Source organism: Uranotaenia lowii, chromosome 1 (assembly GCF_029784155.1).
Source record: "Uranotaenia lowii strain MFRU-FL chromosome 1, ASM2978415v1, whole genome shotgun sequence".
Lineage (NCBI taxonomy): Eukaryota > Metazoa > Arthropoda > Insecta > Diptera > Culicidae > Uranotaenia > Uranotaenia lowii.
Window position 1 is genome coordinate 62,843,195 of NC_073691.1, and position 116,665 is coordinate 62,959,859.

General features: G+C 37.7%; 6 protein-coding genes, 1 long non-coding RNA gene and 1 pseudogene across 10 annotated transcripts; 3 read left to right on the forward strand and 5 right to left on the reverse strand.

The window, feature by feature from the left end:
• Positions 1 to 521: 521 nt before the first annotated feature.
• LOC129739470 (transmembrane protease serine 9-like) lies at positions 522 to 23,152 on the reverse strand. The gene is made up of 3 exons (XM_055730942.1): positions 22,658 to 23,152; positions 1,047 to 1,667; positions 522 to 988 (listed from the first exon to the last, which is right to left on the reverse strand). The coding sequence occupies exons 1-3, from the start codon at positions 22,746 to 22,748 to the stop codon at positions 660 to 662; spliced, it is 1,041 nt and encodes a 346-aa protein (XP_055586917.1). The 5' UTR covers positions 22,749 to 23,152; the 3' UTR covers positions 522 to 659.
• A 5,461-nt stretch (positions 23,153 to 28,613) lies between these two features.
• Positions 28,614 to 30,119, reverse strand: LOC129739469 (serine protease persephone-like). Its single transcript, XM_055730941.1, has 2 exons — positions 29,803 to 30,119; positions 28,614 to 29,728 (listed from the first exon to the last, which is right to left on the reverse strand). Exons 1-2 carry the CDS (start codon positions 29,885 to 29,887, stop codon positions 28,728 to 28,730), a joined length of 1,086 nt encoding a protein of 361 aa, XP_055586916.1. The 5' UTR covers positions 29,888 to 30,119; the 3' UTR covers positions 28,614 to 28,727.
• A 15,059-nt stretch (positions 30,120 to 45,178) lies between these two features.
• Positions 45,179 to 55,129, reverse strand: LOC129739468 (serine protease persephone-like). 3 transcript variants are annotated; one of them, XM_055730940.1, is made up of 4 exons: positions 54,686 to 55,129; positions 45,915 to 46,384; positions 45,673 to 45,856; positions 45,179 to 45,614 (listed from the first exon to the last, which is right to left on the reverse strand). In XM_055730940.1, the coding sequence occupies exons 2-4, from the start codon at positions 46,338 to 46,340 to the stop codon at positions 45,253 to 45,255; spliced, it is 972 nt and encodes a 323-aa protein (XP_055586915.1). In that variant the 5' UTR covers positions 46,341 to 46,384; positions 54,686 to 55,129; the 3' UTR covers positions 45,179 to 45,252. The 3 variants fall into 3 exon arrangements, with proteins under 3 accessions (XP_055586915.1, XP_055586912.1, XP_055586914.1); XM_055730937.1 differs by having other exon boundaries at positions 54,681 to 55,129; XM_055730939.1 differs by lacking the exon at positions 54,686 to 55,129 and adding an exon at positions 53,420 to 53,827.
• A 4,900-nt stretch (positions 55,130 to 60,029) lies between these two features.
• Positions 60,030 to 82,945, reverse strand: LOC129760571 (uncharacterized). The gene is made up of 10 exons (XM_055758229.1): positions 82,200 to 82,945; positions 81,881 to 82,076; positions 73,780 to 74,104; positions 73,542 to 73,719; positions 73,133 to 73,479; positions 67,016 to 67,068; positions 65,501 to 65,850; positions 60,862 to 61,337; positions 60,619 to 60,802; positions 60,030 to 60,450 (listed from the first exon to the last, which is right to left on the reverse strand). The coding sequence occupies exons 1-10, from the start codon at positions 82,300 to 82,302 to the stop codon at positions 60,104 to 60,106; spliced, it is 2,559 nt and encodes an 852-aa protein (XP_055614204.1). The 5' UTR covers positions 82,303 to 82,945; the 3' UTR covers positions 60,030 to 60,103.
• Positions 70,356 to 71,494, forward strand: LOC129739480 (uncharacterized). Its single transcript, XR_008735873.1, has 3 exons — positions 70,356 to 70,803; positions 70,907 to 71,040; positions 71,122 to 71,494. It is a non-coding gene; the product is annotated as an uncharacterized LOC129739480 (long non-coding RNA).
• Positions 82,946 to 91,598: 8,653 nt separating the features above from the next.
• Positions 91,599 to 92,238, forward strand: LOC129739477 (uncharacterized). 2 transcript variants are annotated; one of them, XM_055730951.1, is made up of 2 exons: positions 91,599 to 91,623; positions 91,814 to 92,238. In XM_055730951.1, the coding sequence occupies exons 1-2, from the start codon at positions 91,614 to 91,616 to the stop codon at positions 92,203 to 92,205; spliced, it is 402 nt and encodes a 133-aa protein (XP_055586926.1). In that variant the 5' UTR covers positions 91,599 to 91,613; the 3' UTR covers positions 92,206 to 92,238. The 2 variants fall into 2 exon arrangements, with proteins under 2 accessions (XP_055586926.1, XP_055586925.1); XM_055730950.1 differs by lacking the exon at positions 91,599 to 91,623 and adding an exon at positions 91,636 to 91,739.
• Positions 92,239 to 98,615: 6,377 nt separating this feature from the next.
• On the forward strand, positions 98,616 to 100,906 carry LOC129739473 (holocytochrome c-type synthase-like; annotated as a pseudogene).
• Positions 100,907 to 103,586: 2,680 nt separating this feature from the next.
• On the reverse strand, positions 103,587 to 107,210 carry LOC129739463 (N-acetylgalactosaminyltransferase 7). The gene is made up of 3 exons (XM_055730919.1): positions 106,708 to 107,210; positions 105,571 to 106,219; positions 103,587 to 105,510 (listed from the first exon to the last, which is right to left on the reverse strand). Exons 1-3 carry the CDS (start codon positions 106,928 to 106,930, stop codon positions 104,589 to 104,591), a joined length of 1,794 nt encoding a protein of 597 aa, XP_055586894.1. The 5' UTR covers positions 106,931 to 107,210; the 3' UTR covers positions 103,587 to 104,588.
• Positions 107,211 to 116,665: the final 9,455 nt, after the last annotated feature.

A 116,665-nucleotide genomic window follows, 5' to 3' on the forward strand; every position in this document is an offset into this window, starting at 1 on the left:
CTCGCTTTTATCGGCGATGTCCAGCTTTTTTTCTCGTGAAATGTCCTGCTTTTTCTGAAAGTATCTGGTAAGCCTAAACTAGCCGGTTTAGACCAAAATTTCGACCAAAAAACAGCACTAGTGGTCCTTTAGGATTGGTCCAAAACTAATGCGTCTTGGACTGGACCCAAAAGCGTTTGACAGTCAATGGAACAAGAGTGGAGTTTCCAGTTTTTTCACTGAAATCGATCTTATTTCGTTGGTCCAATTTTTATAGAAATTCCTTGTGACATTCGCCAGGCTCAATTCAGTGATTTAACAAACGTGTGCGTGAAAATATATATACTAATATGTACATAGATCAGTAATCTTTCGTGAGTTTGAATCAAATATATGGGATGTCTCCAATTAGCGGAACCAAAAAAAAGCGGAACTTTCTAATTCGCTAGCTTGATCAAAATTTAGCAGTAAAATTACACCGCAGACAGAAAGTTAGTGGACTAATGAGCGATTAGCGGATTAGCGCTTTTGTGCCGAACACTGCCCTCTGGCCTGGTAAAGAAACTCATTCCAAGTATATTTGTTACTTTTTTTATTACTGGAAAAGCTGTCCCCGAGTAAATAATTTCATTGTCCATTCGCATTTGCCTGGATTAATTCTCTACGATCGGGGCCACTCGTCAACTCTCCTTCCATGCAATATCAATAATCCAATCCAGATAGCTCGAAATGCGAGTATAAATTCCGGGGAACCTTTCGGTGCCACATGCTGCTCCATAGGAAACGATTCCAACCAAATGGAACTTGCTTTTTTCTTCCAAAACAAGAGGCCCACCGGAATCACCTTGGCACGCATCGGTGAGAACTCCGTTTTCAGTTTCGAAGCCTTGGGCACATAACTGATTTTCCGAGAGCTTTACCGATCGTTTCGGTAAAGTGTAGTTTGTTTGACAGGCGCTTCGTAGCACCGGTCGTACAGCGCCCTTCAGTAACTGATTCGACGAATTGTCTAGAAATCAAATCAATTTTTGGAAATTATGTTCTGACCATACATTTTGAAAGATTACCTGTATTATCTTGTCCCCAACCCATGATGGTAAGAATTGTAGTTACCGGCAGATCTATCGATCTGGTGTACAAACATATAGGTTGAACATTTTGGTTCAACTTTACTGGTTTTTCGACCTCCACCAGGGCTATATCGTTTTGTTTCGTACGAGGATCATAATCTTTATGCTTGATGATCCTGGAAATTGGGTAGCTATCTGCCAAAGCATCGGTAGCATCATCGATGCCGGTGACTACAGCTATGGGATCGAAAAATTTAAAACAGTGAGCTGCCGTGATGAAAAACTTCTCATTCAGCAAAGCCGCGCCGCAGCGTACATTTTCCTGTTGGTAACGCAGCAACGCCATAAACGGAAATTCACCGACCGCTGCATGTTCAGCTTTTCCCACCACATGATCTCTTAAGCCACCGGATTTAAATTCGGGAATGCCTTCACAGACTCCATCAGCACGGTTGGCCAAGGCATCGTAATTGTCCGTATGACTTTCGGCGCAACAAATGACCGGGTCATTTTTAGACCATTCGCAATGTAACTCCCGTTGCCGATCGCTGGAACGACATTCCGAAGTTTTGCGGCATATACCAGTTTCGCCATTCGTCAAAGGGCACTGATCATTCTCTGGAAAGATAAGAAAAACATGAATACTTAATCTAGGCTTGCCAGATCCTTTCAGAAAAAAGCGGGACATTTCACGAAAAAAAGCGGAACAAAGCCGAAAAAAGCGGGACATTAAAGAAATTTTTAAAAAAGGCTTAATGGTATCGCCAAACTTATACTTATACCACTGACCACACTGACTTGACACTTAGAACAAAATTTCAACAATTTTCTGTCTAATTGTTTTGTCAGATTTAGTAGGTTTGCAATATCGACGGCAGGTGACGAACCTGAAAACTTCGACAAAAAACGCCCTGTATGAAAAACGGACCTGTTTAGCCCGATTTTATCGTAGAAATTGCCTGTTTTTATTTTAAAGTTGGGTGGCATTTCCTAACTGGGATAGCATTTCTTCAAATCGATCGATGCGCACTCTGGAATCGATATTGCGTACTGTTGGAAAAATTATCCAGAAAACGAAATCGAGTGTCCAGTCAGTATGGTCAGTGCTTCTACCATCAGCCAAAGTTGTTCATAGAAAGTACACTAAGGTTTTTTTTTAACGCGGATTGATTTCGCTCAGTTTTTCTAACATGACTTCTATTTGCATGTTTTTTTTTGCCATATGCACCGTTTTTTCCACGATTCTCGCGGTTTAACACGTTATTTGAAAGGAAATATTTCAAGTCGTACATGTAAACAGCGGATTGTGTAATTTGTGTAAAACAATTTTCGTTGAATTATTTGTTTTAAAATTAAAAAAATCAAGAAAATTTCCATATTTATATTCTTTGGTTTATTTACTCACAAACGAAGCTGTATATATTTATAACATAAGGCAATTTAATTAAGAGTCTAACGACAGAAGTTAATCTTTATAATTCTATAATCTTTAATTATTTGGAGGCAACTCAACCAATATTTTCTTCAAACATTGGTTGAACATGCTCCAAGAATGCTTAACTGAAAAAACACGTATTTGAAAGATTTTATGTGTTGAACCAATGCAAATTGAGAATAAAATTGTGTATGCCAGTGAATTTTGTAAAAGTTTTCCAAGAAAAAAAAGCGGGACATTTTGAGGGAAAAGCGGGACATGTCCCGCTTTTGCGGGACGGATGGCAACCCTACCTTAATCCAAAAAAATACTTTGATACTAAAAATATAAAAATACTTTAATACTTTTTCAATCAAATTAGTCAACAGAATCTGCCACTGCAACGGTAATCGAAAGTTTAATAACCCTGATCCAAGGTGAGCGAAATAAGAATAGCACCACTATGTCTTTTGCTTGATATGAATGATTGAAAATTACGAAAAAAAAATTCCAATTTGTTCTGACTTGCTTAACGGATAAATCAAGCATAAGTTTACTTTTTTGGACGTAGCAATTGGCGTTGAGAATCAAAAATGTGAAAAAGGAGTGCGAAATAAGAATAGTACCACTTGAGTTGTTCAAGAAAAACAAGATTATTTTTAAAAATTTACTGTGTAAAAGTGAATAATAAAGCTAGTGAACCTGTATATAAGAGAAGTGACATCTGAAACACAAAATTCCAATCGAGCAAAAGAACTGTCAAAATCGATTCCAATCGATCCAAGCATTTTGTCGCAGAGCTTTTACCTTTCTTATTGAAAACTCAACCAAGGAAGGTATTGCGATTGTTGTTATAGTTCAAACAGATAATTTTTTAGCTGGTCATATGAATTTATGATTAGGTGCATTTTTTTTTAATGCTTTGGTGAATCATGTTTCTAGTTAGAAAGCTAACTGTTTATGAACAAAATTCAAGTCATTCATACCGTTTATCGCGATCCTTCGGACATCGAGTTCAATGTTATTTTATTGGATTGAAGGAGCGTTCACTTTAGAGCTTGAACATTGAGCCAGAAAACAGTGCTGGGAATTTTTTTGTCCAAGATTTCGGCGATGTTGCCACATATTTCATTTTAAGAGGGATCAGATGTCGCTTCTCTTATATGAAGGTTCACTAAATAAAGCATCTACGAATTATTTGAATAGATAACTGTATTTTAGGAGTTTTTCAGAATTCCAAAGGTTTTCAAAGGTATTAAAGGGGATTTTAAGAGATGCTCCTCTAGCGTTAAGGAATTTGATATTTGAGCTATAAAACTTTATCAAATTGCTTGATTTCTTCATTAACATTCATAAGTATGATGCAAAATTATGAAACATAGATTTGAGGCTGAGTTTGAATCCAAAAAGCAGGTTGGAATTCCAAAATACTAATGTTTTTTAATAGTCAAACACTATTTCTCTAGTTTTAAGTCATAGATGGCAGCACTATCTAGCCATTTAACCAAATTCATGGCCATTCTCGAATATCCGGGATTAATTAGGGAGTGCTGAATGATTTTGGTCAAGAAATAAATACATGTACCGTGTGAACGTTTTGGAATTTCTAAGATCTCTTAATCTAAAAAAAAATTAAAATTTCATCAAGGTCACTAAAAGTGAATTTTTCGGACCGATTATCAGAATAAAGTAATACGTTGCGATGGAGCTTGATGAACCAGACGGCTAGCAGTATTATTGGTATGATTTGCAATTGAATCGGAAGTTGATATGAGCAGGAATTTTGGCGGTTGTATATTTTTGTGCTGGTGATTCTTTTGCAAATCCGGAAAAGCTTCCTGCAGCGTGAACTTTCACAAAACTGTGATGGGAAAATACCTCAAAATGATGAATATGGGCCCAAATAAACCTGGAAAATCAATATTGAGACTAAATTTGGTTTTAACTGCAAGATAGTGCTGCCATCTACGACTTGAAACTGGAAAAAGTGTGGTTTACTGAACAAAATCAAAGTTTTTGATTTCCAACCTAATTTTTTCTGATTCAAAATTTATTCCAAATTTTTGTTTCATTATTTCACGTCATTTTAATGAAGAAAGTAAGTAGTTTGGTAAAGAATTACAGCTCAAATATCAAATTCCTTAACGCTAGAGGAGCATCTCTTAAAACCCCTTTTTAAAACCTTTGAAAATCTTTGGAATTCTGGAAAACTCCTTAAAATGCAGTTATCTATTCAAATAATTCGTAGAAGCATTATTATTCACTTTTACACAGTAAATTTTTAAATCTAATCTTGTTTTTCTTGAAAAACTCAAGTGGTGCTATTCTTATTTCGCACCCTTTTTTTCACATTTTTGGTCCTCAAAGCCAATTGCTACGTCCAAAAAAAAGTAAACCTATGCTTGATTTGTCCATTAGGCAATTCAGAACAAATTGTGGAAGAAAATTTTCGTAATTTTTAATCATTCATATTTTAACAAGCAAAAGACATAGTGGTGCTATTCTTATTTCGCTCACTGTATATATGAGGTTCTACTGTATATCAAATTCCTGATTCACCTATTTTGGCCATTTTGGCCTTGCAACTGCGGAACTCATGGAGTTTGTTTACCAACAAACCACAGAAAAGCTGAGCAATAAATCTTATGTCTGTAAACAAAGTCAATGAGCGCCCCGCTCACTCCTCGCCTACTTACTGTAAAAGTCAGAGAACCTTGTGTTTCGAAAAAGCTTACCCTAATCCGTTCTTGAGGGTCAATATGACACTATTAGTAGTTTGGCGGCTTGTACATAACTTCATTTGGGGGCATCCAAATAAAACAATAACTTCGGGGACCCTCAATGAATTCTTGAAATATTTAATTTTGGATCAATACTTTTTTATGAACGCACCCTGAAATCCCAGAAAAAAAACTCCCTAATCAGACCTTGAGTGTCAATCTGACACTCCTAGCTTAAAACCACTATATCTCTCTTGTTTCTCAACCGATTTTTTATTTATAGTTATCTCAAATATTATTCACCTACAACACTTCAATTTTCCATTATTCAAAAAGTAAGAAAAAAATTCAAAAATCATGCTTCGGAGAAAAGACTGTAGATCAGCTATGGAATTTTGAAAAAAAAAAATCACTGATTGTCCAAAAAAAAAAATGAAATTGAAGCTGTACGTTGCACATAAGGATTTTTTTTTAAGTTTTTAAGATTATGACCACAAAAAATGTAATAAAATGCAGTAATGGTTTAAATTACACCAGATAAATTTTGAAAAATGGAATAAAAAGTTGACGTATTTTCGCATATTTTTGCATTTTTAGATTTAAAAAATACGAATAAAAATACTGTCAATAGATTCGCGATGTGACAAGTAGGGGCGCTGCTGTAAATGAAAAAAATTGCGACCAGATTCTATGTGAAACAGACTTTAATAGTAGACAGTTGGGAACTGTTGGTGACTTGATATCTGTATACAATCTGTGTGAATTCCCGAAAACCTATAATCTTTATAAATTGTCGGTTCTAAAAATTTTAAAAAATCTGTATGTTTACAGAAAAATCTGTAAATGTAGTAACGCTGATTCACAGTCGATTTCGAGAGCTTGAGAGCCTTGGCAATCATTCCCTCTAACCATGATGGGTTTACAACGCGATTGTGCAGAATTATTTCTCCTCTCTCCCGTTCAATCTTGGATAACTAACTGGTAAAATCTTTAACAGATATCGTCTGCCACAGTTGTCCGAAACAAGTGGTTTAGAGTGCCTCAAATTAGTATGCATAGAGGAAAACTTCGATCATTGACGTACCCGAATGTTTCCTGTAAATTTTAATCCAATCGTAAAACTGGAAGAAGTCGCGCCACAAACATTTCCGTATCGACTTTTCAAAAGATAGAATGTGTCAAATGTAAAAAAATCGAGTTATTAGCTGAGTGAAATAATACTTAGTCGGTTATTCGAAAAACGTCCTAGAAAGGAGATTTTTGGCCATTTATTTTTTCTATAAGATAACACCAGAACTCGATGTTTTTTCATGCATTTTTAAGCCATTTGGCATCATGCTTTATCTGAAAATTATTGCCCAGAAGGATTTTTCCCCATAATGACAAAAACCCGCAACCAAACCGCAGAATGAACCCATTCCCAGAAAAAAAATCCCCATAATTCACCATTTACCACAATTTTTTTCCCAGAATGGACCGTTTCCCAGATTTTTTCCCCAAAACGGAACATTTCCCAAGATGGCACAAATCCCAGATTTTTTTTCTCCAGTTTATTTTTTAATGGTTTTTCTAATTAATTGTTTTTAATCTCATATGATTCGAAATTTATTTTTTTTTAAATATTTTTTTAATGAAACAATTGTTTGAAAGCTTGCAATTAAGTTTATTTGAAAACCAATAAAAGGTGATACGGTCAAAATTTGATCAAGGGAAAACGCGTGTAAATCGGTGAAATCGTTTATTTAAAAAATCAAATTTAATTTCTTTTTCAAGTTTAATTAGTATAAAATTCAGGAAAAATATTCAGTTAGGCTTCCGCTTTTCCAAATCCGAATTGAACCCTTAATCCCTGCCATCATATTTTGTACAGCCACCTTGTCCACCTTCAACGCCGCAGAAAGACAGTTTGCCTTGAACTGCTGCTCGTCCTTAGCAGTTTTTTCGGTCTTCTTTAGGTTCCGCTTGAAAATAGCCCAGTATTTCTCAATTGGGCGGAGATCTGGCATGTTGGGAGAGTTCTGGTCCTTGAGAACCACCTGCACGTTGTTGGCGGCGTACCACTACTACTACCACCGGCCTTTTTACCGTAATGGCAAGATGCCAAATCCGGCCAAAACAGTACGGAACAACCGTGTTTCTTCAGGAAAGGCAGCAGACGTTTATTCAAACACTCTTTCACGTAAATTTCTTGGTTGACAGTCCCGGAAGCTATGAAAATGCTGCTTTTCAAGCCACGGGTACAGATGGCTTGCCAAACCAGATATTTCTTCGCGAACTTTAACAGTTTCATGTGCTTGAAAATATCCCCTTCCTTTCGCCGTATAAAACTCCTGCCCGGAAGCTGCTTGTAGTCGGCTTTGACGTAGGTTTCGTCGTCCATTACCACGCAGTCAAACTTCGTCAGCATCGTCGTGTACAGCCTCCGGGATCGCGCTTTGGCCGTCGTATTTTGTTTATCATCGCGATTTGGAGTCACTACCTTCTTGTAATTCGATAGTCCGGCTCGTTTTTCGGCGCGATGCACGGTTGTAGACGATACACCCAGCTTATTTGCGGCATCTCGGAGAGAGAGGTTAGGGTTTCACTTGAAACTACCGCCAACTCTTTGTCGTCTCAGCGGCTTCCGGCTTTCGATTTCCCCCCGATCCAGACTTCCTGGCTGTCAACAAACGTTCCCCAAAACACTTTAATTACATTTGTAACGGTTGATTTGGCAATTTTAAGCGATTTTGCCAGCTTGCGTGCCAGTAGCTCGGATTTTCGCGATGCGCGAGCAAAATTTTGATACGCTGCTCTTCTTCCTTGGACGACATTTTGACAACTGAAGAGTGAATTCCAAAATCAAAATAGGGGCAACATTCTACACACACACACACACACACACACACACACACACACACACACACACACACACACACACACACACACACACACACACACACACACACACACACACACACACACACACACACACCTTCAAAATGAGGGGTGTTCAGGTTTTTTAAATGCAAAATTGAAAGAAATACGTCAAGTTGATATTGACCAAATTTTGACCATATCACCCTTTATTGTAGTATGTTTAAGGTTTGAGGACTATATTGAAACTTTATGCTGAGTGCCTTTTGAAAATCGTGTTGGAGAATGGTTCATTCTGGTGAATGGATCGTCTGGGGAATAATTCTTTCTGGCGTTTGAAATTCTGGAGATTTTTCATTCTGGGCAATTGTTTTGTTAAATGGTGAAAAAATTAAATGGAGTGTAACCGATTTTTGAAGTTAAAAAACGAAACTTCATGTCAGTTTATTGGGCCAATCTATAGAATGTATATGGTTAGTTTTCGAAATTCGACCTGACCCATTTGGTTGCCATCTTAATGTAATATAATTAAGGTGGCAATCCCAAGTAACCAAAAGTTCCGTAAAACATTCTCTTAAAAGCTTACTCAGCCCTGCTAAAGGGCTGTATAGCATTCTATTCAGCTAGAAATTTAAGTTCATATCCACACTTTCAAGTTCCATATCCAAAGCTGAGTAGAAGGCTATTCAGCCTTTGGATGAACTTTGAAAAAAAAACAGAAAAAGGACAAAATAAAGCGTTCACTTTTTTTTGTTAATAATCTTACAATTACCAATGAAATCTGTTTTTTTTAAATCCTTTTCTCTAAATGAATATCGTACTTACTCTAAAACTTGCTTCTTGCTTGGGGATTTGAACCTGAACCCTCCTGGTGAAAGCTGAGCATGTTACCTTTGTACCATGGGCGATTCTTATGGTATCGATGTTCAGAACATCAATTTAAACAAATTAAGGACTATCCCTTCTCAAAGTAGGCTTTTTACCAAAAGATAAACAAACAATCACGGAATTAGATTCTGCAAGATTTGGAATTGAGCTAACGTTAGTATAAAGTTTGATGTTATTTTTGTGAAATCTTTTTTGCACTACATTCTTTCTTCTACTTGTTTCGACAGTTTAGAAAGAAAACTTCTTAAACTATCAAACCAAGAAGAGTTACAGAAGGACTAATCAGAAGAAAATGGAAAATTTAGTGAGGATTAAAAGCAAACTGAAAAAAGAGGCAGCAACCAGAAAATCGTAAGTTTTGATAAATATTTTTGTTCCTTCTGAGTGTCTATTATGTTTTATGATTTTCAGGATGCTTTAGAAGTTTTGGACAGTTTTGGAAATGAATTTATAAAACCGTTCAACTAATCCGAACGGTCCGTTGTCCTAGACGGAAAACCTATGCTATCAACTGATAACCCTGTGCTTGGTCACTATCCTGCTTGATTCGACCTTATTGTTAAAGTAATTTGCAAGATGAGTCTATCAATGAAATGATTATCACGATGCTCAAGTTAGAGGAGAATAATAACTAAAATCCAAAATTGAATTCATTAATAAAAACGGTTTCTCTCAATAAAATGTTATGGGTTTTCATTTATTTTTGAAAATTAACCATTTTCTTCATTTTAAGCTTTCAGCATCTTTCTAAACTCATCTGGAGTTTAAAGTTTTATTCCTATATAATTTAAAACCTATAAGACTAAGCCCACCAATGGTTGCTAAACCTCGAATCGAGTACATTCAGCAACATATTTATCAACCCATCATCGCACCAACAGTTGCTAACTTGATTCGAGAAATAGCATTCGAGCAGTAGGTTGTTACTGGATGCGTTTATGTAGCAACCCGGTAGCAACACAACCGGTCATCGCTATGAGAAAATAAACAAACAAAAATACCAACCTTGATGGCTACAATCGGTGCGAAAATCAGTAAGTAGATAAAAAGGCAACCAATTAAACCATCTAAAATACCGACCGAAATAGGAACGCCCGGTGGGCTTGGTCTAAATAATTCCTTTGACAGAGTAGTAATAAGGATGTAATAATAACTTCGCGAAGGAAAATTAAACGAAAAATCGGATTGTCAACGAAGAGATGTGTTTTTTTGTTTCGGTTTATTAGATATAAATATTGTTCAAATTTGAAACGTGAAATGAATTTTTTAGACAATCTTTAAGATTTATGACATCTTTCCATTTGGATCAAAACAGTTGATTTATTTGTGGGTTCATTTCGTTGTTCGTATATTCGTAGCTCTGATTTTCTGTTATTCTTTCTTGTGCAAAATCTTAACGCTTACGTTTGCATTGAAGTTCTTTAGAAGTTCCTCATGGCACCAAAAAGTTCGTAACAAGTTCTGCATGAAACCAAAAAGTTCGTAAGAAGTTATGCATGGAACCAAAAAATTCGTTAAAAGTTCGTAACGAAGCACGATACGCCAAATTGAATCCTGGATTTTTTAAGGTACTTGGAACGCACAAAAATGTTCCATGCTACTTGTTTAGACTTTTTATGTTCGTTCAGAAGTCCAAATCAAGCACTTTTTTTCATTTCTCTCGAGTACCTTTTATACAGCCAAATGTGAACTTTTGATGCACAAAATTAAGTATCTTTGCGACTTTTGGTTACTTGGGAATGTATGTATGGGAAAAGTTTCATGGTCGAATTTCGAATACCAACCATATCAGTCTATGTTCATTCATGACGTTCCGAGAATAACGCGTTTGAAAGTTTTGCAACCTTTTTTAAATCGGTAATTCATCTTTCAAGTTTATATGACCCAAGCAGTGCGTAGGAGCATTCTCAATAAAAGAGCATTTTCATGGGAAAACAGCTCGCAATTGCTTATAGATCCTAGCAGGAGGCTTCATTTCATCTAAATCATGGAAGAAATGTGCTTGCAACAAACTTTTGATTAATATTCACGAAAAACAAAAAAAAATATATGAATACGCTATAAAAAATGAAAAATTTCTGTTACCTCAGGTACAGATTCATCATAGTAAGTAAGTTTTGTTCTATGCAATCTTTACCAATCCTTTTTGATTTGATAAGGAATCATATATATGGATAACGAGTTTACAAAATAACGAAACATATCATCTAAAACGCACTACATTTCTGAATTAAAGTTCTCCTATCATACATACATACTCCGTTCGATCTTGGAAAAATTCGATTTTGGCAAACATCTGAGTAAACCCGTCCGTTTTTGGCAACATCCAAAAAGACGATTTGGTCACTTTTTAACTTTTTTTTTTTCATTTCAAATTAATCGAAATAATGTTAAACGTAATATTAGTATGAATTTATTGCGGAAATCTTGATTTAATATTCTCAAAATCCAGTGCAAAGTTGAATTTCAGTGCAAGAAAATCTGAGAAATTGCAAATTGACAAAAAGTTCAAAAACCAGGTACCTTTAAAAATTCTTCAAAAATCCCGTGTTTCGTATTTTGAGAATCCAACAATACAAAAATGTGCCAAATAATGTCATCTTTTCAATCCACTTATGTTTGACTTAAATTATTTTGACGGTTCATGAATCATGATTGAAAAGTACGGTTTTACACCACTTTTTACATTTTTTGTGGTTATGATCTTAAAAATAATAAAAAAAACTATGTGCAGTTTAGGGGAGATGAGGGCATAACGAGCACCCAGGGCATAATGAGCACTCCTTTTTTCTACATAAGTACGGATTTTTTTAAACAAATTTTCATAAGGACTTGTTTCGTACTATCCATAGCATTAATTTTTCACCAAAAAAGAAATATCCTTTTCATGTTTACAGAACTATTAAATAATAACCAGCTAGGTTCTCAAGTGACGAAAATATTATAATTTTTGAGCACCACCCAGCAAACATTTTTGAAGGTATAACACAGGAACAACAGAATTATTCAAACAAATATACCAGATGAAAAGATTGTATTAAACTTACCAAAATAGCATATAGCTACAAAACTGGAGGCGATATATCTACAATGACAAGATTCCAACGATTCGATTTCCCTACAAAAAGCAAAATAAACGAAAAAAAAAATTTCCCCAACCGAGATTTGAACTCCAGTCCTCCGAGTTGGCTGTCCGATATCTTACCACGATGCCAACCCATCAACTGATGTGATACACGCCATAGCTCCATGGGTGAGATACTTTTTTTACGAACCGGTAAAAAGAGAAGACCGGAAAGAGTGTCAATTGAAGGACCGCCCATTTAACGTAAATCAGTTCACTCAAATCGTAAATGTTGAATCAGCATATTCTCAAATTTTTGGAGACATATTTACGAATTTATTATACAACTATCCGATTCAACTATTTTTGGGCAAAGTTTGTCGTAAATGAATGATGGAAAATCACTCAATACCAACGTGTTTACGATTGTTATTGAAAATGGCTTAATATTCGATTTGGATTATCATTTCTATTACGATTTCATGTTAGCTGGGCACCAAATAAGCTTCTATGACCTTTAAATCATCTTGATCTGAAATGTACGCACTGCAACATGATCTACACATTGTTTCTCAATTTTCTACATCATAAAATTTTTGATTTTTCACTTTAATCAATTTAAAAACGCTTTTTTACATTAATTTGTTCACTAGAGGCGAACAGAGCACTATCAATGAAGGCATAATGAGCATTTTCTGCCGGGGAATCTAGCAGCGAATTAAACTCGATGAAGTCAACTGAATAATAGAGCTACAGCTTGGCTTCTTTCGTCTGACGATTTGGCCTATTGGTAAGGTGTCGGAGAGGTAATCAGTAGACTCGACTTCGATTCCTGTTCGAGGGGATTTTTTTTGTACATACCATTCTGATTGATTTTTTTTATTGTTACATTATACGGCTCATAGCATCAAAGCATCATCTGTCAAACAAAATGTATGTATGTATGTATGTAGATAATCCACCATGGGTGCACGGATTCACCGCAGTTTCGCCAACGCATGCGCTAAATTGCATTCTTTAGATTATAAGTTCAGCCAATCTTCAATGCAAATTACCACATACCCGACACCATGGCTTCGTGTGAACTGTCATGTAATGAATGTATTTCGTGTTTGTGTATGTCTTATTTGTAGAACGAGCAAACAGTTTCGCAACCGTATATAATTCATAACATTCTCAGTGTTATGAATCTTCGACAGATATTCCGCATGCGTGTAGATACCTGCCCAGCTGGCAACTGATTGAACGTTCTTATATAATATAATCAATAAATGAAATTGTTATACAACAGAATAATCTCACCTTTAAACCCAACTTACCTCAAGACACACTAAGCTTACCTTTAGCTGTAACCGACCTTAATCAGTATCATAATCATATTTATTTCCATCTGATCTAAAATAAACAATTTTTAAAGTATAAAAAAAATTGCGAAAAGCATCATCTGTCAAACAAAACACCAGAAACATAATGTATGAGCATGTGTTAATTTTTTGAACAAACAGACCTAGATTACTTTGTTATTGCTTTGTTTGATGAATCTACGCCTCACCGTTTAGTGCAATCATGATCATGAATGATAAATGAAAAAAAAATCACCTCGACCAGGAATCGAACTCGAGCCTACTGATTACCTCTCCGACATCTTACCAAAAGGCCAAATCGTCAGACGATACAAGTCAAGCTGTAGCTCTATTAGTCAGTTGACTTCATCGAGTCGAATTTGCTGCTAGAATCCCCGGCAGAAAACGCTCATTATGCCTTCATTAATGGTGCTCATACTGCCTCGGGGGGTTTCTCATTATGCCTCTACAGTGACTGGTTTGCAGCTTTCGGCAAAAATTTTTAAAATGCATTTTTAAACGTTTTTGTCTACTTTTTCAAGTTTCATTCAATTAGGCAATAGACTATTTGAGTGTCTGAACACGAAACAATGATGTAATTCACATATTGCAGCTGTTCTCTATGGTTAAATAAGCGTTTTCCTTAAGGTGGCCATTATGCCCCCATCTCCCCTATAGCTTCTAAATTCAGCTTTCTTGGACACTATGTTAATTTTTTTATGAGCATTCCGTAGCTGATTTACAGTCTTTTTCCCGAAGCATGTTTTTCGGATTTTTTTCTCCTAGACTTTGAGCAACGGCAAACTGAAGTGTTATTGTAGAATTTTGTCTGAGAAACATATTTGAGTTACATTACGGGGTTTCCAGGTATACGGGGTTTTAGTCAGGAGTGTCAAATTGACACTCCAGGAACTGTAACGGGTAAGAATTTCTGGGACGGATGAGGGTTAATTCGTACATAATCAAAAATCAAAATTATCAAATTTCATTTCATTTTTTAAAATTTTTCATAATATTAAGTCTTATCATTCGAGTTGAAGCTCTCGGGAAGTTCGGACGTACTTTCCAATCGTTACGAGTTATAACCGTCGAGCCGAATACCTGATAAATTCGGATTAGTGTTCCGTGACCGGGTAGCAGATATTGCTTGTCCAACGTAGACATTTGTGTGCAACAATAGTGATTGTTAGTGCAGTGAAGTTTTGAACTTTTTTCCACTTCGGTGGTTTTTTTTTTCGTTTGCTGCTGCGAAGAGCAAAGAAAGCCATATTTCTTCTTATCAACACGTGGTGACCTTGAAGAAGAACTTAGCTGGTGTTTGGTGCTGAAACAAAACCGAGCGAAGAACGGCCGCAAAACAAAGCCGCTGGATTCTGATACAACCGTGCGAGTGGAGCATTGGCAGAATAAATCAAGTTATTGTATCTATTTTTATTTTCCCTATTTTTCTTCTAATCTTATCTCTCTTTGGCTATCTTTCACTTTTATCAATAATAAGAATAATTGTTCTTCGATCATATTTTATTGCGGAAGACAACTTGTCTCCGTAATAAAATATGAGCGAAGTCGGGGGATTAGTCCCATCGGCCTTTGTGGATGATGGTCGAGTTATTCACGGAAATGTTGAGCGCCTGGGTGATCCGAGCACCCTCGTGAGAATGGTCTCAGAGGATGAAACGGTTCATTCAGGTGCTGAAGGGCTTCCGGAAGATATCTCCCAACCGTCTTCCTCAAAAGCTCGTGTGGCCTCCCGAGTCAAAGTTTACCCAGAAAACCCATCTTTCTCTGGCCCGTGGGTGGTTTTCTTTCGGCCCAAACCAAACGGAAAAATATTGAACATCATTCAGATCACAAAAGATCTGGCAAGGTGGTCCTCGGTAACCAATATTACCAAGGTTACACCGAACAAATTGCGGGTCGTGGTAGCTAGTTCGAAAGCTGCCAATGAAATTGTTGCTAGTAAACATTTCATTTTAGAGTACCATGTTTACATTCCGTCTCGAAATGTAGAGATCGAGGGTGTGATCACGGACATGAGTCTTTCGGCAGAATACGTTAAGTCCAATGGAGTTGGAAAGTTCAAGAGCCTCGATACGACTTCGGTCAAAATCCTGGATTGCCGCCAACTCAGAACTTCCAACTCTGTTGACGGAGTTAAAAAGTATTTGCCGTCAGCTTCATTCTGTGTGACCTTTGAAGGTACCGCCCTCCCTCACTACGTCTTGATTGACGGAATATTGAGGCTTCCAGTTCGACTATTCGTCCCTCGTCCCATGAATTGTATCAATTGTCAGACGCTAGGGCATACAGCATCTCATTGCTCAAACAAATCACGCTGCTCTTGTTGCAAAGAAAGTCATGGGGAGGATGCGTGCCAAACAACAGAACGAAAATGCATTTATTGCGGAGGTACCCCTCATGACATCTCTGCATGCGAGGCTTTCAAAAGTCAGTGGGACAAACAGAAGCGCTCTTTACAAGAACGCTCCAAACGGTCTTATGCCGCAATTCTAAAGAGCGCTTCTCTTTTGGCCCAATCAAACAACGTTTTTTCTGCGCTGCCAGTTGACGTAGTGGACACCGACTCAGCTGATGAAGGACGAGCATTCGTGGCAATAGAGAACTCCAGGAAGCGTGTTAAAGCTTCTTCCTCTAAGATTAAAAGGAAGATTCCTTCAGTTAGTCCTGCCTTTAGCTTTATCAAAAGACCGATAATAACGAACAAAGAAAAAGAAGTTCCACCTGGTTTCCGTGGGAAAATTTCTCCTGAAAATGGCCCAACTGTCGCAGAAACATCAATGCCCTCAACATCTAACGTAGTTCAGTCAGAACCAAATACGCAATCCGGTCTTTTTAAATTGTCCGACATTTTGAATGGAATATTCTCGTGCTTCAATGTTTCAGACTCTGTCAGAGGTATGGTAACTTCGATGCTTCCCATCTTTAAGACATTTTTTCAGCAATTGATGCAAACTTGGCCTCTTCTATCGGTGTTCATATCTCTCGATGGCTAATTTACGCCGAGAGATAAGAGATATCACTGTTTTACAGTGGAATTGTCGTAGTGTCATTCCTAAACTGGATGCGTTTAAAAATTTACTTCATAAAACAAACTGTGATATTTTTGCATTGTCCGAAACTTGGCTGTCTTCTCAATCTAACATCTCATTCCATGATTTTAATTTAATCCGTCTGGATCGTGACGATTCTTATGGAGGGGTGCTTTTGGGGATCAATAAGTGCCACTCCTTTTATAGAATTCACCTCCCATTATCAGGCGGAATTGAAGCTGTTGCTTGTCATACAACTATAAGAGGTAAGGACTTATGCGTTGTCAGTTTGTACTGGCCTCATAGAGTTGCAGTGGATCGAAGTCACCTAGAGAACCTGTGCTCAGTGCTCCCTGAGCCAAGGTTGATCCTGGGTGACTTCAATTCACATGGAACTGTCTGGGGAGAACAAATTGACGATAGTCGTTCTACTCTTATCTATGATATTTGCGACAGTTTCAATTTAACAGTTTTGAACACGGGCGAAAAAACACGTGTACCTAAACCTCCTGCAAGGCAAAGTGCAATTGACCTCTCACTCTGCTCAAATTCACTATCATTTGATTGCCAGTGGAAGGTGGTCCAAGATCCTAATGGTAGTGATCACTTGCCTATCGAAATTTCAATCACCAATGGGGCCAGCTCTTCAAATTCAACAAATATGGTATATGACCTTACAAGACACATCGACTGGAAAAAGTACTCGGACGAAATAACAAAAGCCATCGATTCTATGAATGTTTTACCTCCTTTAGAGGAGTATAACTTTCTTTCACGTATGATACATGAAAGTGCACTTTGCGCTCAAACAAAACCCATTCCAGATTCATATGTATGCCGAAGGCCTCCTAACCCATGGTGGGACAACCAGTGTTCCAAGCTTTATAAGGACAAATCGAAAGCATTCAAAGATTTTAGAAAACATGGAACCCTCGATCATTTTCAAACATATCAGTCCCTTGAAAATCAATTCAAAAAATTGATTAAAGGGAAAAAACTAGCACATTGGCGTACATTCGTGGAGGGTTTATCACGAGAAACGTCCTTGAATACCTTGTGGAAAGTAGCACGAAACATGCGTAATCGATCTTCAACAAATGAAAGTGAGGAACATTCACATAGATGGATATTCAACTTCGCACGGAAAGTCTGTCCAGATTCCACACCTGTGCAAAAAATAATCCGGAACGTGCCTCCTGAAAGGTGTGGTCTCGATTCCAGCTTTTCGATGGTCGAATTCTCACTTGCCCTCCTCTCTTGCAACAATTCAGCTCCGGGAATTGATAAAATCAAATTTAACTTGTTGAAAAACCTCCCGGACGCCGCCAAATTTCGCTTGTTAAGTTTATTTAATCAATTCTTGGAGAACAACATTGTTCCCCAAGAGTGGAGAGAAGTGAGAGTTATAGCTATCCAAAAGCCCGGAAAACCAGCGTCCGATGCGAATTCGTACCGTCCAATAGCGATGTTGTCTTGTATACGCAAATTGATGGAGAAAATGATTTTGTTTCGTTTGGATAAATGGGTAGAAGCAAATGGTCTCCTTTCAGATACTCAATTTGGGTTTCGAAGGGGCAAAGGAACAAACGATTGCCTTGCTTTGCTGTCTTCAGAGATACAAATGGCGTACGCAAATCGTGAGCAAATGGCTTCAGTGTTTCTAGACATAAAGGGAGCTTTTGATGCAGTATCAATAGAGGTGTTGTCTGACAAGTTGCACTCCCGGGGTCTGCCTCCTCTATTGAACAACATCTTATACAGCTTGCTTTGTGAGAAACATCTGAACTTTGCTCACGGAGATATTGCAGTTAGAAGAACCTCTTACATGGGCCTCCCGCAGGGTTCATGTTTGAGTCCACTTTTGTACAACTTTTACGTAAGTGACATCGACAGTTGTCTCTCTGAAGGCTGCACTCTAAGACAACTTGCAGATGATGGCGTAGTGTCTGTCACAGGATCTACTGAGTCTCTTCTGCACAGACCTCTACAAGATACTTTAGACAGATTGTCTTCCTGGGCTTTGGGGCTTGGGATTGAGTTTTCTCCTCAGAAAACGGAAATGGTTGTTTTTTCTAAAAAACATAGACCTGCTCAACCTAAGCTTCAACTACTAGGCAGAACGATCACTCAATCGAGGTGTTTCAAGTATCTTGGGGTTTGGTTTGATTCCAAGTGTACCTGGAGAGCCCACATTGAGTATCTGAAAGGAAAATGCCAACAAAGAATCAATTTTCTCCGATCAATCACTGGCACCTGGTGGGGAGCCCATCCAGAAGATCTTATAAAATTATACCGAACAACTATTCTCTCAGTGATGGAGTATGGAAGTTTCTGTTTCCAATCGGCTGCCAAAACACACCTCATTAAACTCGAACGTATTCAATATCGTTGCCTCCGCATCGCTTTGGGTTGTATGCCCTCAACGCATAATATGAGTCTTGAAGTTTTGGCAGGCATACTCCCACTGAGAGACCGATTCAGTTTACTATCTCTCCGGTTCCTCATCAGGTGTGAGGTTATGAACCCATTGGTGATTGTGAATTTTGAAAGGTTACTTGAGCAAAATCCTGAAACCAGGTTTATGTCTATATATCATGTCTTTATGTCCATGCAGGTCAATCCTTCTTCGTACTCTCCAACTCGTGTTTTCATCCCTGACTACGACACCTCTTGTGTCCAGTTTGATTTGTCTATGCAGCAGGAAATTCGAGGAATCCCGGACCAACATCGCTCACTTTTGGTTCCAAGAATTTTCGAAGCTAAATTTAGACACGTCGATGCTGAAAAAATGTACTTTACCGACGGGTCTCTAATAGAAGAATCAACGGGATTTGGAGTGTTCAACGAAATAAATAGCGCCTCTTATAATCTCCAATCACCATGCTCTGTATATATAGCGGAGTTAGCAGCTATGCACTGGGCTTTGGACAGCGTTGCGTCACGACCTGCTGGACATTACTATATCGTAACGGATAGTCTCAGCTCTATTGAAGCAATGCGCTCAATAAGACCGGGAAAGCACTCGCCGTACTTCCTCGAGAAGATACGGAATATTTTGAGTGCTTTAACAAGACGTCGCTTTTCAATCACCTTTGTTTGGGTTCCCTCCCATTGCTCAATAGTGGGTAATGAGAAGGCAGACTCTCTGGCAAAGGTGGGGGCGATGGAAGGCGACACGTACCAGCGTGAAATCGTCTTCAACGAATTTTACTTTTTGGCTCGAAGAAACTCCGTTACCAACTGGCAGCGCAGATGGGACGAGGATGAGGATGGTCGGTGGCTCCACTCGATTGTCCCAAAGGTAAGCCTCAAACCCTGGTTCAATAAATTGGACTTGAGTCGGGATTTTATTCGAACATTTTCTCGTCTCATGTCCAATCATTGTTCCTTAAACGCGTTACTCTATCGTGTGAATCTTGCTAGCAGCAATTTGTGTCGTTGCGGCCAAGGTTACCACGACATCGAGCATATTGTTTGGTCTTGTGAGGACCACCTTATCGCCAGAACAGACTTAATTGACTCCCTTCGGGCCCGAGGGAAACCACCTAACGTTCCAGTGAGGGATGTGTTGGCTGCAGTTGACCTAGACTACATGTTCGAGTTATACTCTTTCCTTAAAGCTATCGATCTTCGTGTATAATTTTTCTCTTCCCTATTCTTTTTACTTTCCTCAACTACGTTAGTTTAAAGTTATGAATTGTAAATACAATAACAAGAGTTTGGCTCCTTAAAACCAACGGTACGAGCCGTTTCAAATAAACGAATTAATAAAAAAAAAAAATTAAGTCTTATTTCGATAAGTCGATAAGTTTCGGTAAGACACCATGGAGCTAAGCTGCAGCTAAGGCTATGATCATTTAGTATCCGGGCACTTTATTTCGGTGATAGCTACGTTAATAGAGCTCGGATATGCAAAACTTTAGCAGCATTGTGTTGGTTATAAAAAGGTCTATCTTGCCTATTTTTGATAGATTTTTAAGTTTACGTGTTATTGAGATATTTACGATGCAAAAAGACATGATAAAAATAATTTTGCACAAATTTGTTCCTTTTAAGCATTTTGCGCCTCAAAAATTCTTCATTGTTGACTTGAAAGCTCATGAACTGTTGGTTTTTTCTGATTTTTTTTTTCGAACCAAATGGTTAAGAAGTATAAGGAGCCACTCTAGGATCAACACGAAGTTCAAACCAACCATTGGAGTGCAACCCTTGATCAAAAATATGGTGAAAAGTCTATGGTTATTGGGGATAACTGAATGCAGACTCCTTAAATAATGCAACAAATCCATTTCCGGCAGGCAAAAAGTGTTGCCTGACTAGTAGACACCAAGTAAATAACTAATAATGATCAGTTCCAAAGGTAGCAATCTGTGCATCCGGTTTTAACGTAATATGACAGATGTGTTCTGATGGACAATAAAATTTTTTGTTAAAACCGGATTCTGGAAATCAAAATCTTCGGGATGCCACCTCATGAAAAGGTTCCAACCGGATTCCAATTGCTTTTTCCAGGTGAGTTTGTGTGAAATATCATAATTTTGCAAAGGTTTTGCTTCTGTGGTAAAAACAATAAATCAATACATGACTGAAAAAAGTGTGCAAAGATAAAAAAGAGATTTTATGAAAAAGTTTTTTTTTGAAATCATTGATAGTTTTTTTTATATATATTTTTACATTAAATGTCATATTAAGACCTTCATTTCCTCCATAGAAAGTTTTTCGAAAGTTGTAAGAAATTTGACGTTCGAACGATTTTTTTTCTTTTTTTATTCAGTCTTCCTGCCCCAGGGTTAAAAGATTATAATCGAAAAAAAAACAAAAAAAATATGTATAATTTCACAAATCGATCCTGAACTTGGAATTGCAACCTTTGCATGATCACAAAAATAGCTTCGATCCTACCCATAGTACTTTGAAATATAAAAGGTAGGCCATTGCGCTTAACCTCATTTGGCAGCTCCGTGTATGTACACGGCATTCCTACTACAAACAAAAATAGTTATGAAATATTACTGGTTTTCTATGGAATAGAAATCAAAATCGTTAATTTTGGCTTTATTAGCCGTTTGTTTCTTCTGAAAAGTGCTTGAAATCAAAGATTAATTCTCAGAGGTCGTATGACACGGTAAGTTTGCATTAAACTTCTTAGTATTGTTCATAAAATGGGAACATTAAAAAGAGAATTTCGTCGTCGTCCCCGAATGTATGATAAAATGAACGCAAAAAATTCCTGCATTTTTAGCAAAGATTTTATGAAATAAGCAGTGTAAATAATATTCCGATGATTATTAGTCGTTTTCTGAGATTACTTTGAAAATTTTCACAAAAACTGACTATCACATTACAAAAATAAACAATTTTTTTGTTTTCCAGTTGCCAAAAAACCCACCAAATAAAACTTTTCACTAATTCAAAGAGCCAAACATAGTTGACGGTATTAAAAAGCATAAGCTCATATTTTTCTCATAATTTTATTGCTTACCAATTCTCTAAAAAAATACGATTTTTAGATGAATTCCATACATTTGCTGACAATTCTCATAACTATTTTTTGGAGCCTTTCACCAACACAGTTGAAGAGGGCGGAATGGCCTACCTTGTCTATTTCAAACTACTATGGATCCTACCAAACTAATAAGAATGAAAAGGTATCGATGGTGTGACAGTGCAAACCTGTTCGAAATTTATTTTAACGTTTCCCCTTCCTCTTCTATTTACAAACATAAATCATAAGTTCACCGGGAAATATCAATAAATTAAAAGCTGATGAATCACTCCTTGGTTGTATAGTGAACAATTTTGTTTTTCAGCTGTTTGCCTCGTAAGTATACAACCGTAAGATGCAGCAAATTTGAAAGAACAATAACATTGCTGATAGAATTTCACATCGTAATATGTGCTAAACATTCGGTCTCGCTTGTTTCAAGGTTTAGCGTAAAGCAAAATCTCGAATGCAGCTAGTCTCTTCTTTGAATATGATGTCCAAAATCGTCTGCTAATTTTTTTTTCTTTAAAGTACTAATCAACAAACAAACTCTTTCAACAAACGAAGCAGAGAAAAAAAACTTAGTTGTTTTCCAAAAATATCCAAATCGGTGATGTATGAATTTGCACCAGCTAGAAAATCACTATTGAAGAACGGGTTTGTCGAGAATTCCTGTTTCCAAGAAACAACGTTAATGGCTTAAACCGGTTTAGCAGATGAATACCCTCTCTTGGACAATCCCTTCTCATAAGTTTACAAGCGCACATGTTTCCAAACAGTTCTCTTACCGAACAATTGGTGGTTTATGCGGTTGATGATTTGAGCGCTCGTCGAAAACCAGAAGAGGGCAGCGATCAGCAAAAGAAATTGCGTGTCCATGTTGATCTCCGACTGTTGTTATTGACCTTGTTCGAATATGAATAATCCAACGGTCTAAATGTCACTATCAGTTGGGCAGTTTGGTGTTAGTCGGTACAGAATTTCGATTGTGATTCCCAAGCATTACTCCCCTAAGCTCCAGACAAAAAAACAACAACAATAACACTTCACGATGCCACTTAATTTCTTATCAGCATGTTGTGGTAATGACTGCCACAGCGTCTCTATACTATACTATTCATTTCAATAGTCACAAAATACCGACACTTTAACTCTTTTTTTTAATATTTTGTCGCGCAAGATTCGATCGGAGATTTTTCGAGCGCACGATCGCGAGCTTGATCTCGGTTCGGGAGACGTAAACGCTTTTGCGGTTTCAATGCTACTGACAGTTTCCCGCTCTCGTCGCACTCATGTCTCAAAGTTTTGTCCGCCGATCGATCGACTCTGCTCCATATTTGTTTTCATTTTGCTCCTTTCTCAACTGCTCTACCGATGTTGTTATTGATTACCCTATGCAAATCCTACCGTCTAGCTAGAATTTAGCATGTCCAAAACGTAAAATTTTGGAGCTAATGGCCTTCAAAGTTTATTTTTTTCATTACTCAAGTAACAATTTCAGTACCTACTTTAAGAACCTACCAAGGCAGCATAAGAGCATCAATATCAAGATTCATATATTCCTCAAAACATTTATAAAACTCTGTACTTCGAAGGCCCAAAAAATTTACAAAGTCATCGACTTGATAGTGGACTGCATTGCGCTTCAGGAGGACATGAACAAATTGCAGTTATGGTGTGACACGCATGGAATGGAAGTGAACGATGGAAAGAGTAAATCATAAGTTTTTTAAGGACTAGAGCATCTGTCATATTCGACTATTCACTCAGGGACTCCGCATTAATAAGAGTATCAACGATAAAAGTTCTCGGACGCAGTGCATCGTTCTGCGTACGGCGGTAATCGAGTAGGATCATTCCACAGCAGTCGACGGAATGCGAAGCGTAAAAATTTCTTTTGAAACCTCTCAATTCTTTAGATTTGTTCATCCTGATAAGGTTTCCATATAAGGTAAAATATTTCAATCTTTGGAAACCGTACACAACGCAGGACTTCGAGCAATAGTTGGAGCTTTCAGAACGAGTCCTGTCGTCAGTTTTCAAGCGGAAACCGGCATTCCTAGTCTGAGAACACTTTGAACAGCGAACCACACTATACACCGCTCGATGTCTAAGCTTTGATCGCACAGAGGAAAGCACCGAAACGGATGGCACAACTGTTACCAGCATCAGTAGCAGCAGCAGTGAAGGGGATGTAAGCTCCGAAGAAAGGTGGGGAGAACGACCAAGAGTGCGGCCTAACTCTTACAGAAACAGAGGACGAAATTTAATGACCGAATTAGATCTCCATTTGCCGAGAACAGCAGTCTTGAAAATCCCAGATTGCCAGCCAAGGCTGAGATCAAAGGTGAATGTGGACAAAAGCCTTTATCGCTAACTTTCGCAAGGCGTATCATCGAACGACCTCAGACAAATTTTCCATGAATAACGGCAAACAAAATATTCCTTATCCTGTTTCTTCATTTTAAAGGGTGATACGGTCAAAATTTAGTCAATATCAACTTGACGTATTTCTTTCAATTTTGCATTTAAAAAACCTGAACACCCCTCATTTTGAAGGTGTGTGTGTGTGTAGAATGTAGCTTCTATTTTGATTTTGGAATTCACTCTTCAGTTGTTAAAATGCCGTCCAAGGAAGAAGAACAGCGAATCAAATTTTTTCTCGCGCATCGCGAAAATCCGAGCAAAGCTGGTAAAATCGCTAAAAGTTGCCAAATCAACCGTTACAAATGTAATTGAAGTGTTTTGGGGAACGTTTGTCGACAGCCAGGAAGTCTGGATCGGGGGGAAATCGAAAACCGGAAGCCGCTGAGACGACAAAGAGAGTTGCCGGTAGTTTCAAGCGAAACTCTAACCTCTCTCTCCGAGATGCCGCAAATAAGCTGGGTGTATCGTCTACAACCGTGCATCGAGCCAAAAAACGAGCCGGACTATCGACTTACAAGAAGGTAGTGACTCCAAATCGCGATGATAAACAAAATGCGACGGGCAAAGCGCGATCCCGGGGGCTGTACACGACGATGCGGACGAAGTTTGAATGCGTGGTAATGGACGACGAAACCTACGTCAAAGCCGACTACAAGCAGCTTCCGGGACAGGAGTTTTATACGGCAAAAGGAAGGGGAAAGGTAGCAGATATTTCAAGCACATGAAACTGTCAAAGTTCGCAAAGATATATCTGGTTTGGCAAGCCATCTGTACCTGTGGCTTGAAAAGCAGCATTTTCATAACTTCCGGGACTGTCAACCAAGAAATTTACGTGAAAGTGTGTTTGAATAAACGTCTGCTGCCTTTACTGAAGAAACACGGTTGTTCCGTACTGTTTTGGCCGGATTTGGCATCTTGCCATTACGGTAAAAAGGCTATGGAGTGGTACGCCGCCAACAACGTGCAGGTGGTTCCCAAGGACAAGAACCCTCCCAACACGCCAAAGCTCCGCCCAATTGAGTAATACTGGGCTATTTTCAAGCGGAACCTAAAGAAGACCAAAAAAAACTGCTGGACGAGCAGCAGTTTAAGGCAAACTGGCTTTCTGCGGCGAAGAAGGTGGACAAGATGGCTGTACAAAATCTGATGGCAGGGGTTAAGCGTAAGGCCCGGCAATTCGGATTTGGAAAAGCGGAAGCCTAACTGAATATTTTTCCTGAAGTTTGTACTAATTAAACTTGAAAAAGAAATGAAATTTGATTTTTTTAAATAAACAATGTCACCGATTTACACGCGTTTTCCCTTGACCAAATTTTGACCGTATTACCCTTTAAACCGCTGCTTTTTTTCCTAACTGGTTGTTTCAAATGTAAGGATTGTTTCAATGTAGAGTTTGTCGTCAAAAGCTAGCTAGTTTACGAGAAATTTGCAAATGATAAAGATGTACATCAACTCGACAACGTAGTAAAAAAAATAGAAATTTACAAAAAGTCGCTGTAAACATCCGCTATTATCGGAATCGTATTTCTTTTACAGTTATTGGATAGATTGCAAGTAAATTTAACATTCTGCATTCAAAGTGTGAAAAACAGTGCACAGTGTATCACCTTAGTGTGTCTTTGGCGTAATGACATGATGTCAAATCGGGCCAAAATATGACGGGTCCTTGATGCTGCTTGATCATCGGCAATAAACGCTTTTGGAGGCATTCCCTGATATAGTTCTGGGTGTTCATTGTTTCCGATGTGACGTACGGGCTAGATATTTGGCCGCACTCGCAAATTGCCTGCCACACCATCGCCTTCTTGCCAAATTCTTCGGTGAAAACGGCCTTCTCCGTTTCGGGGATATCCTTGTCTTTGCGTACAATGAAGTATTGTGGCCCAGGAAGGTTTTATAGTCCAATTTACATACGTTTCATCGTCCATGATAATGCACCCAGAATTTTTCAAAATATTGAATCATACAGTTTCCAGGCTCTTGGTTCGACAGAAGTTGCTTGATTTGGGCTCCTTTTCGGTTTTTTTTTTGCTTTCGATACGTCTTGAGCCCTAGTCGCTTTTTAACACGCATCACGTGAGACGTCGAGGTCCAGACTTTTCTTGCCACATCCCGTACAAAAGCCGATGGTTTCTGTTTGTAGGCATTCCTGACCATTTTTGTCGATAGCAGGACTTACAGGACCAGATTTTCGACCACTCCTCGGTTTATCTTCAAATTTACAATGTTCACCATATTTTCTAATAGCTGTCCGTACCGCTCCGACACTCACATCCTCTTCTTTGGCCAATTTTCTCAATGAGATTCCACTCACAGTACACATCTTGTGCACGATACTTTTTCTCTTGTCCGGAGTAAGGCCACGCATTTGAAATGTAATCACAAACTAAATGTTTTTATGTTTTTATCACGTACAGAAATGTGTAAACAAAAGGACGCAGCCAGTAGAATTCGAAACAAAATATTCCGATTCGAAATTACCGTTAACATAAGGTGTGCTTAAGCCTGAAGGTATGAGCCGTTTCAAGTAAAGAAATAGTAAAAAATTAGGTGGGCTTCTTATTTCTGGAACACTCTAAAGCTCAAAATATTGCAAATTAACAAAAAAAAGGTTGAATGACAAAAAAATCAATGATGGAAGTTTGTGAATATCGCTTCAAGAGTTTCAGTAGCTAAAATAGGAAATGCAAGATCTTCCGTTCCACAGTGATTCAAAATCAAGAAAAAAGTTGGCATAAATTAACAAAAAGCTTTTTTTTAAAAGATTGTATGCGGGAAGATGAAAAGATAATTTTTTTTCAAAGTTTGCTATTTTATCTGTAATTGCAAAAACTGGTTTTAAGCTTTATATTGGAAAATTGAACATTTTTCAATAATGTATGAATATTTTTGTTGAAATCAAGTATGGGCTAAGAAATTCCTCTAGGTTTGTATGAATATTGAAAATGATGTTGCATATATATCGAGGCGAATAATGCTTCATTAACTCTGTATAAATAGTATCTATAAAATTTTCATTTTGAACAAAACAGCATTTCACTCAAAGTTATCATATTCAAAATATAGCGTAAACTAGCAGAAAATTTTGAACAATGTTTTGTCGAGGCTTTCACCTATCCAACGGTATATAATTTACCACAGGATCGGCAGCGTAAGCTAAATTTTTGCTTCCGAAAAATAAACAGAGAAAATCGAAAGAATTTCTCATAACTAAGTGAAACTGTATTAGCTCATAATGTAAAAGAAGTTTTTCATCTCCAAACTGTAAAATAGATTAAAATATATCGCTACGATATAGATATTTAAAAAATTTCAAGGAAATTGATGCATTTTGTAGTTGTTTTAAGTTGATAATAAAAGATCTTATTTTGTATTCTTGTGTTTAAATTGTCGTTCGAGTTTGTTCCATGGAAGGTGTATAAAAGGTCCTAGAAAATATCTAATTGATTCACAACGTTCTTTTGAATCCTGCATAAAAAATTTGGTTGTCGCTGACTTGAAAAATGAACTTTTCCCAGTTAGGGGATTTGAACCACTGTGCGTTCCCACTTTTTTCGACTTTGGGCCTCAGTGTAACTAAACCAGACGTTGGGCTTACAAGTGTAAAATGGTGTTTTTTTCTCAAGCCTTGTAAAACACGTTGAAAATTTCCCTTCCTATCTTTTGGTCTTCGGTATTGAGCTTTCAAAATACACACAAGGAAATTGAATAGCAAATCTTTTGTAAACCTTTTACAACCCCATGGCAACTTGACAGTTCTGGCGAGCTTCGTGTGCCTGATTCAAAATCGCAGATGTCGCATGTGTACCGCTTGTTTACATACTTTTCGAGCCATGCGTATGGAAAGGGCACATCATCAAATGTGGTGCGTATCATGCAAATTCATAACTTTCGAATGAATGAAAAAGAGATTCAACCGAAATTATTATACACATTCAATATTCTACCTATTTATTTATTGTGTAGGAACAGTTTTTCCATAAAACAGGAAATTTTCTGCTATAATGTGAAAGTTTTGCCATTCTAAAATTTCCATATGTATCGCAGTTTATGAAAATCACTCGATGATTGTTGTGGTAATGTTTTGTTTTACATTTTATATTTTTTTTACCTTTTATCACTTGGAAATTTGAAGGCGAGCATTCAAGTGATTACCGAACTTTGGATTACTCAGATTTTCCGCCATTTAAGTAGCAAATCCAATTGTTGCTGAGGATTGTCATCACTTTTAATAGACCGTATTGTATGTAAATTTAAGAGATCCATTTGCTTACACACCAAAAAAACAATGCTGACACACTAAAAAAAGTTAGATAGTTATGTAAAATAATAGTTTGTAATGTCTAGCGCTCTTTTTTTTTAAATAAAATATATAATATCATTATTTTTTTCCTTTAAACTATCGAATAAAATTTCACAAAACTCATTGGTTCATTGATCGGGCCACACAATTGATTCAATCCATCCTATATACTGAGAAACTCTGGTGTATATTCCTGGTGAGTTTGCTGTCCCGCACGGTTTGCCGCTGGAAGTTATGCCAACAATGTATCGGCGGTTTTTTGTGATTAGTTCCAAGGGCCCTCCGGAATCACCCTCGCAGGCATCGGCTGTAGTTACATTTCTGTCATCTCGCCCGAGGGCACAGATTTGAGTGCTCTGTAGTTCTCCAAGAAGTTTTCGAGTATTCGTAACTGCCTTCTGGTGGGCGACAGTGTAGTTACATTCGGTACGATCGACAATGCTCACATTTGCCTTCAGTAGGACAGGCGATGCATCATATGTTTTAGAATCGTATCTTCCCCAACCTTCGATGGAAAGTATGACGTCTGGGCCGGGATCAGTGGAGTTTGTATAGAGACATGCTGGATTCAAGAAAGGCTCTGTGACTGTACGATTCAGTTCCAGCAGAGCGATATCGTTTTGCAGTGGAACAGTTTTGTATTGGGGGTGTATCATGACGTTTGCGATGCCAATGTTAACAGGCTCATCGTTGGTATTCCGTTCGAAAAGGTTAACGACTCCCATTCGGGCAAAGTCCGGCCGGGGATTGTCGGCGCAATGAGCTGCAGTCAGAAGAAACCGGTCTGATATAAGGCTTGCTCCGCATCGAAACTGTGTTTCCGGTCGGTCCGATGGGTAGGAAAGGGCTGCCATGTGAGGAAACTCGTTTATGGCTGCTGTCACCCCTTGATAGATGTGGCTCGTTACACCACTTGTCATTGGAAAACGCTCACATGCGTCTGTACTGATTTTGGAAATTATCTGGAAAGATTTCACGGGTTTCTCATCACAACAAACGATTGGGTCACTTCCCACAAAAGAGCACGTTTTCCACTGTGGCTTCGGCAAATTTCTAAGATAATCACAAGTCAAGTAATGCCGGCAAATTCCATCGGTAACATTATCAGCCAGTAGACAGCGATCACCCTCTAAACAACGAAATTGAGTAGCAAATGTGAATAGAATCTCATTAGATCATTAGACGATGATGTCACACACTTACCATATCGATCATTATCGTACATCGGAACTGCAAAGGTGATTCCACCAAACAACAACAGGAGCCCTAATATCAGTGTGCACTCCATGTTGATCTGCTAAATCAATCCACTATTTCATTACGAAGAGGGCTCGTACAGATGCTTTTGGAATATACGAAAATTTGAAGAAAAACCGCGATAACGCACACAAGAAGTAATTTTTTTCTTCTATTTTTCAGTAATTAGAGACGAGATGTTTGATGCCTAGAGTCTGTGATTGTGCGCTTACAGTAAAACTGGTTCTGATCGTGTCGATGTCGTTCAACAAACTAACTGATACTGTTAGCCTCTCAACGCCACATTATCACAGTATCAATTGGCGTTGGCAGCGCTGCTTTATCGCCATCGAAATTCATTTTCTACCAGAGTAGCAAAAGCAGACCTGTATTGATTCGTTTTTCGTTAAGCATTTAAGTTAATCAAAACAATTTTTTTCAAGATTTGCGTTCTCCAATTTTTCATAAATAATTCTTTCGAAAACCGTCAAACTTAACACTTTTGTAACTTAAATGTATAACTGTAAGTTCGAAATACAATACTGAGTGTTAACTGATTACTTTCACTTCTTTCTCACCAGGGGCGGTCCTACAGTTGGCTCTTGGTGGGGGGTGATTTTCCAAATTTTCAAAAATCAGTCAATAAGAAGAATCGCAAATGTTTGGCAAACAAACGTTAATTTTGAGAAACAGAGCCGTGGAGGGGAATGGGGGGGGGGCTGGGGGGGTCGGGTTTACAGTTGCAAATTAGACTTGAATTTTGTAGGTTTGTAAGTTGTAGGTTGGTTATTCCAAAAATTGAAATTAGAGAAAAATAGTGAAAACTTTTAACAAATTTTCTCAATACACTTATTTTGATATCCTATTATAAAACAATCTGCGAATCTTAGATGTTCACTGCGAAAAAGTGTTGATAAAAAGATAATTTTTGTAATTTTTACAATTGGTTGTGTAAAAATCATAACTTAAGAATTCTTTAAAAAATTTACCGATATAAATGTCATTTCACAAATGAAAATTAAACACACATTATCGTGGAAGGTAATGTTAAAAGAAATCTTCAAATTATCCACAATATTTTTATTGGGTTCGTATCAGCGTAAGACCCTCACCAAAATTTTAATGATTCTCATTTTGCAACAATTCCAAAACAATCATTTGATAAAAGTGTTTGTTAATAATTGCTATGAATTAAGAAATGAAATTTAAATAATTTTTTTAAAGTATTTTTCTTAATCGTTGTTCGGTAGTATCGAATAAGTATTAAATCTTGTTAAAAATTTTCAATTTTAGATACAAATTTAATTCTGAATAAGATCATCGAAATCATATTCTTAGAATATGAAGCTTTTGGAACTTCATTTTTATTTGTTTTTCTTGAATTTCAAGCTCTCATGCTAGGTTTTAATTCTATTGTAACTTAATCCTAAAAAAATAGTAACTAATTTGCAACGAATAATTTATGAAAAAAGTGGAAAGTCGTATTTTTTCTTCATGCTCTCAATATTTCCAAACTTTGAATTAAATGAAAGAATACTGAATAAAGAGTTGATTTTGGAAAGTTAATACTATTGAAATAACCATACTTTCATATTCAGAGTGGATTTTTTAACCTAAATTATTAAGCTGGATTTCTACTCAAAAACTATATTTGATATAGGAGTATTTTTGGGAACGATAAAAATGGGTATGATTATTAAGGATCACTACCTCCATTCAGCAAGGGGTGAAGGGAAGGCCAGGGGGGGGCTCTCTTATCAGTTTTTCAGCATAAATCCAGAACATAACAAGCAAAAACAACCATATTTAATTAGTTAGATTGTATGCGTACGATTAATTTGAGACCCTCCTTTTTAGAGCGAAGCTTAAAGAAACAGTTTAAAATTAACAGATCTTTAACACAAATTTATAGATCAAGATTCAGAAAATTAGTTTAAGTCATCTTTGTATTGTAATTCGAAACTCAAGCTGCAGCTCTTATTTTATAGTGGTAGCTTATGAGTTATGTTGTAATTTGATTTAAAATAATGCCAACAAAACAATAAAAATTTGAATAGTTTCTGAAAATATGATTTGTTTTTGAAAGGTGTAGCAAAGCACATCGGGTCAGCTAGTATGCTATATAATTTTACCACAATTACTAAAGTATTTGAGAAACTGAGATTTAACCGGTTTTTTTTAAAGTTATTTCTGATAACTTCGGAAAACTAATATCTGAAAATATTTTTGTGAATAAAAAAAACATATAAAAACTTTCAACTTTATCTTAAAAGACTAATTTTCATTTAACCTTCCCATGCCGTTCGGGTCAATATGACCCGAAGCGCACATTTAAAATCTCTTATCTTCATTCCAATATACTGAAGAACTTGGAATTTTGACTGACCAAGTATGTTCTATGAAAATAATGATCAAATTAACATCAAAAAATTGAAATTTGAGTTTTGAAAATCGGTTCATTGGGAAATGAAATACAGCTAAGCAAAGCAAAAATTGGATATCGTTTTTTTAAGTTAGATTTTTTTTCTACCGGAAGATCTGAGATAGCGGTCAAAACTTTCATTGGACCCCAACATATCTATACACTGTCGGAAAGATGGATTCTTGACGATTTCAAACATCAATGAAACACTTAAATACAGAAAAGCTGTCAAAAGTTATGAGCATTTTTAAAATAAAATTGATTTTTCGGACTTTTTACTTTCTGAACCAGTTTCTGTTAACTTGGTAATACATATCGACTTTATTTTAAAATTTTGAGTAATAAGAACAAATTACCTACACAATGAATATAATATCATCAAAATCGGTTAACACTTACAGTCAGGAGAACGAAATCAAACTACAACTCAAATTTCCCCGAAACGGATATTTTGCGAACGGCATGGGAAGGTTAACCTGTGTAGGTGTAGCCGATGTCCGCGAGTTCGAGCCCAAGAGTAAACATCGAACACAGTTGTACCGGATAAGTTTTTCAATAACGATCCGCCAACTGTAACGTTGATAAAGTCGCGAATGCCATAAAGATGGTAAAACGACTATAATCGAAAAAAAAAAATTTAAATAGGTGTAGAGTATGCCTAGCAAAAATATAAAAATTATTGCAAAGCAAAATATATTCATGATTTTATTATATATTCGTTATTCAATGTGAGCAAATGTTTGTGAAATTTTTCATTAAAATTCAATCTTTCCCTTGCATTTCTTTGAGAACTCTTAAACGAGTAAACTTTTGACTATTATCTTCATGGTTTCGTGTAGCCTGAAAGTGCCGGAATACGGTAAAATATATGGATAGATAATCTTGACCGCTTCAAAAATCGACTTTCTGTCAGCTTTTCTGGGTTTTGGACCACGGTGCGCCAGTATGATTTCTGTTTCTGTAGAAGCTAATTTATAGGTGTTGAAATTGTGCCAAGAGCATATTTTTATGGAAAGCTTCAAAGGTGCGTTCTAGACCCATAATTTTTTAGTTCTAGCTAGAACGCACCTTTGAAGCTTTTCATAAAAATATGCTCTTGGCTCACTTTCAACACCTATAAATTTTCCTTCTACTGTGCATCTGCTTTATCTGTCCGTCATTTTTTTCCAATCTCTAATTCTTCTATCAAGAATTTTTCATCAGAACGTTCGGCGCAATGCCATTAAACTAGCATTTAATAAATTAACCAACGCTGATTATCATGCAGGCAGCGGTTTACAAATACTTGCAGTTTTCGCGTCGTTACCGCATATGTGCACCAAGTTTCGCACCCGTACAGCAATACGGATTTGACGTTTGAGTTGAAGATTCGGATTTTTTTTCGCAGAGAGATCTGGCGTGACCGCCAGATGTTTCGGAGACTCGCAAACGCATATCGGGCCTTTCTGATCCGAGTTTCGATGTCTTTCCTGGTACCACTATCAGGCGTTATCTGACTACCAAGATACTGGAAGCACTCCATTTTCTCAATTTGTTGCCCAGCTTCCATGAAACTGGAGGGATTCGCTGTGTTGATCTCCATCGACTTGGTTTTTCCGACATTGACTTTGAGACCTACTGCCTTGGAACTTTCGGTGAGGTCGTTGAGTTTGCTCTGTATATCCGGTTGTGTTTGGGCAAACAAAACAATATCGTCAGCCAGGTCAAGGTCGTTCAGTTGCTTCATTGTTGAAGGATTCCATGGCAATCCTCGGTTCGGTGCACAGTCGATCGATCCAGTCAGAATCTCATCCATTACGATGAGAAAAAGTAGCGGTGATAAGATACATCCTTGTCTCACTCCAGCAGTTACCGGGATTGATTCGGACAAGACACCATCGTGCAAGACCTTGCACGAAAATGCCTCGTATTGTGCTTCGATGAGATGGACTAGTTTCTCTGGGACCCCTCGTCGCCTTAGAGCCGCCCAGATGTTTTGATGGTTAAGTCGGTCGAATGCTTTTTCGAAATCAACGAACACCAGCAGAAGAGAGTCCTGGAATTCGTTGATTTGTTCCAGTATGATTCGTAACGTTGTGATGTGGTCCACACATGATCGTCCGGATCGGAATCCAGCTTGTTGCCGTCGGAGTGTAGCGTCGATTTTCTCCTGGATCCTGTTCAGGATCACCTTGCAGAGTACTTGGAGGGTTGTACAGATCAACGTTATGCCTCGCCAGTTATCGCACTCTGTCAGGTCTCCTTTCTTCGGGACCTTAACGAGGATACCTTGCATCCAGTCGGCCGGGAATGTTGCAGTATCCCAGATGTCAGCGAAAAGACGATGCAACATTTTTGCTGACAGGGCAGGGTCGGCTTTCAGCATTTCAGCAGGGATGCAATCGATCCCAGGTGCTTTGTTTGATTTCATGTTTTTGATTGCCGCTTCTATTTCAGCCAGCGAAGGCGCTTCCGAGTTGAGCGACTCACTGTTGGCGCTTCGAGTTGCGGATTCTGTTGGCCATCGCTATTCGTGACTCGGCAGAGTTGTTCGAAGTACTCAGTCCATCGTCCATAAATTGGGGTAATTTCCCGTTCGTCGTTCGCAAAATATCCGTTTCGGGGAAATTTGAGTTGTAGTTTGATTTCGTTCTCCTGGCTACAAATGTTAACCTATTTTGATGATATTGTATTCATTGTGTAGGTAATTTATTCTAACTACTCCAAATTTCAAAATAAAGTCGGTATGTATAACCAGGTTATCAGAAACTGGTTCAGAAAGTAAAAAGTCCTAAAAATCAATGTTATTTTTAAAATATTCATAACTTCTGACAGCGTTTCTGTATTAAAGTGTTTCATTGATGTTTGAAATCGTCAAGAATCCATCTATTCGACAATGTAAAGACATGTTGGAGTCCAATGAAAGTTTTGACCGCTATCTAAGATCTTCCGGTAGAAAAAAATCTTACTTTAAAAAAAAACGACATCCTATTTTGCCTTTGCTTAGCTGTATTTCATTTCCCAATGAACCGATTTTCAAAACTCAAATTTTAGTTTTTTGTCGTTAATTTGATCATTATTTTCATAGAACATACTTGGTCTGTCAAAATTCCCAGTTCTTCAGTATATTGGAATGATGATAATGTTGTTTGAAATAAGCGCTTCGGGTCATATTGGCCCGAACAGCTTTGGAGGGTTAAATTTGATCAGACGGGTTTTATTGTTAATACCTTTTTATTTGGGACATGATAGAATTATACATAAAGTAACATATTGCTAACGTTTTATTATCATAAAGAAAATGGTTTTATTCAGTTTAAATAGAGTCCAGGAGTTCATTAGAAAAGTCTTTTTTTTAGAATGTGATATTTAAATTTTCATAAATAAATGTGATCTTTTGAATCGTATATTACACATCCGTGTACGCTAGAAAAACCAAATTTCTCTTGTATTTGGTGGCGAATCCACAAAAAAAGTTGTTCTGAGCCTCCTGATGGATTTTTTTTTATCCTGGGAACTCTTGATGCAGTTTCTGGAAACATGCTGTTGGTAACGCCAATGCCTTTTCCATAGGGTAGCTGCCGTTATTGACGGTCATCGTCTCGCGCTGATGAATAAAGGTGAATGCACCAACATCATTGTTCCGAGACAATCGAGAGTGTATTTATATAGTTTGCATCTAGGGCGTACAGGTTTTATAACAATGTTTTGATCGAAAAAATGGTTCAGAAACAGTGATATCTTCAAACCGGTAAATGTGCGATTAAGTAATAAGATGCATTTGTGATGGCAAGGTTGTTAATCATCAATCAAGAGGCGGATTCTCGATACTTCGATTAACGATAAATTGTTGGATAATGTGATATAAGAAAAGTATTTCCAATCATACGTAACTTGAAAGCTCCAAATGATGTAACCAGATCCTAACAGCTTTCGACAATTTTTAGGGACAAAACACTAGCGCCAAAATACAATTTACGAATAATTATTTAACCATATTTACGAAGATGGCGGCTTCCGCTTTATTTTGAAATGCTGGAAGTGATTAAAAACACTTGAAACCCCGACAATATTGGGTATTTAGTGAAAGGTTTCAATGAGTAAAAGTCGAATTTCGCTGTCTAACGCAAGCTCGCACTCAAAGTTGGCGGCTTCCGCTCCTCTTTAAAATGCTGTAAACGATTAACAATGATCCTACCAACAAATGTTTAGAACATCTTATTTATGTAAATCCTCATCTAACAATAGTTAAGTTTAATAAACTACATTCAAGAAACTTTTAAATAACTTTCAAAATAAAAACCTTCATAACTCTGCTCTGAACAGAGATAGAGTTTCTATGTGTTCAACAAAATATCATATTATGCGTATTACACAACTCTGTAGAACAAAATAAAGCAGTATCTCTTGAAACAAAAATGTTAGAATTTTCAATTTTTTCATAGTCGACTTTTTAAAATTTTTTGAAGGAGCAAATTTTCTGAAAACACTTTAGAGCTAAAATGAAAGACGCAGGCGCTAGGAAAAAAGTTCCACTTTCGTTCCCTTTCGGACCACTGTGCGATGGTAGCAGATTTTTTTTTAAGTTGAGAGAAATTCATCTGAACCTACAGCATTTGACTTAATAATAAAGAATTACTTTTGAAATATCATTCATATCAGTCAACTGGAAACCTTTTCTGTCTTCTGGTAAAACAGAATGTTTTTTTTTGTTGAGATTGATGTCGTTTTGTTGCCAAACTATGTCATATTTTTAACATATTTGTCATATTATAGTCGTTATGTCGTCATAATTTGATCAAACTTTTATCGCTTTTGTCAGATTACGGTCATTATTTTTTTCGTATTTTTTCACACTTGTCCTAACATTGTCATTTTTTCATAGTTTTGGCCAATTTTTGTCGTTTGTCCGATTAGTAAAATTTGTAAATTTTTTTTTCATATTTTTCTTCTATTTGACATACTTTTCCACATTATAGTAAAATTTTTGACATAAATTTGTCATACTCATGTCATTTTTTTATCATTTTGTTAGATTTTTTTTTCATTTATGCGATTTTCAGTCTTTACAACATTTTAAAGTTAAGCATATTACAAAATGGCGATAGACAAGGAGATTCGATTTCTACTCGTTCAGCTTTCACCCAATACCCATAAAGGGTGATCACGATGAAATTGCCACACACACAAAATTCATTCGCAAAATTCGAGTTTTCATCCGATTGCCATCAAATTTTCAGGGATTGAAAAATAACTATTAAACGACATTTTACCATTTTACTCATATTTTATTTACTATCCATACGCAAATACCTACACCTTGGCCTTAATCCCGGCCATAAGATTCGGCACAACCTGTGAATCAACCATTTTTTGCATCTAAATTCATTCTTTCTTCAGATCCTCGACTGTCTTCACTACCTTAGGTCGTTCAAGAAGGTGCTGCTTCATAATCTCGATGGGGCGGAGCTTCGGAGTGTTGGGAGGGTTGAACATTTTCGGCACGAAATTGACCTTATGGTCCGGATACCACTTCAGCACGTCCTTGGAGTATGTAGCGGCATGTGGTCAAATCCGGCCAGAAGATTGTTGGGACATTGTGGTCCTTCAGGAGTGAAGCAGCCGCTTCTGGAGGCACTCTTTCATGTACGTACACCTGTCCGTTCATCGTGCCCTGGGTCACGAAAGGTGCACTGCGCTTCCCACACGTGCATATGGCTTGTCAAACCAGGAATTTATTCGCAAATTAGGACATCTTTTGAGTGCGGAAATGCTCTGGAACACTGAACTTATCTTTGGCCTTAAAAACAGGTTGTAGGGGGTCTGTTTGAAGTCGGCCTTCACATATGTTTCGTGGTCCATGATGCAGCATTCAACTTTCGTCAGCATGTTGAGGTACAACTTCCTGGCACGGGTTTTGGCGGACTTGTTCTGATTCTCGTCGCAATTGGGGACCTTTTGTACCTTGAACGTTTGAAGCCCAGCCTTAGTTTTGGTGCAGCTTCTAGCCACATCCCGAACGGAGGTGTTCGGGTTTCGGTTGGAGGCCCCAACTACGCGGCTGTGATTTTTGGTTTTGTACGGTATACCTTTTCCTTCACTTCTGGGCAGTGATGGTAAATTTCGCCCGTCACGCTTGACTCGACTAGTTTTGTTTCATCAAACGACTTGCACTGTTCTCAATTGACGGAGCCTCACTACTCGCATGACGGATAAAGCACTACATCAATCAATATTTCTCCATCATCGACTGGCGAAGCTCCTACACAAGGTCAAAATTTCTCCTGAGAGTGACTCCACTCTTCACACTTCGATCGGCTGCTGATGGCAGGTACAACTAATTGAACGACTTGCTGGCAGAGAGCAACAATAGCAATAAAAAACCGAAAACGGGCTTGCTGGCAGAAGCAACAATAATAATAAATTCTTTTCTTTTTCGTCTTCGGTCGTTTTCGGCTTGCTGGCAGGAGCAACAATAATAATAAATGCGTTTCTTTTTCGTCATCGGTCGTTTGAATGCGATTGCTTGACTAGGTCATTCTTTTAGCTTCAAATGACTGGGGAATGAATGACTGGCAAACGAAGTGACTGGTCGTTAAGGAACAGTCAATTGAGTTTGACGGACCAAGAGGATTCACAGTCACAGCTTCACGCCTCATGACGATGACTTTTGCCAAGCCTGCTTCTGGGCTTCCGATTGGTAGTCAATCGTTCCTCGAACCGCTTAATCACTCGCGACACCGTGGAATTCACGATTCCCAACGTTGTAGCGATGGAACCATGCGAGAGATCCTTGTTCTCGTGATGAATGCGCAAGATTTTATCACGCACGAGCTGTTCTTTCAACTCCATTTCTGCGAGTTTTGATCACAGGACTTTAAAACTTGCAGTATGTTAACAATGCACTATGAACTAAATCCACCCAAATTTTCATTAAATTCTACCCAACGGTTAAAAAGTTAGAGCAATTTCATAGAGTGGCAATTTCATCGTGGACACCCTTTAATGCGATGTAATTTACAGCATTTCAAAACTAAACCTTTTGAAGCAACATGCCACTTTTAATATAAAATTCTTTCGGCAGGCCGCATTAAAAATAAAATTTAGTCTGCATAATTTAACGTATTTTTTAGTTTCATCACTAAAACCGGATCACTTTTCAATAATTTGAATGTTTTTAAAGATTTGAAATGTTTAGCGAAGATTCTATTTTTACAAAAAGCAAACATCATTTGCTTCCCTTTCATTTATTAAAAAACGGGTGACGCCCTCTGACACCAGATACCCGCTCAGTTTAGCAACACGTTTCAAATTTTGGAGTTTTCCCTCTTTATTTCCTCGCTACGAAAAATGTTTGAGGCTGGCTAGTAAAACTGTCAAAATGAGCGTGGTGACGAACTTGTTAAAAAGGAAAATTTTTCGAAAGTCTTTCGAAGGCTCGTAAAAAGATTTGAACCGTTTTCTGAAAAAAAAACCTTTTTTGTTGCAATGCGATGCGATGGTATTTTCCGTCATCAAAATGGTATTTTGGTATTTTTCTCCATGGAAAGTTTCATGGAGCTTAACCATAGCGATTTTTTACTGTGCCTATTTTTGAAAAAGTTTTCTTTACAATTCATTTAATTTTTTTCGTAAAGCCTCCTTTTTCCAATCAACGGTTTTTTTTTTATAATTTGAAGTTCCGTATGAGATCATTGGATTGAGATAGGATTGAGAAAATCATAATTTCATAGATTTTAAATGAGATTTGTTTGGGTATTGTTTGGGATTTGAATATGGCGCGTCATAGCCTTAGACCAGGGGTGAGCAACCTTTTGAAGCAACGGGCCATTTTAAATATAAAATGAATCATGAAAGTCTTGGTAATGTGGATTGCTAATTTTGAAGTAAAATGACTCAATTCAATCAATTTAATTTAATCAATGTTTGGCTTGATTTGCTCATGAAATTTCCGAAAAAAGCATTACACAAGACAACAAAATTCTCATTTTTCGAGGTACAAGGAATCTCAAAGCTGATTTTTACCTATTCGAAGTTGCTGAGTCCAAATATTCATTTTTTGTCAGCACTAGATTTCGAGATAACTTTGAAAACTAAGTCAAAAAATTAATTATTTAATTTGCGTACTCTTTTGACAAGACTGTAAAAAACAAATACTCAATGATCAACTTTCTCAGAGACCGCGAGTCATTATGAATTCTGAGAAAAAAGTTATGGGAGTTTTCATTTTGTTATTTTTTTTTCAATCCTGCAAAAAAAGGAATTTTGAAGAAGATTTATAAAAAAAATAAACAAAATTGAATCTTTGATATTTTTAAAACCGTAGATCAAATCATTTCGCAGTCTTCAACTAACTTCGGGATGAATAAGCTATAAAGACGCTTAAAATCACTCGAGAAAAAAAACTAAGTTGTCGAATGAATTGAAATTTATATCCAACATTCAATAACCTTATTTAATGATGTCAGAAGAAGTTTAATCTAATTTTTTTTTCAATTTCTACAAATTGTAAGTAGAATTCAATAATTGAAAGCATTATATCTTTGATACAAGAATATTTGGGCAACATCTAAGTCCTTAATTGAATGAAAGGTAGTAATTTATTCAAAGTCAGCTTTTGATTTTGATGGAGGTTTATTGGTTTATCATTTATGAAAGAACGATTTTACTTAAAACTGATCAATTTAAAAACTTCTACACGCAAGTGATAGACAATATCTGTTAAATGTTTTGAATTCAGGACATCTAAATCTTTTTAAATCAGTTATTGAATCATAGGCACCAAAAATGCAGCCTCCTGAGTAATTGTTACAAACTTTTTTGTTGAATTACAGAATTACAGATATTTTTGTAGTCGAGAAATCAGAATTTCTGAGTCAAGAACGATCTATAATCGTTCACCCACTATCTATATATATAAAACAGGGAGAGAGACTGCCCATACAGAAATGTGTGAACACGCAAAACTCTTCACTGGATCATCCGATTTGCATGCGATTTTTTTTTGTTGTGTTTGTCTTCACGCGAAAAATAACACAACGGAGAGATAATTTCGAAAATGTTTTTGTGGAATTTGAAAATTAATTTTTAGTATTTATTCGTATCAAATAAAAGTCATGGCACCCAATTTCCATTTTTTTCATTCGAATCACCCAGAGTCGGAAGGCGCCAAAAGCAATCAAGGCTTACTGATGTTCATCCATCTCTCTATAGGCAGTTTTGGCGCCCATTTTCGTTGCAAGTGTACTTTTCACGTGGCACCAGTAAAATGGATACTTGGATGTAATTGTTCACCTTCCGTATGGGGTGAAAAAAAAGAACGCAATAAGCCGGCATGGAGTATACCTATTTTCGAAAATTGTCATTTTTGCTTCAGCATCAAGGCAACTTTAAGATTTTTTAAGCTAATTTAAATTTAAATGATAAAACAAAATTAAAAGGGCCCGGTCAAGTCGTCCAGCCCGGTTGTCCGGATTTCGATAAAAAAAACCCGAATTTTCCGGATTTAGTCATTTCATTTGCCAAATAAAAAAAAATCTCTTATTAAGTTAATATTTTTTTAATTTTGCGTACTATAACGAAATTTTTTAAGCAACTTTTAACATAATAATCATGCACGGTTTCTGGATGCTTAAAAATTCAAAATTTCTGATGTGTTTCGAAGAAAAAAAAATTATTAAAGTGCTTTTCGTTTTAATTTTTTTTTTTTTGAGTAGTTTCTGAATTTAGCCCAAATTTGCTTGGTATTGCCCGGATTTTGGATTGACAATTTTGAAATCAAATGCCCGGATATTGTTAGGTTTTTAGATAGAATAAATTTGCCTGACCAGGATACGTGCGGGAAAAATTCTGATCTCTTTTATTTATACCGTTATTTTGTTTTGTTTATTTTCCGGTTAAATGTCATATTATTCAAGAAAAATAATATTCTATGTATGACGGTGGAAGTTTTGACATATCCAAAACAACTGAACAGATAACAATGAAATATTCCATTACAGAATCTTCTGTTCATATTTATGGTATAACACCAAGAGAACGTCTAATTTTTAATTAATAGAATAAGACGACCATAAATTGATTTAGGGGAGGAGCGGGCTATATGCGCCTATTAAGCAGAACACTGATTTAATCAAATATCACATCGGATATGTGTACAAAAACTATATACACGTGTGCAGACATCTGTTTTCTATACAATGGGGTAATTTTTATGTTAAAATTTTCTTCTGTTTCCAAGAAAACGATTTTATTGTAAGTGTTGTCTAAAATGCCGAACCTCAAATCGTGCGGGCTAAATGCGCCTATTTATATTTTGAACAAAATTTCAGTTTTTTGGGCAATATTTCCGTATAATTTCATAAACTGCTAGAAAGTAATAATTTTCGTACGACAAGGGTGAAGTTTTATAAAAATCTATGTATATTATAATTTTTTGAAATAAAACAAAAGTTAGGGTTGCCATACTATGGAGGCAGTTCATCCATGAGAAAAACTTAATCAAATCTATTTTTAGATCATCAATTCTCTCTCAAGATGTTTTTCAGAGCTTAGATTTGAAGGTTCAGTGGTAAAAATCATTTATTTATTCTATTTAACCTGTTATTTTAGGATGGAGGCATTTTACAAACATGATGGGGGCATACAAAAACACTCTATTATTCCGCTATATAATCATTATTAAACGTCCACTAAAGCTGAAATATGTTGAATTTCTTAAGTTCATTTGAGTAAGAAACAAAAACCATCCAAGTTTTCGATTTAAACTTTTTTACATATAATTTTTAAAAGTCGGAATATTACATCAGAATGTATCAAAAACTTGTATGATTTTTTAAATTTTTTTGAGTATGTAAATTCATAAAATTCTTTCTTGCCTTATGTTCTCAGCGTATCACACTCAAAGTGCATTGGTCAGATAAGCTGTCTAGTCAGCCATTTCATCAAACAGCTGTAGGGTCATTTAACCCGATAGGCCCATTTAGGAAACCTTTCCCCTACTTGGTTTTTGTAAACGTTAAGAATGTTATGAGTTAGTTCGAGAATAGAATGATATTAACTTTGTAATTCTATGTGAATTTCATCAGAAACCAAGGAAATGTCAGATACTATCCACTTCTTCTTTCATACTAAGGTGCTAAAAAACTAAACAAAATTAAGGATATAAATAAGGTTGACTTTGTAAAAATAAAATTCATAATTTGATCCAACCCTCAGTATCAGAAATCAAGAACAGATCATTGGTTCAATAACATCTTCAAATGCAAGAAGCTTGGAAAATAAAAATTTTAGTCTCGACGAAAATATGATTCAAGATCCAAAACTGAGATTATGAAAACTGAATTAGATTTGCAAAGACTTTTTTGAATTTCATTTCTGATTTTGAATTCAAGATCTCAAAGTAAAAAAAGATTTCATAACCGTTTAATTTGAAATTGTTGTGAATAAAAGTTCCATGTACATACACATAGGTATATTGAATGTTCTAATTTTCTTTGTTCAGTGCTTAAGCATCCATTTCTCGATAAATATGAAAAAGTTAAAGTCGATATAAAAAAGATGAAAGAGGAGATTATCTAATACAGAGAACATATCAAATGCATGATAGATAACGAAAAACAGAATGGTATATGAAAATTTGTTGATATTTATATATTTGCAGCATAAAAAAAATCGCGAAATTTCGTACCATGAAAAGTGTTGTGCCATTTCTACAAATTTGGTACCTATTTATACGATAAAGAAAATTTCAAACATGGTTTTGGCGAAAAAGGAAAGACAGTTGATCAAAACTGCTTAAAATGACGACACATTTCAACAAAACACTTTTTGGCACTTATCTTGGGGTTAATAGAAATTGAACATATCGGTATCAAGGATCCTCTGTAAATGAAAAAAAATGTAAAACGGAAGAAAATAGATTTTCAACTTTATCCCAGAAGATATTCGCTTTCCAATTTTGTTGGAAGTCAATCTTCTTCGAAAATTTTTGCCCCTGGAGGTAGACACTACCATAATATAACAGAAGTATTACGAAAATAGTCAAAAAACTGTGTCGATTCACTCCGTTTGAAGGTAACAATCCAGTTTCATGAGCGTAAATAATTATTTCCCTATTTTCTGCTTATTTAGATGTTCATTATTTTTTTGCGAAATTCAAAGGCTTAACGAAGTTTGCCGGGTCAGCTAGTTTATTATAAAACTTTCCTTATTTCCGTCAATAATCAAGAACAAAAATATTTCACTTTTTCATACAATTTTAACTTTGCTTGGAAGACTTAACCAACTCCTGGGTTACGTTTTTCCAATAAATAATATTTCATCCATGCCTTCATAAAAACTCAATGAAAAGCTTAAATCCTACAAAAAAAGTCAACAATTTGGATGATTATGGGACGGATGCAAATGGAATTTTTGTTTTTTTTTTGGATTTTCTTTCAAAATTTTTTTCGTTAGTTGTGACTGCTATTTTATGATAATTAACAAAAACAGAAAAAAATAATTTGAAACTTGCTTCGCGGGCCGAACTAACATGTCTCGAGGGCCGCGGGTTGCTCACCCCTGCCTTAGACAGCAAAATTGTTGAGCTCTTTCTACCAATTCCCCTATTGTGAGGTTTTCAAGCAATTTTCCGTCATTTAAATAAAAAGGTGGGCGGAAGCCACCATCTTTCAAGCTCCTGGCATGGAGTATTCATTTCCTTAAGATTTCTCTTGCATACCCACAGCGGTCTTTTTCCACGGTTTCCGGGAATTAACGCGGTTTTTCGAATAAAGTTAGTTGAACTTTTAGTGTAGAGCACAAGAATTAAAGCTTGTTTCAGTTATGCTAAGACCAATAATCTTATGTCCCCTATAGTATTGAGTGTCGTAGATTCTTGCATTTGTAACGAAAAACAAAACATTAGGGTTCTTTTCTCATTTGAAGCAATTGATTGATGCGTGGAGAAAGATTCCAATAGTCGAGCCAAAAAAATCATTGTATTTTGTCTTTTTTCACTAAAACTCACAACACGTTTACTTCGGAGTAACTTTTGGCCACACTACGGACTCGATCCAATCGATATATCGTGATACTCTGGTATAGACGCTCGGCGTGGCTGATCCACAACCATTCCCGAAGGAAGTGACCCCGACTAGCTTGTATTTGCCATCCTCGATAATCTGCAGCGGTCCACCGGAATCACCCTGACACGTGTCCCCGATCAGTTTCGTGTCTTCGTTTTCGCGCCCAGTGGCGCAGTATTGCGTCGAGATGATTCCCTGAGGAAGCCGTCGGTTGTTCTTGAGAAGATTGTTGTCGGCAAATGTTTGATTGCACTTGTCCAGTGCTACCGTCGTGAGGTTAACCTTCATCAGAATTTCCGACCGGAGCTGTTCTAAAATCGAAAGAGTGTATAGAAAACAGAAAACATTGATCGTCCTTCTGCTACTTACTATCACTGTCAACGATGCCAAAACCTTCAGCAGTCAATACTGTTGTCTTCGGGAGATCTTCTGTTCCACTGTACAAGCATATTGGATTAACATCAGGCTCGTTTACGAGGCTTCTCTCCAACTCAATCAGTGCGATGTCGTGGTAACTGCGAGCCGCTCGATAGTCTGGGTAGGGAAAGAATTGCTAGAATATGTTGTTTTATTAAGAATAACGTCAAGTTGAAAACGCCAGCATCAAATACCTTTATTCCGACGATCACGCCAAAGTGTTCGGGATCGAGAGTTTTTGTTCCCAAAAGCACAACCACAGGTCGACCGTTAATGGGAATGCAGTGAGCCGCAGTTAGCACAAAGTTATCCGCAATCAAACTTCCGCCACATCTGTAGTCATAGCCTTTCGCAATTTCATCGTTCTGATAGCCCAATGCGGCCATGAATGGGAACTCTCCGTCATCTGCTTCCTCGCCATCGATAATGTGGAATGTGAGACGATTGTCAACCATCGGAATCTTGTCACATGCCAATCGCGTCCGAATTCCGACCGACACCGTATCGGTTTTGCAGCAAATAATCTCAATCATACCGTCAAATCCGCAACTGACCCGCTGATTGAACTGTTTCTTCTTAATGATTGTCTCGTTGAACCAAGCACATTTGATCGATTCCATGCAGACGCCAGATGTGCCATCCTTCAAAGTGCACGGATCACCCTCTGGAAGACAAATTTCATCAGTTTCACTACTCAACCAACACATAATAGGAAAACTCATCAATATGTACATAGATCAATTCATCTACAAAATTTTGTATATTCTTTTTATATCTCCAATTTCATTGGCACCATTTTAATGGAGAAAAATAGAAACATTTAAAATCTGATCGCCTAAAAACTTGTGATGGGTTTTCTATAACGAACCTGTGTCTTTACATGTTGAAATGAACAATATATTTTGTTCAGCTAAGTTTAAGTGCACGGAAATTCCCACAAAAGGTTCAGTTTTGGAAAGTTGAACATATTTTTAAATTTTCTACGCAAAATCTAAACACAAACTAAAAAATTGAAACAAACTTCATAAATATAAATATTTTGTACAAAATACGCACTGCGGAACCTCCAAACCATGTGTTGGTACCAGAGAAAAACCTAAACGAAAAGAGCTTTGAAATGAAAACTTAAATTCTAAACCAGAGTAAAGCTCTCAGATTGTGTATATAGCTTTGTTCAAGGTACAACACAAATGTGCAAAGTACAATAAACCAGTATAGTAAGAACCTTATTCTGCTCGATTGCGCGTTTTTTGTCCGCCAAAAGCAAATCCTATAATCCCTCAATAGAAGTTCAAACTTATTTAGTTACTTCCACTGTTAAGTTTATCTCAGCAAGGTGTGCAACTTGTTGTTCGGTGTTAAAGTGGAAATTATAAGCTGTGCAATTTTGATGCTGTTGTGAAGTAATAACATCTTCACCCAAGCGGTTGCGAGTGACGATATTCAACTGCTATTTATCTGGGCCGTTCGATATTCACAGGAGAAAAACGGGAGCGAACCCTTCGGAACATCTGGTAAGCCGATCTAAGCCTAAACACCACGGGTGCCTAAGATTTTCACTGAAATAGGCTTATTTTGAAGCTTGCAAAGAGCAGAAAACGAATCTCTTTTTTGAAAATTTCATACCATGGATGGGTTGTTGCATACCGAATTGGGTTTGCATACCGCCGATAGGTTGTTTTAAATGGTGATACGGTCAAAATTTGGTCAAGGGAAAACGCATGTAAATCGGTGGTGTTGGCGGCGTACCACTCCATGGCCTATTCACCGTAATGACAAGATGCCAAATCCGGCCAAAACAGTACGGAACGACCGTGTTTCTTTAGGAAAGGCAGCAGACGTTTATTCAAACACTCTTTCACGTAAATTTCTTGGTTGACAGTCCCGGAAGCTATGAAAATGCTGCTTTTCAAGCCACAGGTACAGATGGCTTGCCAAACCAGATATTTCTTCGCAAACTTTGACAGTTTCATGTGCTTGAAAATATCTGTTATCTCCTGTCCCGGAAGCGGCTTGTAGTCGGCTTTGACGTAGGTTTCGTCGTCCATTACCACGCAGTCAAACTTCGTTAGCATCGTCGTGTACAGCCTCCGGGATCGCGCTTTGGCCGTCGTATTTTGTTTATCATCGCGATTTGGAGTCACTACCTTCTTGTAAATCGATAGTCTGCCTCGTTTTTGGGCTCGATGCACGGTTGTAGACGATACATCCAGCTTGTTTGCGGCATCTCGGAGAGAGAGGTTAGGGTTTCGCTTGAAACTACCGGCAACTCTCTTTGTCGTCTCAGCGGCTTCCGGTTTTCGATTTCCAGACTTCCTGGCTGTCGACAAACGTTCCCCAAACACTTTAATTACATTTGTAACGGTTGATTTGGAAATTTTTAGCGATTTTGCCAGCTTTGCGTGCGAGTAGCTCGGATTTTCGCGATGCGCGAGCAAAATTTTGAAACGCTGCTCTTCTTTCTTGGACAGCATTTTGACAACTGAAGAGTGAATTTCCAAAATCAAAATAGGAGCAACATTCTACACACACACACACACACCTTCAAAATGAAGGGTGTTCAAGTTTTTTTTAATGCAAAATTGAAAGAAATACGTCAAGTTGATATTGACCAAATTTTGACCGTATCACCCTTTATGTACATCGAAGGAAAAAAGTTACTACATACATTCGAGGGTCTTAAGGAGTCAAAAACCTCATGGCCCGCGGGCTTAATAGTTTTTGATAATAAAGATACCCGAATTTATGCAAACATTTTCTCTTTCTATGTACTGAAACGGATACGGATAGAAAATGTTTCTGTACAAAGAAACAGAAAATGTTTGCATAAATTCGGGTATCTTTAATAGTCAAAAACTATTGAGCCCGCGGCCCATGAGGTTTTTGAAGCCCACAGCAGATCCATGATGCGGAATTTTCATAAGAATTCAATTTCTGCTGTCCGCTAGCTTCAAAATAAGGAAAGTTTTGTGAAAATCTTGGCCACCCATGTTCTAGTCACTTTTGAAATGAAAACACATTTTATCAGAGCACTTCAAATTGATACATGGTTTTCTGTGACTGATTTTTGTGATAAAGGGTGTTCGGATCAAAAAATGGTCAACTTAAATTCGTCGTATTTTTTTTAATCATTCATAGAATAAACCTGAACACCCCTCATTTTGTAGGTGTATGTGTGTACTAGTCTCTCTCTATTAGTCTTTCGAAGTCTTTAGTTTTTAAAATGGCGTCCAAGTAAAAGGAGCTACGAAGCAGGATTTTTTACATGCGTCGTGAAAATCGAAACAGAAATAGCAAAACCGTTGAATGTGGCGAAATCAACCATCACAAATGTAATAAAAGTGTTCCGGGAACGCATTTCGACAACTGGGAAGCCGGGATCTGGAGGAAATCGAAATCCGGGAGCCGCAGTGACGAACCGAAGAGTGGCTAGCACTCCAATCTTTCCGTTCGAGATGTCGTCAATAAGTTGGGAATACCGTGCATGAAGCCTAAAACGATCCAGACTGTCGACATTTGAGAAGGTAGTGACTGCTAATCGCAATGTTAAGATAATCCTTACGTCAAAAACAAGTCCTCTGAGCTGTATACGGCATTGTTGACAAAGTTTGATTTCGAACGATGGACGATGAAACTTTCGCCAAGGCAGACTTCAGACAGCTTCCAGGACGGATGGGGAAAGGTGGCAAACATTTCAAGCATATTAAACTATCAAAGTTTGCCAAGAGATATCTCGTTTGGAGAGCTATCTGTACCTGAGGCTTGTAGAGCGACATATTCGTTGCAGCCGGGTCAACCAGGAAATTTATCTAAAAAAAATTCTTCAAAAGCGTTTGCTGCTTTTCCCGGAAAAACATGACTTGTCTGTGCTTTTTGGCCGGATTTGGCATCCTGCCATTATGAAAAAAGGCCATGGAGTGGTATGCCGCTAACAACATTCAGGTTGTGCCCAAGGATAAGAACCCTCCTAATACACCAGAACTTCCCCCAATCGATTTTTTTAACGATAGTTAAGCAAAACCGTAAATAAGAACTGTAAGCAGCGAGAAGCAGTTCAAAACAATCTGGCGTTCTGCGCCGAAGAAAGTGGATAAGGAGAATGTACAAAATCTGATGACATGCGTCAAACGAAAGCCTCGCTAATCTGGACTAGGTCGACCGGAATATTATCTGAGTATTTTTTCCGTCTTTTATACAGATTAACCTTAAAAAAGAAAGATACTTTGATTTTTTTTAAACTAATAATCGATTTACACGCAATTTAGTTTGACGAATGTTTGAACTAGGATTGTTCGATCTCAAGAAAAAATTGATCTCTAAGATCGATTCAGATGAATGGTCTTACATAAATTCGATCCATCTAAAAAATCGGAGCTAAGGGATCGATCTCAACGAAGCAAAATATGCTATCTAAAATTTTATGATAGTTATTTATCCATCAAGTTGCAAAAAGTGGGTTTTAGAACGAGTCGTAATCTTAACGACTGAGGCTAGCCGAGTTAGACAATAATGTCGAGGGCTGAAAAATCGAGTTTTGTAATGAGTTGCATACACAATTTTATGAAAATTCGAGAAATTACCTTAAAAATTGATTAATTAACCTACAAGAAGCGCATGCAAACGACTGAAAATTTATGATCAAGTGGGTCGTGAAACGTTCTTTTCGGCACTGAATTCAGTGCTGGAAACAGGCGCGGATCTAGAGATTGCTCTTAGGGGGGGTGATTTGGTAAATTTTCAAAAAATATGGCCAACATTTTTTGAGTGATTGGGAAAAATAAAAACTGTGGCAGGAAAAATAATGATGATAAAAATGAAGAGAATTCAGCAGCATGTAAAAAATATTAAAGACAATAAAAAAAAAATTGTTCAAAGAATTCTGTACATCTGTTTGTGACTGGCTTAGTCTTAGGCAAAACGCAGACTAATGTTTTTTTTTTTCACTAATATGAAGTTGAATTTACGTTTATATATCTAGTTGGGGATATGGAATGAGCATTGGTTTTTCTTATCAGATTAGAAATCCATAAGCAATTTAATTTTGAAAATCCTACTTCATTTATTTACAGTCAAAAATAAATCTGTTGGTATGATATCAACTTACTCAAATAAGCATCTCTGGTTTTATAGTTATAACTACGTCTTATTAATTTTGAAACTATTATAATATTTGGGTAAAAAATCCATTTACACAAGTTACAATTATATTCAATCGAAATAATTTCTCCTTTGAGTTCCAATTTTAATCCGTATGCTGCTTCATTACCTATCGAAACCCGTCAATGTAGACGTCAATCAAAAAACAATCAAAAACCAATAAACATTTAAAACACAAATAAGGAAGTATCTAGACAAAAAAATATAGATTGCTAATCATTATATTTAATTTTTTTAAAGAAGTTTGCTGAGTAGATTCTTTTTTATATATTTTATCGAATACTTAAAGCGTTTTTTTGCTGTGGCTAACAAGATTTAACAGTTGAACAGTTTTATAAACTGCACCAGCGAGGTTGACTACAAAAAGCGGACAGACTTTACAAAAATAACCTTGCTTAGTTTGGAAAAAACTAGCCAACTTTTGAATGTTTCCAAATGCATTGCACTTGCGTATCGTTTTTCTTTTTCAGCACTTTTCAAATGCTCGGAGTATGGAAACGAAAATTGTGTTGGAGGTACCCAGTGTCTAGTTAAAATATTAAGCTTTGTGATATCATCTATAGTTGAGTAAGGTTTAGAATGACCCTTCAAAACAACACCTTTATCTATTTCATAGGCTAATGGGTCTACAGCAGATGCGAACGTGTGATCATTCTGGAGGTCAGATTTGCTAGAAGAACTTGAAAGCATTTCGATGCTTTTATGGTTCCTCTTATAATCTTCGGTGGCATGCATGTTCCTGAAAGCAGAGACTAGCGGTAGCAGATCCAGATGTATGCAAAGTTCGATCGATCAGATTTTCGGTTGCTACATCTGGAAATAATATCAACTATAGAGTTTTTTTTACAGTTCTTACGCACACTTGCCTACGTATACGGATAAGAAAAGGAAAAACAACCTTCAAAATTTTAGTTAACAAAACGTTGATGTCTGTTCAAGGACATGATCGCTTTTGAGGTTTTTTTCCCACAGTTAAAAAGTGTTACTGAAATGGCCAGATTTATGTTACGAATATTTCTAGCCGAAAATAGAACAATTATTAAAAATTTTCATCTGTGGACCCAATATTTTTTTTAAGAAAATTATCATCAAGTATGGTAAACATGCATAAATAATAAATCACTTTATGATCAACTTTAAAATGAATGTAGGCTTCTTTCAGAAATCATTCAGAATTAGTCACTATCAACCGACGTTTCTGGCACTGGCGCCTTCATCAACTCTGAATATCGGTTAATAAAGAAAACCAATCTGCTGTCATGCTTAGGAAATTCCTCAGGAGTGAGGTGCAAGCTTTATCCTTTTCACTCGCCCGAAGCCAACACGAAGTTATACTCGCGCATACTGTTTATACTCAATTCAAGCATATTTTTAAGCAGCTATTGAATTCTTATGCACGCGTTAAAATGTTAATATCTTCGTTAAGGTATTTTGACACATGAAAAAGTTATATTTCATCTAAATTGAGTTAAAAAAAATGATTAATTTTTTCGCCTGGGGGGGGTGATCAACCCCATCATCCCCCCCCCCCCCCCCCGTAGATCCGCGCATGGCTGGAAAGAAGCACTTTTGGATATTGTTTTCAGTGTTGAAATGCTCACTTTTCGACTGTAAATTGCATAAAAGCCTATTTTAATTCGAATACCAAAACTGTCAATCAGATGGCACGGCTTAGCATTAAATCGATTCTCACAATTATATCTTAATATTTTCGGCTCTCACCGAAAAAAAACTAATTGAAAAGATCGGATCGAAAATAAACCGATTAAAAGGATTTTCTTTAGACTAAATAATCGATCCAAAAAGAAAATTAGAGTTGACAAGATCGATCTTCGAAAGATCGATCCAAGATCGACCAATTCAATCTGGTTTGCTTGCTTAAAAGACTTGAGCGCTATCCTCTGACCATGGTCGGCAGCTATATAATATTTTATTTTGTACTTTCTTATATTTTTTTAGCTTTTTGTATTTTGTGTGTTTTGTATATTTTTTCTGTTAATTTTTTTTTTGTATTTTCTTTGTATTTTTGGTTAGAACCATGTTTCGGACCAACCTTGCAAATGACATCAATCGTGTTTTTGTTTTGGACACCCTAAGATCATGGCATTTTTTGAGATGATTTTTTTTACTAAATTTTATCTAGTTGATTTTCCCATTTAGCAACATTCCCGGAAAGGAAAGATTGAGTCGATATTTATGCTAGTTTGCTTCGAAATACTTAACACATATATAAGTTCATAATAACAGTGGATTTTTAAAATCGACGAACCATCGTTGTTTCTTGAAATCTTCAAAATGCTCTTATAATTGATAGTATATTAAGTTGAGAGATATATTTTTCAGTTGTTGTCCTGGACATTCGTTTTACGCAATTCTAGGTTGAAATGCCAAATTTATTATTTAAAATGTTTTAATCAGAGATAATATTTGATGATGTTCAGCATTTAAGAATCCGCATTTTAATGCTAGATGGTTAGAGATGTAAAAAACACATTTTGGAGCAAAAGATCGAGCAGAGTAGAGTAAATGGTTGATATCATACCAAACAACTCCTCGAGGTGTGCGTCCACAGCTGACAGCATGATGATAATGAAAACACTCGACCAGAACAGCATCATCGTAGAAAACCGGTAGACTGATTCTCTTTCGCTCTTTTCTCAAACTTAATACCTTACTCTAAAAATCTTTTATCTGCCGTCTTGACCTATTGATAGTTTATCATCACGGATTTCTTTTGCGCAACTTCAAGATATCAGTTGATTTCGAAACTGTTGATCGGTTTGTTCTTAACGTTTTCTAACCGCGTTTTCTTCAGTAAACCAACAAACTATAATTCCATTGTTTTACACTAACTATCCCAGAGAAAGATAATGGGGGATCACACTAAATACAAATGAGGTTGAGTGACATCAGAAGACTACCCTGAACGAGATGAGCAATACCCAACTTCGAATCGAACATCAACTGAGTGCAGATTGACGGTTTCGTCATAGTATTTTGCAGCTTAGCAGAAGAGTTGTTGGTAGATTTAAATTTATGCTACACTCTCTTTTTGTGTGCTCTGGCCCGTGAGAGCGAGTTTGTTCCCCGGCGGCGGGGCCGCAAAGTTATTTTTATTCCAATCCTCCAACTGTGTCGCAGCGACTCTTCCAAAGGTAAATGATCTTTGTGTTGATTTCCAATGATGGATGATGGCAACAATAAATTTTAGCTAGGGGGTCTGTAACCATTTCTAGATTTCTAAAGTTTTAACAACCAGCCTGAGAATGCTCAAATTCAATGTTGTTTTTCACCAAAACAGACCGCTGTCATGTTCAGCGATGTAAAATGATTTTGTATGCCAAGCTGACTGTTATGTGCCGAGAAATTGCAATCCGCTTCTGCCGATGAAATTTAGCACGAGCATCGTCATGCTAAGTTTGGGTTCGATTCGCAAACCCTCATCTGCTAACCCAAAGCAATAGGTTATCACCCAACTCAACACAAATGTTCATCATCAATGCTCTTTTCGTTGATTCCGTTCCATCTATTCTTCGTCATGACACGACGAGTCTGGTGGCATAAATGTAAATCTTTTATTTTTAATCCTGACAACTAGGTATCTCACGTCAGAAAAAATGAGAAAAAAAAAACTTCGTTCAAAACAAAAATGACTGGAAGGTACTTAAATTAAACCAGATTATGGGGATTTCTAGCTACGTCTTCCAAGCGGGTTTTCCGTTTTTGTTTGTTTTGGAAGCTGTTGATCCATGAAGATGAATGACAAAAAATAAGCTCTGAGAAGGCCTGAGAAGAACGCATACCGTACATGTAATCTCCTTGAGCGTCAGCCATCGTCGTGAAGCCGATCACCGCTGCCAGAACGATCAACAACCATTTCGATGCAGGACAGGTCACAAATCTCTGGTAAAAGTTCACCATTGCAAGCTGGTCGATCTACTTCCTGGATGCTTCGATTAGCTAGAGATAAGCCTGTACTCGTCCACACTGATCATGAATTTGTTGTTTCTAGTTTTGTAACCTATCACCGTTCATAGTTCAATCGCTGGCCACATATTAACCAGGAATGAAAGCATGAGAAAACTACACCACCGGTTATAAGCAAGAGGTTCTTGCTTGGTCACTTAAGCAAACTGCTTACACTGCTTGACAAGTCAATCGATCACTTCCGATATCCGCTACTCAGTTCGATCGATGTCCCCTCGAATGAACTTCTCTCATTTGAGGCCGGCTGAGCACTGATCTCTTCGGATGGAACTTCTGTTGTCCGGTCCTCGTGTGGTGCGGTGCCATCGAGATTGTGAAGTTCGAAGGTGTGCTCCGTTCTCTGAGCGCGGACAGGTTCCAGTAAGGGCGATTAGAGCTAGCTTCAATAGAATAAATATTTGAAAGAAAAAATACCTCTGACATAGCGGCCACTAGAATGATTCAAATCTCGATCATTATTTAACTTAACACATTAAGACTCTCGAGAATATTTGAGTCGGAAACACCAAAATTCGGCATTTTATATAAAACAAACCACTGGACCATAAATTTAGTATTTTTGAGTAACCGGAATGGTTGGGTTGAATTTTGTAGAATAGAGTTTGATTGTTAAATTTATAACATTTGCGTTATGAGTGCAGCTCATTTGCCTTGAGTCAAATAACGAGATATTTCGTATTTGATGCGCATTTTTTTTTGTCTTATCCGTACAAGGATTGTATGCATTTGAAACAGAAATCGATGGCACATGTGATCATTGCACCTCCAGTGAATTGCCGTTGGAAGCATAATTGTCACATGTTACATTCTAATTTCTGTCTAAAGGCCTTATTTAAAAATTTTGTTTTGATCTTTTTAATAGAAACATGAAGTACACCTAAAAACATTTTTTATGTAATTAAATATCATGAAAATATTCATTGCAACGAGGCTGTAGACACCAAAATGCCTTAAATTATCAAAATGTAATATGTGATAATTATGCTTCCAAATGAGTATGCGATCATTGAGTATCATGAGACAGCGAATTCCACGCTGTCGCGACTGATTTAGCAGTTCGAAAAACGATTGACCACCGATCGGAAGCTCACAAGTGAAGGAAAAAGCATTCCATACAACACCAAAAATCACAACCGCTAAGAAGCTGTATCTAAGCCGAAGTTCTGACCAGAAGGCAAATCTAAGGCTGGGCTTCGAACGTTCAAGGTACAAAAGGCCCCTGATCGCGACAAGAATCAGAACAAGTCCGTCAAAACCCGTGCCAGGAAGTTGTACATGGTGACGAAAGTTGAATGCCGCATCATGGACGACGAAACTTATGTGAAAGCCGACTTCAAACAGATCCCCGGCAACCTGTTTTTCACGGCCAAAGATAAGTTCAGAGTTTCGGAACATGTCCGCACTCAGAAGATATCCAAATTTACGAATAAATTCCTGATTTGGCAAGCCATCTGGACGTGCGGGGACCGGAATGCACCTTTCGTGACCCAGGACACAATGAACGGACAGGTGTACATGTAAGAGTGCCTCCAGAAGCGGCTGCTTGATCTCCTGAAGGCCCACAACGTCCCAACAATCTTCTGGCCAGATTTGGCTCATGCCACTACTCTAAGGACGTGCTGAAGTGGTATGCGGACAATAAGGTCAATTTCGTGCCGAAAATGTTCAATCCTTCCAACACTCCGGAGCTCCGCCCCATCGAGAAGTACTAGCAAGGTTGCCGAAATCACAGAAAAATCTGTATTATCACAGAATTTTGAGCAAAATTTCGTCACAGAATCTGTGTCACAGATCACAGAATTTTTAAAATTTTCACAGAATTCACAGTTTCTCTAAATTTTGTACAGATTTCCAAAAATTATAAATTTTCTTGTCATTTTAAACTTTTATTTCTGACTATAATTAATGAAAATTTGGAAAAATGTTATGTAAGTTGATTTTTTTTAATTAAAATTGTAACAAATTTCCAATTTGTTGATATTTGACATGATTTCCCTATGAACTTCATAGAAAAAGCGTCACAGAAAACCGCCACAGAATTTTAGGTTCAAATTCGAGAATTTTTTTTGTCAAAACACAGATTTTTTTTCGGCAACCTTGAGTACTAGGCGATTATGAAGCAGCACCTTCTTAATTAAACGACCTAAGGTAGTGGAACTGAAGGAAGAGGAACGAAGGAAGTATGGATTTACATGCAAAAAACGGTTGATTCACAGGTTGTGCAGAATCTTATGGCCGGGATTAAGGCCAAAGTGCGGGCATTTGCGTATGGACTGTAAATAAAATACGAGTAAAATGGCAAAATAAAGTTTAATAGTTATTTTTCAATCCCTGAAAATTTGATGACAATCGGATGAAAACTCGAATTTTGCGAATCAATTTTGTTTGTGGCAATTTCATCGTGGACACCCTTTAGATCCAAAAATAATGAAACCCGAAAAAAAAGTTGGACCAACTTCTATAGAATTATGTAAGGTAGGGGAGATAAGCGCATAATGGCCACCTTAAAGAAAACGCTTATTTAACCATAGAGAACAGCTATACTATGTGGAATTACAAAATTGTTTCGTGTTCAGACACTAAAGTAGTCTATTGCCTAATCGGCTGAAACTTGACAAAGTAGATAAAAACGTTTAAAAACGCATTTTAAAAATTTTTTGCCGAAAGCTGAAAACCAGTCACTGTACACGGAAAAAAATGCATGGGTTTTTCAAATACAGGATCATGATAATTTTACTATGTCCACGATCTAGTATTTTCAACCACGAGTTAGTATTTTCTACCAGAAATCTGGGCTAAAATACTACGACATAGTATTTTTACTAAGTGAACTTTGGCAGCTCATAGTAATTCTCTAGTGTCTAAATTACCATGCGCATGATATTTAGATATTGCACAATTCGTGTTCTTGCAATTACTATGCGCATGGTCATCGTCTTTGGTGAAGTCCATGCAGATTGTATCGACGACAGCCGGACAGGGCCTTTAAACCGATACGCACCCGGAGCAAAAGTTTTTGAAATTTGGTCGACGACAGTCCGACGGGGCTCAACGACCCTTTGAATAGACGCACCCGGAGCCGGACAGCATCAGATTCGTTTGGTCGAAAAATGCATTTTTCAGGTGAGAATGTGCTTTTTACTTTCCCCTGCTTCTTGTTGGATAAGCAAAATGAACATTGCAACATAGATTTACTTTTTTTCTTAATTTGTTTTAGAGTTCTCGAGCTCCCCAATCGTAGGAAATTTGTGATGTAGCCAGGAAAGGTTACGGCACAATTGGCAAACGTCAGAGGACACTAGACTATTGGGACAAAGGATGCACATCGCCGGGCCGAGAAAAGCTGTCTTGCCGGTGAGTTAAATTGTTTTTTTTTATTAACCAACTGCTTATCAAATTAGCATACGGAAAAATTATACTATTTCCTATAATTAATTGTTTTCTGTTTTTTTTCATTTTTATTTCAGATGCTAAGTGTAAATTACCGAAGCGGTTCTCTTCGATATGAGTGAAGGGTGTGGAAAGTTAATTGAATATAAGAAAAAAAATTTATTTGAAATAAAATTAATATAATTTTGAGGCTCTCGAAAATATCATAACGTGGTTCTAATTGTTAGACAGGGAGCACTTTCGGAGTGGAAAGGAGAGAAACGAAACACAAACGCACTGTTTGAATGTCAAAACTGGAATAACTTTATTTTGCGTAAACCGCTTGTTTATGTTATGTTTGCATCATGATATTATCTCTTTCATTGAAAATTGGATTTCGTGCAATGTTTTGCAGTCGCAGTAATCCGTACAAAGGTTGACTGAAAAGAGGTTAGCGTGTAGAACTCCGACAGATTTTACACTGATTTGACAGGTCGCACGAATGTGCAGGTTCGCACAAATGTCGCAGTCATGAGTGCGCAGTCCAATTTAGTGCGCTGCGATTAATAAGATACAAATTTTAATAGTAATGCATTTTTTTTTAATGGATAACTGTACTTTTACAATGCACGTAGTAAAGAAACTCATCCTGTCATTAACAGTTTTACTAAGAATGCGGTCGACATTACTATGCGCAGCAAAAATCAACACATAATAATTTTAAGAACAAAACATTATTGACTCAAAAATATGGTTGCGTGTTGTTCATTTAAACCACGGATTTAGTAATTTTACTATGCTTTTCTTTTGAGTGTAGGGGCATAATGAGAACTCCCCCTGGGGCAGTACAAGAACCATTTTCCGGGGCACGATGAGCGTTTTCTGTCGGGGAATCTAGCAGCGAATTCGACTCGATGAAGTCAACTGCATAATAGAGCTACAGCTTGACTTGCTTCATCTGACGATTTGGCCTATTGGTAAGGTGTCGGAGAGGTAATCAGTAGACTCGAGTTCGATTCCTGGTCGAGGTGTTTTTTTTTTCATTTACCTTTCATTGTTACCATACCATTGTTATTTATTAATATAAATATTTATGCTTTTTCTACTAATTTTCATTCATCAAGTTCTTAGCTCCAATGAAATCAAAATAAACAAAATTACTCGGAAATGAAAAATGCTCAATTTCTATGAGTCCGACTGCGTTCAGCTAAAATTAGTAAAAGAGAACCGGTCTAAGCCATTTTTTTGCAAATCGGTTTCCTATTCCCTTATTAGTGCCGAGCAATATGGCGGAGTGCGCCAATAGTTCATTTCAATTCGTGATTTCAAATTCAAATATCTCAAAGTATGATTTAGAAGGTGACGAATTTGTGATAGAAAATTGTTTTACGAGCGTAAGTTTATCATGTGAAGTAGCCAATTGAAGAAGAAGGTGATTTTTGGGCTCTAAAACAATTGAGACGAATCAAAAGGATACGACGGAGGTAGGCTCCCTTTCCCTATCTATCGAAACAGCTCATCAATTTTTTATGAACACTTAACAGATCAATATTTTATATGTAAAAATAACATTAACCCTTGCTTAACTTTTCAATGTGTCATTAGTTTTTATCCTTGCAATGACTGACAAGACATTACATATTTCATTTGATCCATTTAACCAAATAAATGTGTTCAAAATTTCTCATTAAATAAATCATGAGGTAGTAACAAAGTGGTCCAACAAATCCCCTTTCTTCTTCTGAAAAATGTTTGACAGTTTGGTGAATGATATTTTTTCTCAAAATAAAGAATCGTTTGTTCGTTTTCAATGTACAATGCTGTGATAAAAACTTATAGATCACAATCGATGTCTTTTTCACTGGATCCTCTAGACATTGCTACGGGACCAAACGGTTTCCTCAATCCACTCAATGTAATGGGCCACCCGTGTATAGAGACCCGGTAGTTCGCTCCCGCACCCGAATCCAATCGATGTAACTCCAACAAGTTTATATCTTCCGTCTTCTAAAATCTGCAGCGGGCCTCCAGAATCTCCCTGGCAGGTGTCACCAAACTGGCCCTTCGTTTTTTGCCCCTTCGCACAGAGCTGTGAGGACAAGATTCCTTTCCTTATCCTACCGCTTAGTCGGCCGGCTCTTGCTATTGTTTCGTTGCATACGTTGTTTGGAACGGTTGCCAGTCCAACTGTCAACAGTAGGTCCGATGTTGTCAAATCTGAAATATGTACGTGTTATATAAGATAAGCCTTATTGTTATCGACTGTATCAGAAATAAATTGTTAGCTCAAGAAAACGAATGAAAAATAGGTTACGGACAGGACGTTTGCAATGAACTTCATCGTATAATGCATTGAGATGAATATTTAGTTCACTAATTAAGTACCTTCAGTGTTTGCGATTCCAAACCCTTCTGCTTTCATATCAGCACTGGTCGGAAGGTCCCCGAGTTTGTTGTACAGGCAAATTGGGCTCACATCCTCAACACCAACAACAGCTCTGTCAAGCTCTACCACAGCTATATCGTTGTATCTGCTACCGGTTTTATATTCTGGATGTAGATAATGTTTCTGAAAAAGAATAACCGATAAAATTCCGGCCGGTTTGAAAATTGCTAAACTACGTTTACCTTTATTCGTACCAATACACCTAGTTTACCCTTCAGATCAATAGTACCCAATCGGGCAACTATTGGCGAATCGCCTTCATTGAAACAGTGGGCTGCCGTGAGAAGAAACCTTTCGTGGATCAAACTGGCACCGCACCGATAGTTGTATCCTATTTCGGTTGCTTCATTAGCGTACCCCAAAGCGGCCATAAATGGGAACTCTCCGGGTTCGGCCTCCTCGCCTCCGATGACATGAAAGATCAATCTATTTCCACCCGTTGGCAATTTATTGCAGGCAAGTTCAACACGAGCTCCGACTGGCAATGGTTCGCTCTCTTCAACTTTGCAGCAGATTATTTCGATGTTATTATAGAACGTGCAGCCGACTCGTTGGTTGTATTGCTTCTGTTTGAAAACGGTTTCATTGTACCAGGCGCAGTCGAAGACTTTCGTACAGATTCCGGTAGTTCCGTCGCGAAGAGTACATTCGTCGTCCTCTGGAATGGAATCACATATTGTTACAGCTAAGGGAATACTCCAGTGTTTTTACACATTAAGGACCGCAAAGAAATCTAAGCCCAAAAACCCCAAAATTTGGCATTCTCTATCTGAGAAACGGCTGAACCAAATTCTTCCATCTTTGTATCTTTGGGTTAACAAAAGTGTTGGACACAATTATGTAGAAAAAAGTTTCTGTTTTACATTTGAGTTATGCTTCTCAGTGAAGCACACTTGCGTAAAGGGAAAAATCGAGATATCTCGTAGTTGCTCCGTTATGTGTTAAGAAGCTCAACGTATGATGTAATATTCAATGTACTAAATTTGGAGGCCATCGATCAAGTGATAATTCAGAAAAGTACCACTAGAGAAGTCAATCGAAAAAAAAAATTGAACGCCACTACAGTGCACAGGTACTATCTTTACAATACAGTATTAACCGCCTTTTTCTCCATGTCCTTCGCGTTCCTGACGACTTTGCTAAATAAATCATCGTCAATTATGTAGAAACGCTTACGTTCATCAATTTTTAACAGAAAATCCATCGAGGATTCTATCATATATGCAGGCTTGGCAAAAGTCATCATCATGAGGCGTGAAGCTGTGACTGTGAAGCCTCTTGGTCCGTCAAACTCAATTGACTGTTCCTTAACGACCAGTCACTTCGTTTGCCAGGCATTCATTCCCCAGTCATTTGAAGCTAAAATAATAACCTAGTCAAGCAATCGCATTCAAACGACCGATGACGAAAAAGAAACGCATTTATTATTATTGTTGCTCCTGCCAGCAAGCCGAAGACGACCGAAGAGGAACAAGAAAAGCATTTATTATTATTGTTGCTCCTGCCAGCAAGCTCGTTTTCAGTTTTTTATTGCTATTGTTGTTCTCTGCCAGCAAGTCGTTCAATTAGTTGTACCTGCCGTCAGCAGCGGATCGAAGTGTGAAGAGATTTGCCAGTCACTCTCAGGAGAAATTTTGACCATGTGTAGGAGCTTCGCCAGTCGATGATGGAGAAATGTTGATTGTTGTCGTGCTTTATCCGTCATGCGAGTAGTGAGGCTCCGTCAATTGAGAACAGTGCCGGGCGTTTGATGAAACAAAACTAGTCGCGTCAAGCGTGACGGGCGAAATTTACCATCACTGCATATATGTATTTGTTGATGTTGTATGAGGAGGGGTTGGATTTGGAAAAATTTAAGTCATTTAGAAACTATTCCCGGTCTTGAAAACGACTATACACTTATTTTCATGTCGATCAGTTCAGTAGTTTATGAAAATTGTTCGATTAGTGTTATATGTTTAGAATTTTTGTATGGGAGTCCACGCCCCTTTCCCTCGCCCTAAATTTAGAGGGATTTGAAAGTATTATAGAAACCATTACTGGTCTAGAAAACACACAAAAATTTAACGTTGTTCGGTTCAGTTGTTTCGGAAAATTGTTCAAATTATATTTTTTTTTGTTTCGATTATAGTCGTTTTACCATCTTTATGGCATTCGCGACTTTATCAACGCTGCAGTTAGCGGATCGCTATTGAAAAACTTATCCGGTACAACTGGGTTCGATGTTTACTCTTGGGCTCGAACTCGCGGACATCGGCACAGAAGACAACAGACTTGCCAGCTGAGCTATATCACAAGCCCAATTCAAATTGTATATTTTTATTAAATTTGTATGGGAACCCCCTCTCCCTCAATTTGGAGGGTCTCAAAAGTATTATAGAAACTATTTTCGGTCTTGAAACGGCTACACACTAAATTTAACGTTGATCGGTTCAGTAGTTTCGGAAAATTGTTCGAAATGTATCATATTTTTATTTATTTTGTATGGAAGCCTTTCCCTTCTTAATGTTCGGTCTTGAGGAGCATGAAAGTATTATAGAAACCATTTTAGGTCTTAAAAACGGCTACACTCCGAATTTCACGTTCATCGGATAAGTAGTTTCTGGAAATTGTTCGAATTGTTTCATATTTTTATTGTTTTGTATGGGAGCCTTCCCCCCCTAATTTAGGAGGTTTGAAAATATTTTGAAAACTATTCTGGTCTTCAAAACGGCTACACACCAAATTTCATGTCGATCGGTTCAAAAGTTTACGAAGACTGTTCGAAATGTGTCATATTTTTATTTAATTTTGTATGGAAGCCTTCTTCTCCTTAATTCGGAGAGGTTTGAAAGTGTTTTAAAAACCATTCTTGGTCTTAAAAACGGCTACACACCATATTTCATGTCCATCGGATCAGTAGTTGCCGAAAATTTTCCGAATTATGTAAAAATTCTGTTAGTTTTGTATGGGAGCCCCCGTTTTTTCGATTCGGAGAGGTTTGAAATTATTATAGAAATCATTCCCGGTCTTGAAAACAGCTCTACATCAACTTTCACGTCAATCGGTTCAGTATTTATTGAAATTTGTTCGAATCGTTTAAAATTCTTGTTAATTTTGTATAGGAGCCCTCTGTTTTTTGATTCGGAGAGGTTTGAAAGTATAATAGAAACCATTCCTGGTCTTGAAAATGGCTCCACACCAAATTTCACGTGGATCGGCTCAGTAGCATCCAAAAAATTTTCGAATTGTGTCATATTGTTATTAATTTTGTATGGGAACCTCTCCTCTTTCACGTCGGAGCAGTTTGAAGGTATTTTAGAAACCTCTCCGGGCCCAAAAACTCTTACATACCAAATCTCACATTGATCGGTAAAGTAGTTTTCGAGTGATATCTCATTTTTTTCGAATTCGTGAGATGGCCATGGGTGAAAAAATGGTTTAGAAATCAATTTCCCTATTCTGCATTTTTGGTATTGTTATTATTTCTACCTAAAATTGAATTTCGAAAACCCCCACCCATGCACTATGGGGTTTGAGGACTCAAAAAGTCAAAAACTGAACTTTATCGGATCGCTTTTTTATTTTACGAGTTAATAACTTAATATTTGACTAACATATTCCCAGTTTTTCAACTCATTATCTTGGATACTGAACGCACCACAGACATAAGATTTTGAAAAATTGAAAAATGTATATGATGAAGAAAAAATTTAAATCACAAATATTTCTATGGAGAACCTTTTTTTCTTAAATTTAAACTACTCCATATGAAAGCTTATATTAAAAGCTATCATTTGAACCATTAAAAAATTTTACACACTAAATTGATGTTCGATAAAATGAATAAATATTTTTTTTTAAGTCCAAAACTTTAAAGCCTTGCCAAAAAAAAATCCCTGCATTTCCCCGTACTCTTATCTCTTCCAAATAGTCAAATAAAGCTGAAAATATCATGCAAAAGGGTAATTATTACCCATTAATGAGTATAAATTCATCAAAGTTGATGTTGGTTTGTCAAAAAAAAAATGTTTCTCATGATTGATCCATCATTTCACACATTTTTCTCTTGAGTTTCATGAAATGTTTTGATGATATTTATCATTAAAGGATCAATTAGTCCTAAACCCGGTTTTCAAAAAATAAAATAAAAAGTAGGGTCAAAAATAACACCAAGCATCCTACTTTTAAAGTTTTTTATAAAAAAAATTGTATGAATTTATTTTAAGTTAGTAAAATAGTAATTTACATACAAAATTTTCAAAAATTACAAAATAGTCCAAAACACCTAATCATGCTTTTTGCCGCCTTATTGTATGGAACTGCCCCATAGTGCCATGGACGGGTCCTTCGAACGGGCCTGGTTAAAACCTAAAACAAAAACGATTTCCGGTTTGATTCAGATGCATCTAGATTGAGCGCAAAGTGCATTGTGTTCGATCGCTCATTGGATATTAACTATCGGCTTTGCTCTTAGAGAATGTTTTTCTGGTTAACCACAATTTTCACCGTTGTTCTGACATCGAAAAAAGTTGAAACGTGGTCTCTTTCAATTAACTGTTATTAAAAATAGAAGTTGTTAATTACTTGGAAATATGTTAATTACTGGTAAGCTTTTGATGTTGCGCTATTTTCAAGATCGTTTTACACATTACAACACTTAGATATACCTAAGTCTTAAATTACATAACCGTTTTTTTTTTCATCACATCGTCTCATAGAGTTTGTAGTGAAATTTTACCAAAGCCTTAAGATCTTAGTAAACACTTTTCCTCGTAATGTAGTATAAGGTGGTTGAGAACAACCAATGGTTAGATATTTTTCGGATTACTGTTGACTTACCGTCTAGAAAACGTTGCTGAGAAGACACCAACAAAAGATGAGTTGCGATAAGAACAGCAACCAGATGTAGCCGCAAACTTCGGGCAAAGGTCATCGTTTGAATAATTGGTTTTTCCACTTCGGGATCAGTTTTCCATTTACGATTCACCGTGAAGTGGGACGAGAAGAATTTTTTCAAGTATTCACGACAATTCCAATCCAATCCTAATCCTACACTTTTGCGCACAAAACCTGTTGCTGTCTTTCGTTTTTCTACTAGAATGCACGTCCGCGATCTTCTCGGTAGTACGAATAATCTTAAACTCAGCAAAAACAACAGAGAGGCGTCTGATTTTGTATTTAAATAGTACCTACTAAAATTAATCTCACTCTCGTTGAGTGTTAATCGATTCAAGCATTTGGCAAATCAATATGATTATTATTCTGACATATGCTATGATCATATTGCAAGCTGTTCAACTACACGTCTTTCGGAAAGGCACTCAACGAATAGATGTTTTTTTTTTGGTGTTCCTTTAACTTGTTTAATAGTTTCGGGTTTATTCAATGTTTGTTAAAAAAACATAAATTTTTCAACAAGTTTGCGTGGTAGTTACAGAGTGGTGTGCGAAATAATAGGTGCCACTAAGCTCTACACAAAATGCTTTCAACCCATGTAAATTTGATTCAATTTTATATGAAAATTCTTCCAGTTATCAAAATAAAAGGCCGAAAAGGTTCATATTAAAGCTCACAATAATAAAAGTCCGCAGAACAATTTGATTTTTGCTTTTAAAATTGATTTTAGACTTTAGAAATTCTTTAAACTTTTTTTGCAGAAGTCAAAATAACTTGGGGTCTTCGATGATTATATGATTTTGAACACACGACGTATTACTGGACACGACACTTTGTCCACGACACTTGAACTCGCTGTTTTCCATAGCTATGTTGTATGAACGATGTGCCATATAGTGAAACGCAGCTTGTTTTCGAGCACCGAAGTGATTGGAGTCAACTGTTAGATATGTAGCGATCAGTAGAGGTTGGTTTTCGACCATCTCAAATTTCACCATCTATTCTGAAGATGAACAAATCGAGGAATTGGAGCTTTCTTGTTTCACGGCAAATTTGATCGAACTGTGTTGACCGTTTCATACGTCCAGAGTTTGCGGGAGATATTGTGAATTTAAATAAAATTTTTATAAACGTCGCTGGTGAACTGGCAACAAAACACGGACTTCCGACAATCTAGTACTTCACTTTTCTTTGTTGGAAGTCGGAAGTCCGGACTTCCGAAGTAAAATTTAGTGCTGGCGCTGTTATATCGTTCTTTAACCGTGGCGAAGATGTCATCTACATATCGTCACCAAAATCGGGGGAAAAGTTTTTCCCTTTTTTTTCGAGTCGCTCATAAACAGTTCAGCTAGCAACGGGGAAAATTTACTTCCATGCTTAGGTCAAAGGTTTATTTGTAAACTTGCACGGCCAAGAAAGAAGTTTTGGTTCATACAAACCTCAGCTACGGTCACATACGCTTCTATGTTGTTTGGTGGTGCTCGACGTTGTTCTACAGGGTCCGGCAATTGCTACATTGAAATAAACATATAAATTGATCTAAACAACAACTTTTTATATCAAATTCATTCAATTTCTCTTGAAAACAAATTACTTTTTCAAAATTCACTGGTAAAGTTCGACTTGTTCGCCCTTGAGTCTAACCACTCGCCGCAGACGGTCGAGGAACGCATCGGATGAGGATCGCAGGTGTTCTTGTGGTACTTTATCCCAGGCTGCCACGAGATGCCGCTCTAGGACCTCCACACTTACATGTTTCTTAGAACAGACTTCGGCCTCCAACATACTCCAAACAGCGAAGTCCATAGGGTTCAGGTCTGGCGAACTCGCCGGCCACTTGAAGCTCGAAATGAACCCTGGAAAATGTTGTGCAATCCAAAGTTGGCTTTTCTTCGCTTTGTGAGCCGGCGCCGAGTCCTGTTGAAAAACCTAATCCCTGGAACCAAAATCTCGACGTGCTCACGGTTCGACGACATTCTGTAGAACTAGTTCCCGATATGTATTTTGGTTGATCTTCACTCCTTCAGGGACAAAAACCAGCGGAGTGCGGCCATCACGGGTGATTGCGGCCCAAACCATCACCGATGCTGGTTTCTGTCGTCGGGTGGCCGTCAGCAAGTCGGCATGGCAAACTCTGTCGTTCTACTTATTCACGGTGAAGAGTTTCTCGTCAGTAAACACGATATTCTTCAACCTTCCTTCCGCGGCCCTCTTCAGCAGCGCCTTCGCTCTTTTTAACCGTTCTTGTTTCGGCATCGCCGTAAGGTTTTGAACCTTTTGGATCTTGTAGGGCTTGGTCTGAAGTTTATCTTTCAAGATCCGACGGAGACTTCGATCCGATATGTTGAGATTCTCTGCCAATTTAGTGGCACTATGACGAGGATTTCTCTTAAGGCGCTTCTTGACGATCTTCGCCATGGCACCACAGTAGGTCGGCGTCCCCCACCATACCGTTTTTTGACACTTCCGGTCTCCAGGTATCTTTTAACTGTACGGTATACAAAACTTCTGCACACATTTATATCGGACAGCTCGCGAACTATGTCCTTCTGCCGTTTGCCAGCTAGGAACAAGGCAACCACAGCGCTACGATTTTGTTTGTGATCCATTTTCTGGATAAAACCTGATTACAAAAGTAACACTTACATCCAATGATAGCTTAGAATTAATGTAAACAAAGCGCCGAGCGCAGCATACATTTAAGAAGGTTATTGCAGGAACAACAGAATTACACGATCAAATATATCATATGAAAACATTGTATTAAACTTACCAAAATAGCATATAGCTACAAAAGTGGAGGCGATATATCTACTATGACAAGATTCCAACAATTCGTTTTCACCACAGAACGCAAAATAAACGATTTTAAGTAATTTCAGTTGAACGAAAAAAAAAATTACTCGGTCGAGATTTGAACTCCAGTCCTCCGAGTTCGCTGTCCGATATCTTACCACGATGCCAACTCATCAGTTGATATGAGCCTCGCTATAGCTCTAAAAGAAAAAGAGAAAGGAGAAAAAGCGCCACCTGGAGGAGGAGGAGTCGAGCAGCTAGAGGCGACAAATTGGACTGTAAGAACTACCGAGCGGTCACTGTCCTCAATGCCGCCTACAAAGTGTTGTCCCGAATCCTACTCCGCCGCCTAACGCCACAATTAAATAGATTCGTGGGAAGTCATCAGGCCGGCTTCATGGAGGGACGGTCTACGACGGACCAGATATTCACATTACGGCAAATCCTCCAAAAATGCCGGGAACACCAAGTCCCTACGCACCATCTATTCATCGACTTCAAAGCCGCATACGACACGATCGACCATAACGAGCTATGGAAAATCATGGATGAGAACGGCTTTTCCGGGAAGCTGACCAGACTGATCAATGCGACGATGGATGGAACGCAGTGCTGTGTGCGGATTTTGGGTGAATTGTCGAGTTCATTCGAATCGTGCAGGGGGCTTCGACAAGGTGATGGTCTATCCTGCATGATATTCAACGTGGCGCTAGAAGGTGTTATTCGACGAGCGGTGGGCGAAATGCGGGGCACGATTTTCAACAGATCCTGTCAACGTATCTGCTTTGCGATAACATTGATATGGTCGGCAGATCATCTGTGGCGGTGGAGGAGTTCTACCGCAAACTGAAACGCGAAGCAGGAAGGATTGGGTTGATGATTAATACGTCCAACACGAAGTACATGCTGGCCTGCGGATCCGAGACCGACCGAACCCGCTTGTCCAGTAATAACAAGGTCACGATCGACCGCAGACAATGACACCAGTCGTGAGATCTGGAGGCGAATTATCAGCGGAAGTCGTGCCTACTATGGACTCCACAAGCAACTGTGGTAGAGAAGACTTAGCCCTCGCACGAAGTGTAACCTATATATGACGCTCATTAGACCGGTTGTTCTCTACGGGCACGAGACATGGATATTGGTCGAGGAGGACCTGCGTACACTCGGAGTATTCGAGCGACGAGTGTTAAGAACCATCTTTGGCGGCGTACAGGAAAACAGAGTGTGGAGGCGAAGGATGAACCACGAGCTCGCACGACTCTACGGCGAACCCAGTATCCAGAAGTTGGTGAAGGCTGGCCGGATACGCTGGGCGGGACATGTTGCAAGAATGCCGGACGACTGTCCTGCAAAACAGGTGTTCGCTACGAATCCGGTAGGAACAAGACGAGCGGGGGCGCAACGAGCGAGGTGGTTAGACCAAGTGGAGCGTGATCTGGCGAACGTGGGGTGCCCGAGAAATTGGAGAACGGTTGCCATGGACCGAGTGAGTTTTAGGAATTATGTTCGTCAAGTTATGTCATGAGACGGTATACCATGTAAATAAAAAAAAAATAAGCTATAGCTCAATAGGTGAGATTTTATTTTTACGAACCGGTCCAAGGAAGAAAGGGAGAGGCCGGATAGAGTGTCGATTGAAGGACCGCCCATTTATCGTAATTCAGTTCACATTTAGATGGCTCAAATCGTTAATCGTTAATGCGTAATTTTACAGGAAATAATTTTTGCTGTGTATTACGATTTCATGTCAGCTGGGAGGGGTCGTTCAATACTGTTTCGTGTGCAACGAAATAATTACTGTTGAAGTAATGTAGCAGTTCAATTGCCGGACCCTGTATAACGGAAGCCCTGATGGTAGCTACTTTACTTCCACATAACTGACGCATGCATGAAATTCACGCAAATTCTTAGATAATATTTATGTCGTTTTTCTCGTATCTCCTAAGTGCATATTATTTTTGGTGTTCGTTTTCATTCACTCGTCGGTATCAAAATAAGACGTTGCAGCGTGTTTTTGCAGATGTAAATGCCATGATCTTAAAAAAAAAGATCCTTATGCGCAACATATAGCTTTCAACTAGAGCTTTCTTCAGCACCAAGCAAAACTTTTTTGGACATTTGGTAGCTGGCCTATAGTTTTTTCCGAAGCATGTTTTTGGATTTTTTCTTAGACTTTGAATACACGGTAATTTTAAATTATTCAGATACTGATTTGTTTTGGTTCAGGAGCCGCACCATGTATGAAGGTAAAAACAACTGAGTTGGAATCCTTCAAAATTTTGAGTTGTTTTCATCTAGCAAGCTCCAAACCCTGGGACTTAGCAAAGACGCACATTTTTTCGAGCAAAATATATAAAAACAACTCAGAGAGATCCAAAACACAAAATGATTGTTTGGATGCGACGGTCTCAGCGCACTCAGTGCGGGCAGTTGTCGGAAAAATAATGGTAAGTACAACTTTTAATTAAATAATAGATCCTGTATTATACGATATATTTTATAAATGATCACAATTTGTTTTTTTTCTTGTTCTATTTCGTTTCCCTTTAGGTTAGTTTCCAATGGATGCGGCGCAGCTTTTCGTCACTGGAATCGTTGGAAATTTTGGTTGAACAGCAGATGCCTGAGAATGTGTTTAAAAGAAAATGCTACTGGTCGTCACAACGATGAAAAACAGACAAAGGGTAAGATTTTAAAATTTACGAGCATTGTTTATTTTCAGCATACTCAATCTAGTTTTTCATCTCCACGTCTATTCCCACCAGATGCCGCAGGGGAAACTTTGTTTTCATCAGCATCAATTATCGTTCGTCGAACCAGAACATTTCGATGGTGGCAATGATGGGGACGATGGCAGCGGCAACTTCACTCCCAGGGCAGGCAGTCGAGTTGGAGGAAGCCGAAGTCTTCCAAACTCAAAATCCGCAAACATTTGCCACGAAAACAGAATAGACCGTATTGCCTACGACGGAAGTGGCGGCGACAGAAGTTTGCGTGACCGAAGAGAAGGCGGGCGATCTAATCGGTAACCAAGGGAAGAACAGCCAGGATCGGTACTATCAGAAAATTAAGCATCAACAGCAGAAAATAATTGATGCCACTCACGAACTTCGGTGAAAAATACCAGAATAAACATATTTTGTGACATTCGTTTTCATTAACTTTAATTCGAAATTTCAATAAATTTCTTTAAAAACATAGTTCCTTTCGAAATCGTATCAAAATGTTATAAAATTTTGAGTTGTAATGATTCAGATCGTTCAGACGCTCCTTAAAAATTCCTGATTGAAAACAACTCAGAATTCGCGAAAACCTCTATAATTCATTTTTGAGTTGTGCCGTTCTAATCAAAATTTGAGTTTTCCCAGTTTTGGCGCATTTTGAATTGTTTTCCTTCAAATCTGAATCGTGGAGAATTAGAGTGTAGGTAACTTATAAGTCAATAGTTGTAGCTGATTATTGTTTGAAAACCATATTTGAGTTACATAACGAGATTTCTGAAACTATTAATTCTGTTCAAATCGATTCAGAAACAAGAGAGATAATTGCGGTTTTAGTCAGTAGTAGCACTCCAAGAACTCTAACGGGTAATATTTCCTGAGCTGATGTCCGTGAGTTCGTGAGCCCAAGAGTTAACATCGATCACAGTTTCACCGGATAAGTTTTTTCAATGACTATCCGCCAACTGCATCGTTGATATAAGTCGCGAATGACATAAAGATTTTAAAACGACTATAATCGAACAAAAAAAATCTAACGGGTAAAAAAATCTGGGACGGATGAGGTTAAAAGACCAGGCTTAAAAGAACTGCAAAAATATAAGGAACGCCTTGGGCTCTATCGCTTCAAAACGTTGCCGACCCCTATGCCTAACGATTCTTCATATCGGTATCGAATTTTGAATACGGCGAATGCGCCAACTGTAAACAAATCCATATTATCACATAAATGCGTTAAACTCTTTATTTTACATCCGAAAACATGATCTCCTTTTAATTTTTCCTATTTTAGTGAAGTTAAATTTAATTTTTTAAATAAGGCGAATAGCTTTTTCTATGAGTGTGTAATCCCACAGTTCATTCGCCCATTTCCCCTCAAAATTTCATCGCGAACAAAAGGGCCAATAGTTATTTCGAGATGGAAAAAGGGCACTGAAGTTTTTGAAATTTGTTTTCCCAGGACGAGGAGAAGCACAAATCAGCATTTATAAGATCGTTGAATGTGCTAATGTGTTAATGTGATCATTTGGACCCGCTTTCAAGCCGAAATTTGCTTGAATATTGCTTCTTTAATGAGTGATCCAAAAGGCGAACAGTCATTCTGCAATTCAAAAGGGCGCTCCAATTTGTCGAATGAACAAAATGAGAGCATTAGTCTGTGGTAAAAGGGCCCACAGTTATATTTATTAATTTTTTGAAGTAATTAGTACGGAAAAGCTATATTGATCGTTCGGGTGATGAAATTAAATCAATTTGAAAGCATTTTAGCGACTTATTTAGGAAAATGATTGTACGCAGCTAAATAGGAAATTGATTTTATTTTCTGAAACTTGGAATGCGTTTTTCTCAAAACAAAGGTCTTGGCGCATTCGCCGTTTTCAAAATTCGATACCGATATATTCATCTACATCTGATTCCAAACGCAATGTTTCCGTACTGTTTAAGACGAATTTGTAGCACTCTGGAAAGGTATTCGGATTGTTTTTCTTCTGTAAAAAAAAATTCGTGCTGCATTGGACTAGACTGTATGTTTACACTGAATTCATTCATTCAGTGCAGCACTATTTGGCCAAACTATGGGTTCGATCCAATCCACAAATGCCGCTACTCGAGTGTAAATGCTTGCCGCCCCTCCGCACCCTAGCCCGAAGGACGTGACTCCGACCAGGTGGAACCTATCATCCTTGCTGTAATGAAGCGGCCCTCCAGAATCTCCCTGACAGGTGTCCCCTATTCGGCCGTCCTTGGTGCGGGTGCCTATTGCGCAGTACTGGGTCCGGGTCACGCCAGCGGAAAGCTTTCCACCGTAGGAACCCAGCTGCGCTCGATAGTCTTTGTCACATTTGTCAATCGGGACAGATTTAAGCTGCACCTTGAGCAGAACATTTGACCGAGATTCATCAGCTGCAGACGAGAAACGGAAATTATATTACAACCTATACATTTACTTCAATTGAACTATTTACTGTTTGTCAGCCCCCATCCAGATGCTGTTAAGGTCTGCGAGGGTGGTAGATCTTGTGTGGCTGTATGGAGACATGCTCTTTTTACATTGTCATCATATTTGAATGGAGTTGCAACTTCAATAAGAGCAATATCGTTGTATTTACTTTTACCGGTATATTCTGGGTGGGAGATGAATGCCTGAAATAGAAATGTTGAACTTCATACATTTGGTACTAAATGTTCACAACAATGACCTACCTTGAGCTTCGAATCTTGGATGCCATCAGGATGTTCAGAATGTTCCAATTTTAGCGTTCCCATCCTTGCTATCACCGGTCTATAATGTGGTTTGATACAGTGGGCAGCAGTCAGTAAAAATCGATAGGAAATCAAACTTGCTCCGCATTCCCATGAATAACCACTGGGACCCACATCATTCCCTTCGTAGCCAAGTGCGGCAATGAAGGGAGTTTCGCCATCATCTGCCTCTTCCCCGCCGACGATGTGGATCGCCAAATGAGCGCTGCTTTGAAAGTTCCGACAGGCTATGACTGACTTGCGTGCGGAATCACGTGAACCTAAACTAAAGACATTTTACGAGTTATTTGATGTTTGACGCAAGATACAAAATATATTTATTATTCAATCATTTGATCTAAACGGGTGCGATGCACTAAAGCAAAAACATAAAACCCAACAGTGGAGAATTCTTTCATTATCTCACAATTTGCGCCTGGGTTTTTAGATCTTCCCCAAAATTGAAAATTTGAATCATTTTTACGACTTAAAAACACATTTATTTTTTTCAGATTTCTAACAATTTTAGTTTTTTTTTCCTTGTAGGGGAGAGCCCACTGCGACCAGTAGTTGATCTATTGTGATATTTACCCCGCGTTTCTATATGCTTTCAGGTTCACCTGCACTATTGTGAATTTTAATAAAATTTTTAGAAACGTCGCTGGCGAACTGGCAACAAAACACAGACTTCCGACAATCTAGTACTTCACTTTTCCTTGTCGGAAGTCTTTCGGAAGTCGGAAGTCCGGACTTCCGAAGTAAAATTTAGTGCTGGCGCTATTATATTGATTGGAGTGACAGTTGATTGCTGACTAAGCACTTTATCCCAATCGGGTATGATATCAAAGATGTATGATATAACCTCCTTAGGGCTGATATGCAACCATATGTCTTGTGCGCTTATTAACTTTGCCCCAAGTACACGCTCTCTCCTATTTAGGAGGGCGCAGCAGTTGCATAGAAGGTGCTCTGCAGTTTCTTTTTCGAACCCGCTGAACCGACAGTCATCGTTTTGAATTATGTGTATCCTTTTGAGATGCTGTTTTGTTGGACAATGTCCGGTCAAGAGACCTGTGTAAGTACTTAACTTAATTTTAGTTTACAAGTTAGAATCGGTTAGATTTTTTTGTATATAATATAAAACTATATTTCAAAGTTACATAATTCTGATATTTTTCAACGAAAATCATAAAACAGCAGATCAAAACGCGTTGAAATTTTATCAGCTTTACAAAGAGAATATTTAAAAAAAATCAAATTATTGACCTTTAACATGATAAATTGTAAATTTGAATAAGCTTTAACGGGTATAAAAAAAAACACCGTTTTCACGATTTTTTTCTAGAGCTATCGTTCAAACAAATGTATTCAAATTTTTTGCATTATACAAAGCATTGTTAAAAGAACATTTAGTATTTTTTTCGTAGAAAAATATTGAAAAATGAGCCGGTGACGGAGCACTTTCGAGGATGCTTTTTAGAAAACAGGATTTGCGGTGGACACTGTATCTCAGTACAGAATCATCTGAAGTCAAAAAATCAGAGCAAAATATTTTTAATAGATGTTTTCCTGGACCCCAACGTTTTTATTTAACTTAAAAAATTTTTTATGAAATTTTTGTGGCTGTTTGAAATAAAAACTACGATTTTTCACGAAAAAATTCGCCATTTTTCACCTGTAAAAACTCCCCAAAGTAAAAAAAAACAAAAAAGAAAAACGTTGGGGTCTGGTATTTTATATGTAGAAAATATGTTCCAAATTTGAAAAGAATCGGATAAGTTGTTTTCAAATGACGATGTCCACGGACTTTAAAAATGTGCTTTCGAGAAAAACGCGTTTGAAATTTCTGCTCTTGCTTTCTTGCAGAATTAGATAGAAGGAGATAAAGGCCTATAACTTCTACAGTTTTGCTTCAATCGACTTGAAAATTTGACACAACATTCTTGAAATGTTTTACAATAAGAAAATAAAAAAATAAAAAAATCGATTTTTTTAAAGTGTTAGACCCTACCCCCCCCCCCCCCCCCCCTTAAATACATGGAATATATGATTTTTGAATTATTGCATATTTATGTTTTTATGGTTATCCGGGGGAATATGTTTCAGAAAAAGGCGTTCAAGTGAAGCAACTTTTCTTAAGACCTCATGATTTTGTTTTCAAATTTTGTTTAACAAAATGCTAAACGAAACTTTTATCTTCATATTGATATCCTATTTATGAATATCGGTCAAGAACAGGCCGAGTGACAACGATTCTAATTTAGGTGTTTTTTATACTGAGCGTGGGGTTCGTTGTTTCGCTGTTCCAGCTCTATGTGAAATGTTGATGCGCTTGCAATCAATTGAATGCCAGCCCTTCAAGCATAGTTATTTTTATTCATAGAAACCATCAAAAGATGACTCCTAATGTAAATAACAATCGCTCCGAAGAAACTAGTATGATAAAATTTGAAAGAAAACTTCTACAAGCAAATCAGTCAAGCAATCTCTCGTTTGTACCCAGCAGTGTTGCGGGTTTATTTGAATTGCCTTCAATGCCAAAAGACGTACCTTCATTAAATTGGTTATAACTTCGTTGTCTGGAGAGATAATAAGTTACGGTCTTCGGCAATGTTGTTAAGCGGAAAATTTCCTTTAAGAAATTTATAAATTGGCACATAAAGGGTTGAATGGCTCGGTACCAGAGTAAAAAGAAAAACCATGTTCGTTTTTCAGTACAATATTTTAAATTTTCCCATACAAACCTAAAAGTCCAAATTTACTCATGTAAACGTTACTTAAAAATTCGGCTAAAAATCATGGATGAGTTTTAGGACAAAACGAAACTTTTAAGACCCCAGGGTTTGAGAAATTCGAAAATGACCCCAAATCGACTCAGTCTAGTATACACGGAGTAAATGGTAAATGTTTCCCTAAATCTTTGGTATCCCTCTCTTTTTCCAATAGAGAGATAGATTTTTATTTGAAAAAAAAAAACACCCTTCTTCTAATACAATTTTGTTGGCATAACTTAAAAATTAATCAGGCAAATGAAATCAAATTTTGCATGGGAAGATACGAGATATGGGGGTACGAAATACGTTTCTAAGATTGTTATAAAACCTTCCGCCTAGCAGAAAGGAGAGGTAAGGAGAATAGAACCAAATTTGATATGAGAGGGTATTTTCGAACGTAAAAAGAGGTATGATTATAAGAAACGCCTGCTTCCTTCAAGTAGTTTAGGTGGAAAAGGATTTAAATCTTATTGTTAAGCGCTTATCAATCAAAAAAGAACCATATATTAAGAGAGAAGTTGTTTCCATACGAATAAATTAAGACACTCCGTGTTTTCAGGGCGATGTAGGTAAAAATACATGTTTTTTTTTATTTTATTATCAAACAAATAGAGCCACATGCAGTAAGTGACGTTATTTAGATACCAACAATGTTTTTATACAAGTTCGTGGGCCCTCTCCACTTTGGAAGAATATAAGGTGGTTAAACCAAATCATTAAAACATACATTTTGGCATAGTTAGAACTCATGAAACATACAAACTAAAAGTAGAAATTTCAGATCCTAAATATCAAATTTAAAGGTCAGGTTACACTAAGCTTGCCAGATTGCCCGGTTTTATCCGGGTTTGCCCGGATATTTGATGCAAAATTTCGAGAAAGTCCGGTCCGGCCCGGTTGCCCGGATATCGTGAAAAAAGTCCGGATATTGCCCGGGTTTTTTCACAATTTTCACAAAGAGACCAAAAAAAATCAAAGTTTTTGAGTAAGTTTCAGCAAAATCGATTATCGGTATGGAAATTTTTAACGGTTGTTTCAAATAATTTCGCTGATTTACTTTTATAAACCTTTAAATATTTAAGTGTTCCAAAAAGTTGTTGGAAGTCTGCAACTACATTAATAAAATATTAATTTCGATTTTTTTTGCATTTTTTCTTTACTTTTATATATAATAACACCTAAATTTTGCCCGGTTTTTGCCCGGTTTTTGGATTTGAAAAATTGAAACCCATGCCCGGATTTTGCCAGGTTTTTTTGAAAAAATGCCCGGAATTGCTAGGCCCGGATGGTAGTGAAAAAAATTCTGGCAACCTTAGGTTACACTAAATAAGATAAAATCATATTTTATTGCAATTTCAAACGCCAGTTACCGTTCTCATTTTAAAATAGTTGTTTCTGATTTGTGTGAAAAAATGATAACTACAACTACAAAAAAAAATTAAAAATTAGATAATTCCAACATTTTTCATTTATTTTTGCAAGGTGTAGCAAAGCACACCGGGTCCGCTAGTTACAAAATAAAAGTACCGTCAACTGGGGTCAGGCAAAACCTTTGAACTTCAATGGCTTTTTGAAAAACCACTGGATCGGAAATTTAAACATTTTGGGGTATTTTGGGGAATTTAATAGACAACTATCGGGCTTTGTCCGGTTGGGAGAAAATCCTGACTCGAAGCTTGGATTTTCATTTCAAACTAAAATTGGAAGCAATTTCCATATTAAAATCTTATCACTTCGGAGCATGAAAAGAAAAAAAATCATAATTACAAACCATTTTTAAAATTTGGATTTGAAATTTAAGCTTTGAACTCTTATTCAGATTTGGAAACACTTAAGTTTCATGATGGTGAAACAGTCCTCGCAATTTTCATTCAGATTCACAGGTTAAATTACGAATGAATTATTGAAGAAAGATATGTATTGAAAACAAAATGTATTCAGAATCCGATTGAGAGATTTTTGTTTGAAGGTTATGATACTAATTTCGCTTTTTGGTTTATAATTCTTAGATAATTATTATCTTGAATTCAGATTCAAAAACTTTTCTTAAACTCAGGTTGAAAATGCAGGAGATCGCAGTTTCACAATTTTGATTCGTGATTTAAAATTAAAATTATATACACAGTCAGAATCAATTTGGCAATACAAACCAGATGTAATCACAAAAATAAAATAACATTTGGATGTATTCTGAAGATTTTATTCTATGAAAAGTTCAGATTTTAACTTAAAAAATATACAGGATTCTTATTATGAACTAAATAAGTATTGTATTTTTGTGTTGGCCATAGAACTTGTACTTAATCTTCAATTGGAAACTCAGCTGAAATATATTTTATCGGTTCGTTGTTCAACTTTTTATATTACAGACTCTTTAAGAACAAAGTTTCAAACTAATAAATCTGATTTGAATCACAAAATCAATCTCTAACCAATGCTTAAAATGATTATAGGTGTGGCTAAAAATAATTAGCTTATAGTTTGCTTATTTTATTGAATACATAAAATAAAAGAGAGCTGCACCTGGAGTTTCGAGTTGCAACACAAATATGACTTAAATCCTTTCGTTCCCTCTCTACACTGTAGAGCGTGGGGTCTATAACAATCGTAGAAACATATCTCGTAACCAAATACCTTTCCATGCCATTTTTCATTTGTTTGCTTCGTTGGCATTAATTGAGAACTTATGATAACAAAATTGTATTGGGCTCACCTCCTTTCTCCTATGTACCTACTCATTGAGAGGAGGATGGTGTGACAGATAATCATAGAATCATATCAAAATGATTTTCCATGTTAAGTTTTGTCCATTTCTTGAATTTGTAAAAAAAGGTAAATATAAGCTTTCCTCTTCCCTTCCTGTATTCCCAATTCTATTCTCCTACTCCCAGAAAGGAATTGTTTCACATAGAAAAGTTTCTCGTATTGAAATACCATTTCATGCCAAATTTGGTTTTATTTGCGTAGTAATTCTTGAGTTATGCAAAAACTTGAAAGGAAGTACAATCTTCCCTTCCGTTCTCCCCCATTGAAAGAATGAGAGCTTAATGTTTATAAAAGTATTTTTCGCACTCAAATGCTTTTTTATGCCAAATTTAGTTTCATTTGCTCGATTAATTCGATTAAATGTATGGAAGCTCTCCTTTCCCCCTTTATATCTTTCCGCTGGAAAAGGTGGGGCTCCAATTTATAATAGAAACATTTCTCGTATCAAAACACCCTCACATGTTAAATATGGTTCCATTTGCTCGATCAGCTGTCCGGTTATACTGAAAATTGTAAGGAAGACCATTCCTCCCCTTTTTCACCCACCTCTCTGAAGGAATGAGGGATACCAAATATTGATAGAAGCATTTCTCGTACTCAAATATCCCTGTCCTGTCGCTTTCATTTCTCCCCGCTGGAAGAAGGAAGGGATCTCAAACAATTATTAGAACATATCACGTTCCCAAATACCCGCCCATGCCAAATTTGGTTCCACTTGCTTAATTAGTTTTGCAGTTTTGAAAATAATTATAAAAGAGGCCTCCTCCTCCCCTTTATATCTCCCTACTGGAAAGAGGGAGGAGTCTCAAATAGTCATAGAAATGTTTTTCATATCCAAATACCCTCCCATGCCAAATTTGGTTCTATTTGCATAATTAGTTTTTGAGTTATGTAAAAAACTATGAAAGAGGCCCCCTCCCCCTTTCTACTGGAAAGAGGGAGGGGTCTCAAATAACCATTGAAATAGTTTTCGTATCCAAATACCTTCCCATGCCAAATTTGATTCCAGTATCTTGATTAGTTTTCGAGTTATATGAAAAATTGTAAAGTAGTTCCCCTCCCCCATGCCTTTTACCCCACTAAGAGGAGGGAGGGGTACCTATTACTCATAGAAATATTCCTCGTTCCCAAATACCACTCCATGCCAAATTTGATACCATTTGCTTGATTGGTTTTTGAGTTATGCAAAAAATTGTCTTTTTTTGGCAGGCCCCTTGCCCCTTTCATGAGAGAGGGAGGAGTCTCGGACCATAATAGGAACCTTCTCCTGCCCCCAATACCCCCACCTGCCAAGTTTTACGCAAATCGGTTTGATAGTTTCTGAGTCTATAGGGAACAGACAGACAGACAGACAGACAGGACAGAAATTCATTTTTATATATATGTATAGATATATTAATATTAATATTAATATTAATAAGAGACACTGCTTCGAACATTTTGACACAGCATTTACAGTGATGAATATCACCCTGAAAAAAGTTACGCCATTTATGAAGTCTAATAACTTTTTTATCATAAGTGGAATTGAAATGCAGTCTTCGAATGAAATATTTGTCATAGTTTAGGCCGTTTTCAAAAGAAATCGGCTGAAGGAGAGTTATTGATGAAAAACTGGATTTTCATGTTCCTCCCGAACAAAATGTCTCAAAATTCCATACAAACTTTAGGCTCGTTGAGCGACCCCTTCCCGTGATCCGATCTGGTCCAAATTTGGCGTGAGACCTTGTACTAGGTCAAGGATCAGCCTGCAGCGCATAACATTTCACAAGCTTAAAATTCCTATACAAATTTGGGCAGTCTACTACACATGTTTTGCTTTTTTATGTATGTTCAAGCAAAAATGTTATAAGAAAATTTTGTCACCGCTTCACACGCCCCCTCCCCATGAGCCGGTCCTTCCTACGGCCCTGCTCAGATTAATTCTTATTATTTAAGGACTTGGAGAAAAGGGGTTGGTAAGGTAACGGTATCACGGAATTCTATCTTACCTACAGCAAGAGGAAGCTGGGAATCCATTTTTCAGTTATTGTTCCAAAATACCAGAGAACTTCTGTCAAATAACTTACCTCTGACCTCAGATTTTCAAGGCCTGAGTTTTCTACGAAGTTCACAGTCACGGATTAGGAGGTAATTGTAACTGATTTAAACAGTTTTGAGCACTGGCGAGCATCATCTTCAGAAAAAATGAACAAATTGGTTATCGAGTGGTCTGCACAGACCCTCATGGCAGGAGAAAACTCAAGTTATCGCCAATTTATACCACAATTCAAAAAAGTACCGTTTTAAAGTTTGGTGAAAAATCATCGATTGAAAAAGATGTCGTGAAAAACTCTTAAGCCCCGTTAGATTCATTCTCTAAACTTTGTGTCCAGATTTTTTCGCGAACAGGCCCTAGCAAAACAAATAAGGTTAAACCACAAAATATCGTTCACCTCTTTGGCCTATTCGTTCGTCTGTTTTCTAAGCTTTTGACTTCTATTTTCATGATCACTTTTTTCATACTATTTTGTTTCACCTACCTGTTGTCCGTTGTAGCTTTCACCATCGGCACAACCGGGCAGCAGATGATTTCGTCATCCCGGTTGAAGCCACATCGAACCACGGACCGGTACGGGATCAATTTCTTCCGTGCCACATTTGTCACAAACCATTCACACATGGGAGAGGGCCTGCAGGTGCCATCGCTGCCGTCACTCATTTTACATGCATCGTTTTCTGAAATTAAGAACCCCGATGCAGATTTATGATGAATAGATGAGTTCCTTTATAGAGTTCAACACGTGTTTGCCGTTGGAGTAGCAATCATTGAAACTTTTTCACGACATTTATCCTACTCACCGTACAATTCGTCGGCACCTATAATTTTAAAGCTCAATGAAAACGTAAACAGACACACAATGACCGTTATAGCCATGAATCCGTAACAATTCATTCTTAACATTTGTGATTCAACTCTCTTGTTGGCATAACGCGTGTGCTAAATGATCACTGTTCTCACTCCGGCTGCGATTGATCGTCCTACCTATATGGAAATATTCGTCAAACTTCGAGAATCTTTTGTCGTTGTAGGAGATCTAAATGCATCAGCTGGAGGCAGCTATCAGAAGCCGGTTGTGGCGCACCTTTTTTTTTTTTTGAAAAAAAAAAAACCGGAACCTAGCACAACATGACACGAGCCCGTAGTCGTGAATGTTGTTCTGCGCTATTATGATCACCGTAGAGCATCGTAAACCGCAACTATATCGTCCGTATCAGAGAATGAATCAACTTCAAGATGAGATGAGATACGAAACCGGTTTGCGCCAAGAAGGATCGTCTAAGATTGTCACTTGTGTCACCAGCAGCAGGTAGTTCTGAATCTTTCTTCTTCTGCTAATCTATTGATGGGCAACCATTTTAGGAAAACCGGAAACCTCGAAAAGATCACTCCACCCGCCTGTTGATCCAACTTCAATAAATAAAACTTCAGCTTTACACACTCGTTACATTACCACTATCACAGATAAACCAAATTAGCAATGATCAACAATCAACAACAAGAAAAAAATGGATAGCCACGAGAGAAATTCCACGATGTTCTTTTCCGTTCAAATCTTAGACTAAGACTAAAAACGATCCAGGCCGTGAACCAAACCAGATTGCGTGGCGTCGCTGTACTTGCAGGATTCTGCTGCAGGTGTTGTATGTTCTGTTGTATGACAAAAATTTGTCGCTCATCGTGCATTCGCTCAACGGAAATTGGGATGCCAACAGAGGTGTTAGTTTTGTTGCGTACTGTGCTGGTAGAAAGTTTGGATCAACCTGTTTGAGGTTTCGGTGACTTAAACGCAATCGCAGTTTTTAACACTAGAAAGACCGCACCAGTCAAAATGACTGGTTTAACACTTTGTTTGTTGAATATATTTTAAATACTTCGTTTTAAACATTTGCAAAAAATACGAATTTTCATGAATTTTGAATCTCTATAAATGTGTGTATTTTTTATTTCTCTAGCTATTTTAATAAGCGGACCATGGACTTCACCTGGACCGGACCGTGAACAGTCAAAATGACTGGTAAAATTCACAACCCTATAACTCAAATTACATATATTTTTTTCGCTTTCTTTTAGTTTTATTCGCAATCTTCATTCAAAACAATGATCCCTAGTTAATTTTTGGTGGGCAGAACTGTGTCATTCGTTATAAAATTATTGATTTTTGAAGCGAAGTCATGAACATTTGTGGAAAAAGTTCTCGGATTGACCGCTTTGTGGCTTTATTGGTCTGTTTTGTTGCTCAACTATAATCAAACTTTCTGCCAGAATTTGGCGAAATTTCTTTGAATTTTGCGAAAGTTATGTTAAATTTGATACATGCCCTTCAAGTAATTTGAGTAATTTTAGGTTATGAATATCTTTTATACTAAACTAGTATGAGTAAAATAGTTATGAATGTTGCATTCATTTATTCATATTCGAAGACATGAATTATGAAAATGAATAATTTAAATGATATTTAAATTTTTTTTATATACCTAGAGTGAAATAGTTCTCAAATTGCTTTAGAATACAAAATATTTTTGAGTGAGATGTTGGGAAACGAGAATATTTAAATCAGTTTAAATGTCACATCACGGATAAAAAAGTCTACTAGTTGTTATAAAAATTCATATGGTTGCCTCTTCCATGCCAATGATTTTCAATTCAACGTACCGTTTTACTTGATCAACATCGATATCTACGAACAAATCAGCGTTGCTGTATAGTTGTTTTGGCTATCGAGGGTTTCTCATCTGCTCATCGCTAATATAAACTAACATACACAGTAAACGAAAATTACCGAGTTCGGTAATTTTTTACCGAAATCCTAACATGTGTAAATCGTTAAACTGTTCGGTAATTTTTTCGGTAAAAAATAAACGAACATCGGTAAATCGATCCTTCATTTACCGATGTTCGTTTATTTTTTACCGAAAAAATTACCGAACAGTTTACCGATTTACACATGTTAGGATTTCGGTAAAAAAATTACCGAACTCGGTGATTTTCGTTTACTGTGTATGGCGAATTTGGCTATTTTATTCAGGTCAACTTAAAGAATCTAAAATTTAGTTTTAGAATGTCACAAAACAGAAGATGGTAAAAGTTATTTTTTGGAGGACACACATCAAATAGCGAAAATGTAAGTTTTAGGGGAGATGAGGGCATAACGAGCACCCAGGGCATAATGAGCACTCCTTTTTTCTACATAAGTACGTATTTTCTTAAACAAATTTTCATAAGGACTTGTTTCGTACTACCCATAGTATTAATTTTTCACCAAAAAAGAAATATCCTTTTCATCTTTACAGAAATATTAAATAATAACCAGCTAGGTTCTCAAGTGACGAAAATATTATAATTTTTGAGCACCACCAAATAAGCTTTTATGACCTTTAAATCATCTTGATCTGAAATGTACGCACTGCAACATGATCTACACATTGTTTCTCAATTTTCAACATCATAAAATTTTTGATTTTTCACTTTAATCAATTTTAAAACGCTTTTTTACTTTAATTTGTTCACTAGAGGCGAACAGAGCACTATCAATGAAGGCATAATGAGCATTTTCTGCCGGGGAATCTAGCAGCGAATTCAACTCGATGAAGTCAACTGAACAATAGAGCTACAGCTTGACTTGTTTCGTCTGTCGATTTGGCCTATTGGTAAGGTGTCGGAGAGGTTATCAGTAGACTCGAGTTCGATTACTGTTCGAAGGGATTTTTTTTGCACATACCATTCATGATTGATTTTTTTTATTGTTACATCATACGGCTAACAGCATCAAAGCATCCTCCGTCACACAAAACACCAGAAACATAATGTATGAGCAAGTGTTAATTCTTTGAATTCTACAAACAGACCTAGATTATTTTGTTATTGCTTAGTTTGATGAATCTACGCCTCACCGTTTAGTGCAATCATGATCATAAATGATAAATGAAAAAAAAAAAATCACCTTGACCAGGAATCGAACTCGAGCCTACTGATTACCTCTCTGACATCTTACCAATAGGCCAAATCGTCAGACGATACAAGTCAAGCTGTAGCTCTATTACTCAGTTGACTTCATCGAGTCGAATTTGCTGCTAGAATCCCCGGCAGAAAATGCTCATTATGCCTTCATTAATGGTGCTCATACTGCCTCGGGGGGTTTCTCATTATGCCTCTACAGTGACTGGTTTTCAGCTTTTGGCAAAAATTTTTAAAATGCATTTTTGAACGTTTTTATCTACTTTTTCAAGTTTCATACAATTAGGCAATAGACTATTTGAGTGTCTGAACACGAAACAATGATGTAATTCACATATTACAGCTGTTCTCTATGGTTAAATAAGCGTTAACCTTAAGGTGGCCATTATGCCCCATCTCCCCTATTTGTTGTATAAGTTGATTTGTGACATTCTAAAATCAAATTTTAGAATCTTTAAGTTGACCTGAATAAAATAGCCAAATCCGCCATATGTTAGCCATATTATCGATGAGCAGATTAGAAATCCTCGATAGCCAAAACAACTTTACTGAAACGCTGATTTGTTTGTAGATATCGATGTTGATCAAGTAATTGTTTCGTGTTCAGACACTCAAATAGTCTATTTGTTTATTTTATCGGTGGACAGCTGGGGTTTTTTATATCTGACAATTTGCGCCGGGGGTCTTCAGATTTTCCCCAAAATTGAAAATTTGGTTCATTTTTGCGACTTAAAAACACATGTATTTTTTCAGATTTCTAACATTTTTATATTTTGAGTTAGCTTCGGTTAGATTTTTTTGTAAATGAAAAATAACCATTTTTCAAAGCTACATAACTCTGTTGTTTCTCAACGGAAATTATAAAATAGCACATCAAAATGCATTAAAATTTTATCAGCTTTCCAAATAGAATAATTGAAAAAAATTAAATAATGACCTTCAACATGAAAAGTTGTAAATAAACTTTAAATGGCGTCTAATAGTACCGTCTGCACCACCGAATATTTTGCAAAAAATACCATTGTATAGCTCGATTCATGATGCAACTTTCATCTAAAGACACCAAAGTGGGCCATTAACACCTCGAAGAGTTATGAAAGAAATAATGACAATGGATCTCTTTTTTGCATCGAAAACAAACAATGGAGATAGCAAGCACTTCTAACAACATGGAAACAAAAGAACTTACCAAAGCAGGTAAAAAAACACTACTTTTTCGTGCTTTGTAGAGTGTTTGCAGCAAAACTGACTTTAAATTTTAACCAAAATTCTGAGTATCGTATTGTTTAAGTGATATAACTAATAATGGGAATGTTGCTTTTACAACCTGGTCATATACTATATAACTTATTAATTCTTCGATCAAAGATCATTGTGAAGCATAATCAATGCCAATAGTAGAAGGTTCAGTCCCTGTGTTTGGGATCACAAAAATGTGATTAAAAAAATGAAATATAGACGTGCTTTACATAGTTTTTTATATCGGGAGCTAAGCACTGGACACCAAAATCCTTTCCCATTGATCAAAAAAGTATGAGAAAGTTGCACAAATGTTGTAGAAATAATCAAAGAGCTCAGTATGGCCAGTCCAGGCTGTAAAATGATGAAAATATGATACTTTTACCGTATTCGTTTTCTACATTCGCCCAGTTTTGAGGTTTACCATACTAGAACGAACATAATTCGTCGTCAGTGTTTTGCTACCTCGATCGCTCACACACGAATCTTCAGTGTTCCACCGTCCATTTTAAATCAAATCTGGGGAACTACGGATGCAAAACTGAGCGCATAAACTTCTTAAAATGACAGTAAAATGTGCATAACTTGTTGTGACCTGGTGCAAAACTGGGTATAAACGAATACGTTATTAGATTTTTGGATATAACATGAAGTCAGTTAAGCTGCAACAATCTACCGCCCCTTCTTTCATAACAGTCCCATATACAAAATTAAGCAAGCGAGACAATCAGCTTTTTCTGTTTTGGAATATATTTTTAAATTGTGACCACCACTTTCGGCATAAACGAAAATCGTTTCTAGGTTGTCATAATAAATCGTTAGGCCTGAATTTTCGAAATTGGGTTATTGGTAAGGTCGAGAGCACCATTTTTATTCATTATGGGACTGTTAATCGACCATATTTGAAACCTTTTTCGAATCTACTAGCATAACAGTCCCATACAAAATATATTTTTCTCACCAAGCTACTTTCTAAGACATAAATTTGATCATTTTTGAACTTCTAAATGCAATTGTCAGAAAAAGAAACATACTTTTGCAAAAAATATCATGAATTCCACATTGTAAGTTCAATCTTTTTACGATTTTTGATTGCATCCGATAGTTTTTCGCTCAGGAAGTCATTCTTAAGAAAGTCATACCTGCCTTCGAAAACTAGTGTGCATCATTCGACATCAAGTGAGCTAAATGTTTAAATGAATCCAAGCAATAAACCAAAGACTATTTCGCCGAAAGAAACATTGAAAAGTAACCAAATCCGTGGTATTTCACATATGGGACTGTTATTCAGGTATATTTCATATAGGACAGCCACGAATTGATATTTTTTTTCCGAAATTTCTAGAACAAAACCTCTTTTTTAGTCTTTTATGTTGAAGCCTTATGTTGACCTAAAATGACGAAAATTCATATGGGACTGTTATGCGAGTAAGGGCAGTCTGAAAAGGACGAAAAAATAGTGTTTTTTACCAGCTTTGATAAGTTCTTTTGTTTCCATGTTGTTAGAAGTGCTTGCTATCTCCATATGTGAGTGCAGTTGTTCGACCATTGTTTGTTTTCGATGCAAAAAAAGAGATTTATTGTCATTATTTCTTTCATAACTCTTCAAGGTGTTAATGGCCCACTTTGGTGTCTTCAGATGAAAGTTGCATCATGAATCGAGCTATACAATGGTATTTTTTGCAAAATATTCGGCGGTGCAGACGGTACTTTTAGACGCCATTTAAAGTTTATTTACAACTTTTCATGTTAAAGGTCATTATTTAATTATGTTCAACTATTCTATTTGGAAAGCTGATAAAATTTTAATGCATTTTGATGTGCTATTTTATAATTTCCGTTGAGAAACAACAGAGTTATGTAGCTTTGAAAAATGGTAATTTTTCATTTACAAAAAAAATCTAACCGAAGCTAACTCAAAAAATAAAAATGTTAGAAATCTGAAAAAATACATGTGTTTTTAAGTCGCAAAAATGAACAAAATGTTCAATTTTGGGGAAAATCTGAAGACCCCCGGCGCAAACCCGTCAGATTATAAAAAAAAAAATCCCCAGCTTTTTTATCAATAAGACACGATGTTTGGTCGAACCAGACAGAAAAATTGACCTACAGCATCTTAATTGAAAGGCTCGGATTGCGTTTTTTAAACCCCTCACTTCCTATACCTTCATGGAATTAATCATTCTTACTTTTGTTCGGATTTTAGCTAGCTGTTGGATCCTCTTGAACTTCTAGAACGATTTACCACTTATGGAAATAAAAAAAAGGTAAAACTTACCGAGAAGCGAGGTGATTTTTTCCACCAATTTTTCACGGTAAATTTTACCTTTGTTTTCATTCATCTAGCAAAAAGGTAAATTTTACCTTTTTCGCATTCACCTAGCAAAATAGTAAATAACATCGTGCTCTAATTCACACGATTTTAAAGGTATAAACCCAGTTGGTTTGGTTCGTCTTCAATAAAAATATAATAAAAACATAATTTATACAAAAATTGATATTTATTTGAGATAAGTAAATAGACTATATTGTTGAGGCATTCTTCGCCATGGCTCGTGGAAATTCGTGTTCTTCCGAGCGACTATGGCCACTGAATCCTCGTGCATTGCGTTCACACATTCATGTCCTTCTCTTTTCGACTAATCTGGTCAGATCTGGTCAGGTCCGGCTTTTCGGGAATGATACCTGGAGGATGGCGTGCGATACACCTCGAAGCTCAGTGGGGCAATCTGAAACAAAATCAAAGTATTATAACGAGATCCACTTACCACTTTTTTCTGATCTTCACATATTGGGCACCAACAAAACTTTTTCATGAATGACAAAACAGCTCAACCTCAATAAACGGGTTCGGCAAATAGTTACTTTTTTCGAGACGGTTTGTTTAGCTTTAGGGTTAATGCCCCTCATGTCTTTGAGGTGATTATTTTCAACCAGATGATATTACCAGATCAAGTATGGGTCTCTCTAATTTTCAAAATGTCATCAATAACTGAAAGGATCAATAAAATGTCATCAATAACTGACAGCTGTTTTCTCAGACATAGGGGCTTATTCTGCAACTCGAGTGACGTGACTCACGAAATTTCACTACTTCGTCCTGCCTCCAGAAAATGCTTCAGAAAAGAAATTTGTGTATCGATGAGCTCTGAAGTCAAATAACATCTCATTCAAACAAAAATTTCGAGGCTAGAAAGGCTATTTCAGTCAGCAAAACGATAGGAAATTCCGTAAGTCACGTCACTCGAGTCGCAGAATAAGCCCCATAATCTTTTACTTTTAGAACAAGCTAGTTTGGTATGAATAAAGCCCAAATCTGAAGCAATTGCTCGACAAATCTTCAAGTAATTGCTTTATTTTCCAAGCATGCTCGATAGCAGACTTTATTCCGTGCGAAGTTAAATATCCATCTAAATATGTGAATATTCCTCACTTTCATTCGTAAATGATCGAATACGCATGCTTCGTGCCACTCTACACAAGGTACTCAAGGATGTTTCCCGTGGTAAACCACCCACAAAATTCCTCCAATACGCCTTTTTCTTCCCCTATATCAATTTTTTGAACTGCTCCATTTTTTCGAAACTCTTTGAATTTCTTCGATTTGTCCTTATAAAGCTTGGAAAACTGCTGGTCCCAACTGGTCTAGGAACAGATGAATCTGGGATTGGTTTTGTTTGAGCACAAAGTGCACTTTCATGTATCAAACGTGAAAGAAAGTGGTACTCGTCTAAAAAACGTAAAATATGCATAGAATCGATGGCTGTTATTTCGTCCGAGTACTTTTTCCAGTCGTATGTCATGTAAAGTCATGTCAATTTATTGCTTTTGAAGACCTGCCCCTATTGGTGATAGTAATTTTGATAGGCAAGTGATCACTACCATTAGGGGCATGGACCACCTTCCGCTGGCAATCAAATGATAGAGAATTTCAGCAGAGTGAGAGGTCAATTGCACTTTGTCTTGTACGAGGTTTAGGCATCCGTGTTTTTTCACCCGTGTTCAACACTGTTAAATTAAAACTGTCGCAAATGTCATAGACAAAAGTAGAACGACTGTCGTCAACAGATGAAATAATGATGATAAAGATAATTTTCAACCACATATTTACAAGATTGAATGCTGAATGTCAAATCAACCTGGCTCGTGTCTTCTTATTATCCTATCTGTCTCCACTAAGCCCAAGATAACGTTAATAAGCTTCATGATTTAATTGAGATCAACACTTAAGTGTTTATTTGTTAACCTATATGTACATACGTTTCTGAATCTTCATGCATCATTTTTAGGTTGTTGTGTAAACTTTTTAGCAATGATTGTTTTAAATGGATTACAAAAAACTGGAAACAAAAATGCTAACGACTCATTTTCTGGTCTATCGGCTGTTTAAGTTTTTTAGTAGGTACACTGGTGGACATAAGTATTCGTCATAAGCTCTATCACCACAATCATTTAACGTACATAATTCTAAATAGTTGTTGATATTTATATTTTTTTAAGTGAATAGGTTCTGTGAAATGTTATCTATTTAATGGCATGAAATTATCAATGCCCCTCTCTTCCTCCATAAGAAGAAGGGAAGCAGAAAATAACATTCTACATTTTTCGTTGGACAAAATATTTAAGAAAATGCTCTTTTCTCAATATCAAGATCTCAAAATATTGTAAGTAAATGAAACTAAGACATTTAATTCTCCTGTTTTTTTTTTGTTGCAAAAATAGTTTTTTTTTATTGTATTTTTTTATGTTTTGAGTAATAAATTATGTTATTTTAATTATTTATGTTAGCTTAAGAAAGGAAAGAATTAGCTTAAAATGTTCGAAATAAGTATAATATATTTCTAAAATAGTTTGGAATATCATGAACAAAAGCGAAATTATGATAAAATAACGAAAATTTCAATTAAGTACTAAAAACGTCAAATACTTTTGTTCACCAGTGTACCTAGCATTTAAATAAATGCCGATCACTGCAAAACGAATCCTGGGCGGGGAAAAACGACACGCTGTTCTGTACGATGGCAGTAGGTAGATAGCAGGTAATACGGTTGCATCAAATATGTTTCACCCAAAAGTTGGTTCTTTTCTTTGGCTAGGATTCATGTTCTGGTTCCAGATATTCAGCGATGGCAAAAAGTTCAATTGTAGGTTAAAAAATATTTCTTTCTTTTTATTATTTAATTAATCTGTAAGTCATGTGTTGATGATGTTTTTGCAGTAACTTTCGACCCGCGGGAGTTGGACTGTTACGGAAATCAAACTCATGAAAAGGTCATGCTTACGGCATACCGACCTCAATTCGACAGTGACGAAAAACGGGACTTCACCGATATGCGATTGAAAAAATTGTACTCCCTGCAAGATTTCTTGGACAATCGTGCCCCCTACGTTACGGTTGGAATGGATCCTCGGCTGCGCATTCCGTACGGTAAAGCCATCTGTATACCGGAGTTGAATGCTCACTTCAGGAGGAACATCAAACTTCAGGTACGGGACACCCATGAAGATCTGGCTGGTGGAGGATTCCGCCGAGTGGACATTTGCGTGCGCACACAAGCGGATAGTTTCGATGACGCCGTCAATATGCTGGAAGCCACGATTATTTTGTGATTCATTAGACTCGTCAAATGAACGACACGTCAATCAAATGCTATTAATACATTACCAAGTGTTTTGAAAAAGTAAAATGGGTGTTTTTAACTTATTTCCCGAAATTGCTGAGTATATTGCCATACAAAAGGTTATCTTATACATATTATCTTTAATTTTCTTTATTTAGATGTTCAATATGAAATTTGTTTTTGACATCTACCTAGTATTTTTGAAACATTGAACTTTATTTTCCTTAAATGATGTCTTCTAATCCTGAACCCGCTTAATTTGCATTAAGAAACCCTAAACAATGGAATAAATAACGTTTAAAGTAAAAGAAACAGACACTTCTTATTTATTTTCATAGCTTTCCGTATCACGATATAACTTGATTCCCTTATTTTCTAGAATTCACTCGGTTCATGGCAACCGTTTTCCAATTTCTCAGACATCCCGCACATTCCCCAGATCACGCTCCACTTAGGCTTACCACCTTCGTAGCGAAAACCGGTTTTGCAGGACAGTCGTCCAGCATTCTCGCAACATGTCCTTCCCATGCAGCGTATCCGTCCAGCCTTTGCCACATTCTTGATACTGAGTTCGCCGTAATGTGGCGCGAGCTCGTAGTTCATCCTTTGCCTCCACACTTCGTACTCCTGCACGCCGCCAAAGATGGTTCTTAACACTCGTCGCTCGAATACTCCGAGTGTTCGCAGGTCCTCCTTGAGCAATATCCACATCCACATGGGTTACACTTCGTGCGAGGGCAGGTCTTCTCGACCGCAGTTGCTAGTAGGCACGAATTCCGCTAATTATTCGCCGCCGGATCTCAGGGCTGGAGTCATTGTCTGCGATCACCAATAAGCCCAGATAGACAAAGTCTTCGACTATCTCCAGCTCGTCGCTGTCGATCGTGACCTTGTTATTACCAAATGGACATGCCGGTTCGGTTGGTCTCGGATTCGTAGGTCAGCATATACTTGGTCTTGGACGTATTAATCATTAACCCAATCCTTCCTGCTTCGCGTTTCAGTTTGCGATAGATCTCCTCCACTGCCGCAGATGATCTGCCGACTATATCAATATGGCGTCGGCAAAGCAGATAAGTTGACTGCATTTGTTAAAAATCGTGCGGCGCAATTCGCCCAACGCTCGTCAGATAACACCTTCTAGCGCCACGTTGAACATCATGCATCATGCGACCATCACCTTGTCGAAGCCTGTTGCGTGATTCGAATAAACTCGATAATTCACCCGAAATCCGCACACAGTACAGCGTTCTATCCATCGTCGTCTTGATCAGTCTGGTTAGCTTCGCGGAAAAGCCGTTCTCGTCCATGATTTTCCATAGATCGTCACGGTCGATCGTGTCTTATATGGCTTTGAAGTCGATAAAAAGTTGGTGAGTAGTTACTTGGTGTGCACGGCATTTTTGGAGGATTTGCCATAAGATCTGGTCCGTCGTAAAAACTCCTTCTATGAAGCCAACCTGATGACTTCCCAGGAATCTGTTTGCTTGTGGCATTAGACGGTGGAGTAAGATTCGGGACAACACTTTGTTGGCGGCACTGAGGACAGTGATCGTTCGGTAGTTCTCACAGTCCAATTTGTCGCCCTTCTTGAAGATGGGGCATATTACCCCCTCCTTTCACTCCTCCGGTAGCTGTTGTGTGCCCCATATTCGGACCATCAACCGGTAGGGGAACATGCCCTATTATGCGCCACCTGAGCGAATCGCTGATTTTCTATGTATCCCACGTACAAATTGTGTTAAAAATGGGTGTAATCGTTGAAGAAAAGTGTTTTCTACAAATGCCCATGATTTTTTATTACTCAAATCGCTATAGTCCTATTTGGCGCTGGTAGTGTTCGTGATATTATGTTGGTTGTTTCACCAACACTTTTCAGTTTTGGGATAATCAACCTTAAAAAACGACCATGTGCGTCGACCGGCTACCCGTTTTTTGTACCGAGAGTTTTTGAGGTTAATTGTCCCGTCTCATCTGTACACGCTCAGCAAGTGTGCGTAAGAAATGTCAAAAACAACTCTATAGGGGAAAAGTTCATATAACGCCCCATGTGGCTAATACGCGCCACCCTTGTTTTGAAGAATCTGAAGCTTTTTAAGCCTGCAAAATATTACCAATTTGTTCTAAATGCTGTGATTGGTCATAGCAAGTATGAATTTTTCCTTAAAATGCCCCTGTGTCGTGATAATTTCACAATTTAGGTTTTCCTTCATTTCGATCTAAATTTAAAAACACTTTCAATAAGGTGTCACCAAGCAGAGAAAAACGAATAAGACAATATTTTCTGACACATCGATAGAGGAGAATCTAAATTATGATTTTATGCTACAAAATCATACTGAACTCGCTAAGGTATGCTTTTTATGGGTATGTTCTATCACGGCCCATGCGCTCGTTATAACGCGCCAATCGTAGTAGGCTGAAAATAGCATTAATTTTTCAAAAAGGCCAATTTTCATTGAAAATGAACAAAAAGTCTAAAACCATATTTTGAGCGTTAGTTCAGCCCAAAAAATCTATTTTCCATTTTTTGTTAAATTTCTATTGGTCCATTTTGATTTTCTTTTCAGTCAAAGTGTCTGTAAGTATTGGTGTGTTTTCGGTCTTCGGCTGCTCTCGGGTGTGTTCGGCTGCTAGGCGCGTATTGAATACACAGCGGCGCGTATTCGCAACACAGTTTTGTTCTGTGGCTTTGAATAAGGTTTTTAAAAATCAAGTTTTTGAAGAAACTATAGCAATTTGAGTAATGAAAAATCATAGGCATTTGTAGAAAACACTTTTCTTCAACGATTTCACCCATTTTTAACATAATTTGTACGTGGAATACATAGAAAATTAGCGATTCGCTTAGGTGGCGCATAATAGGGCATGTTCCCCTAGTTGCTTCAAAAACGAGATTTTTAAAAACCACATTCAAAGCCACAGAACAAAACTGTGTTGCAAATACGCGCCGCTGTGTATTCAATACGCGCCTAGCAGCCGAACGCACCCGAAAGCAGCCGAAGACCAAAAACACACCAATACTTACAGACACTTTGACTGAAAAGAAAACCAAAATGGACTAATCAAAATTAAAAAAAATGGAAAAGTAGATTTTTTGGGCTGAATTAACGCTCAAAATATGGTTTTAGACTTTTTGTTCATTTTCAATGAAAATTGGCCTTTTTGAAAAATTTATGCTATTTTCAGCCTACTACGATTGGCGCGTTATAACGAGCGCATGGGCCGTGATTGAACATACCCATAAAAAGCATACCTTTGCGAGTTCAGTATGATTTTTTAGCATAAAATCATAGTTTAGATTCTCCTCTATCGATGTGTCAGAAAATATTGTCTTATTCGTTTTTCTCTGCTTGGTGACACCTTATTGAAAGTGTTTTAAAATTTAGATCGAAATGAAGAAATACCTAAATTGTGAAATTATCACGATACATGGGGCATTTTAAGGAAAAAATCATACTTGCCATGGCGTATCACAGCATTTAAAACAAATTGGTAATATTTTGCAGGCTTAAAATGTTTCAGAATCATCAAAACAAGGGTGTCGCGTATTAGCCACATGGGGCGTTATATGAACTTTTCCCCTATAGGCAATCGGCCTACTTGTCCGGGCTAATTTTGATAAGTTCAGCTGCGATGCTATCCTTCCCAGCTGACTTGTTGCTAGTCAGCTGGCGAATGGCTTCTTTTACTTCACTTATTGTTAAGAGTGGCTCCACCTCGTCGTTGGCTACGTCGGCGATGTACGTTTCCGCGTCTGATTTTTTACGTTTCGACGCACGGGTGCTTCTTTGCACTACTGCCGCCCGCGCAGTTTTCTCTTCGTTCGTCACTCTCCTACACAGAAAAAAATAATGACTATTACGTGTCATTGAAAATGTTTACCTTTAATATCATACATCCTGTAATTTAAATAACACGTAATTTTCAATGGATTTATTGAAAAGCAAATGAAAAATCATTTAATATTACAGCAAATGTCCTGTAACAAAAAGGAGCAGGACATGCACTGTAATTTTACAGATCGAAGCATTTATTTTCAAGTGAGAGCATTATCTACAGACGCTTTCATGCTGCAGGACTGTGAAATTATAGGATGTCAATCAAAAGAACAGTTTTCATTATTGCTAGCAACTGATCGACTGTTTGTTTCGTGGTAGTGCTATGGAGACCGACCGGAAATACACTAGTGTAAAAGCATCGCGCACGCTTTTGGCCACAAAGCCACAGGAAGCGCAGGTGTGAATAATTCGCATCGTTATCAGCCAGTTAGAACAATGCTCCTGCGGGAATCAAGCATCACCGGCTGATTATTCGTAAGTTCCCATTTTTAATTTTATAATTTTTTTATCAATTGAATGGATTATGCATGAAATTGCGGATAAATTGTTTAGTTCCATGATGCTTCCGTGTCCTTTATTTCCAGGGATGGATCACAATATCTAGGTTCAGCGTGAAAAAGAATCCAAAAGATTTATCATTGTGAAACAAAAGATCGTATCGACACAGAGAATCACCAGGTACCTACATTTCTGTGATGGCACCGGCCTTTCGCTAACCTAGCGCTGGGTGATTATCTGTGTCGATCGAGCTGAAGTTTCACAAACATTAACTGATCCTTTAATTTTTTTTTATGTTACACAATCGACCAAAAAATCGAAAATTTAGTTCAAAGAACGAATACTAAATGGCTCAGAACAATTTAATTAAAACTTTGATCAAATTTAAATTTAAACTATCATATATTTTATGTTCACAATATTAAAAAACATATAGTCACAGCAATATACTTCGCTTACTTTTTCTGCATTAAGCAATGCCTTTAAATAATATCATTTTGCGAAATGCAGAAATTCAGCACAGCACAGCCACGATGAAAAAGAAGGTCAACAAGTTGTAACCTTGTAGCTATCGGAACTGATGGTTATTGAATAAAAGATTGCTCTTACCGTACATATACAGAGAAGTTATTTTTTCCTTGTCAACTGTTTTACGTCAGCAGCTTCAGATAAAGATTTTGGAATATAGCTGATTTTGGATTTCTTATTTCATCAAATGGTCCACTTTCAATGTGGCCAAATTGTAAGAGTATCCTCCATAATATTTTGTTAAGATGGTGTCTAAAAAAAAGGCTTTAATAATGAATTCTGAAACAATAATACGTACACGGATTCTCCAAAACTATATACTATGGTTTCGTAAACGTGACAATATCGACCCGGACTCAAACATCGGCGTTCTTGAACCGATCCTGTTGATTTAAATCATATTATCTTTTCGTTTACGTTTAGTTTTAGTTTCACAACCTTTAGAACAGGTAGTGTTGAATCTGATGAGAATAATCTATTAGGAATATCAACAGTGACGTCACAACTAACACCACTACGAAAACGACACTGCTTTTTGCATACCTCCTTTCGGATTCTTGTTGAGTCGTCTTGTGTTAATTGTCAAAACTCGGTCAAGTTTCGCCCGAGATAGCTGCATTAAGCCTGTTCAACAGCCAATTGAAATCGGTTTCAATCGATTTCGATTGGTAAATTTTTGTTCACTCAGCCAATGTTGTGATCGAAACTAATCCAATTGACGTTCAATGAAGCCAATCGGAACCGATCGAAACCAATCGAAATCGATCAAGCTTGAGAGCAGGATTCGTTTCTATCGGTTTCTATCGCACTAACACAAATGCAGTTGTTTACTGTCAAAAAACAGCTGATTCGGTTTGGTTTTCAAGTTTGATGTCATTCGTTGCGGTGTCCTCTGTGGTGTACTGAGTCGGTGGTGCTATTCTAGTCGTGCTAAGTCGGTGTCGGTGGTGCTGTGTCAGCTGTGCTAGTCGGTGCTGCTGTGTCGGTGGTGCTGTGCCAGTCGCGCGCTGCCAGGTATTCCGAGACGGTGGTGCTTCGCCAGTGAAAGTGATGTCGGGCGATGTGGTGTAGGCGGTGCTGTGTCAGAGATGCAGTGTTTAAAAGCATCTTTCAGTGCAGTTGCTGCACCGAAAATATTTAATAAAAAGTGAGCTTCATAAAAAAAAAACATCATACGACGTTTTTTTCATTTTTCTTTTGGAGGGGACGAAACATAAACTCAGTTTTTTTTTTGTTGTTTTTTTCATTCTAATGGAGGCGCATCGGGAATCGAAAAGTTAATAAAAAATTAAATAGAAGATCATTCCGATTTTGCTTTTTTCATAAGAAAATCAATCCCGGAACACCATATTATAGCTGAATAAGAAAATCACAATAAACACAGCGCGTTAGTATTAGTGTCTGGCTGTTCATTCAGCAGCCTGATAGAAATCGATTGAAGTCAATTGGAAAAACAGCTGATCAACTGTCAATCCATTTCAATTGATTTCGATTGAGTTCTGTTGAACACACCTATTAATCGCAGCAAGCGAACTCGCACGCCGATAAAAGTACATAAGATTGTTCAGGAACATCTTTCTTCGGTGTGAACCACGGAAGCTAAATTTTATTTGCAAAATTTTCAAATTTCTGTAAAGAAGTTTCAATTCCTTGCGAATTTGGACAGCATCCAAGCCTCAACTAAGCTAGTTCAATAGTTTTCTTTTAGTTGATCGATAGGTAAATTCAAAATCTCCTTAAAATTATGTAATTTGGTTCATATCGGTTGTGATGATTGTAATTGTGATTTTTCAGTCCATGAATATTCTTTTTTTTTTCAGCCATGGGGAACAGCATATCGGCTGCTGAAATAATTGCTACCAACATCGTTCACACTGAAGCCGCTAATGCTTCGAAGTTGCCCCCGGGACATCCCCCAATGCCGGGCGGTAGCATGAGCATTGACGCGGCCGGAGTAAATCCAGCACCGGAATGTCCAATGCACAAAAAAGAACCAACTCAGCCGGTCTTTAAGGAAAATCCTGTGTTAGTTTCCGAATGTCCAGTTGAACACGATCAGAGCGACATCAACCCGCTCAGTATGGTAAAATTTTAACATAAGCGAAAACAATACTCATGTAGTTATTAAAAAAAGTTTGGAAACGATGCAGATACCGCCGATGAACCAAAATCCTGCGCCCGGTCAACCGTTCCCGTCGCCTACGGATCGATAAACGTCTTCAATTCCAAAAGTCACAGAAGATGGTCTCCAGGAGTTTTGGGTCTATCCCAGCCAGCAAATGTTCTGGAATGCCATGCGCGCAAAGGTTGGCGCTGGGAAAAAGATGACATCAAACAGAAAGACATGGATCATTAAGATACGCAACGCCAACAACGAGCAGGCCTGGCAGGAGGTTCTCAAATGGGAAGCACTGCGCTTTCGCTAGTGTGGCAATCACAGGCTGAAGAGTTTTGACTCAACACTTCCACCTTATTGGTGAAGGTGACCCAATTTCTTGAGAGGTCGCAGGGATACATCAGGAGCTGTTTTGATAACTTCAAAAATTAACCAGAACAATTGTTAAGGTTACCAGTAATGCGCCGAAGGTAAGTTCTTGGTTTTTATTATTTAATTTTGTTTACTCCAATCGTTTCTGACAAAGTCAATGTTTTCTTTTCATTTACAGGAAAATTCTATGGTATCATTATGAGCAAGCAACAGGATGTAATGTGAATTCGTTGTCCAATTATTCTACATCCAAAAAGTCGAAAATCATAGATTATTCGCTTAGAAAGAAAAGGTTATCTTCTAATGAAAATTGCTCCAACATAGAAATATTCGAATTTTTAAGCACTTTTAATTACTTGGCGAAAATATCAACCATTTAATTTTGAAACGAGAGGTAATTAAAAAAAATTCAATTGTTATTCATTATTTTAATTTCAATTTTTCACAGCTCGGTACCCGAATCAACGAAATTGTGTTCCAAAACCCTGATCCGGTCCTTGTTGAAATAGGTAAATTATACACTTACTTCTCACATTATACATCTTATTCCTACAAATCCAATAAAAAAAATTCTAAAATAAAAAATATCGCCTCAAACTGCTGTCATCTATTCAGCTAGGTTGTAGAAGGGTTTTTATTCACTTTTACACAGAAAATTTAAAGTTTCTTTTTATTCTAAGTAATAAATAAGTGTAAAGTCATGCTTGAATTGTTCATTGAAATATTTAAAACAAATTGTAGAAAAAAATTTTGATGTTAGCCAATCATTCATTTTTCAAAAAGCGAAAAAACAGGGCTGCTTTTTTTCTTCGCTCAGCTGTGTATTTTTGAGATTTTTTTTCCAAAATAATTTGAACTCGTTTCATACAACCGTTGAAAGCTTTAAGAGCTTTACTTATGCTTTTTTGTTTCTATTTTTCAGACCTTGGAAATCAGAAATCGGTGTTCTACTGCTTTGCAGAAAATCTGCGACTAAGCGAAGGTACGGATGATTTAGTCAAAGCTCTGACTGATTTGCTAGCGGTTCATTTTGTACATTACTTTAGGTACAATGAACATTGTTCAAAATTTATGCTCCTCATTCAACAATATTCCGCGAAGGTTATCGACGATGAAGCATTGAGGTCCCAAGCCAAACGAGTCGGATTTGTCCAGAAAAAGGTGGTCAGAATCATTGCCGAATTGTCTGCTCACGATCCTAAAGCATCTTCCGATGAAAATATTTTATGAGCATGTTCATATGTCTAATTATAAAGACATAAAAAAAATATTTTTTTAATACTGCAATAGCGAGTTCAACTTGAATTCGTTGGTTACTGCTACAAGCAGCATAAGCATGCATAATTTTATTGTGTCGTAGTAAATGACCTATAATTATTAAGAATTAAAACAGTTTATCTTACATTTTGTGTTTTTATTTCTGAGCTGAGCCTGAGCTAGTACAGGAAACGCAATATTACAGCACTGTAATTTTGAAGTAGCCTGTCATTTTGGAGGAGCTTGTAATTTGAAAACCTGTGATTTGAAAGCAGCATGTAATCTGAAAACAGCCCGTAATCTGAACAAACCTGTAATTTTAAAGCAGCCTGTAATTTTAAAGCAAGCTGTAAAAATTATTGTCACTTTAAAAATAAGTGTCATGTGATCTTTTTTAGACCTGTAAAATTACGGTAAATGTCCTGCTCCTTTTTGTTACAGGATATTTGCCGTAATTTTACAGAAAATAATTTTTTCTGTGTACACTCCTCGTCGAACCAGTCGTTCCGTAGTGTTCGTTCCACATACCCGATGACGTTCTCCGCATCCTTGATGGTATCCTAACAGTCCTCGAGAAGGGCTTCGTCTGGCTCGCCCTCTGCCGGCAGCGCTGCTTCGAGCGGTTGCGCTTAGTCTGCCGCGACATCAGGTTGCTTCAGTCGTACGAAGTTTAACACGTTCGTCTCCACGCTCATTTTGGAAGTTTTACTAGCCGGGCCCAAAGCCGGAGCGAGAAAGTAAAGGGGGAGAAGTTCATAATTTTCAACGTATGGCTAAACTGAGCGGATAACTTGAATAAGGGAGGGTCACCCGTGTTTTGATGTGACGGGGCCTCCTAGGAAATACACCCGTCACACGAATATGGGTCCCATGGCGACGAACGTGTTAATGGAGGCGGGCGTCGGTTTCGTATGTTGTTCTCTACGGAGAGTACTGCGCGCATCTTCACCATCACCAAATAGTGGGTCTGCCTCGACAGGATCTGACGTCGATGATGCCCGAGAAATGACGGCTGTCTATCAAAACGTTGTCGATCTGTGATTGCATTTGTCGTCAGGTGTACTTGTGTGAGAGGTTGTTCTGGAAAAAGATACTACGTTCGGCCATTCGTTTGGAGGCGGCGAAATCTATAAGTCTATGGCCGTTTTGATTGGTCAGCTGGTGCGCGCGGAACCTTTCAATTGTCGGTTTAAATTCCTCCTCCAATGAAATTTTAAAATTGATTGAAAATTTCAACAATGAAAAAATTTCAATTTCAAAGCAAAGACCAAAATAAAAATAATACGAGAAAATACTATGTACCGTATACTGAGGGAACTTTGATCACTGCACCGGGGTAACTATTTGATCAACATGAAATTTTTGCAGATAATCATCATTAACTAAGTCTGAAATTGAAATATCGGAAACCTGTTTTTTTACGTTTGAAAGCCTATAAATTGAGTATCAAATAGGCTAAATTTGGTTTGTAGTTGAAGATTTATTTATATAACTTAAAATATAGTTTTAATGTTTTAAAATACCAGGATTGCGAGCGCGCCCATTCAGAAAAAAAACTGTCGATCAACTACGGAATTCTTTAAAAAAAAACAAACTTAGTCTCTTAGAAATCTGAAATTGGATGCTATACGTTGCGCACAAGAATATACTTTTAAAAATTTTTAAAATCATGACCACAAAAATGTAAAAAGTGTTGTAAAAACCGTACTTTTCAACCAATGAACCGTCAAAATTGTTTAAGTCACACCAAATAAATTTGCAGAAAATCTGAGAAATTACAAATTGACAAAAATTTAAATTAAAGTGTTAGAAAATCTGAGAAATTGCAAATTGACAAAAAGTTAAAAAACTGTAACTTTTGAAAATTCTTGAAAAATTCTGTGTTTCGTATTCTGATAATCTAAAAATGCGAGAATTTGCAAAATTACGTCAAATTTTCAATCCGCTTTTCAAAATTTATCTGTTGTGACTTATTGAATGGTCCATGGAATGGAAAGTACCACTTTTTTGCATTTGTTTTGTCATGATCTTAAAGTTTCTTGATCTGAAGTATTCTTGTGAGCAGCGTATAGCTTCTTACTTCCGCTTTCTTGGACACTAAGTAAATTTTATTTTGAGCATTCCGTAGCTGATCTAGAGGAAAACTAAGGTAGATGTACAGCTCTGAATATCGTCTGAGAAACATTTGAGTTACGATCTGACGTCGATGATGTCCGTGATGTGCCGGCTGTCTATCAAACGTTGTCGATCTGTGATTGCGTTTGGTACGTTAATCTTTAGGTGTACTTGTGTGAGGGGCCGTTTTGGAAAAAGATACTACGTTCGGCCAAGAATTTCAGGATACTACGAGGTTTCTAAGAATTTTATAAAAATCGTTTGGGAAACAAGAGATATCTCGCGTGAGCTTTTATTTCGTATAAAACAAAATGTAAACAAGAGTTTTATTACGAAAAAATACAAAAACTGACATAAACTAGTCACAACTTTCCATTTACAATATTTGTAGCCTGGACAACATATCCTATATGCGAAATACAATTTTTTAAGTTATTTTGATAACTTCTGCAGCAGTTTTCAGTGAATTCTTAAGATGATTCATACGACGTAATGAAAGCTCACGCGAGATATATTGGTTTTAGACAAGAGTGTCAAATTGACACTCCACTGACTGTAACAGGTAAAAATGTCTGTGACGGATGAGGGTTAATAAGTTCTACTATTGTATTTTATTTAAATTGGAAGTTTATTTATTTTTACAAAATAATATATGCAACATAATTGTGTGGTAAATTGTGTATTTTTTGCTACGGTACCTAAAAACCAATTCAGAATTAACAACTGTTTTAATCAGAACATTCTATAATGTATCTTAACCATTACGTAAGTCATATGTCTGAATATGCATTATATATTAACCTATTGTAATGCTCACTTTTTTTTTAAATGAACTCCCTACAAGAGAAATAGTCTCACAAAAAAAATCTTACATTTTACGTGGTTTCTACTACAGTTTATGCTGTTTCTAATCATTAACGAATCCAAATAAACAGTTAAATTTGTTGCAATCAAAGACGGTTTGTGTTCAGCGAACCGGAAAGTACTGACTTCAATTAACATATCGCAGAACAAGGCACTCCTAACGATATTTTGATCGAATTTGTTCTGCGGGAAAAAGTTCGCATTTTGTCAGTATTGTCATATCATGACGATACGTTTGTGAATTGTGATACAACCTCAACATGTTTCCCGAAAAACGATATTTTAATTTAAACATTAGGAGACAATTTTGTAAGATGTTGCCACCTGGATCAACATCTTGCACACTAGATTCAAATATTAGATCAAAGTTTGGAGGTGTAAAACTTACGGTTACATTACTTTAAAGGTTTGTGTTTAATCTAAATTTGAGCTAATAGGTCGAAGTTTTTTTTATTTTGTAACATTGTTCAAAATTGATTTTAAGTATTGTTAGATTACCGTATCTTTCATTCTTTGCTATTGATTTCTACGTATGTACAAGACTAACCGTGCGAGTTTAAAAAGATTATCGGAGTCCTCTTCTGGTATTTGTTTATATCGTTAGATTATATATGTACAGAGGGTAGTCGCTAACGGTTGCAGTCTTGCAAACGACTATTCTTGAGGCAATTTTTATGATCGAACAAATGCATTTAGCTCGTGTACGTATAACTTACTTTTTAAAGGAATGTCTTCGCGTTTTAATAATTTGTTGTCGTCTTGTTTGGTTCTTTACCGAAACTACCACCGAGGGGTGATGGTATGGAACTTCCAAGATTGATATGCATTGTGGATGTCGCAGGGCATGAGCGAAAGAGCTTTTGTTTGCGGGTGATAGCCTATGCACATCTTGTACGTTCTGTGGAGCAGTGTTGAAGTGGCTTCGTCGTATTGCCAAGGTCCGTCCACTGTTCCCAAACGACAAAAGGCTAGTTTAATACCTTGATTATCAGCTTCGATACATCGTTCGCCGACGCCAAGTTGACCTGCGGCGTTCAGTCTTATTAGCTGGTTGTGACCCTGTCCATGACAGTGTTGCAGTCCCATAATGGCTGGCGGCTGGCGGCCAAGTGCATCGATGCATTTCTCTGTGCCGGAATTTTTCAGCTCACCCCAATGTAGATTGGCCGGTAGTGCCGGATATTTATCAAGTACATCGTACGCTACGTTATCCATATACCACTGGAAACTCTTGCATTGCAAACGTTCTTTTAAAGCTAGTTGCTCAGATATGTCGCCCATGTCCAAAAATCTCGCTAAAGGTTCTCTCGTGTAGAAATATTCCTTATACTGATCATCAAACCAAGTTTCGATAACCCGTTTGTAGTTAATTGTTATCAATGGGCCCTTTTTCTTATTTGCCAGTTTTCCAAAGTTGTACGGCATGAAACCACGATAAACGTGGCCCACTCGAGAACATGGAACCCATTCAATGCTGCCTCCGCATTGCCAGATTTTGAAACTCAATTCGAAGTTTTCTCCACCCCATACCAGCAAGCCCGGATCGTAGGCACCAATTTCCAGGAAAAATTCCCTATTGATGGCAAACAGACCACCGGCGTGAGTTGGGCTGCGGTAAGGTTCACTATCGTGCTTGCGCCGTTTTTGTTCTTTCCTGGGAACTTCGTTTTCCTTGTATAACATGCCCCACTCAAAAATGCCTCTGGAAATATAGAGATTTGTTACAATATAATTTTTGATCTGTTAAAAAGGAAGAACTTACCTGTAGTGATGTCCATCAGCATAAACGGGCCGATACTCGAAGGTTTTGTGATCAATTCCATCGATGACTGGAACTGTCATCACAGTTCTGTCACGATAGATTGGAGCCAACAAAGGTGGCAACCAGTTGGTGTTGACTTCACAATGGGCATCCAGATACACGATTACCTCTCCAGTTGCTTCCTTCGCCCCTCTAGACCGGGTTCGGATAAGTCCTTCGCGTTCTACATTGCGGATCAGTTTTACTTTACCATCGAATCGTTCGATGTAGTTCTCTAACTTCTCTTTCAAGTCTTCCTTGTCGGAATAATCGTCAACCAGGATAATTTCATGTAAAGCATGCTTCGGTGAACGATTCAGCACCGAATGGACTGTTCGCATGAGGACCGAAAATCCTTCATTGTGGAAAACGATGATCACACTGGTCGTGGGAAGATCCTCAGGGTAGTCCCAATGCTTACACTCTTCTAGCCGAGTGTCCCGAATGGTGCGGTCCAGGGAGATCGTGTCGGAGACTACTATGTTCATCCCGTATTCCATTTCGGCATCGGAAGCTCGATTTTGTTGATCGTCTGGCAGAATATATGCCTTTCCGCCCTCGCCTGGTCCATCACGTCGTTCTACCTCTTTCGGTTCGAAGTTCCCTAGCCCTATTAGGAAAGAATTTGGAAATAAAAAAAATGGTGTTTATCAGTTTCAAACTCAGTACAAAAACTACAGGATGAAACGTTTTTTAAATAAAATAATGAATTTAATTCTTATAATTTCTAGCAAACGTTCGTAAACAATTTGAAAAAAATAGTATTCGAAACATTCTTTTTAAGCAAATTTTAGATAGAAAGTCTAGAGAGAGAGCGTTTCTCGCATAATCAACATAAAATGTAATTTCATATTTATGTTAATAAGCTGTAAGTTTCCCAGCGAATTAGAAAGTAGTCCATTCTTCCACCCCGAAAAGTTTCTTCAGCAAACAGCCAGAACATCGAAGCTTGTCTCTTGCAAGTTGTTGATTATGACACAGATTTAAGCTTAGTCAACTTGTTTTTCCTTCATGGTTTTTAAGTTCAACACAATAACCCAAATACAAACTCACACCAAAGCGCCTTCTGAAGAACATAATGTCTGCTGCATTACGTACCTTCAATCAAAACCGGGAACACATTGCTATGGTCCACCTTTGGTTGATGTCCCCGATTCCTGGCCCCCACCAATCCTGCCGCAAAACGAGCATTAACAGCATCCTGGACAGTTCTGTGGTCAACTCCTGACCAGCTGGCTATTGCGTACAGGATGAATACAAATATGACTACTGCCAGCACGATCCGGGCTATGCGTCCCCGGCGGATGTTGGTAACTCGCATTTTGGTGCTCCTTGCGTGAAACGGTTCCGAAAGAGGACTGCCAGACGCGGTTAACTAATCCGGGTTGATCTTGGAACCGGACTTCTTGGTTGGCCTGATTTTCTCCGGTTTAACACTCTTTCGATACCTGTCTACGTGTACGTCTTTTTCTGTTTAATGATGGACCGGATAAAATAACAGACGATAAATGACAAAGACGAGAACTCGCCACATGAAACCTGAAACAAATAGCGCACAAAAAAAATAGATATCTGTACCAACACGTGAAAAGGATGTATCTCCATATATGGCGAATTGAGAAAAACGCGTTTGAAGAAAATACAATCTATTTTAAATCGCTAATTAAAAATCACTTGAAATGTTTGCATTTTATGACAGACAAACGATGTTTAGAAGCATCCTCTATATGTTAGAATAGAGGAATATCAATTTTAATGAAAAAACAACGCGCTATCGTAGATAGAACTGTTAGAAGATAAGTAAGCTATGAAAAGTAATGTCATTAAATAGGAGAAAATAAATTTTCATTCTTTGTTCTTCGCTGTACCAAACCGGTTGTACTTCCATTAACCGCCCAACAGGTTATGGGCCCAGCACTAGTGGAAAGGAGGAGTGGAATCGGTATCCAGCCAGCAAGAAGCCAATGGGAGGACGAGCCAGCGCCGGGAATCCAAAGGAACGTCGTCGAGCCAGAACCGTGTGAGGTTGTCGGACCAGGAGCCTGGTAGGTCGTCGGACCGGGAAGCCAGCTGGAGGTCGGCAAGCCAGGAGACTCGGGAGGGAGGTCGTCGGGCAGGTGCTTTGGAGGGTCGTTGGTTCGGAGCCATTGAGAGTGGACCAGAATCACTGGTGGTTCGTCGTGCCGGGAGCCATGGAAGGTTGGCGGGCCGGTGCCGTGAAAGGTCGTCAAGTTATAGGCCAGATGGTGGTCGTCACACCAGGAACCTCTGGTGGACTTACGAGCCGGGAACTACGGAAGGTCGTCAAGCCGGTGCCATGGAAGGGTGTCGGACCGGAAAACAAAGTGATGGTCGTTGGGCTGGTGCCACTGGGAGGCGTCAGGCCTCAGGAGTAGTGTCGAGGAGAAGAATCGGCAGCGGCAGGAGGGCGACCTGGCCGGAAATCCATGTGGTGGCTTCGATCCGGGAATCCATGCGGAGGCGTCGAACCGGGAATCCGTTCGGAGGTGTCGAGCCAGGGATCCAATTGGAAGGTGGTTTAGCCTGGTATCCAATTGGAAGGCAGTCGAACCGGGAATCCGTGCGGAGGTGTCGAACCTGGAATCCGTTGGAGGTGGTCGAGCCGGGAATTCGAAGAGGGTCGTCAGGCCGCTGGGAAGGCGAAAAGCCGCCTTGAGAATGGGCTACGGACTGCAAGGAGCGTCAAGCCGACGGGAGGTTGTCGTCGAGCGAACCGAAGGCAGGTTGTCGTCGAGTGAGCCAGGAAATGGTCGTCGGGCGAAACCGGTGGAAGGTCGTCGAGCGAAACCTAGTCGTGCTGAAGGCGATAACGTTCGGTGTGTGTCGAGGAGGAGTAGCCACTTCATGAGGAGCCACCGGAGAGATTGCAGTTGGATAACTATTAACAGCGTGTGTTGAGGAGGAGTGTTGAGATTCGTCTCATCGAAGTAATCGATGAGATGAATAACAACACACGCATGTTGGTGCGTTACAAATTATTGTAACTATGATTCCCTATGAATCTCTAGGGAACAGACTAGTATAAATAGAACGAAAAGTGGGCAGGAATAGGTTTGCCAAGAAGGACGGTAGGTGCTATCGATGCAACATGAAGGGTCATATTGCTGTGAATTGTCCTGAGAAACAAGATTCTCTAAGCACCGGAGGACCGTCGAGTAGAACGTTGTGCAGCGTTCTGGCAACAGCGGATGTCAAGTGTTCCGAGTGGTATTTTGACTCGGGAGCAACGTGTCACATGACAAGGTCCAAGGAAGGATTCGTCAAGCAAAGAAAGCTGTCTAGGATTGTGAAAACTGCCAACAACAGCAGCGTAAAAGCGGTGGCGAAAGGTTCCGTCCACTTACGACTCAAAGAAGGTCCGATTGAAGCAAAGGAAGTTTTACACGTTCCTGGTTTAGCCACAAACCTTTTGTCTGTCGGCAAGATTTGTGACAGAAATCTAGTGGTGACGTTTACGGCTAACGGTTGCTTTGTTTCGGAGCCAGATGGTACGAGGATCGCGTCTGGTATGAGAGTCGGTGGTCTATATCAAGTTAACCGAACAAACCGATTTGAACTGTCGCACATTAAGAAGCACTGATGTGCACGAAGCTTGAAGGGTTTCGGATTTTAATGAAATTAATAGCTTAAGGAGGAGTGTTAGAAGATAAGTAAGCTATGAAAAGTAATGTCATTAAATAGGAGAAAATAAATTTTCATTCTTTGTTCTTCGCTGTACCAAACCGGTTGTACTTCCATTAACCGCCCAACAAGAACCTAGCTCACGTAATATTTTGTCTCCTTTGTTTATACACCCTTTGCTATTTTCTCATTTCTAGCTTTAGTTTTAAGCTCGCGTTCATTTGTAACTATGTTTTTATGTTGAATAAAGTGTCCAATCTTTACCAACACATAAAAAGCATCTATCTCCATATATGGCGTATCAAGAAAAACGCGTTTGAAAAAAATACAACCTATTTTAAATCCCTAATTAAAAATCACTTCAAATTTTTGGTTTTAATGAAAGACAAACGATTTTTAAGAAGCATCCCATGTTAGAATAAAGGAATATCATTTTTCATGAAAAAAAACAACGCGCTATCGTAGATAGAACCTAGCTCACGTAATATTTTGTCTAACCTGGTTATACACCCTTTGCTATTTTCTTATTTTTAGCTTTAGTTATAAGCTCGCATTCATTTGCTACTAACTTTTTATGTTGAATAAAGAGTCAAATTGATTATTTTGAGTTTGTTTGCGGAGTAGTAGCGAAAAATTGTTCCGGAGTAAAGGGTGTATATCCATGTGATGGCAGTTCTGGTTTTAGAATGTTTATAGATCCTTTACTCAAATTAAGTTTTCAATGTAACGGAATTTTATTTTCTCAAAAGGGTTTTACCGTTAAGTAGGGCAACTGTTGGCCTATTATGAGGTACTGAAAATGGTTTTTGTTTACTTTTGGAGATAGATCCTTTTCACGTGTTGGTACAGAAATCAAATATTCGAGCAGATCGAGCAGCTTTGACAGTTCGTTAAAAACAAATCTAGCGTAACATTTCATAAGAGCGAAACCGCCATTACCGCGAAACGGGGAAAAACTCGTTTAAAACTTGCCCGCATGAGTCAGTATTATAAAATAACGATTGCTATTATCTTCTTCCTAAGACACACGAAATATTAGCTTTATAGTTTTGGATTATTAATGTACGATTAAGGTAGTCTTTTTTTCATGAAATGGAATCGTTTGGACGCACTTTACGATACAGCGAACGGGTCGTTACTCTTACGTATACTCTATAGAGTAACCATTCATTTTTTTTGCTTTTTTCTTTTCCAAAACGGCCATGACCCGCAATATATGATACGTGTAATCTTTAGTTTATGATCTTTTAAGGAACTGATGACGATAGAACTTATATTTTAACAATAATAAAAAGACAAAAATCATCTAGGCGGGACGATTCGTGGTATGATTGGTAATTAATAGTAATATAAATAAATTTCATAATAGACATGTAAAATATTTGTATTTTTTCAGATTTTATTACAATAGTCAATTTACTCAATAGACATTGCCTAACACGAAACCGGCCAATCGTCTCCATCGTCATTAGTTCGACAGATGATCGCTACTGGGTCAAACTTTAATCTGTGGAAATATCCGTTATTTTCAACCAAATATGCGCATGTGCGCGTTCTGCAAATCCTTCGGTCCTAGATACTAGCCAATGCATTCATGTAAATTTTGATAAACGACTCATTGTTAGCTCCTGCTCCATTAACCAGAGCCATTTCGAACATGAATCGTACATGCTTGTTCATCCCATCCGATTGAACAGATAAACCTGTGGATAAACCATCTCCCAAATCAAAGCCACCAACTTCGGCTGCCATTCCTTTAAGCACGACTTGTCCAACACACAATCTATGTGCTGCTACATCACACACCGAGTACTGAACCGCTTCTTTGCAACGGCTCATAGAAGTCTTTTGCGAATTTCATTAATTATTTTCTGGATCGAGCCCGTCTTCATTTTTTTTTTTTTTTTTAACAATTCTTTATTTGAAACGGCTCATACCTTTAGGCTTTAAGGAGCCAAAATCGATTTTGTTGTTTACAATTGATTTCTTAACTTAACACTTTGTGAGAGGAGGAAGGAAGGTAGAAAAGGGAAATATGAAAATAAAAAAAAAGAAATTATAGACGAAGATCGATAGCTTTTAGAAAAAGGTAGATTTCGAACATGTAGTCCAAATCTAGCACAGCTAGTACATCTCTAACTGGAACATTAGGTGGTTTTCCTCGGGCCCTAAGGGAGTCTATTAAATTCGTTCTGGCGACAAGATGGACCTCACACGACCAAACAATATGCTCGATGTCATGGTAACCTTGGCCGCAACTACACAAATTGCTGCCAGCAATGTCAAAACGATAGAGTACCGCGTCTAAGGAACAATGATTGGACATGAGACGGGAAAATATACGAATAAAATCCCGACTCAAGTTCAATCTATTGAACCATGGTTTAAGGCTTACCTTTGGGATAATCGAGTGGAACCACCGACCCTTGTCATCCTCGTCCCATTTGCGCTGCCAGTTGACAAGAGAGTTCCCTCGTACCAAGAAGTAGAATTCGTTGAAGACGATTTCACGTGGATACGTGTCGCCTTCCGTCGCCCCCACCTTTGCCAGAGAGTCTGCCTTCTCATTGCCCACTATCGAGCAATGCGAGGGAACCCAAACAAAGGTGATGGAAAAGCGACGTCTTGTTAAAGCACTCAAAATATCCCGTATCTTCTCTAGGAAGAACGGCGAGTGCTTTCCCGGTCGTATTGAGCGTATTGCGTCAACTGAGCTTAGGCTATCCGTTACAATGTACTGCCCCTACTCGCATAACAGTCCCATATGAATTTTTGTCATTTTTCATCTAACCTGACAGTTCGTCATTTTGAACATTTTACTTCAATATAAAACAATAAAAAAAGAGACTTTGTTCTAGAAATTACGAAAAAAATATCAACTAGTGACTGTCCCATATGAAATATACCCGCATAACAGTCCCATATGTGAAATACCACGCATGTAGTTACCTTACTATGTTTCTTTCGGTGAAATGATCTTTGAATTATTGCTTTAAGTCATTTAAACGAGATGCAACTCACTTGATGTCGAATTATGCACACTAAAAAGTAAATTTAACTACAGTTTTTGAAAGGCAGGCTAAGATTAAGGAAGGATGGTCTTCCTGTGAGAAAAACTATCAGAAACAACTAAAAACCATGATAAAATTCAACTTACAATGTGGAATAAACGAACTACATTTACAAGTTCAGAAATGATCAAATTTAAGTCTTAGAAGGTAGCTTGGTGAGGAAATCATATTCTGTATGGGACTGTTATGCGAGTAGATTTGAAAAAGGTCTCGAATATGCCCGCATAACAGTCCCATAACAAACAAAAATGGTGCTCCAGACCAGACCTGCCAAATTTCGAAAAATTCAGGTCCTACGATTTATTATGATAACCTAGAACATATTCCATTAAACGATTTTTGTTTATGCTGAAAGCTGTGGTCACAATTTAAAAATGTATTTCAAAATAGAAAAAGCTCATTTTCTCGCTTGCTCGTTTTTGCATATGGGACTGTTATGTAAGTAGGGGCAGTGTAGTAGTGCCCAACAGGCCGTGAGGCGATGCTGTCCAAGGCCCAGTGAATAGCAGCTAACTCTGCTATATATACAGAGCATGGTGACTGGAGGTTATAAGAGGCGCTAGTTGTTTCGTTGAAAACTCCAAATCCCGTTGATTCCTCAATTAGAGACCCATCGGTAAAGTACATTTTGTCAGCATCGACGTGTCTATATTTAGCTTCGAAAATTCTTGGAATCAGAAGTGGGCGATGCGAATCCGGGATTCCACGAATTTCCTGCTGAATAGACAAATCAAACTGGACAGAAGAATTATCGTAGTCTGGGATGAAAACACGAGTTGAAGAGTACGAAGAAGGGTTTACCTGCATTGACATGAGGACATGGTATATAGACATAAATCTGGTATGAAGATTTTGCTCTAGTAACCTTTCAAAATTAACGATCACCAATGGGTTCATGACCTCACACCTGATGAGGAACCGAAGTGATAGTAGATTGTATCGATCTTTCAAAGGAAGTATTCCTGCCAAAACTTCAAGACTCATGTTGTGCGTTGTGGACATACAGCCCAAAGCGATGCGAAGACAACGGTATTGGATACGCTCGAGTTTGATGAGGTGAGTTTTGGCAGCCGACTGGAAACAGAAGCTACCATATTCCATCACTGAAAGAATAGTTGTTCGATACAATTTTAAAAGATCTTCTGGATGAGCTCCCCACCAGGTGCCAGTGATTGATCGGAGAAAATTGATTCTCTGTTGGCATTTTCCTTTCAGATACTCAATGTGTGCTCTCCAGGTACATTTGGAATCAAACCAAACCCCAAGATACTTAAAACACCTCGATTGAGTGATCGTTCTGCCAAGAAGTTGGAGCTGTGGTTGAGCTGGTCTATGTTTTTTAGAGAAAACTATCAACTCCGTTTTCTCTGGAGAGAACTCGATCCCAAGCCCCAAAGCCCAGGAAGACAATCTGTTTAAAGTATCTTGTAAAGGTCTGTGCAGATGTGACTCAGTATCACCTGTTACAGATACTACGCCATCATCTGCAAGTTGTCTTAAAGTGCAGCCTTCAGAGAGACAGCTGTCGATGTCACTTACGTAAAAGTTGTACAAAAGTGGACTCAAACATGAACCCTGCGGGAGGCCCATGTAAGAGGTTCTTCTAACTGCAATATCTCCGTGAGCAAAGTTCAGATGTTTCTCACAAAGCAAGCTGTATAAGATGTTGTTCAATAAAGGAGGCAGACCCCGGGAGTACAACTTGTCTGACAACACCTCTATTGGGACTGCATCAAAAGCTCCCTTTATGTCTAGAAACACTGAAGCCATTTGCTCACGTTTTGCGTACGCCATTTGTATCTCTGAAGACAGCAAAGCAAGACAATCGTTTGTTCCTTTGCCCCTTCGAAACCCAAATTGAGTATCTGAAAGGAGACCATTTGCTTCTACCCATTTATCCAAACGAAACAAAATCATTTTTTCCATCAATTTGCGTATACAAGACAACATCGCTATTGGACGGTACGAATTCGCATCGGAAGCTGGTTTTCCGGGCTTTTGGATAGCGATAACTCTCACTTGTCTCCACTCTTGAGGAACAATGTTATTCTCCAAGAATTGATTAAATAAATTTAACAAGCGAAATTTTGCGGCGTCCGGAAGGTTTTTCAACAAGTTAAATTTGATTTTATCAATTCCCGGAGCTGAATTGTTGCAAGAGAGGAGGGCAAGTGAAAATTCGACCATCGAAAAGCTGGAATCCAGACCACACCTATCTGGAGGCACATTCCGGATTATTTTTTGCACAGGTGTAGAATCTGGACAGACTTTTCGTGCGAAGTTGAATATCCATCTATGTGAATATTCTTCACTTTCATTTGTAGATGATCGATTACGCATGCTCCGTGCAACTTTCCATAAGGTACTCAAGGATGTTTCCCGTGATAAACCACCCACGAAATTTCTCCAATATGCCTTTTTCTTCCCTTTGATCAATTTTTTGAACTGATTTTCAAGGGAAACATATGATTCAAAAAGGACGAGGGTTCCATGTTTTCGAAAATCCTTGAATGCTTTTGATTTGTCCTTATAGAGCTTGGAACACTGCTGGTCCCACCATGGATTTGGGGTCCTTCGAGGTACAGATGAATCTGGGATGGGTTTTGTTTGAGCACAAAGTGCACTTTCATGGATTAAACGTGAAAGAAAGTGGTACTCCTCCAAAGGAGGTAGAACATTCATGGAATCAATGGCATCTGTTATTTCGTCCGAATACTTTTTCCAATCGATGTGTCTTGTAAGGTCATATGCCATATATGTTGAATTTGAAGTGCTGGCCCCATTGGTGATTGTTATTTTGATTGGTAAGTGATCACTACCATTGGGATCAGAGATTACCTTCCACTGGCAATCCAATGATAGTGAGTTTGAGCAGAGTGAGAGGTCAATTGCACTTTGTCTTGCAGGAGGTTTAGGTACCCGTGTTTTTTCACCCGAGTTCAAAATTGTTAAATTGAAACTATCACAAATGTCATAAATAAGAGTAGAACGACTATCGTCAATTTGTTCTCCCCAGACAGTTCCATGTGAATTGAAGTCACCCAGGATCAACCTTGGCTCAGGAAGCACAGATCCTCTAGGTGATTTCGATCCACTGCAACTCTATGAGGCCAGTACAAACTGACAACGCATAAGTCCTTACCTCTTATAGTTGTATGACATGCAACAGCTTCAATTCCTCCTGATAAAGGGAGGTGGATTCTATAGAAGGAGTGGCGCTTATTGATCCCCAAAAGCACCCCTCCATAAGAATCGTTGCGATCCAAACGGATAATATTAAAATCGTGGAATGAGATGTTTGATTGAGAAGAAAGCCATGTTTCAGAAAGGGCAAAAATATCGCAACTAGTTTCATGAAGAAGAAATTTGAACGGATCCAATTTAGGGATTAAACTACGACAATTCCACTGTATAACAGTGATATCTCCGACCTCTGGGCGTAAATTAGCCATCGAGAGAGATAAACACTGAAAGGAGGGGCCAAGTTTGCATCAATTGCTTCAAAAGTGTCTTTACAATAGGAAGCATTACACTAATAATGCTTTTTATAGATTCAGATACGTTGAAAAACGAAAAAATTCCATCGAGGATGTCAGAAAACTTAAAAAGTCCCGCTTGAGGAGTTGATTCTGGGCAAACTGCATCAGTAATGGGGGCGTTTGAGGTCCCCGCTGCTGTTGATTTATTCTGTGGTGAAAAGGTCGCGCTGAATCCAGGAGGAATTTGTTTCTTCTTTTCTGTAGCAATCGCTTTCTTGGTGATGTTGGTTGTAGGGCTGACCGTCGGGATTTTATTCGGAATCTTGGGGGTCTTGGTATTCGTTTTAGCACGCTTTCGTGAGTTCGCTACGAAAATAAATGGATTCTCCTCATCTGTTGTATCCTCGTTGTCAACTGGCAGCACTGAGAAGATGTTTGAGGACTGAGGTTGGATCGGAGGCGCCGCGCCCTTTAGTATGGCGGCATAGGAACGTTTTGATCGTTCCTTCAAAGAGCGCCTTTGACTATCCCAGCGGCTCTTAAACGCCTCGCACAAAGAGATGTCATGAGGTGAGCCCCCGCAATAGACACATTTCTGTTCTATTGCTGAGCACGCTCCATCCCCATGAACCTCCCCGCATTTGGGGCAACGCTTCTTGCTACAACAATGGGAAGCTGTATGCCCCAATTTAATGCAATTTTTGCATTCCATCGGGCGAGGCACGAAGAGCCGCACAGGAAGCCTCAAAACTCCGTCAATCAAGACGTAGTGAGGGAGGGCGGTACCCGCAAAGGTCACTCGAAATGAGGCTGAAGGCGAGTACTTTTTAACTCCTTCTACGACGGTGGTAGTGTTGAGTTGTC

Excerpts from the sequence above, each read along its gene's own strand:
- LOC129739469 (XM_055730941.1), bottom strand. The coding sequence starts at position 29,887 with ATGGAGTGCACACTGATATTAGGGCTCCTGTTGTTGTTTGGTGGAATC. Across the intron at positions 29,729-29,802 it reads GTACGATAATGATCGATATG|AGGGTGATCGCTGTCTACTG; the intron begins GTAAGTGTGTGA and ends TTCGTTGTTTAG.
- LOC129739463 (XM_055730919.1), bottom strand. The coding sequence starts at position 106,930 with ATGCGAGTTACCAACATCCGCCGGGGACGCATAGCCCGGATCGTGCTG. Across the intron at positions 106,220-106,707 it reads GTTCCCGGTTTTGATTGAAG|GGCTAGGGAACTTCGAACCG; the intron begins GTACGTAATGCA and ends CTTTCCTAATAG. Across the intron at positions 105,511-105,570 it reads GCTGATGGACATCACTACAG|AGGCATTTTTGAGTGGGGCA; the intron begins GTAAGTTCTTCC and ends CTATATTTCCAG.
- LOC129739477 (XM_055730950.1), top strand. The coding sequence starts at position 91,655 with ATGTTTCACCCAAAAGTTGGTTCTTTTCTTTGGCTAGGATTCATGTTC. Across the intron at positions 91,740-91,813 it reads CGATGGCAAAAAGTTCAATT|TAACTTTCGACCCGCGGGAG; the intron begins GTAGGTTAAAAA and ends ATGTTTTTGCAG.
- LOC129739470 (XM_055730942.1), bottom strand. The coding sequence starts at position 22,748 with ATGGACACGCAATTTCTTTTGCTGATCGCTGCCCTCTTCTGGTTTTCG. Across the intron at positions 1,668-22,657 it reads CATAAACCACCAATTGTTCG|AGAATGATCAGTGCCCTTTG; the intron begins GTAAGAGAACTG and ends TTATCTTTCCAG. Across the intron at positions 989-1,046 it reads TTGGGGACAAGATAATACAG|ACAATTCGTCGAATCAGTTA; the intron begins GTAATCTTTCAA and ends TTTGATTTCTAG.
- LOC129739468 (XM_055730937.1), bottom strand. The coding sequence starts at position 54,798 with ATGGTGAACTTTTACCAGAGATTTGTGACCTGTCCTGCATCGAAATGG. Across the intron at positions 45,857-45,914 it reads GCGTGATCGTCGGAATAAAG|CAATTCTTTCCCTACCCAGA; the intron begins GTATTTGATGCT and ends AACATATTCTAG. Across the intron at positions 45,615-45,672 it reads TGGCATCGTTGACAGTGATA|AACAGCTCCGGTCGGAAATT; the intron begins GTAAGTAGCAGA and ends TTTCGATTTTAG.
- LOC129760571 (XM_055758229.1), bottom strand. The coding sequence starts at position 82,302 with ATGTTAAGAATGAATTGTTACGGATTCATGGCTATAACGGTCATTGTG. Across the intron at positions 61,338-65,500 it reads TCAGCAACGTTTTCTAGACG|AGGACGACGAATGTACTCTT; the intron begins GTAAGTCAACAG and ends ATTCCATTCCAG. Across the intron at positions 60,803-60,861 it reads GTGTATTGGTACGAATAAAG|AAACATTATCTACATCCAGA; the intron begins GTAAACGTAGTT and ends ATTCTTTTTCAG.